General features: G+C 44.9%; 2 protein-coding genes and 3 long non-coding RNA genes across 17 annotated transcripts; 2 read left to right on the top strand and 3 right to left on the bottom strand.

The window, feature by feature from the left end:
* Positions 1-455: 455 nt before the first annotated feature.
* On the bottom strand, positions 456-15,514 carry LOC140578465 (uncharacterized). Of its 2 annotated transcripts, XR_011982642.1 has the most exons (3): positions 13,743-15,440; positions 9,131-10,262; positions 456-615 (listed from the first exon to the last, which is right to left on the bottom strand). It is a non-coding gene; the product is annotated as an uncharacterized lncRNA (long non-coding RNA). The 2 variants fall into 2 exon arrangements; XR_011982641.1 differs by lacking the exon at positions 456-615 and having other exon boundaries at positions 8,047-10,262; positions 13,743-15,514.
* A 6,938-nt stretch (positions 15,515-22,452) lies between these two features.
* Positions 22,453-27,670, bottom strand: LOC140578466 (uncharacterized). Its single transcript, XR_011982643.1, has 2 exons — positions 26,419-27,670; positions 22,453-22,938 (listed from the first exon to the last, which is right to left on the bottom strand). It is a non-coding gene; the product is annotated as an uncharacterized lncRNA (long non-coding RNA).
* Positions 27,671-32,126: 4,456 nt separating this feature from the next.
* LOC140578467 (uncharacterized) lies at positions 32,127-37,908 on the bottom strand. The gene is made up of 2 exons (XR_011982644.1): positions 37,817-37,908; positions 32,127-34,342 (listed from the first exon to the last, which is right to left on the bottom strand). It is a non-coding gene; the product is annotated as an uncharacterized lncRNA (long non-coding RNA).
* A 4,136-nt stretch (positions 37,909-42,044) lies between these two features.
* LOC111834947 (uncharacterized) lies at positions 42,045-80,810 on the top strand. 12 transcript variants are annotated; one of them, XR_011982768.1, is made up of 10 exons: positions 42,045-43,096; positions 43,338-43,396; positions 44,350-44,466; positions 44,564-44,681; positions 56,188-56,301; positions 66,876-66,992; positions 67,090-67,203; positions 80,253-80,369; positions 80,467-80,580; positions 80,677-80,810. XR_011982768.1 is itself a non-coding variant. In XM_072699957.1 (10 exons), the coding sequence occupies exons 4-10, from the start codon at positions 44,673-44,675 to the stop codon at positions 80,791-80,793; spliced, it is 702 nt and encodes a 233-aa protein (XP_072556058.1). In that variant the 5' UTR covers positions 42,058-42,723; positions 42,808-42,901; positions 43,338-43,396; positions 44,350-44,672; the 3' UTR covers positions 80,794-80,810. The 12 variants fall into 12 exon arrangements, 11 of the variants coding, with proteins under 11 accessions (XP_072556058.1, XP_072556060.1, XP_072556055.1 ...); XM_072699957.1 differs by having other exon boundaries at positions 42,058-42,723; positions 42,808-42,901; positions 44,350-44,681; XM_072699959.1 differs by lacking the exon at positions 43,338-43,396 and having other exon boundaries at positions 42,058-42,723; positions 42,808-42,901; positions 44,350-44,681.
* Positions 80,811-89,814: 9,004 nt separating this feature from the next.
* Positions 89,815-100,085, top strand: oma1 (OMA1 zinc metallopeptidase). The gene is made up of 9 exons (XM_072699817.1): positions 89,815-90,089; positions 90,551-91,078; positions 91,601-91,829; positions 91,926-92,099; positions 93,478-93,585; positions 96,422-96,550; positions 96,802-96,876; positions 97,836-97,985; positions 99,645-100,085. The coding sequence occupies exons 2-9, from the start codon at positions 90,573-90,575 to the stop codon at positions 99,852-99,854; spliced, it is 1,581 nt and encodes a 526-aa protein (XP_072555918.1). The 5' UTR covers positions 89,815-90,089; positions 90,551-90,572; the 3' UTR covers positions 99,855-100,085.
* The last annotated feature ends 21,811 nt before the right edge of the window (positions 100,086-121,896 follow it).

Here is a 121,896-nt window from a genome sequence, read left to right as displayed (position 1 = left end):
CACTTACCTGATCAAAGTAGATAATTTGCAACATTTTGCGGCAGTAGCCGCGAGTTCAGCTTGCTTTCTTTTACGTTCTCGATCTTTGCGAGGCATGGTGACAGCATAAGCAGCAGACGACAACTACACGATGATTACCGAAGAGGACACCTATCTGTTATTCGGAAACCGTCGGATGGCTTTTCCAATCAAAAACGTAACCCCCGATGATGCACCATTGTCATTGCTGTGGCTCCATAGTAGGCTGGACGATACATACCGTACCAGCCAATCATGCGACAAACACATGATCGTATTAGTCCAGAATTCATTGCGGTTCATTCAGTAGTTGGGAATTACGAGATGTGCGGGTCGACCTCGTTTCTCGTATCGAAGGTTGGGTTCGGGTTCAGTACAGATGCATCGATTGTTGACGAGGTAAAGTGGACCTGCATCTGTGCAAAGTCTTTTGTGTAATGAATGTTACTCTCGGTAAAAAGGGGGCATACGGCCAGACAAACATTAAAGGCAGGCCAATCTTGGCCGTAAGGTACTTCAATTTTGAGGAGGCGTGCGGCCAATTTTGAAAGGCACGACGGCCATTGGCCGCGGTGCCGCGGCTTATGTCTAGCCCTGCTATCACTGTCAGAATCCGCCGGCAGACTAATGCCCAAAGCTGCAACATGTTCCTTAACCCGTTCTAACTTGCTCCTTAGAACAGTATCCTCATCCCCAGCAGGCTTTTTATGCACTTCTGGGTTTCTAATGCTTCTGGACCAAAGTGCCTCATAAGCATTCTGACACTTCTCCAGTTCCTTTTGCAGGAATGCATTAGCTTCCTTAGCTGCTTCCAGGCTCTGCCTAAGAGAAGCTACCAGTTGCCTCAGTTCAATGCTGTTTTCTGCAGCTAGCCGACGCTCTGCTCGACTAGCAGAGTTCTCCTGTTCGAGACTCTCTATTCTATTCCTCAATTCAGCAACTGTACTCCTATGCTGAGTACACTCAGACTGCGAACTTGCCAGTCTGCCGTTAATTTCTTGCTGTCCTTCCAGCAAGACCTGTAACACGTTAGCATGCCTCTGCTTTTTCTTGGAACATTTCATGTTCCTCTCCCTGCATGCCTCCTCTAGCCATTCTAGAGGGTCTAGCTTATCTATGAGAGATCCATATGATCCCTCCTTGCAATGCTTTGCAACATATTCGATGGCCCACTCCATCATTGTAGGTTCAGAGTATAAATTTAAACTCTCACAGTATAAACTTACACAATATACCTACGGTGGTGGTTTATCTCAAGGACACAGGGTTACAATGTGGGGAACCCTGCTGGTGCTTTCTTACCAAAGCCCAGTTCCTCTACAAACACACCTCCTGTTTACCCTCTATTACTAATAAACAGGTCAAACCAGGAGAATTCTCATGCCTAAGTCTTGAATTAATCCCTATTTCCTATATTACTTTACTGTTCGTCTCAGCGGACGTCTGATATCACAAACCAGTTATACTCACAAGCTGATTCTTTCTGGCACGTCTGGAATGAAGCTTTCTGGTCAGTCTTCTCTCTTAGGTCAAGAAATCTTCTCTCTTCTTGAGGAAAATATCAGCCAAAAAAAGGTTCCCAGATAATTCTTCCAGTTGTTAGCCCCTTCTCCTGGCTGGCTCGCCAATAAGATGTAAGGAATCCACTTGCAGTCTCCGCAGTTTCAGCAAAATGGTGGTTTATTGAACAGTAAAAATAATATAATGTAATACAGTGTAGACATACACCGGGTACTGAAAGGCAGCTCAAATACAAATTAAGGGCAGTTCTTCACCTCCCTTTATACCCCAAAAGACCTTCCCCACCAAGGTGCTGTGTGTAGGTGTTGTGAGTGAATTTACATATGAAGAGTGACCCCCTGGAGTGTGAGGATCCTGACAGGGAGGGGGCAGGACAGGACGGGGATTTCCCGTGAGAGCAAATGGTAGCTCAGCCACTTCTCTGGCCTCTGTCAATTGAATTATCTTCCTTATCACCTTAGTGGTGCCAAATGGAACCCCTATTCTCTCCCAGACTTCCCCCTTTGATCATTCCCCCATGATTATTAATAGCTAACACTGTCTCAATTCAAATGATCAACCAAGAACATTGGGGCATCTTTACTGCTTTTCCTTACACTCCTTAATATTCTATGATTATGTAATCGCTCCATGGTAAGCTGTATATACTTGAATCTCGTGGGGATACAACCTCACTTTTCTTTTGAGCATCTTGGCGAGTTGACGTAGTGTGTGTCTTAGCATTTTAAAAATGGAGAACCCCAAAATTAAAATCAAAATTACAATTAAAGTAAAAATAACATCAAACAACGTTGATGTGCCAAAGGTACTTCCCCGTACTAAAAGTAGTATTGAGTTTTATACATGTGTTTTTATGTCTGCTATTTCTACAAACTTGCCTTGTCTTCAAACAGCCTGAAACAACTGAAAAACATGGGGGTTCACTCCCACAGCCGGAGACCGCGGCAGCGAGACATGCATGTCTCCGCAGCCAGCTGCCTCGGCTAAAGGCATACAAGGAGATGCCAGAGGTAAAGTCCTACGTGAAAAGAGTAACCGAATTGTTTTAACACCTGCATCTGTGCATAGAATGGGCTATTTCTACAAACGTGCTTTGTCTTCACACAGCCTCCTACCATGGAAAAATACCTGCACTTGCTGCCAAAACATGAGCCTGGACCATGTAAACATGAATGTCCTTGCCGGCAACTGCCTCCCCTAAGGGTGCGCTGGGACATGCCAGAGGTAAAGTCTTATATGAAAAAAATAACCAAATTGTTCTTACACTTGCATCTGTGCATAAAATGGGCTATTTCTACAAACTTGCCTTGCCTTTAAACAGCCTAAAATGACTGAAAAAGGTGGAGGTTCACTCCCACAGCCAGAGACTTCGGAGGCATCGAGACATGTATGTCCTCGCCTCCAACGGCCTCGGCTAAGGGTGCGCAGGGACATGCCAAAGGTAAAGTCTTATATGAAAAGAGTAACGGAATTGTTTTAACACCACAATCTGTGCATAGAATGGGCTATTTCTACAAACTTGCTTTGTCTTCACACAGCCTCCTAACATGGAAAAATTCCTGCACTTGCTGCCAAAATATGAGCCATGTAAACATGAATGTCCTCGCCGCCAACTGCCTCCCCTAAGGGTGCGCTGGGACATGCCAGAGGTAAAGTCTTATATGAAAAGAGTAACCAAATTGCTTTTACACCTGCATCTGTGCATAAAATGGGGTATTTGTACAAACTTGCCTTGTCTTTAAACAGCCTAAAACGACTGAAAAAGATGGGGGTTTACTCCCACAGCCTGAGACCGATGCAGCGAGACATGCACGTCTTCGCAGCCAGCTGCCTCGGCTAAGGGCATACAAGGAGATGCCAGAGGTAAAGTCCTACGTGAAAAGAGTAACCGAATTGTTTTAACACCTGCATCTGTGCATAGAATGGGCTATTTCTACAAACTTGATTTGTCTTCACACAGCCTCCTAACATGGAAAAATTCCTGCACTTGCTGCCAAAATATGAGCCATGTAAACATGAATGTCCTCGCCGCCAACTGCCTCCCCTAAGGGTGAGCTGGGACATGCCAGAGGTAAAGTCTTATATGAAAAGAGTAACCAAATTGCTTTTACACCTGCATCTGTGCATAAAATGGGGTATTTGTACAAACTTGCCTTGTCTTTAAACAGCCTAAAACGACTGAAAAAGAAGGGGGTTTACTCCCACAGCCTGAGACCGATGCAGCGAGACATGCACGTCTTCGCAGCCAGCTGCCTCGGCTAAGGGCATACAAGGAGATGCCAGAGGTAAAGTCCTACGTGAAAAGAGTAACCAAATTGTTTTAAGACCTGCATCTGTGCATAGAATGGGCTATTTCTACAAACTTGATTTGTCTTCACACAGCCTCCTAACATGGAAAAATTCCTGCACTTGCTGCCAAAATATGAGCCATGTAAACATGAATGTCCTCGCCGCCAACTGCCTCCCCTAAGGGTGCGCTGGGACATGCCAGAGGTAAAGTCTTATATGAAAAGAGTAACCAAATTGTTTCAACACCACAATCTGTGCATAGAATGGGCTATTTCTACAAACTTGCTTTGTCTTCACACAGCCTCCTAACATGGACAAATACTGGCACTTACTGGCAGAACATAAGCCTGGACCTTGCAAGCATGAATGTCCTCGCCGCCAACTGCCTCCCCTAAGGGTGCGCTGGGACATGCCAGAGGTAAAGTCTTATATGAAAAGAGTAACCAAATTGCTTTTACACCTGCATCTGTGCATAAAATGGGGTATTTGTACAAACTTGCCTTGTCTTTAAACAGCCTAAAACGACTGAAAAAGATGGGGGTTTACTCCCACAGCCTGAGACCGATGCAGCGAGACATGCACGTCTTCGCAGCCAGCTGCCTCGGCTAAGGGCATACAAGGAGATGCCAGAGGTAAAGTCCTACGTGAAAAGAGTAACCGAATTGTTTTAACACCTGCATCTGTGCATAGAATGGGCTATTTCTACAAACTTGATTTGTCTTCACACAGCCTCCTAACATGGAAAAATTCCTGCACTTGCTGCCAAAATATGAGCCATGTAAACATGAATGTCCTCGCCGCCAACTGCCTCCCCTAAGGGTGAGCTGGGACATGCCAGAGGTAAAGTCTTATATGAAAAGAGTAACCAAATTGCTTTTACACCTGCATCTGTGCATAAAATGGGGTATTTCTACAAACTTGCCTTGTCTTTAAACAGCCTAAAACGACTGAAAAAGAAGGGGGTTTACTCCCACAGCCTGAGACCGATGCAGCGAGACAGGCACGTCTTCGCAGCCAGCTGCCTCGGCTAAGGGCATACAAGGAGATGCCAGAGGTAAAGTCCTACGTGAAAAGAGTAACCAAATTGTTTTAAGACCTGCATCTGTGCATAGAATGGGCTATTTCTACAAACTTGATTTGTCTTCACACAGCCTCCTAACATGGAAAAATTCCTGCACTTGCTGCCAAAATATGAGCCATGTAAACATGAATGTCCTCGCCGCCAACTGCCTCCCCTAAGGGTGCGCTGGGACATGCCAGAGGTAAAGTCTTATATGAAAAGAGTAACCAAATTGTTTCAACACCACAATCTGTGCATAGAATGGGCTATTTCTACAAACTTGCTTTGTCTTCACACAGCCTCCTAACATGGACAAATACTGGCACTTACTGGCAGAACATAAGCCTGGACCTTGCAAGCATGAATGTCCTCGCCGCCAACTGCCTCCGCTAAAGGTGCGCTGGGACATGCCAGAGGTAAAGTCTTATATGAAAAGAGTAACCAAATTGCTTGTACACCTGCATCTGTGTATAAAATGGGGTATTTCTACAAACTTGCCTTGTCTTTAAACAGCCTAAAACGACTGAAAAAGATGGGGGTTTACTCCCACAGCCTGAGACCGATGCAGCGAGACATGCACTTCTTCGCAGCCAGCTGCCTCGGCTAAGGGCATACAAGGAGATGCTAGAGGTAAAGTCCTACGTGAAAAGAGTAACCGAATTGTTTTAACACCTGCATCTGTGCATAGAATGGGCTATTTCTACAAACTTGATTTGTCTTCACACAGCCTCCTAACATGGAAAAATTCCTGCACTTGCTGCCAAAATATGAGCCATGTAAACATGAATGTCCTCGCCGCCAACTGCCTCCCCTAAGGGTGAGCTGGGACATGCCAGAGGTAAAGTCTTATATGAAAAGAGTAACCAAATTGCTTTTACACCTGAATCTGTGCATAAAATGGGGTATTTGTACAAACTTGCCTTGTCTTTAAACAGCCTAAAACGACTGAAAAAGAAGGGGGTTTACTCCCACAGCCTGAGACCGATGCAGCGAGACATGCACGTCTTCGCAGCCAGCTACCTCGGCTAAGGGCATACAAGGAGATGCCAGAGGTAAAGTCCTACGTGAAAAGAGTAACCGAATTGTTTTAACACCTCCATCTGTGCATAGAATGGGCTATTTCTACAAACTTGCTTTGTCTTCACACAGCCTCCTAACATGGACAAATACTGGCACTTACTGGCAGAACATAAGCCTGGACCTTGCAAGCATGAATGTCCTCGCCGCCAACTGCCTCCCCGAAGGGTGCGCTGGGACATGCCAGAGGTAAAGTCTTATATGAAAAGAGTAACCAAATTGCTTTTACACCTGCATCTGTGCATAAAATGGGGTATTTGTACAAACTTGCCTTGTCTTTAAACAGCCTAAAACGACTGAAAAAGATGGGGGTTTACTCCCACAGCCTGAGACCGATGCAGCGAGACATGCACGTCTTCGCAGCCAGCTGCCTCGGCTAAGGGCATACAAGGAGATGCCAGAGGTAAAGTCCTACGTGAAAAGAGTAACCGAATTGTTTTAACACCTGCATCTGTGCATAGAATGGGCTATTTCTACAAACTTGATTTGTCTTCACACAGCCTCCTAACATGGAAAAATTCCTGCACTTGCTGCCAAAATATGAGCCATGTAAACATGAATGTCCTCGCCGCCAACTGCCTCCCCTAAGGGTGAGCTGGGACATGCCAGAGGTAAAGTCTTATATGAAAAGAGTAACCAAATTGCTTTTACACCTGAATCTGTGCATAAAATGGGGTATTTCTACAAACTTGCCTTGTCTTTAAACAGCCTAAAACGACTGAAAAAGAAGGGGGTTTACTCCCACAGCCTGAGACCGATGCAGCGAGACATGCACGTCTTCGCAGCCAGCTACCTCGGCTAAGGGCATACAAGGAGATGCCAGAGGTAAAGTCCTACGTGAAAAGAGTAACCGAATTGTTTTAACACCTCCATCTGTGCATAGAATGGGCTATTTCTACAAACTTGCTTTGTCTTCACACAGCCTCCTAACATGGACAAATACTGGCACTTACTGGCAGAACATAAGCCTGGACCTTGCAAGCATGAATGTCCTCGCCGCCAACTGCCTCCCCTAAGGGTGCGCTGGGACATGTCAGAGGTAAAGTCTTATATGAAAAGAGTAACCAAATTGCTTTTACACCTGCATCTGTGCATAAAATGGGGTATTTCTACAAACTTGCCTTGCCTTTAAACAGCCTAAAATGACTGAAAAAGGTGGAGGTTCACTCCCACAGCCAGAGACTTCGGAGGCATCAAGACATGTATGTCCTCGCCGCCAATGGCCTCGGCTAAGGGTGCGCAGGGACATGCCAAAGGTAAAGTCTTATATGAAAAGAGTAACCAAATTGCTTTTACACCTGCATCTGTGCATAAAATGGGGTATTTCTACAAACTTGCCTTGTCTTTAAACAGCCTAAAACGACTGAAAAAGATGGGGGTTTACTCCCACAACCAGAGACCGATGCAGCGAGACATGCACGTCTCCGCAGCCAGCTGCCTCGGCTAAAGGCATACAAAGAGATGCCAGAGGTAAAGTCCTACATGAAAAGAGTAACTGAATTGTTTTAACACCACAATCTGTGCATAGAATGGGCTATTTCTACAAACTTGCTTTGTCTTCACACAGCCTCCTAACATGGACCAATACCGGCACTTACTGGCAGAACATAAGCCTGGACAATGCAAGCATCAATGTCCTCGCCGCCAACTGCCTCCGCTAAAGGTGCGCAGGGACATGCCAAAGGTAAAGTCTTATATGAAAAGAGTAACCAAATTGTTTTTACACCTGTGTATAAAATGGGCTACTTCTACAAACTTAACTTGCCTTGTTTTTAAACAGCCTGGCAAGACGGAAAAAACGGCTACCCCATTGCATGCGAACCGTAAGAGGCCAGGGCCGCCCTGTCTCACAGCAGGACCTCCTCTCAAGCGAGCATGGCTCGATGGGCTGAAGCTGGCTAAGGGGCCGTTCACATATCGCGCCTAAAAACGCGAGGAAAACGCTAGGCACGTCGCTTTCTCCTTCTTTCCAAAAGCGCCCGGGCGCTTGCGCTCCGGAAGTGTCTGTCGTTGCTAAGCAACCATCTGCCACGCTCTCCATTAATTTCAAAAATGGATTTCCACCAACGAAAAACCCTTGCTGTGACTCTGCTACAAGATTTATTTACGCAGAAAAGAAAAAAACGCCATAGTGTTTGGGTGCACCCCATTCTTCAAAAACGTAAAAAACACGGGGAATTTTACCAGCTGATCCAGGAGCTCCGCCTGGACAATGGGAGGTTCAAAGCCTATTTCAGAATTGACAAGGACCAGTTGGATTATATTTTAGGAAAAGTTGGCCCTAGCATCAGCAAACAGAGCTTCTGCCGTGAAACCATCTCTCCTGCATAACGGCTCTGCATTTGTCTGAGGTAATTACCGGCATAACCGAAATGACCAAAACACAAAATTAAAAAAATATAACTGAAATAATTCTATATAAAATCTATATAACCAATAACAAATTCTATATAAATCAATTCTATAAAAACAATGATGGATTTAACAAGGAATTAGTTATACGCATTAAAATATTTTTAAGTAACTAGTACAGCAATTGTGTGTGTGTGTATATATATTTATATATATGACAAATCATAAAGGTCAGGAAATCCCTGTACCACAATAATGAGCTGCTCCTCCATGACATATTAATGCCCCTGGAATGTGAGGATCCTGACAGGGAGGGGGCAGGACAGGACGGGGATTTCCCGTGAGAGCAAATGGTAGCTCAGCCACTTCTCTGGCCTCTGTCAATTGAATTATCTTCCTTATCACCTTAGTGGTGCCAAATGGAACCCTTATTCTCTCCCAGACTTCCCCCTTTGATCATTCCCCCATGATCATTAATAGCTAACACTTCTCCATTGAAATGATCAACCAAGAACATTGGGGCATCTTTACTGCTTTTCCTTACATAATCCCCCCCTTAAACCTTGAGCCTTAGTGCAAGAGCAGTGAAAGGTTTACCCAGAGCACAGTACCAGCATCACACTGATCAGTGGTCGACACACAAGGGTCGGATAGGGGAGGTCGTAGCGGTGTGGTTGTCCCTCTCCATAACCTACACCCTACTTTGTGTCATGCACACTTTCCTCTCCACATATCCAAGGTCCCTTTTCCGCTGTTCCCTTAGGAATCTGAGATAGACCATCAAGGCCACACCCAGCAGCAGTACCACGACACATGCAGTGATAACTGCTTTGAACTGTACATCCCAGTACATGTCCTGGTAGTTCTCCTTCAGCATCGACATTCCACTGATATAGTTACTGACCTGCTCTGTCAGTTCCTTCTCACGCTCATGCATTTTAAGCAGCTGAACCTTCAGTTGCTGCTCAACCTCTTGCAGGTCTTGAATTCTGTTTGTTTCAGGCAAAGGTTCAGGCTGGAGGAATTCTGCATAAGGGTCGTCTAAGTAAAGGTCAATCCTATTCTTGGTATAGTACAATTTTCTGCCTCCAATGTTCATTGGGTAGATCACATGAATGCAGAAAGCATTGCTCGGTGCTCTGCACTGTAAATTGGTTGTGGTTAAACTATTGTTAATTGCATTAATGCAATAGGTGTTGTTACCAATGAACCTGATTTCCACATACTGTGGCTTCACCACTTCTGTGGAGATCACACAGTGTACATCACTCCTGTTCATCCACCCACAACCTAGACTTGGATGTAACCTATCACCTGAGCACATTATTATACTCCTACCAATATTGCAACCCTCTAAACTTTCTATTGCCTACATTGCTATTCCATCCTGTACTGTCATCCCATGCTCCCGTGTTACATAGATTACTTATGTCAAATTATTATTTTTTACACAAAGATCTCTACAAACTATATATAATTCCCAAATCCCCAAGAATACTCTCCCTCTGAATCACAATTCCCAACAAAATCAGCTTATAGCATCAATCAATTATGTGTGTAAGTTCTTCAGATCCTATTGCACAATAATATGGCTGTATGTGGTGGTAACAGGGATTATACAAATATTTAGAATATACCACATTCTAAGACAAACATTTACTTTTGATCGATTCTCAACCCAAGCTTACAGTCACACTTGTAGTTTCCCATATGTGTTAATGCAAATTTGGTTGACATGCGAGGTGGTTTTCTTCATCGCATGAGGTCTGCAGAGTCCTTGCATTGTCCCGAGGAAGTTCTCCCACTTATGGCACCGATGTGGCTGGTTACATCGTTGTTCCTGCGCTGGACATATGCTTCTCCTTTGCTGTGTACGATGCATCTGCCCCCCTTGATCATTTCTTCTGTTGTGCCGTGGTTTTCAGTGAGACTTGGAGTATGTAACCTGAAAGACATCAAGTGTAGCATTCATTCTTATGTCAGGTTAACATCTTACATTCTGAATCAGTCTGTATTGGTCACCATGGAACCACTTCATTACTGGTCCATTCCTCTCTTTGATTCTAAGCTTAAGATTGCCCTCCCCACAGGTGTCCACGGTTTCATGTAGCCCTGTCCAATTTGCATCCCAAAGCCCTTTCTGGAGGCAATTTTTGACCAATACTTGTTCCCCTTTTGTAAATTTGGCAATGTTGTGTTTTACAACATGATCCCATTGTCTTTTGTTCCCCTGGTAGGTATTTCCTATGGTATGATTTTCAGACAGAAAATCATCTTCTAGAATTCTCTGGACATTTTTTGAGAACATGTCATGTTCTGCCCAATCTTGGATGAGTTGTGAAGTGCTTTGCTGTGTTTCAGTGACTGCAGTGCCCGTGTCTGCTAGCCACTTGTCACAGTAGCCCCTAAGTGTAATTTCAACACTGGGTCTGGCAAATTCATCCGATTTCACATCATCCAATTTTTTAACAGAGGCCAGGTACCCCTGTGACTTCAAATAAGCATTCCCCTTGCATTTGATACATGAATCAGTCTGAATAGCACACTGATGTGCTACCACTTCTTTGATTTCATGTAATAATTTGTTCATATCTTCATAAGTCATTGCTGGTACTGATGGGGTTGGTTCTTTCTTACATCTAGATTCCCCATCTCTCTGTACCCTTGGCCTGTGTCCTGCTGCACTTCCACCCTTTGACCAACAATCCTTCTTAAAATGACCTATCTTACCACAATTGTGACAAGCATCTTTCCTAGCAGATTTAAGCCTACCTTCCTTAGTGGCTACTGCCGAAACCTTTTTCACCTTTCTTAAGGGAATTCGGCTCGTCTCGTTCCAGCTACCGAGGAGATTGCAGATGTAGGCAAAGGTCAAATTACCTTCTTTTTGTTTCAAATTCAACATTAGTCTTGCAGCATCATTTATTATTGGATCATACTGCTGCATGACCAATGCTAGGAGTGCTGGGTCATTCCTCTGTGGGTTGGAATTCCAGAATTCCTAGTGTAACACTTAAATAAGCGATTCACATAGGCCACAGGATTTTCCCCTCTCTCTGGCTTAGTCTCCAGAATTCTCCCCCAGTTTGGCTGTGGACTGCCAATCATGGCTAATAATACTGCCTCTCTCTGCTGTGCATTTGCCCATTCACCATTAACAGCCATCTTGAAATTGTCAGGGAGCAATTCTACTAGATCTGCAGGTATGGTTAACTGAACTATTAGACAGCAATCTTGGTCATCTAGACCATTTGCTCTGGCTTGTCTCTGCAACTCAGCTAAGTAGGAGTGAGGATCAGACACGCCATCCCATTTACCCACATTAGCACAAAAATCTCCCAGTTCAGACACAGCCAGTGGAATATGCTCACAAACCTCCTCATATTCATACTGTGCCGTGGCAGGCTGCCCGTCAACCTCGGCAGCTGCCCTTCTGCGTGTCCTGCGCTCTCTCACACGAAATGGTGCAACTTTAACTGGGTTCACATTAGCCCCCTCATATGAAGTGTCACTATCACAGGGCTAGACATAAGGATTTAGGAGGGCACAGCCACTTTGGCCTTGGCTATTCATATTTTTTCTAGGGCACAAGGCCATTAAGCCTGGGCACAAGGCCAAAATTACTGTAATTACCAAGTTTAGACAACCTATGCAATACGACCTTCGATTTGAGACAGAATATATATATATATATTTATAGATATATATAGCTTTATTTCAAAAAACAAAATCCAACAATAAAGGAGCCGTCAATATTTTTGTATTTGTTTGCTCAGAACACCCGTATTCTTTTAGTGTACATGACAATTGACTTGACGTTCGTTTTTTGCACACTGCACGCTACCAGTCCTATATCCTCCCAGCAGAGCTTGGTACTTCTCTGAGTCAAATCTGCTCTGCCTCGGCAAATGTTTTTTTACAACACCATCTGACACTTACCTGATCAAAGTAGATAATTTGCAACATTTTGCGGCAGTAGCCGCGAGTTCAGCTTGCTTTCTTTTACGTTCTCGATCTTTGCGAGGCATGGTGACAGCATAAGCAGCAGACGACAACTACACGATGATTACCGAAGAGGACACCTATCTGTTATTCGGAAACCGTCGGATGGCTTTTCCAATCAAAAACGTAACCCCCGATGATGCACCATTGTCATTGCTGTGGCTCCATAGTAGGCTGGACGATACATACCGTACCAGCCAATCATGCGACAAACACATGATCGTATTAGTCCAGAATTCATTGCGGTTCATTCAGTAGTTGGGAATTACGAGATGTGCGGGTCGACCTCGTTTCTCGTATCGAAGGTTGGGTTCGGGTTCAGTACAGATGCATCGATTGTTGACGAGGTAAAGTGGACCGTGTCGTGCGCAAGTCTTTTGTGTAATGAATGTTACTCTCGGTAAAAAGGGGGCATACGGCCAGACAAACATTAAAGGCAGGCCAATCTTGGCCGTAAGGTACTTCAATTTTGAGGAGGCGTGCGGCCAATTTTGAAAGGCACGACGGCCATTGGCCGCGGTGCCGCGGCTTATGTCTAGCCCTGCTATCACTGTCAGAATCCGCCGGCAGACTAATGCCCAAAGCTGCTGTTAGAGCGGGTTCCTTAACCCGTTCTAACTTGCTCCTTAGAACAGTATCCTCATCCCCAGCAGGCTTTTTATGCACTTCTGGGTTTCTAATGCTTCTGGACCAAAGTGCCTCATAAGCATTCTGACACTTCTCCAGTTCCTTTTGCAGGAATGCATTAGCTTCCTTAGCTGCTTCCAGGCTCTGCCTAAGAGAAGCTACCAGTTGCCTCAGTTCAATGCTGTTTTCTGCAGCTAGCCGACGCTCTGCTCGACTAGCAGAGTTCTCCTGTTCGAGACTCTCTATTCTATTCCTCAATTCAGCAACTGTACTCCTATGCTGAGTACACTCAGACTGCGAACTTGCCAGTCTGCCGTTAATTTCTTGCTGTCCTTCCAGCAAGACCTGTAACACGTTAGCATGCCTCTGCTTTTTCTTGGAACATTTCATGTTCCTCTCCCTGCATGCCTCCTCTAGCCATTCTAGAGGGTCTAGCTTATCTATGAGAGATCCATATGATCCCTCCTTGCAATGCTTTGCAACATATTCGATGGCCCACTCCATCATTGTAGGTTCAGAGTATAAATTTAAACTCTCACAGTATAAACTTACACAATATACCTACGGTGGTGGTTTATCTCAAGGACACAGGGTTACAATGTGGGGAACCCTGCTGGTGCTTTCTTACCAAAGCCCAGTTCCTCTACAAACACACCTCCTGTTTACCCTCTATTACTAATAAACAGGTCAAACCAGGAGAATTCTCATGCCTAAGTCTTGAATTAATCCCTATTTCCTATATTACTTTACTGTTCGTCTCAGCGGACGTCTGATATCACAAACCAGTTATACTCACAAGCTGATTCTTTCTGGCACGTCTGGAATGAAGCTTTCTGGTCAGTCTTCTCTCTTAGGTCAAGAAATCTTCTCTCTTCTTGAGGAAAATATCAGCCAAAAAAAGGTTCCCAGATAATTCTTCCAGTTGTTAGCCCCTTCTCCTGGCTGGCTCGCCAATAAGATGTAAGGAATCCACTTGCAGTCTCCGCAGTTTCAGCAAAATGGTGGTTTATTGAACAGTAAAAATAATATAATGTAATACAGTGTAGACATACACCGGGTACTGAAAGGCAGCTCAAATACAAATTAAGGGCAGTTCTTCACCTCCCTTTATACCCCAAAAGACCTTCCCCACCAAGGTGCTGTGTGTAGGTGTTGTGAGTGAATTTACATATGAAGAGTGACCCCCTGGAGTGTGAGGATCCTGACAGGGAGGGGGCAGGACAGGACGGGGATTTCCCGTGAGAGCAAATGGTAGCTCAGCCACTTCTCTGGCCTCTGTCAATTGAATTATCTTCCTTATCACCTTAGTGGTGCCAAATGGAACCCCTATTCTCTCCCAGACTTCCCCCTTTGATCATTCCCCCATGATTATTAATAGCTAACACTGTCTCAATTCAAATGATCAACCAAGAACATTGGGGCATCTTTACTGCTTTTCCTTACACTCCTTAATATTCTATGATTATGTAATCGCTCCATGGTAAGCTGTATATACTTGAATCTCGTGGGGATACAACCTCACTTTTCTTTTGAGCATCTTGGCGAGTTGACGTAGTGTGTGTCTTAGCATTTTAAAAATGGAGAACCCCAAAATTAAAATCAAAATTACAATTAAAGTAAAAATAACATCAAACAACGTTGATGTGCCAAAGGTACTTCCCCGTACTAAAAGTAGTATTGAGTTTTATACATGTGTTTTTATGTCTGCTATTTCTACAAACTTGCCTTGTCTTCAAACAGCCTGAAACAACTGAAAAACATGGGGGTTCACTCCCACAGCCGGAGACCGCGGCAGCGAGACATGCATGTCTCCGCAGCCAGCTGCCTCGGCTAAAGGCATACAAGGAGATGCCAGAGGTAAAGTCCTACGTGAAAAGAGTAACCGAATTGTTTTAACACCTGCATCTGTGCATAGAATGGGCTATTTCTACAAACGTGCTTTGTCTTCACACAGCCTCCTACCATGGAAAAATACCTGCACTTGCTGCCAAAACATGAGCCTGGACCATGTAAACATGAATGTCCTTGCCGGCAACTGCCTCCCCTAAGGGTGCGCTGGGACATGCCAGAGGTAAAGTCTTATATGAAAAAAATAACCAAATTGTTCTTACACTTGCATCTGTGCATAAAATGGGCTATTTCTACAAACTTGCCTTGCCTTTAAACAGCCTAAAATGACTGAAAAAGGTGGAGGTTCACTCCCACAGCCAGAGACTTCGGAGGCATCGAGACATGTATGTCCTCGCCTCCAACGGCCTCGGCTAAGGGTGCGCAGGGACATGCCAAAGGTAAAGTCTTATATGAAAAGAGTAACGGAATTGTTTTAACACCACAATCTGTGCATAGAATGGGCTATTTCTACAAACTTGCTTTGTCTTCACACAGCCTCCTAACATGGAAAAATTCCTGCACTTGCTGCCAAAATATGAGCCATGTAAACATGAATGTCCTCGCCGCCAACTGCCTCCCCTAAGGGTGCGCTGGGACATGCCAGAGGTAAAGTCTTATATGAAAAGAGTAACCAAATTGCTTTTACACCTGCATCTGTGCATAAAATGGGGTATTTGTACAAACTTGCCTTGTCTTTAAACAGCCTAAAACGACTGAAAAAGATGGGGGTTTACTCCCACAGCCTGAGACCGATGCAGCGAGACATGCACGTCTTCGCAGCCAGCTGCCTCGGCTAAGGGCATACAAGGAGATGCCAGAGGTAAAGTCCTACGTGAAAAGAGTAACCGAATTGTTTTAACACCTGCATCTGTGCATAGAATGGGCTATTTCTACAAACTTGCTTTGTCTTCACACAGCCTCCTAACATGGAAAAATTCCTGCACTTGCTGCCAAAATATGAGCCATGTAAACATGAATGTCCTCGCCGCCAACTGCCTCCCCTAAGGGTGCGCTGGGACATGCCAGAGGTAAAGTCTTATATGAAAAGAGTAACCAAATTGCTTTTACACCTGCATCTGTGCATAAAATGGGGTATTTGTACAAACTTGCCTTGTCTTTAAACAGCCTAAAACGACTGAAAAAGATGGGGGTTTACTCCCACAGCCTGAGACCGATGCAGCGAGACATGCACGTCTTCGCAGCCAGCTGCCTCGGCTAAGGGCATACAAGGAGATGCCAGAGGTAAAGTCCTACGTGAAAAGAGTAACCGAATTGTTTTAACACCTGCATCTGTGCATAGAATGGGCTATTTCTACAAACTTGATTTGTCTTCACACAGCCTCCTAACATGGAAAAATTCCTGCACTTGCTGCCAAAATATGAGCCATGTAAACATGAATGTCCTCGCCGCCAACTGCCTCCCCTAAGGGTGAGCTGGGACATGCCAGAGGTAAAGTCTTATATGAAAAGAGTAACCAAATTGCTTTTACACCTGCATCTGTGCATAAAATGGGGTATTTGTACAAACTTGCCTTGTCTTTAAACAGCCTAAAACGACTGAAAAAGAAGGGGGTTTACTCCCACAGCCTGAGACCGATGCAGCGAGACATGCACGTCTTCGCAGCCAGCTGCCTCGGCTAAGGGCATACAAGGAGATGCCAGAGGTAAAGTCCTACGTGAAAAGAGTAACCAAATTGTTTTAAGACCTGCATCTGTGCATAGAATGGGCTATTTCTACAAACTTGATTTGTCTTCACACAGCCTCCTAACATGGAAAAATTCCTGCACTTGCTGCCAAAATATGAGCCATGTAAACATGAATGTCCTCGCCGCCAACTGCCTCCCCTAAGGGTGCGCTGGGACATGCCAGAGGTAAAGTCTTATATGAAAAGAGTAACCAAATTGTTTCAACACCACAATCTGTGCATAGAATGGGCTATTTCTACAAACTTGCTTTGTCTTCACACAGCCTCCTAACATGGACAAATACTGGCACTTACTGGCAGAACATAAGCCTGGACCTTGCAAGCATGAATGTCCTCGCCGCCAACTGCCTCCCCTAAGGGTGCGCTGGGACATGCCAGAGGTAAAGTCTTATATGAAAAGAGTAACCAAATTGCTTTTACACCTGCATCTGTGCATAAAATGGGGTATTTGTACAAACTTGCCTTGTCTTTAAACAGCCTAAAACGACTGAAAAAGATGGGGGTTTACTCCCACAGCCTGAGACCGATGCAGCGAGACATGCACGTCTTCGCAGCCAGCTGCCTCGGCTAAGGGCATACAAGGAGATGCCAGAGGTAAAGTCCTACGTGAAAAGAGTAACCGAATTGTTTTAACACCTGCATCTGTGCATAGAATGGGCTATTTCTACAAACTTGATTTGTCTTCACACAGCCTCCTAACATGGAAAAATTCCTGCACTTGCTGCCAAAATATGAGCCATGTAAACATGAATGTCCTCGCCGCCAACTGCCTCCCCTAAGGGTGAGCTGGGACATGCCAGAGGTAAAGTCTTATATGAAAAGAGTAACCAAATTGCTTTTACACCTGCATCTGTGCATAAAATGGGGTATTTCTACAAACTTGCCTTGTCTTTAAACAGCCTAAAACGACTGAAAAAGAAGGGGGTTTACTCCCACAGCCTGAGACCGATGCAGCGAGACAGGCACGTCTTCGCAGCCAGCTGCCTCGGCTAAGGGCATACAAGGAGATGCCAGAGGTAAAGTCCTACGTGAAAAGAGTAACCAAATTGTTTTAAGACCTGCATCTGTGCATAGAATGGGCTATTTCTACAAACTTGATTTGTCTTCACACAGCCTCCTAACATGGAAAAATTCCTGCACTTGCTGCCAAAATATGAGCCATGTAAACATGAATGTCCTCGCCGCCAACTGCCTCCCCTAAGGGTGCGCTGGGACATGCCAGAGGTAAAGTCTTATATGAAAAGAGTAACCAAATTGTTTCAACACCACAATCTGTGCATAGAATGGGCTATTTCTACAAACTTGCTTTGTCTTCACACAGCCTCCTAACATGGACAAATACTGGCACTTACTGGCAGAACATAAGCCTGGACCTTGCAAGCATGAATGTCCTCGCCGCCAACTGCCTCCGCTAAAGGTGCGCTGGGACATGCCAGAGGTAAAGTCTTATATGAAAAGAGTAACCAAATTGCTTGTACACCTGCATCTGTGTATAAAATGGGGTATTTCTACAAACTTGCCTTGTCTTTAAACAGCCTAAAACGACTGAAAAAGATGGGGGTTTACTCCCACAGCCTGAGACCGATGCAGCGAGACATGCACTTCTTCGCAGCCAGCTGCCTCGGCTAAGGGCATACAAGGAGATGCTAGAGGTAAAGTCCTACGTGAAAAGAGTAACCGAATTGTTTTAACACCTGCATCTGTGCATAGAATGGGCTATTTCTACAAACTTGATTTGTCTTCACACAGCCTCCTAACATGGAAAAATTCCTGCACTTGCTGCCAAAATATGAGCCATGTAAACATGAATGTCCTCGCCGCCAACTGCCTCCCCTAAGGGTGAGCTGGGACATGCCAGAGGTAAAGTCTTATATGAAAAGAGTAACCAAATTGCTTTTACACCTGAATCTGTGCATAAAATGGGGTATTTGTACAAACTTGCCTTGTCTTTAAACAGCCTAAAACGACTGAAAAAGAAGGGGGTTTACTCCCACAGCCTGAGACCGATGCAGCGAGACATGCACGTCTTCGCAGCCAGCTACCTCGGCTAAGGGCATACAAGGAGATGCCAGAGGTAAAGTCCTACGTGAAAAGAGTAACCGAATTGTTTTAACACCTCCATCTGTGCATAGAATGGGCTATTTCTACAAACTTGCTTTGTCTTCACACAGCCTCCTAACATGGACAAATACTGGCACTTACTGGCAGAACATAAGCCTGGACCTTGCAAGCATGAATGTCCTCGCCGCCAACTGCCTCCCCGAAGGGTGCGCTGGGACATGCCAGAGGTAAAGTCTTATATGAAAAGAGTAACCAAATTGCTTTTACACCTGCATCTGTGCATAAAATGGGGTATTTGTACAAACTTGCCTTGTCTTTAAACAGCCTAAAACGACTGAAAAAGATGGGGGTTTACTCCCACAGCCTGAGACCGATGCAGCGAGACATGCACGTCTTCGCAGCCAGCTGCCTCGGCTAAGGGCATACAAGGAGATGCCAGAGGTAAAGTCCTACGTGAAAAGAGTAACCGAATTGTTTTAACACCTGCATCTGTGCATAGAATGGGCTATTTCTACAAACTTGATTTGTCTTCACACAGCCTCCTAACATGGAAAAATTCCTGCACTTGCTGCCAAAATATGAGCCATGTAAACATGAATGTCCTCGCCGCCAACTGCCTCCCCTAAGGGTGAGCTGGGACATGCCAGAGGTAAAGTCTTATATGAAAAGAGTAACCAAATTGCTTTTACACCTGAATCTGTGCATAAAATGGGGTATTTCTACAAACTTGCCTTGTCTTTAAACAGCCTAAAACGACTGAAAAAGAAGGGGGTTTACTCCCACAGCCTGAGACCGATGCAGCGAGACATGCACGTCTTCGCAGCCAGCTACCTCGGCTAAGGGCATACAAGGAGATGCCAGAGGTAAAGTCCTACGTGAAAAGAGTAACCGAATTGTTTTAACACCTCCATCTGTGCATAGAATGGGCTATTTCTACAAACTTGCTTTGTCTTCACACAGCCTCCTAACATGGACAAATACTGGCACTTACTGGCAGAACATAAGCCTGGACCTTGCAAGCATGAATGTCCTCGCCGCCAACTGCCTCCCCTAAGGGTGCGCTGGGACATGTCAGAGGTAAAGTCTTATATGAAAAGAGTAACCAAATTGCTTTTACACCTGCATCTGTGCATAAAATGGGGTATTTCTACAAACTTGCCTTGCCTTTAAACAGCCTAAAATGACTGAAAAAGGTGGAGGTTCACTCCCACAGCCAGAGACTTCGGAGGCATCAAGACATGTATGTCCTCGCCGCCAATGGCCTCGGCTAAGGGTGCGCAGGGACATGCCAAAGGTAAAGTCTTATATGAAAAGAGTAACCAAATTGCTTTTACACCTGCATCTGTGCATAAAATGGGGTATTTCTACAAACTTGCCTTGTCTTTAAACAGCCTAAAACGACTGAAAAAGATGGGGGTTTACTCCCACAACCAGAGACCGATGCAGCGAGACATGCACGTCTCCGCAGCCAGCTGCCTCGGCTAAAGGCATACAAAGAGATGCCAGAGGTAAAGTCCTACATGAAAAGAGTAACTGAATTGTTTTAACACCACAATCTGTGCATAGAATGGGCTATTTCTACAAACTTGCTTTGTCTTCACACAGCCTCCTAACATGGACCAATACCGGCACTTACTGGCAGAACATAAGCCTGGACAATGCAAGCATCAATGTCCTCGCCGCCAACTGCCTCCGCTAAAGGTGCGCAGGGACATGCCAAAGGTAAAGTCTTATATGAAAAGAGTAACCAAATTGTTTTTACACCTGTGTATAAAATGGGCTACTTCTACAAACTTAACTTGTCTTGTTTTTAAACAGCCTGGCAAGACGGAAAAAACGGCTACCCCATTGCATGCGAACCGTAAGAGGCCAGGGCCGCCCTGTCTCACAGCAGGACCTCCTCTCAAGCGAGCATGGCTCGATGGGCTGAAGCTGGCTAAGGGGCCGTTCACATATCGCGCCTAAAAACGCGAGGAAAACGCTAGGCACGTCGCTTTCTCCTTCTTTCCAAAAGCGCCCGGGCGCTTGCGCTCCGGAAGTGTCTGTCGTTGCTAAGCAACCATCTGCCACGCTCTCCATTAATTTCAAAAATGGATTTCCACCAACGAAAAACCCTTGCTGTGACTCTGCTACAAGATTTATTTACGCAGAAAAGAAAAAAACGCCATAGTGTTTGGGTGCACCCCATTCTTCAAAAACGTAAAAAACACGGGGAATTTTACCAGCTGATCCAGGAGCTCCGCCTGGACAATGGGAGGTTCAAAGCCTATTTCAGAATTGACAAGGACCAGTTGGATTATATTTTAGGAAAAGTTGGCCCTAGCATCAGCAAACAGAGCTTCTGCCGTGAAACCATCTCTCCTGCATAACGGCTCTGCATTTGTCTGAGGTAATTACCGGCATAACCGAAATGACCAAAACACAAAATTAAAAAAATATAACTGAAATAATTCTATATAAAATCTATATAACCAATAACAAATTCTATATAAATCAATTCTATAAAAACAATGATGGATTTAACAAGGAATTAGTTATACGCATTAAAATATTTTTAAGTAACTAGTACAGCAATTGTGTGTGTGTGTATATATATTTATATATATGACAAATCATAAAGGTCAGGAAATCCCTGTACCACAATAATGAGCTGCTCCTCCATGACATATTAATGCCCCTGGAATGTGAGGATCCTGACAGGGAGGGGGCAGGACAGGACGGGGATTTCCCGTGAGAGCAAATGGTAGCTCAGCCACTTCTCTGGCCTCTGTCAATTGAATTATCTTCCTTATCACCTTAGTGGTGCCAAATGGAACCCTTATTCTCTCCCAGACTTCCCCCTTTGATCATTCCCCCATGATCATTAATAGCTAACACTTCTCCATTGAAATGATCAACCAAGAACATTGGGGCATCTTTACTGCTTTTCCTTACATAATCCCCCCCTTAAACCTTGAGCCTTAGTGCAAGAGCAGTGAAAGGTTTACCCAGAGCACAGTACCAGCATCACACTGATCAGTGGTCGACACACAAGGGTCGGATAGGGGAGGTCGTAGCGGTGTGGTTGTCCCTCTCCATAACCTACACCCTACTTTGTGTCATGCACACTTTCCTCTCCACATATCCAAGGTCCCTTTTCCGCTGTTCCCTTAGGAATCTGAGATAGACCATCAAGGCCACACCCAGCAGCAGTACCACGACACATGCAGTGATAACTGCTTTGAACTGTACATCCCAGTACATGTCCTGGTAGTTCTCCTTCAGCATCGACATTCCACTGATATAGTTACTGACCTGCTCTGTCAGTTCCTTCTCACGCTCATGCATTTTAAGCAGCTGAACCTTCAGTTGCTGCTCAACCTCTTGCAGGTCTTGAATTCTGTTTGTTTCAGGCAAAGGTTCAGGCTGGAGGAATTCTGCATAAGGGTCGTCTAAGTAAAGGTCAATCCTATTCTTGGTATAGTACAATTTTCTGCCTCCAATGTTCATTGGGTAGATCACATGAATGCAGAAAGCATTGCTCGGTGCTCTGCACTGTAAATTGGTTGTGGTTAAACTATTGTTAATTGCATTAATGCAATAGGTGTTGTTACCAATGAACCTGATTTCCACATACTGTGGCTTCACCACTTCTGTGGAGATCACACAGTGTACATCACTCCTGTTCATCCACCCACAACCTAGACTTGGATGTAACCTATCACCTGAGCACATTATTATACTCCTACCAATATTGCAACCCTCTAAACTTTCTATTGCCTACATTGCTATTCCATCCTGTACTGTCATCCCATGCTCCCGTGTTACATAGATTACTTATGTCAAATTATTATTTTTTACACAAAGATCTCTACAAACTATATATAATTCCCAAATCCCCAAGAATACTCTCCCTCTGAATCACAATTCCCAACAAAATCAGCTTATAGCATCAATCAATTATGTGTGTAAGTTCTTCAGATCCTATTGCACAATAATATGGCTGTATGTGGTGGTAACAGGGATTATACAAATATTTAGAATATACCACATTCTAAGACAAACATTTACTTTTGATCGATTCTCAACCCAAGCTTACAGTCACACTTGTAGTTTCCCATATGTGTTAATGCAAATTTGGTTGACATGCGAGGTGGTTTTCTTCATCGCATGAGGTCTGCAGAGTCCTTGCATTGTCCCGAGGAAGTTCTCCCACTTATGGCACCGATGTGGCTGGTTACATCGTTGTTCCTGCGCTGGACATATGCTTCTCCTTTGCTGTGTACGATGCATCTGCCCCCCTTGATCATTTCTTCTGTTGTGCCGTGGTTTTCAGTGAGACTTGGAGTATGTAACCTGAAAGACATCAAGTGTAGCATTCATTCTTATGTCAGGTTAACATCTTACATTCTGAATCAGTCTGTATTGGTCACCATGGAACCACTTCATTACTGGTCCATTCCTCTCTTTGATTCTAAGCTTAAGATTGCCCTCCCCACAGGTGTCCACGGTTTCATGTAGCCCTGTCCAATTTGCATCCCAAAGCCCTTTCTGGAGGCAATTTTTGACCAATACTTGTTCCCCTTTTGTAAATTTGGCAATGTTGTGTTTTACAACATGATCCCATTGTCTTTTGTTCCCCTGGTAGGTATTTCCTATGGTATGATTTTCAGACAGAAAATCATCTTCTAGAATTCTCTGGACATTTTTTGAGAACATGTCATGTTCTGCCCAATCTTGGATGAGTTGTGAAGTGCTTTGCTGTGTTTCAGTGACTGCAGTGCCCGTGTCTGCTAGCCACTTGTCACAGTAGCCCCTAAGTGTAATTTCAACACTGGGTCTGGCAAATTCATCCGATTTCACATCATCCAATTTTTTAACAGAGGCCAGGTACCCCTGTGACTTCAAATAAGCATTCCCCTTGCATTTGATACATGAATCAGTCTGAATAGCACACTGATGTGCTACCACTTCTTTGATTTCATGTAATAATTTGTTCATATCTTCATAAGTCATTGCTGGTACTGATGGGGTTGGTTCTTTCTTACATCTAGATTCCCCATCTCTCTGTACCCTTGGCCTGTGTCCTGCTGCACTTCCACCCTTTGACCAACAATCCTTCTTAAAATGACCTATCTTACCACAATTGTGACAAGCATCTTTCCTAGCAGATTTAAGCCTACCTTCCTTAGTGGCTACTGCCGAAACCTTTTTCACCTTTCTTAAGGGAATTCGGCTCGTCTCGTTCCAGCTACCGAGGAGATTGCAGATGTAGGCAAAGGTCAAATTACCTTCTTTTTGTTTCAAATTCAACATTAGTCTTGCAGCATCATTTATTATTGGATCATACTGCTGCATGACCAATGCTAGGAGTGCTGGGTCATTCCTCTGTGGGTTGGAATTCCAGAATTCCTAGTGTAACACTTAAATAAGCGATTCACATAGGCCACAGGATTTTCCCCTCTCTCTGGCTTAGTCTCCAGAATTCTCCCCCAGTTTGGCTGTGGACTGCCAATCATGGCTAATAATACTGCCTCTCTCTGCTGTGCATTTGCCCATTCACCATTAACAGCCATCTTGAAATTGTCAGGGAGCAATTCTACTAGATCTGCAGGTATGGTTAACTGAACTATTAGACAGCAATCTTGGTCATCTAGACCATTTGCTCTGGCTTGTCTCTGCAACTCAGCTAAGTAGGAGTGAGGATCAGACACGCCATCCCATTTACCCACATTAGCACAAAAATCTCCCAGTTCAGACACAGCCAGTGGAATATGCTCACAAACCTCCTCATATTCATACTGTGCCGTGGCAGGCTGCCCGTCAACCTCGGCAGCTGCCCTTCTGCGTGTCCTGCGCTCTCTCACACGAAATGGTGCAACTTTAACTGGGTTCACATTAGCCCCCTCATATGAAGTGTCACTATCACAGGGCTAGACATAAGGATTTAGGAGGGCACAGCCACTTTGGCCTTGGCTATTCATATTTTTTCTAGGGCACAAGGCCATTAAGCCTGGGCACAAGGCCAAAATTACTGTAATTACCAAGTTTAGACAACCTATGCAATACGACCTTCGATTTGAGACAGAATATATATATATATATTTATAGATATATATAGCTTTATTTCAAAAAACAAAATCCAACAATAAAGGAGCCGTCAATATTTTTGTATTTGTTTGCTCAGAACACCCGTATTCTTTTAGTGTACATGACAATTGACTTGACGTTCGTTTTTTGCACACTGCACGCTACCAGTCCTATATCCTCCCAGCAGAGCTTGGTACTTCTCTGAGTCAAATCTGCTCTGCCTCGGCAAATGTTTTTTTACAACACCATCTGACACTTACCTGATCAAAGTAGATAATTTGCAACATTTTGCGGCAGTAGCCGCGAGTTCAGCTTGCTTTCTTTTACGTTCTCGATCTTTGCGAGGCATGGTGACAGCATAAGCAGCAGACGACAACTACACGATGATTACCGAAGAGGACACCTATCTGTTATTCGGAAACCGTCGGATGGCTTTTCCAATCAAAAACGTAACCCCCGATGATGCACCATTGTCATTGCTGTGGCTCCATAGTAGGCTGGACGATACATACCGTACCAGCCAATCATGCGACAAACACATGATCGTATTAGTCCAGAATTCATTGCGGTTCATTCAGTAGTTGGGAATTACGAGATGTGCGGGTCGACCTCGTTTCTCGTATCGAAGGTTGGGTTCGGGTTCAGTACAGATGCATCGATTGTTGACGAGGTAAAGTGGACCGTGTCGTGCGCAAGTCTTTTGTGTAATGAATGTTACTCTCGGTAAAAAGGGGGCATACGGCCAGACAAACATTAAAGGCAGGCCAATCTTGGCCGTAAGGTACTTCAATTTTGAGGAGGCGTGCGGCCAATTTTGAAAGGCACGACGGCCATTGGCCGCGGTGCCGCGGCTTATGTCTAGCCCTGCTATCACTGTCAGAATCCGCCGGCAGACTAATGCCCAAAGCTGCTGTTAGAGCGGGTTCCTTAACCCGTTCTAACTTGCTCCTTAGAACAGTATCCTCATCCCCAGCAGGCTTTTTATGCACTTCTGGGTTTCTAATGCTTCTGGACCAAAGTGCCTCATAAGCATTCTGACACTTCTCCAGTTCCTTTTGCAGGAATGCATTAGCTTCCTTAGCTGCTTCCAGGCTCTGCCTAAGAGAAGCTACCAGTTGCCTCAGTTCAATGCTGTTTTCTGCAGCTAGCCGACGCTCTGCTCGACTAGCAGAGTTCTCCTGTTCGAGACTCTCTATTCTATTCCTCAATTCAGCAACTGTACTCCTATGCTGAGTACACTCAGACTGCGAACTTGCCAGTCTGCCGTTAATTTCTTGCTGTCCTTCCAGCAAGACCTGTAACACGTTAGCATGCCTCTGCTTTTTCTTGGAACATTTCATGTTCCTCTCCCTGCATGCCTCCTCTAGCCATTCTAGAGGGTCTAGCTTATCTATGAGAGATCCATATGATCCCTCCTTGCAATGCTTTGCAACATATTCGATGGCCCACTCCATCATTGTAGGTTCAGAGTATAAATTTAAACTCTCACAGTATAAACTTACACAATATACCTACGGTGGTGGTTTATCTCAAGGACACAGGGTTACAATGTGGGGAACCCTGCTGGTGCTTTCTTACCAAAGCCCAGTTCCTCTACAAACACACCTCCTGTTTACCCTCTATTACTAATAAACAGGTCAAACCAGGAGAATTCTCATGCCTAAGTCTTGAATTAATCCCTATTTCCTATATTACTTTACTGTTCGTCTCAGCGGACGTCTGATATCACAAACCAGTTATACTCACAAGCTGATTCTTTCTGGCACGTCTGGAATGAAGCTTTCTGGTCAGTCTTCTCTCTTAGGTCAAGAAATCTTCTCTCTTCTTGAGGAAAATATCAGCCAAAAAAAGGTTCCCAGATAATTCTTCCAGTTGTTAGCCCCTTCTCCTGGCTGGCTCGCCAATAAGATGTAAGGAATCCACTTGCAGTCTCCGCAGTTTCAGCAAAATGGTGGTTTATTGAACAGTAAAAATAATATAATGTAATACAGTGTAGACATACACCGGGTACTGAAAGGCAGCTCAAATACAAATTAAGGGCAGTTCTTCACCTCCCTTTATACCCCAAAAGACCTTCCCCACCAAGGTGCTGTGTGTAGGTGTTGTGAGTGAATTTACATATGAAGAGTGACCCCCTGGAGTGTGAGGATCCTGACAGGGAGGGGGCAGGACAGGACGGGGATTTCCCGTGAGAGCAAATGGTAGCTCAGCCACTTCTCTGGCCTCTGTCAATTGAATTATCTTCCTTATCACCTTAGTGGTGCCAAATGGAACCCCTATTCTCTCCCAGACTTCCCCCTTTGATCATTCCCCCATGATTATTAATAGCTAACACTGTCTCAATTCAAATGATCAACCAAGAACATTGGGGCATCTTTACTGCTTTTCCTTACACTCCTTAATATTCTATGATTATGTAATCGCTCCATGGTAAGCTGTATATACTTGAATCTCGTGGGGATACAACCTCACTTTTCTTTTGAGCATCTTGGCGAGTTGACGTAGTGTGTGTCTTAGCATTTTAAAAATGGAGAACCCCAAAATTAAAATCAAAATTACAATTAAAGTAAAAATAACATCAAACAACGTTGATGTGCCAAAGGTACTTCCCCGTACTAAAAGTAGTATTGAGTTTTATACATGTGTTTTTATGTCTGCTATTTCTACAAACTTGCCTTGTCTTCAAACAGCCTGAAACAACTGAAAAACATGGGGGTTCACTCCCACAGCCGGAGACCGCGGCAGCGAGACATGCATGTCTCCGCAGCCAGCTGCCTCGGCTAAAGGCATACAAGGAGATGCCAGAGGTAAAGTCCTACGTGAAAAGAGTAACCGAATTGTTTTAACACCTGCATCTGTGCATAGAATGGGCTATTTCTACAAACGTGCTTTGTCTTCACACAGCCTCCTACCATGGAAAAATACCTGCACTTGCTGCCAAAACATGAGCCTGGACCATGTAAACATGAATGTCCTTGCCGGCAACTGCCTCCCCTAAGGGTGCGCTGGAACATGCCAGAGGTAAAGTCTTATATGAAAAAAATAACCAAATTGTTCTTACACTTGCATCTGTGCATAAAATGGGCTATTTCTACAAACTTGCCTTGCCTTTAAACAGCCTAAAATGACTGAAAAAGGTGGAGGTTCACTCCCACAGCCAGAGACTTCGGAGGCATCGAGACATGTATGTCCTCGCCTCCAACGGCCTCGGCTAAGGGTGCGCAGGGACATGCCAAAGGTAAAGTCTTATATGAAAAGAGTAACGGAATTGTTTTAACACCACAATCTGTGCATAGAATGGGCTATTTCTACAAACTTGCTTTGTCTTCACACAGCCTCCTAACATGGAAAAATTCCTGCACTTGCTGCCAAAATATGAGCCATGTAAACATGAATGTCCTCGCCGCCAACTGCCTCCCCTAAGGGTGCGCTGGGACATGCCAGAGGTAAAGTCTTATATGAAAAGAGTAACCAAATTGCTTTTACACCTGCATCTGTGCATAAAATGGGGTATTTGTACAAACTTGCCTTGTCTTTAAACAGCCTAAAACGACTGAAAAAGATGGGGGTTTACTCCCACAGCCTGAGACCGATGCAGCGAGACATGCACGTCTTCGCAGCCAGCTGCCTCGGCTAAGGGCATACAAGGAGATGCCAGAGGTAAAGTCCTACGTGAAAAGAGTAACCGAATTGTTTTAACACCTGCATCTGTGCATAGAATGGGCTATTTCTACAAACTTGCTTTGTCTTCACACAGCCTCCTAACATGGAAAAATTCCTGCACTTGCTGCCAAAATATGAGCCATGTAAACATGAATGTCCTCGCCGCCAACTGCCTCCCCTAAGGGTGCGCTGGGACATGCCAGAGGTAAAGTCTTATATGAAAAGAGTAACCAAATTGCTTTTACACCTGCATCTGTGCATAAAATGGGGTATTTGTACAAACTTGCCTTGTCTTTAAACAGCCTAAAACGACTGAAAAAGATGGGGGTTTACTCCCACAGCCTGAGACCGATGCAGCGAGACATGCACGTCTTCGCAGCCAGCTGCCTCGGCTAAGGGCATACAAGGAGATGCCAGAGGTAAAGTCCTACGTGAAAAGAGTAACCGAATTGTTTTAACACCTGCATCTGTGCATAGAATGGGCTATTTCTACAAACTTGATTTGTCTTCACACAGCCTCCTAACATGGAAAAATTCCTGCACTTGCTGCCAAAATATGAGCCATGTAAACATGAATGTCCTCGCCGCCAACTGCCTCCCCTAAGGGTGAGCTGGGACATGCCAGAGGTAAAGTCTTATATGAAAAGAGTAACCAAATTGCTTTTACACCTGCATCTGTGCATAAAATGGGGTATTTGTACAAACTTGCCTTGTCTTTAAACAGCCTAAAACGACTGAAAAAGAAGGGGGTTTACTCCCACAGCCTGAGACCGATGCAGCGAGACATGCACGTCTTCGCAGCCAGCTGCCTCGGCTAAGGGCATACAAGGAGATGCCAGAGGTAAAGTCCTACGTGAAAAGAGTAACCAAATTGTTTTAAGACCTGCATCTGTGCATAGAATGGGCTATTTCTACAAACTTGATTTGTCTTCACACAGCCTCCTAACATGGAAAAATTCCTGCACTTGCTGCCAAAATATGAGCCATGTAAACATGAATGTCCTCGCCGCCAACTGCCTCCCCTAAGGGTGCGCTGGGACATGCCAGAGGTAAAGTCTTATATGAAAAGAGTAACCAAATTGTTTCAACACCACAATCTGTGCATAGAATGGGCTATTTCTACAAACTTGCTTTGTCTTCACACAGCCTCCTAACATGGACAAATACTGGCACTTACTGGCAGAACATAAGCCTGGACCTTGCAAGCATGAATGTCCTCGCCGCCAACTGCCTCCCCTAAGGGTGAGCTGGGACATGCCAGAGGTAAAGTCTTATATGAAAAGAGTAACCAAATTGCTTTTACACCTGCATCTGTGCATAAAATGGGGTATTTCTACAAACTTGCCTTGTCTTTAAACAGCCTAAAACGACTGAAAAAGAAGGGGGTTTACTCCCACAGCCTGAGACCGATGCAGCGAGACAGGCACGTCTTCGCAGCCAGCTGCCTCGGCTAAGGGCATACAAGGAGATGCCAGAGGTAAAGTCCTACGTGAAAAGAGTAACCAAATTGTTTTAAGACCTGCATCTGTGCATAGAATGGGCTATTTCTACAAACTTGATTTGTCTTCACACAGCCTCCTAACATGGAAAAATTCCTGCACTTGCTGCCAAAATATGAGCCATGTAAACATGAATGTCCTCGCCGCCAACTGCCTCCCCTAAGGGTGCGCTGGGACATGCCAGAGGTAAAGTCTTATATGAAAAGAGTAACCAAATTGTTTCAACACCACAATCTGTGCATAGAATGGGCTATTTCTACAAACTTGCTTTGTCTTCACACAGCCTCCTAACATGGACAAATACTGGCACTTACTGGCAGAACATAAGCCTGGACCTTGCAAGCATGAATGTCCTCGCCGCCAACTGCCTCCCCGAAGGGTGCGCTGGGACATGCCAGAGGTAAAGTCTTATATGAAAAGAGTAACCAAATTGCTTTTACACCTGCATCTGTGCATAAAATGGGGTATTTGTACAAACTTGCCTTGTCTTTAAACAGCCTAAAACGACTGAAAAAGATGGGGGTTTACTCCCACAGCCTGAGACCGATGCAGCGAGACATGCACGTCTTCGCAGCCAGCTGCCTCGGCTAAGGGCATACAAGGAGATGCCAGAGGTAAAGTCCTACGTGAAAAGAGTAACCGAATTGTTTTAACACCTGCATCTGTGCATAGAATGGGCTATTTCTACAAACTTGATTTGTCTTCACACAGCCTCCTAACATGGAAAAATTCCTGCACTTGCTGCCAAAATATGAGCCATGTAAACATGAATGTCCTCGCCGCCAACTGCCTCCCCTAAGGGTGAGCTGGGACATGCCAGAGGTAAAGTCTTATATGAAAAGAGTAACCAAATTGCTTTTACACCTGAATCTGTGCATAAAATGGGGTATTTCTACAAACTTGCCTTGTCTTTAAACAGCCTAAAACGACTGAAAAAGAAGGGGGTTTACTCCCACAGCCTGAGACCGATGCAGCGAGACATGCACGTCTTCGCAGCCAGCTACCTCGGCTAAGGGCATACAAGGAGATGCCAGAGGTAAAGTCCTACGTGAAAAGAGTAACCGAATTGTTTTAACACCTCCATCTGTGCATAGAATGGGCTATTTCTACAAACTTGCTTTGTCTTCACACAGCCTCCTAACATGGACAAATACTGGCACTTACTGGCAGAACATAAGCCTGGACCTTGCAAGCATGAATGTCCTCGCCGCCAACTGCCTCCCCTAAGGGTGCGCTGGGACATGTCAGAGGTAAAGTCTTATATGAAAAGAGTAACCAAATTGCTTTTACACCTGCATCTGTGCATAAAATGGGGTATTTCTACAAACTTGCCTTGCCTTTAAACAGCCTAAAATGACTGAAAAAGGTGGAGGTTCACTCCCACAGCCAGAGACTTCGGAGGCATCAAGACATGTATGTCCTCGCCGCCAATGGCCTCGGCTAAGGGTGCGCAGGGACATGCCAAAGGTAAAGTCTTATATGAAAAGAGTAACCAAATTGCTTTTACACCTGCATCTGTGCATAAAATGGGGTATTTCTACAAACTTGCCTTGTCTTTAAACAGCCTAAAACGACTGAAAAAGATGGGGGTTTACTCCCACAACCAGAGACCGATGCAGCGAGACATGCACGTCTCCGCAGCCAGCTGCCTCGGCTAAAGGCATACAAAGAGATGCCAGAGGTAAAGTCCTACATGAAAAGAGTAACTGAATTGTTTTAACACCACAATCTGTGCATAGAATGGGCTATTTCTACAAACTTGCTTTGTCTTCACACAGCCTCCTAACATGGACCAATACCGGCACTTACTGGCAGAACATAAGCCTAGACAATGCAAGCATCAATGTCCTCGCCGCCAACTGCCTCCGCTAAAGGTGCGCAGGGACATGCCAAAGGTAAAGTCTTATATGAAAAGAGTAACCAAATTGTTTTTACACCTGTGTATAAAATGGGCTACTTCTACAAACTTAACTTGCCTTGTTTTTAAACAGCCTGGCAAGACGGAAAAAACGGCTACCCCATTGCATGCGAACCGTAAGAGGCCAGGGCCGCCCTGTCTCACAGCAGGACCTCCTCTCAAGCGAGCATGGCTCGATGGGCTGAAGCTGGCTAAGGGGCCGTTCACATATCGCGCCTAAAAACGCGAGGAAAACGCTAGGCACGTCGCTTTCTCCTTCTTTCCAAAAGCGCCCGGGCGCTTGCGCTCCGGAAGTGTCTGTCGTTGCTAAGCAACCATCTGCCACGCTCTCCATTAATTTCAAAAATGGATTTCCACCAACGAAAAACCCTTGCTGTGACTCTGCTACAAGATTTATTTACGCAGAAAAGAAAAAAACGCCATAGTGTTTGGGTGCACCCCATTCTTCAAAAACGTAAAAAACACGGGGAATTTTACCAGCTGATCCAGGAGCTCCGCCTGGACAATGGGAGGTTCAAAGCCTATTTCAGAATTGACAAGGACCAGTTGGATTATATTTTAGGAAAAGTTGGCCCTAGCATCAGCAAACAGAGCTTCTGCCGTGAAACCATCTCTCCTGCATAACGGCTCTGCATTTGTCTGAGGTAATTACCGGCATAACCGAAATGACCAAAACACAAAATTAAAAAAATATAACTGAAATAATTCTATATAAAATCTATATAACCAATAACAAATTCTATATAAATCAATTCTATAAAAACAATGATGGATTTAACAAGGAATTAGTTATACGCATTAAAATATTTTTAAGTAACTAGTACAGCAATTGTGTGTGTGTGTATATATATTTATATATATGACAAATCATAAAGGTCAGGAAATCCCTGTACCACAATAATGAGCTGCTCCTCCATGACATATTAATGCCCCTGGAATGTGAGGATCCTGACAGGGAGGGGGCAGGACAGGACGGGGATTTCCCGTGAGAGCAAATGGTAGCTCAGCCACTTCTCTGGCCTCTGTCAATTGAATTATCTTCCTTATCACCTTAGTGGTGCCAAATGGAACCCTTATTCTCTCCCAGACTTCCCCCTTTGATCATTCCCCCATGATCATTAATAGCTAACACTTCTCCATTGAAATGATCAACCAAGAACATTGGGGCATCTTTACTGCTTTTCCTTACATAATCCCCCCCTTAAACCTTGAGCCTTAGTGCAAGAGCAGTGAAAGGTTTACCCAGAGCACAGTACCAGCATCACACTGATCAGTGGTCGACACACAAGGGTCGGATAGGGGAGGTCGTAGCGGTGTGGTTGTCCCTCTCCATAACCTACACCCTACTTTGTGTCATGCACACTTTCCTCTCCACATATCCAAGGTCCCTTTTCCGCTGTTCCCTTAGGAATCTGAGATAGACCATCAAGGCCACACCCAGCAGCAGTACCACGACACATGCAGTGATAACTGCTTTGAACTGTACATCCCAGTACATGTCCTGGTAGTTCTCCTTCAGCATCGACATTCCACTGATATAGTTACTGACCTGCTCTGTCAGTTCCTTCTCACGCTCATGCATTTTAAGCAGCTGAACCTTCAGTTGCTGCTCAACCTCTTGCAGGTCTTGAATTCTGTTTGTTTCAGGCAAAGGTTCAGGCTGGAGGAATTCTGCATAAGGGTCGTCTAAGTAAAGGTCAATCCTATTCTTGGTATAGTACAATTTTCTGCCTCCAATGTTCATTGGGTAGATCACATGAATGCAGAAAGCATTGCTCGGTGCTCTGCACTGTAAATTGGTTGTGGTTAAACTATTGTTAATTGCATTAATGCAATAGGTGTTGTTACCAATGAACCTGATTTCCACATACTGTGGCTTCACCACTTCTGTGGAGATCACACAGTGTACATCACTCCTGTTCATCCACCCACAACCTAGACTTGGATGTAACCTATCACCTGAGCACATTATTATACTCCTACCAATATTGCAACCCTCTAAACTTTCTATTGCCTACATTGCTATTCCATCCTGTACTGTCATCCCATGCTCCCGTGTTACATAGATTACTTATGTCAAATTATTATTTTTTACACAAAGATCTCTACAAACTATATATAATTCCCAAATCCCCAAGAATACTCTCCCTCTGAATCACAATTCCCAACAAAATCAGCTTATAGCATCAATCAATTATGTGTGTAAGTTCTTCAGATCCTATTGCACAATAATATGGCTGTATGTGGTGGTAACAGGGATTATACAAATATTTAGAATATACCACATTCTAAGACAAACATTTACTTTTGATCGATTCTCAACCCAAGCTTACAGTCACACTTGTAGTTTCCCATATGTGTTAATGCAAATTTGGTTGACATGCGAGGTGGTTTTCTTCATCGCATGAGGTCTGCAGAGTCCTTGCATTGTCCCGAGGAAGTTCTCCCACTTATGGCACCGATGTGGCTGGTTACATCGTTGTTCCTGCGCTGGACATATGCTTCTCCTTTGCTGTGTACGATGCATCTGCCCCCCTTGATCATTTCTTCTGTTGTGCCGTGGTTTTCAGTGAGACTTGGAGTATGTAACCTGAAAGACATCAAGTGTAGCATTCATTCTTATGTCAGGTTAACATCTTACATTCTGAATCAGTCTGTATTGGTCACCATGGAACCACTTCATTACTGGTCCATTCCTCTCTTTGATTCTAAGCTTAAGATTGCCCTCCCCACAGGTGTCCACGGTTTCATGTAGCCCTGTCCAATTTGCATCCCAAAGCCCTTTCTGGAGGCAATTTTTGACCAATACTTGTTCCCCTTTTGTAAATTTGGCAATGTTGTGTTTTACAACATGATCCCATTGTCTTTTGTTCCCCTGGTAGGTATTTCCTATGGTATGATTTTCAGACAGAAAATCATCTTCTAGAATTCTCTGGACATTTTTTGAGAACATGTCATGTTCTGCCCAATCTTGGATGAGTTGTGAAGTGCTTTGCTGTGTTTCAGTGACTGCAGTGCCCGTGTCTGCTAGCCACTTGTCACAGTAGCCCCTAAGTGTAATTTCAACACTGGGTCTGGCAAATTCATCCGATTTCACATCATCCAATTTTTTAACAGAGGCCAGGTACCCCTGTGACTTCAAATAAGCATTCCCCTTGCATTTGATACATGAATCAGTCTGAATAGCACACTGATGTGCTACCACTTCTTTGATTTCATGTAATAATTTGTTCATATCTTCATAAGTCATTGCTGGTACTGATGGGGTTGGTTCTTTCTTACATCTAGATTCCCCATCTCTCTGTACCCTTGGCCTGTGTCCTGCTGCACTTCCACCCTTTGACCAACAATCCTTCTTAAAATGACCTATCTTACCACAATTGTGACAAGCATCTTTCCTAGCAGATTTAAGCCTACCTTCCTTAGTGGCTACTGCCGAAACCTTTTTCACCTTTCTTAAGGGAATTCGGCTCGTCTCGTTCCAGCTACCGAGGAGATTGCAGATGTAGGCAAAGGTCAAATTACCTTCTTTTTGTTTCAAATTCAACATTAGTCTTGCAGCATCATTTATTATTGGATCATACTGCTGCATGACCAATGCTAGGAGTGCTGGGTCATTCCTCTGTGGGTTGGAATTCCAGAATTCCTAGTGTAACACTTAAATAAGCGATTCACATAGGCCACAGGATTTTCCCCTCTCTCTGGCTTAGTCTCCAGAATTCTCCCCCAGTTTGGCTGTGGACTGCCAATCATGGCTAATAATACTGCCTCTCTCTGCTGTGCATTTGCCCATTCACCATTAACAGCCATCTTGAAATTGTCAGGGAGCAATTCTACTAGATCTGCAGGTATGGTTAACTGAACTATTAGACAGCAATCTTGGTCATCTAGACCATTTGCTCTGGCTTGTCTCTGCAACTCAGCTAAGTAGGAGTGAGGATCAGACACGCCATCCCATTTACCCACATTAGCACAAAAATCTCCCAGTTCAGACACAGCCAGTGGAATATGCTCACAAACCTCCTCATATTCATACTGTGCCGTGGCAGGCTGCCCGTCAACCTCGGCAGCTGCCCTTCTGCGTGTCCTGCGCTCTCTCACACGAAATGGTGCAACTTTAACTGGGTTCACATTAGCCCCCTCATATGAAGTGTCACTATCACAGGGCTAGACATAAGGATTTAGGAGGGCACAGCCACTTTGGCCTTGGCTATTCATATTTTTTCTAGGGCACAAGGCCATTAAGCCTGGGCACAAGGCCAAAATTACTGTAATTACCAAGTTTAGACAACCTATGCAATACGACCTTCGATTTGAGACAGAATATATATATATATATTTATAGATATATATAGCTTTATTTCAAAAAACAAAATCCAACAATAAAGGAGCCGTCAATATTTTTGTATTTGTTTGCTCAGAACACCCGTATTCTTTTAGTGTACATGACAATTGACTTGACGTTCGTTTTTTGCACACTGCACGCTACCAGTCCTATATCCTCCCAGCAGAGCTTGGTACTTCTCTGAGTCAAATCTGCTCTGCCTCGGCAAATGTTTTTTTACAACACCATCTGACACTTACCTGATCAAAGTAGATAATTTGCAACATTTTGCGGCAGTAGCCGCGAGTTCAGCTTGCTTTCTTTTACGTTCTCGATCTTTGCGAGGCATGGTGACAGCATAAGCAGCAGACGACAACTACACGATGATTACCGAAGAGGACACCTATCTGTTATTCGGAAACCGTCGGATGGCTTTTCCAATCAAAAACGTAACCCCCGATGATGCACCATTGTCATTGCTGTGGCTCCATAGTAGGCTGGACGATACATACCGTACCAGCCAATCATGCGACAAACACATGATCGTATTAGTCCAGAATTCATTGCGGTTCATTCAGTAGTTGGGAATTACGAGATGTGCGGGTCGACCTCGTTTCTCGTATCGAAGGTTGGGTTCGGGTTCAGTACAGATGCATCGATTGTTGACGAGGTAAAGTGGACCGTGTCGTGCGCAAGTCTTTTGTGTAATGAATGTTACTCTCGGTAAAAAGGGGGCATACGGCCAGACAAACATTAAAGGCAGGCCAATCTTGGCCGTAAGGTACTTCAATTTTGAGGAGGCGTGCGGCCAATTTTGAAAGGCACGACGGCCATTGGCCGCGGTGCCGCGGCTTATGTCTAGCCCTGCTATCACTGTCAGAATCCGCCGGCAGACTAATGCCCAAAGCTGCAACATGTTCCTTAACCCGTTCTAACTTGCTCCTTAGAACAGTATCCTCATCCCCAGCAGGCTTTTTATGCACTTCTGGGTTTCTAATGCTTCTGGACCAAAGTGCCTCATAAGCATTCTGACACTTCTCCAGTTCCTTTTGCAGGAATGCATTAGCTTCCTTAGCTGCTTCCAGGCTCTGCCTAAGAGAAGCTACCAGTTGCCTCAGTTCAATGCTGTTTTCTGCAGCTAGCCGACGCTCTGCTCGACTAGCAGAGTTCTCCTGTTCGAGACTCTCTATTCTATTCCTCAATTCAGCAACTGTACTCCTATGCTGAGTACACTCAGACTGCGAACTTGCCAGTCTGCCGTTAATTTCTTGCTGTCCTTCCAGCAAGACCTGTAACACGTTAGCATGCCTCTGCTTTTTCTTGGAACATTTCATGTTCCTCTCCCTGCATGCCTCCTCTAGCCATTCTAGAGGGTCTAGCTTATCTATGAGAGATCCATATGATCCCTCCTTGCAATGCTTTGCAACATATTCGATGGCCCACTCCATCATTGTAGGTTCAGAGTATAAATTTAAACTCTCACAGTATAAACTTACACAATATACCTACGGTGGTGGTTTATCTCAAGGACACAGGGTTACAATGTGGGGAACCCTGCTGGTGCTTTCTTACCAAAGCCCAGTTCCTCTACAAACACACCTCCTGTTTACCCTCTATTACTAATAAACAGGTCAAACCAGGAGAATTCTCATGCCTAAGTCTTGAATTAATCCCTATTTCCTATATTACTTTACTGTTCGTCTCAGCGGACGTCTGATATCACAAACCAGTTATACTCACAAGCTGATTCTTTCTGGCACGTCTGGAATGAAGCTTTCTGGTCAGTCTTCTCTCTTAGGTCAAGAAATCTTCTCTCTTCTTGAGGAAAATCAGCCAAAAAAAGGTTCCCAGATAATTCTTCCAGTTGTTAGCCCCTTCTCCTGGCTGGCTCGCCAATAAGATGTAAGGAATCCACTTGCAGTCTCCGCAGTTTCAGCAAAATGGTGGTTTATTGAACAGTAAAAATAATATAATGTAATACAGTGTAGACATACACCGGGTACTGAAAGGCAGCTCAAATACAAATTAAGGGCAGTTCTTCACCTCCCTTTATACCCCAAAAGACCTTCCCCACCAAGGTGCTGTGTGTAGGTGTTGTGAGTGAATTTACATATGAAGAGTGACCCCCTGGAGTGTGAGGATCCTGACAGGGAGGGGGCAGGACAGGACGGGGATTTCCCGTGAGAGCAAATGGTAGCTCAGCCACTTCTCTGGCCTCTGTCAATTGAATTATCTTCCTTATCACCTTAGTGGTGCCAAATGGAACCCCTATTCTCTCCCAGACTTCCCCCTTTGATCATTCCCCCATGATCATTAATAGCGAACACTGTCTCAATTCAAATGATCAACCAAGAACATTGGGGCATCTTTACTGCTTTTCCTTACACTCCTTAATATTCTATGATTATGTAATCGCTCCATGGTAAGCTGTATATACTTGAATCTCGTGGGGATACAACCTCACTTTTCTTTTGAGCATCTTGGCGAGTTGACGTAGTGTGTGTCTTAGCATTTTAAAAATGGAGAACCCCAAAATTAAAATTAAAATTACAATTAAAGTAAAAATAACATCAAACAACGTTGATGTGCCAAAGGTACTTCCCCGTACTAAAAGTATTATTGAGTTTTATACATGTGTTTTTATGTCTGCTATTTCTACAAACTTGCCTTGTCTTCAAACAGCCTGAAACAACTGAAAAACATGGGGGTTCACTCCCACAGCCGGAGACCGCGGCAGCGAGACATGCATGTCTCCGCAGCCAGCTGCCTCGGCTAAAGGCATACAAGGAGATGCCAGAGGTAAAGTCCTACGTGAAAAGAGTAACCGAATTGTTTTAACACCTGCATCTGTGCATAGAATGGGCTATTTCTACAAACTTGCTTTGTCTTCACACAGCCTCCTAACATGGAAAAATTCCTGCACTTGCTGCCAAAATATGAGCCATGTAAACATGAATGTCCTCGCCGCCAACTGCCTCCCCTAAGGGTGCGCTGGGACATGCCAGAGGTAAAGTCTTATATGAAAAGAGTAACCAAATTGCTTTTACACCTGCATCTGTGCATAAAATGGGGTATTTCTACAAACTTGCTTTGTCTTCACACAGCCTCCTAACATGGACAAATACCGGCACTTACTGGCAGAACATAAGCCTGGACAATGGAAGCATCAATGTCCTCGCCGCCAACTGCCTCCGCTAAAGGTGCACAGGGACATGCCAAAGGTAAAGTCTTATATGAAAAGAGTAACCAAATTGTTTTTACACCTGTGTATAAAATGGGCTACTTCTACAAACTTAACTTGCCTTGTTTTTAAACAGCCTGGCAAGACGGAAAAAACGGCTACCCCATTGCATGCGAACCGTAAGAGGCCAGGGCCGCCGTGTCTCACAGCAGGACCTCCTCTCAAGCGAGCATGGCTAGATGGGCTGAAGCCGGCTAAGGGGCCGTTCACATATCGCGCCTAAAAACGCGAGGAAAACGCTAGGCGCGTCGCTTTCTCCTTCTTTCCAAAAGCGCCCGGGCGCTTGCGCTCCGGAAGTGTCTGTCGTTGCTAAGCAACCATCCTCCGCGCTCTCCATTAATTTCAAAAATGGATTTCCACCAACGAAAAACCCTTGCTGTGACTCTGCTACAAGATTTATTTACGCAGAAAAGAAAAAAACGCCGTAGTGTTTGGGTGCACCCCATTCTTCAAAAACGTAAAAAGCACGGGGAATTTTACCAGCTGATCCAGGAGCTCCGCCTGGACAATGGGAGGTTCAAAGCCTATTTCAGACTTGACAAGGACCAGTTGGATTATATTTTAGGAAAAGTTGGCCCTAGCATCAGCAAACAGAGCTTCTGCCGTGAAACCATCTCTCCTGCATAACGGCTCTGCATTTGTCTGAGGTAATTACCGGCATAACCGAAATGACCAAAACACAAAATTAAAAAAATATAACTGAAATAATTCTATATAAAATCTATACAAACAATAACAAATTCTATATAAATCAATTCTATAAAAACAATGATGGATTTAACAAGGAATTAGTTATACGCATTAAAATATTTTTAACTAGTACAGCAATTGTGTGTGTGTGTGTATATATATTTATATATATGACAAATCATAGAGTTCAGGAAATCCCTGTACCACAATAATGAGCTGCTCCTCCATGTTTCTGCTGAGGCGTCAGTGTAACAGAAAAGGCGAGGAAACTAATTGGTTGAAAAGTTGAGATGTTTCCAACTGGTCGCGGCGCGGACGCGCCTGAAAAAACCGGGCGCGTCGCTTCCGTTATGAGCGCGGCTGCCGCGCGTCTACATTTGAAATAACGGACTTTAGCGCGCAAAAGACGCGATATGTGAACGGCCCCTAAGGAAAATTAAACCCGGGACTGTAAATGTATTTTAATAAACGAGTATTTATTATTTTAAAATTAGCGTCCTGGTAATGTTTCAGACCGAGGTGAAATCAGTTTTAGGTTGGGTATTCAGATCCACACTCTCCAGACATAGCGGTGGTGTTTCACTCACGCTAGCCGGCATAAGGCGGTCGAAAGACGGCCCAGGGGTGCGTTTCCCAAAACCATCGTCGCTGACTTGCATGGTTCGAACTATGTAAGTACGAAACCATAGTTCGAACAACAGAGGTAACGATACTGAGGACTTACATAGTACGATGCATCGTTAAACAATGTAGGTGTTTCCCAAAACCATAGTTTGAACGAACGTTCGCAAACACTCACGAGCCAGCCTCTGCAAATGCAGTTGAAATAATTTACAAGAAAAAGATTAACACAAACTATGGCGTTAAATTAGTGCCAAAACTCGCGCGCATAAAAACCACGCGCGCGTATGCGCTCGCGAGCAGAAAACCATCCTCTCTACGCGCTCGCGTTTGCACAGCACTCGCTCGCTCGCTCGATCGGCGTTACATTAGTGCCAAAAGTCGAACCACGCGCGCGCGTGCGCTTGCGAGCTGAAGATCCATCCTCTCTACGCGCTCGCGTTCGCTGGACCCCATCTACGCGCTCGCGTCTGCACAGCACTCGCTGGCTTGACAGGATGAATTTTGACACTTTGGAGGCGGGAACAGTGCCTAATATCTCCGCTCCTTTGATTGGTTTTTTAAAATATTGACTACGATTGGCTATTTGCTTTGGTAGAAGATGAAGATAACGTGTCACTGACCGCGGTTAAGTTAGCCTCATATTCGATATCGATTCGATTAATAACTTTTAACGGAAGGTGGGGCGTTTTTAATGACAGAATCGTGATGTCCAGTACATAGACAACGATGCACACCGATTATTTTTGTGCTTCAAACCATTTCGTGACTTGTGCAAAATCGTGTTAATAGCTAATATTATATGTTCTTTCAGCTGTAATGGCATGGTGGTTTAGCATTTTGGGCTTAATGATCGAATGTATCCGTATAATGTGCAATGGGACAATACATGAATGGGTTAGTAACTTTAAAACTAGACAAGACAGGCACATCTAGTGGAGTGTGCTTTGATCAGTGGACTACAGGGAACAATGCACACCCCTTGGATTTTCAGAATAACTTTCTCTCTAACAGTTATTAACACATTGTATGCATATTACATGCCATTGCTCCATTTCATACATATTGACAGTTAATTGATAACACAAATTAATCCATAAATTAGTTGTAAAGTGTGATTTAGGCAGTGCACCATGGGACAAAGCAAATGTACCGCAGTTGAATTGTTTGATTACGTGTTTCGTCACATTAAAGTGATCTTGAAAATCCAAGGGGTGTGCATTATCCCCCAGAGTCCACTGATGAAAGCACACTCCATAGGACATGGCTGTCCCATTTTGTTTTAGAGCTATTAACCCCTTAGTTGTTGCTCCATTGCACTTTAAGTGGATGCAATATAATAATTAGTAATTATTACAGACAAAAATAATATGAAAATCCATATGAGGCTAACTTAACCGCGGTCAGTGACAAGTTATCTTCTTCTTCTACCAAAGCAAATAGCCAATCTTAGTCAATATTTTAAAAAACCAATCAAAGGAGCGGAGATATTAGCCACTGATCCCGCCTCCAAAGGGTCAAAATTCATCCTGTCGAGCGAGCGAGTGCTGTGCAGACGCGAGCGCATAGATAGGGTTTAGCGAACGCGAGCGCGTAGAGAGGATGGGTCTTCAGCTCGCGAGCGCACACGCGCGCGTGGTTCGACTTTTGGCACTAATGTAACGCCGATCGAGCGAGCGAGCGAGTGCTGTGCAAACGCGAGCGCGTAGAGAGGATGGTTTTCTGCTCGCGAGCGCATACGCGCGCGTGGTTTTTATGCGCGCGAGTTTTGGCACTAATTTAACGCCATAGGTTTCAGACCGAACGCGGCATGCGCTGCGCTTTGCTCCGAAACCTATTATTCTCTATGGCTTGCGCGGCGCAAGAGCGATTTTGCGCGGCACAGCGCAAGCGCGGTGCTGCGCGCCACTCGGCGGCCTTGTGCGCGCACCGCGGTCAAAGTTGAAATTTGTTGAACTTTGACCGCAGCGCGCCGTGACGCATTTTCGCGCGATCAATAGAATCAAAGCATCGAAGCGGGCAAAAAAAAAAAAAAAGCATCGAAGCGGGCTAGCGTTCGGTCTGCCCCTTCGAAACACACACTCACACAAAGCGGGTATGGAGGAAATGATCCTTTGCAGGTTGGGATGTCTTAAAGCATATTTTATCTTTAAACGACATATTTTCTCCACTTTAATAGATGACGAATGTAAAAAGACCTGGAAAAACCTCAGGGACAGGTATATTAAGGTGGAAGAAAGTCAGAGAAAAGAAGAGTGGTGCAGGTGTAACAGGTGAGGTCGAGTAGTTTGGATTTCACCAAAACATTTACATTTTTTTATTTTCACTGTTCTTTCTCTTGGTTAATTACGTGTTGTAACTTTGTCCTACCTGTATGTCTTGAGTCTGCATGTGGGAGTGCCCCGAGTGGTGACGTAGGTTCGCGCGCAAAAAATGCTCCAGCCAGAGCTTTTCTTACATGGCTGGAGGTAAGATCGTTTGTTGCGCGCTGCTGGTAAAAGTTTCTCTTATAAGTTTGTAAATAATATTTGGGTACAATCAAGCTGGGAAATTGTTGGGGATAATATTTAACTTGGTTTAATTGATCTTTTGGGATTTGGGGTTTTATTTTGTGGGAAGTATGCTAATATTTTAGCCGCTAGCATGCTGGTTTAGCTTGCAGGTGAGGACAGAGCCACCACTCGAGATGCACTCTTGTGTTCTTATTAGGGGAGCTGGGAGTGCGAGGTAGCCAGAACGCACAGCTCATGAATGTCATACATTTACAGGTAGGGAGGAAATTTCTTTGTATTTGAATTGGAGCCAGATTATGTGTGTAAATTTGATAACTTAATACACATATATTTTTTACTTTTTCTTTTCTCGTCAGAGTTCTGAAATGTTTAGAAGATGTTTTTCTGTTTTTTTGTTTATTCCGGAGTTTTGTGTTAATTTAGCTTTGTGGTATAATTGAGCCAGAGCTTTTCTTACATGGCTGGAGGTAAGATCGTTTGTGGCGCGCTGCTGGGGAGCTGGGAGTGCGAGGTAGCCAGAACGCACAGCTCATGAATGTCATACATTTACAGTAAAAGTCTTCAGACCAAGCACGGTGTCCGGTCATCTTTGCGCGCCAGAACACAACGCAGGAAGAATTTCGGGCGAGACGGACTACCACGGGTTACAGAGGCAGAGCAGAAAATAATTTGGAAGTACTTAACAATCATGAGCTTCCTGGAGCCTTATGTCAGGGAGAGGGCCACCTCCTAAAACATGTCCCCATCCTCACAGAATAGACCCTCCAGTCCCCAGGCTACCTCAGCTCCTTTACCAGCCTGAATTCCCCAAGCTGCTCTCTGGATATGAGGGTCTCATGCACCCACAGCCTATTCTTTCTTGGTGCTAACAGAGCTAGTGCTTTTCTTTTATACATTGTCGTGACTGACCGCGGGACGGGACAACAACAAAACAGGAGAGTTTAGAAAACCACGCCTACTTCCTGCGCTGAGCCCCGCGGCAAGCGCGGCGTGTTAAGCGCACTCGCTGTTTTTTCGGAGGAAGCGCAAACCCCGCGGCGAGCGCAGCACATGCCGCGTTCGGTCTGAAACCCGCTTAAGCCTCCGATCCATAAGAAACCAACTTTCATTAGAGAAGCCGGGATCGGCTCAGACGACCGAATTGTTTTAACACCACAATCTGTGCATAGAATGGGCTATTTCTACAAACTTGCTGTGTCTTCACACAGCCTCCTAACATGGAAAAATACCTGCACTTGCTGCCAAAACATGAGCCTGGAACATGTAATAATGAATGTCCTCGCCGCCAACGGCCTCGGCTAAGGGTGCGCAGGGACATGCCAAAGGTAAAGTCTTATATGAAAAGAGTAACCAAATTGTTCTTACACCTGCATCTGTGCATAAAATGGGCTACTTCTACAAACTTGCCTTGCCTTTAAACAGCCTAAAATGACTGAAAAAGGTGGAGGTTCACTCCCCCAGCCAGTGACTTCGGAGGCATCGAGACGTATGTCCTCGCCGCCAACGGCCTCGGCTAAGGGTGCGCAGGGACATGCCAAAGGTAAAGTCTTATATGAAAAGAGTAACCGAATTGTTTTAACACCACAATCTGTGCATAGAATGGGCTATTTCTACAAACTTGCTTTGTCTTCACACAGCCTCCTAACATGGACAAATACTGGCACTTACTGGCAGAACATAAGCCTGGACCTTGCAAGCATGAATGTCCTCGCCGCCAACTGCCTCCGCTAAAGGTGCGCAGGGACATGCCAAAGGTAAAGTCTTATGTGAAAAGAGTAACCAAATTGTTTTTACACCTGTGTATAAAATGGGCTACTTCTACAAACTTAACTTGCCTTGTTTTTAAACAGCCTGGCAAGACGGAAAAACCGGCAACCCCAGGACCTCCTCTGAAGCGAGCATGGCTCGATGGGCTGAATTAAAATTTTAATTTAAATTAAATGTGTTTTAATAAACAAGTTTATTATTAAAAAATCAGCGTCCTGGTAATGTTTCAGACCGAGGTGAAACCAGTTTTAGGTTGGGTATTCAGATCCACACTCTCCAGACGTAGCGGTGGTGTTTCACTCACGCTAGCCGGCATAAGGCGGTCGAAAGTCGGCCCAGGCGTGCGTTTCCCAAAACCATCGTCGCTGACTTGCATGGAACAACAGAGGTAACGATACTGCGGACTTACATAGTACGATGCATCGTTAAACGATGCAGGTGTTTCCTAAAACCATAGTTTGCACGAACGTTCGCAAACACTGTCGTTAAGTTGCGTTGTTCGAACTACAGCTCACGAGCTGTAGTTAGCAGTGTTGGGCAGTAACGCGTGACTAAGTTACTGATTCTTTTTTTTTTAGTAACGTAGTAATTTAACTAGGGTGACCAGATAATCCATGTCAGGGAGGACACTCTGAGCTAGGACAGGAATTGTAAATTACCATTTCAATTAAACGGACCTGGATTTGACTTGAGCACTGAGTTCTTGCTGTGTGCTGATTGGTCAGTCTCCTATAATCATGCATGTGTCACTAATGCTAATATGAAACAGCTGGGTGAGTCTTTCAGTTAAGGAAACAAACTAGTCAAAGAACAAGAGCTGAACTATTTAGCTGAGCACAGGAGCCTTTTAATTTGAAAGTAGTTTGTAAAAAGTACTCAAGTAGCTCAAAGTGTCCTCTCTGACATGGATTATCTGGTCACCCTAGATTTAACGCGTTATAATTTTAAAATTGATAGTCAGATTACCATTACAATTTCAAGTAACTTTACATTACCGCTGCGTTACCAACAAAATCAAGTGCTTTATATTGTAATCAATATTTTAAAAAATAATAATTCACAGTAACCTGTCAGCAGCAGGCAGATGTCTGTCTGACAGTCGCACGCGTGACGTCATCTACGGGAGGCCTACACGCATACGACACCGGCTCAAACAAAAACAAAGTGAGCGTGGAGATTGAGAAGTACGCGTTCACTAGCTGGAAATATAGCCATTACTTTGAATTCATCTCGGTTAAAGGCAAGAACATTATTGTGGGTTGCACGTTATGCTGGGGTAAGAAATCATTGTCAACATCAAAAAATTCAACATCAAATTTATTGAAACGCCTGAAAGGGCAGCACTGCGCAGTGAAATTAGTGGAGAAAATACCGAGCGCAGCGACTGATGAGCCCAATGCCAGTACATACCCCGCTCCTGCCAAGCAACACAGGTTAGATTTCTCCCGTCAAACACCAACTATAAGTGGAAAAGACCTAAACAGACTTGTCGCTGGGTATATTGTGGACGAAATGCTACCTATTTCCACTGTGAATTCTCCTTCCTTTCGTCGCATAATTTAGAAATTACCTGTCCTAAAATGGACTACGCAAAATAACTTAGACCATAACTGGCTGGATATTGAGCAAACTTTCTGTAATGATATTCGAGTCCAGGACCTGCCATATATCAGTCATATACTTAAACGACATTGCTGATTTAAGAGCATCAACATCAGCACATTATTATGTGGGAATTTCTTAGAATGAACCAAACTTCACTGGTCCCATGCAAACTGACACCCATCTGGAACAACCCTGACATCCTGTTAAATAAAAAAGTGATAAACTTCCTGGCTTGGCATAATAAAGGAATCAAGCGCCTGGAACATATAATCCAAGACAATTGCATGATATCATTTGACAAAATTACAGAAACTTATAACATTGAGAAAAACAAATACTTACAATATCTTCAACTTAAATCAATAATACATAATAGATGGTTCCGTAAGCAATTAGATCTGGAGCTTTCACCTAAAATAGCAAACTTCTTAATAACTCCGACTAAAAAACTACTGTCTAGGATTTACGTGCATCTAGCAGAATCTGATACAACGCTCTCACCCCCTACCCACAAATGGGAAAGGGATTTACTCATCAATTCAGACACTAACTTCTGGAGGCAAATTTGCTTGAATACCTTTCGAATGAATCAGAACTCCAACCTGCAGCTATTACAGTACAAAATTTTACACAGAACACACTACACAGGGCAGAGGATGTTCCAGATGGGTATCAGAGATACTGACATATGCCTAACTTGTAAGAAGGATGCACCAGATAATTACCTGCATGCTTTCTGGTATTGTACACCGGTCAACGAATTCTGGCAAAGGATTTGTGAAGACTTATCGACATACCTAGGGCATCCCATCCCACCCTCCCCCTCACTCTGCCTGCTTGGGGACCTCACTAACACTAATATGGACACGAATAAATCTTGCATGCTTCTCACAGTACTAACCATTGCCAAGAAAACAATCCTCCTGAACTGGAAGTCAAAAGAGAATTTAAACATAAATCTGTTCAAAAACCTACTCTTGGATTATGTTTCCATGGAGAGGATGTCTGCCTGTAAGAAAAATCATTTGATCGATTTTGAAGACAGTTGGACTCCAATAATTAAATTTTTAATGTAATGTCGTCAGGGGTGGTGGGGCCTTGCCGTCACCGTCCCGGGTTGGGGGCTGGGTTGTTGGGGTCCTCTGGTGTTTCTCTTGGCTGAGGGCGCGTGGTCAGTGTCTCTGGGTGGCCGCTGGCCTGGCCTGTTGGGGGCGGTGCGGGGGATGGGGGGTTCTGCCCCCCCGGGGTGGGTGGCGCGCTGGGGGGGGATAGTGGGGTGGGGCCTCTGGGTTCCGCCTGGGCCGCTGCGCTGGGGTGCGTGGGTTTGGGGGCGTGGGCTCTATCTGCTGGGGCCGCTGCTCCAGCTCCCGGGCCGGTGATCGCCCGCATGCTGGGGGGCCTGGTCTGCCCGGGCCCGTTGCCTGGTGGGGGCGGGTCGTTGTGTGCCGTTGGCGATTCCGGCGCGAGGCCCTCGGGCGCTGTGGGGTGCTTCGGGGGGGGCGGTGGGTTGGAGCCTCTGCCTCGCCTGGGGGGGGGCCTGGGGTGGCTGGGGTCACCCCACCTGGCTGGACCGGCTCCCCGTTTGCCGGGGGGTCTGGGGTTGTCCCGTCCTTGGCTGCTAGCTGGGGTCTCATCGGGCGTGGTGGGTCTCTTCTCCCGGTCTGCGCCTGGGGGAGGGGGGGGTTCCCTGCTGCCGGGCTGCCTGTGCCGCCCCTGAACACCTCGGTTGGCCGTCCCTGCCGGCTGTGCGGGGTCGGGGATGGGGCCCACTGCTGGCACGCCCTTATTGCTCCCCTGGGCCCAACACCACATTTCACACAACACTAGGGCCTTGAGGGGCAGTGTGGAGGTGCGCCGAGACACTGCCCCTCAATTTTTACTTGCATGTCAGACACCACATGACACTAGGGCTGAGGAGGTGGGTTGAGGCTGGTGGGGCTCTGCCGTCTGCCAGCGGTGGGGTGCCCGTGCCTCAACTGCTCGCCCACTTTTTGCACCTTAGTCATATACACAGTCCATATTACATTAGGGCCTTGGGGGTGTGGGGAGGGTGATGGGGGACTCTGCCATCTGCCAGTGGTGGGGCCCTCATACCCGAACTGCACCCACTAATTTTAATGCATTGTAGACATAAACACACAACTCTCTCACACATGTACATGCACACCTCACACCAACATGGGTCGGGGAGGGGATGGGGGCCAAGGGCCCCCCCCTAACTTTCTGTCTCTGGCCCTGCGCGGGTGGGGTGGCCCGCCGGGTGGAAGATCCATCATGGGGGGGTTCGGGCGGCCCTGGCGGGTGTGGGCGGCCTCCTCTCTTGGGCCGCGGGCCGGGTTGTGCTTGGCTCTGCTGCACCGTGGTGGGGCCCTGGCGGGCAGTCTGGGGGATCTTGGGATGCTCTGGGCCCTGCTAGGCGGATTGGGGGGTTCAGTTTGGGCTGGGCGGGGGGTCTGCCGCTCCCCGGTTGCCGCGGGTCCGCTCCCGGGTGGGGGGGGGCTCTTTGTATGGGCCCCCCTTGGATCATCCTGCAGTGTTGGGGAGGAGGCGTGCCAGTTCGCTGCGGTGGGCGGCGGCCCGTCCTGCCGGGGGACGGGCTGCGGCCCCTCCGGTGTGTGGGGGGCCGTCCGCCGGGGGGGGGAGGGTGGTCCCAGTTGGTGGGGCCCTTCGGCTCTGGACCCGCCTGCCTCGGTTGGGGGGTTGCGGGTGGGGCTGGGGGGCTCGCTGCCCGTCCTCCCTCTGCGGGCCTCCCTGTACTACGAGGGTTGGCTCCCCCTTAGTCCCTCGCGGGCTCCCTCTCGGGTTGGGTGGGTGGTTGTCTCGGGGATGCGTGGCTGTGGGCCCTTGTGCCGGGGGGACGGCAGGGTGGCCTCGGTTGACTGGTTGAGGTTGAATTACCTCTCCTACACAACGTTTGCCTGCTTACCACGCAGAAAAACGTTTGCTGCCTACCTGGATAGAGAATATGCAACGATGGAAACTAATTTAAAGACTTCATTGGAAAAGGTAGAGTTCGTTTCCACAACTACTGACATATGGACAGTGAACAATAAAAGCTATATGGGTGTAACACTGCACTGGATCAACAAAGACACTTTGAAGCGTAGCAAAGCTTCTTTAGCATGTAAGAGACTGAGAGGCAAACACACATTTGATGTAATTGCTTCAGAACTAGAACAAATTCACTCATCATATGGACTGCTAAACAAAGTTGTTGCAACAGTGACAGACAATGCATCTAATTTCATCAAGGCATTCAAGACCTATCAGACTGTCACTTCTGAATCTGATGAGGAAGACGATGAGCAAGAAGATGTCTCTTTTACAGATGTCACAGAAGCCCTCTGCACTGAAAATAATGATGGTCAGCTGACTCTTCCCCCTCACTACAGGTGTGCATCACATACAATTAACCTAATTTCCACAGGTGATATTGAGAAATATGTAACTTCCAATGCAAACATTAAAGCTGTATATAGGATTAGCATTGCAGAATGCACAGCTCTTTGGACAAAGGCAAGCCGATCAACATATGCAGCAGAAGAAGTGCAGGAAGTCAGCCAGAGAAAGCTTCTGGTACCATCATGCACAAGGTGGAATTCCTTTTATGAGGCTATTTCTAGAATCACAGAAATTCCCTTGAATGAGCTGAATAGCTTGTGCACCAAGCTTGGAGTGAAGTGCTTCAATGACAAGGAATACCAGTTCTTGCATGAGTACTGCATCGTAATGAAGCCCCTTACAGCTGCGCTGGACATTTTACAAGGGGATGACTGTCCTTATGGGGCTTTGTTACCCACGCTCAATGTCCTGATGGCAAAGACCCTTTCTTTGAAAGAGAGCCTCTCCAGAATGACAGCTGACCTTCCAGATGTCATTGTCAGGGTATGTTCCTATACCTACTGCAGTATATTGTAAGGAAGTCAGTAAAAGTAAAAAAAATAAAATAAAAAATAAACTATTTAACACAGTGTCACAGCAAACAAAGATTAAATCAAAATACTAGTTTGAGTAAATCACAACAATGCTTATTATACTGTATCTTCATAGCTTATGTACATATCATCCCAGAAAAGGCAGATTGTTGGACTACAGTAAATAGCCTACACTGTAGCCTAAATAGTAAAATAACAAAATTAACATGTCTAATTATACAGTTAAAATATAAGTATTCAATACAATTTTTTATTATTTTTATTTGATTTTATTTTCAGGCCATCCAGACTCGTTTTGCAGATGTGCTGGGCAACAAAGATGCACTTCTTGCTGCTGTCAGTTGTCCAAAATTCAAACTACGATGGTTAAGGGATGATGGTAGGAAGCAGGAAGTGAAGGAGCTTCTGATAGCAGAGTGTGGCACAGTTGCTCCTGTAGCAGAAGGAACTGCCAGTGGGCACACAAAGTCAGCCATACCTGGTGATGGGATGGACTTTTTTGGTTTTGAAATCGAGTGTGAGGAGAGCTACTCTGCAGAAAAAGAAGTTATGGACTATTTGAGGTCAGGGGGGTATGAACCAGAGACTCTGAACCAATTCTCAAATATTAAGGATATTTCCTTGAAGTACAACACTCCTACTCCATCTAGTGCTCCCGTGGAGAGACTTTTTAGTTTGGGCAGTTTGGTCCTCACACCTAGAAGGAACAGACTGTCTGATACAAGATTTGAGAAGCTTCTGCTAATGCGATGTAACAATTGTTTCACTAGCTCAACACCATTTTTTCGCCCTGAACATTAGTTGCCAGGAAGATGCAAAGCAAATGTAGGCCTTTACTAAACCAAACAGCATTTTATGTTTTATGAAACTACTCATTGCTGTCAAAGTCAGATAAGAACATTGATGTACTTGTTTATTTTTCATTTGATAGAGAAATGTGCAACAGTGGTAAGAAATATTTTAAGTTAAAGGTCAAGAATTACATTTTATTTAATTTCATTTCATAAAAATTTTCACTGTTTTTGAGTTAAAAGGCTTAGGTTTGTAACACTTAATAATAAAGTGTGTTTGAGCTGACTTAAGAGTTTCTTTAGAGAGTGGGGAAGTAACTAGTAATTTAACTAGTAATGTAACTAATTACTTTTGAAATAAAGTAATCACATTAGTAATTTGATTATTTTTAAAGGGATCAATCAGTAATCAGTAGTTTAATTACATTTTTAGAGTAACTTGCCCAACACTGGTAGTTAGAAGCGTAGTTCCGGGTTAAAATGTCAGCGATAGTGGAAAATGCAGTCTAATAAGGGTATAGTCACAGTGTAAGTAAGAAATGTAATAATCTTTAATACCTAATATATAAGGAATAATTTAGCTCTACAATCACATATAATGTGAAGTTGTCTGAAAATGTAGTTTGAAACGTAATTGTTGTGTAGGTCTCTGGTCATAAGTACGATAACTGTCTGTAGTGAGCAATAGGGACACCTAATAGACAACACCGTGCTTAGAGTAGAACGTAGAGGACCGATCGACTGAAGAGTTCGCACAACTGGGTTTGAGCAACTGATCGAACGGTTATCCCAAAAAAACCTGCAAACACACCGGCCCTTTCTGAATATGCAGTCAGTGTGTATTGCTTGGTAAAGGATGTTGTGTACCCTGTGGTCATTGTGCCATATGGTACACTTCGCCATATATAGTAAAAAAATAAATAAAAGAGAAATAATAAAAACATTAATAAAATAAAAAGAAAATAATAAAAGCCAATAATAATAATAATAATAAATCATTATCCCTTGTATGTGTACGTGTGTATTTGTAACCCTATGGGTGTTGTGAAGTTTCTTCATTACACACATAACTTAAGAGGGACAACGGTCACCTTAGAAAAGTGTACAGCATTTTGATGAAGTATACTCCTTATTCACTGACAGCTGTCATTGCCATAATGGAAGAGTAGAATGACACTACAGCGGTCAGATACGAATCCATGCCTTTTTATTGGGGAAATGACATCTGTGATGTTTGGACATTACACACACCTGTCTATTCCAGTCAGCCACAAACATTCTGTAATCGACAACGTCGGACCAGGAATTTGTAAGGGTTCGTAGTGTGACTGAAACACAATGAACTGCAGTCAACGTAATTACAGATGGAGCGACATTCACAAAATGCAGTGTCATAGCTAAAAGTTCTTCTGTTTATCACTCAAAGAAGCGTTGCATTATTTTGGCGCGATTACTAGTTTTCATATTATTGGTGTTATGTGACTGACACAATAAATTGATCACACACACACACATACATATACACTCACCTAAAGGATTATTAGGAACACCATACTAATACGGTGTTTGACACCTTTCACCTTCAGAACTGCCTTAATTCAGGGTATATACAGAAATCCAGAGGTTAAATTTAACACTTTTTAATACCTTTTTTAATACTTTCTCAATATTTTTTACAACCCGCACGGCATTGAGTTGCAACCGTTTTTAAACAAGTTTCAAACTGATTTAAAGATTTATAATGTTACACAATTTTGGCCTTTACAACAGAATTTAAATAGGGAATATGGGTCAACAGAATAAATTTAGTGACTGTGATTTTGAAAACATCTTGCATTTAACTTCTTCAGTCACAAGTCCATATCTTTATCCACTAGGCTCTCCATGCATTCCTGATTTATGAGTTGTGCATCGCATATGCGACCAGAGAGCGCTAACCCCCATCCAGGTGATATTTATGTTTTTTTTTGCAAACCGATCAGTAACCCTCTCGATATTTTCCTGCTACCGGCCTTAGCCAGTCCTTAAACGCCGGGTCCTCTAACCACTTGTGTGCAAATTTGCACTTACCCATGATGACTATGACTTAGCTTTTCTGAGTGTAAGCAGCCAACATGTACTTCAGCGCGCAAACTGTTTAAGACGTCGCTCGACCACCAAATATGACGTCAGCATCACAGAGATCATCTATGAATGAAGGAATGAGCCTAATCCACATTTAAAATAATTTGCGAGAAATTTAGCAGATAAACCGTAAAACACAAATGGACAATTTGTAGTTTAAAAAAAATCTAAAATTTTATACCTCGTAAATTTGCGTGTAATACCTTTTAATACTTTTTAATGGCTTTAATTTTTGCTTATGCGATTCACTACCTTTTAATACTTTTTAAAACCCCGCGGACACCCTGTAATTCTACGTGGCATTGATTCAACAAGGTGCTGAAAGCATTCTTTAGAAATGTTGGCCCATATTGATAGGATAGCATCTTGCAGTTGATGGAGATTTGTGGGAAGCTCCCGTTCCACCACATCCCAAAGATGCTCTATTGGGTTGAGATCTGGTGACTGTGGGGGCCATTTTAGTACAGTGAACTCATTGTCATGTTCAAGAAACCAATTTGAAATGATTCGAGCTTTGCGACATGGTGCATTATCCTGCTGGAAGTAGCCATCAGAGGATGGGTACATGGTGGTCATAAAGGGATGGACATGGTCAGAAGCAATGCTCAGGTAGGCCGTGGCATTTAAACGATGCCCAATTGGCACTGAGGGGCCTAAAGTGTGCCAAGAAAACATCCCCCACACCATTACACCACCACCACCAGCCTGCACAGTGGGAACAAGGCATGATGGATCCATGTTCTCATTCTGTTTACGCCAAATTCTGACTCTACCATTTGAATGTCTCAACAGAAATCGAGACGCATCAGACCAGGCAACATTTTTCCAGTCTTCAACTGTGAAATTGTGAAATACTCAGACCGGCCCGTCTGGCACCAACAACCATGCCATGCTCAAAATTGCTTAAATCACCTTTCTTTCCCATTCTGACATTCAGTTTGGAGTTCAGGAGATTGTCTTGACCAGGACCACACCCCTAAATGCATTGAAGCAACTGCCATGTGATTGATTGATTAGATAATTGCATTAATGAGAAATTGAACAGGTGTTCCTAATAATCCTTTAGGTGAGTGTATATATATGTGTGTGTGTGTGTGATTATTATATATTTCTATGATATATATATAATATATATATTTGTACGCGACCGGCTGTGAAAGTGGTTTGTTAGTTGTTGCGCACGACTCGCCGTGAGTCTGACCAATCAGTGCTGGAACCACTGTAGTTCGAACTACGGTAGGTTCGCCGTGAGTCTGACCAATCAGCGCTGGAACCACTGTGGTACGACGGTTTTGGGAAACAGTCGTACTTCGGATGTTGGTTAATTTGAACTACCATAGTACGATGCATCGTCAATGTTAACTTCCATCGTTGTTTGGTGTGGAAGTAAAATTGGACATTAGTAGGCCCGGGAGGGGAGGCATATTGGGTCTGTTATGTTTTAGGCCTTAGGCAAGAAGAGATTGTTTTGAATACTGCGTGACCTCGCTTTGTGATAGCTGCCTGCAATTGGCTCCGCAGAAGCTCGGACCTTGGAGAAGCGCATCATGTTAATCATACTTATGTTAATCATACTAATCATATGTTAACCATGTATCTTCAGTGATTCAGGGACAATACGTCAATGTGTTAATCATTAATCAATGGAACACCCAAACATTAACAGTGATTCAATGTCATATAATTAATATCTACATACATATCTCAAGTAGAGTCTAGAAGCCGAGGCTGTCTCCAGTAAATTGCGTATAATGGGTGGACTTTACCTTGCTACCATGGTGAACCGTTTTGGAAGCCATTAAGAAAAAAATGCTGTTGTTTTATCCTGTTCATTTTGTGTTTAAATGCTAAAAAAAAACCAAAACATTTAGGTGTAATTTTTTGGGGTCGGGAACCAATTAATTGGTTTTCCATTATTTCTTATGGGGAAGATTCGATCAGAACCCAAACTTTTTAGGATTTGACCCCGAGTTCTGAAGGGATTAGGTTCAAGTTCTGAGGTACCACTTTATTTAATATTTAACCATCAGTGTTCTGGTAATCTTTCAGCGTTGTATCTGTCTTGGGTTGAAATTTTTGCATCATTATATCAAACATTTTTTTTTTTGTCTTGGCCATTACACATTACTGTACATGCATGTGTCATATAGAGCTATATATTTGAAGCATAGAATCTAGAAGATTATATTATGTAATTACTCCATATTAGGCTGCCAGCTTGTTTATATTTGAGTCTCCTTAAGATTCTATGGTTATGTCATCACTCCATATTAGGCTGCCAGCTTGTTTATATTTGAATCTCCTTAAGATTCTATGATTATGTAATCACTCCATAGTAAGCTGTATATATTTGAATCTCCTGGAGATAGAACCTCACTGTTCTTTTGAGCATCTTGGCGAGTGGACGTATAGTGCGTGTCTTAGCGTTTTAAACATGGAGAACCCCAAAATTAAAATCAAAATCAAAATCAAAATTACAATTAAAGTCAAAATAACATCAAACAACGTTGATGTGCCAAAGGTACTTCCCCCGTACTAAAAGTGGTATTGAGTTTTATATATGTTTTTTTATATCTGCTATTTCTACAAACTTGCCTTGTCTTCAAACAGCCTGAAACAACTGAAAATGACGGGGGTTCACTCCCACAGCCGGAGAGCGCGGCAGCGAGACATGCACGTCTCCGCAGCCAGCTGCCTCGGCTAAAGACATACAAGGAGATGCCAGAGGTAAAGTCCTACATGAAAAGAGTAACCGAATTGTTTTAACACCACAATCTGTGCATAGAATGGGCTATTTCTACAAACTTGCTTTGTCTTCACACAGCCTCCTAACATGGACAAATACCGGCACTTACTGCCAGAATATAAGCATGGACAATGCAAGCAATGTCCTCGCCGCCAACTGCCTCCGCTAAAGGTGCGGTGGGACATGCCAAAGGTAAAGTCTTATATGAAAAGAGTAACCAAATTGTTTTTACACCTGTGTATAAAATGGGCTACTTCTACAAACTTAACTTGCCTTGTTTTTAAACAGCCTGGCAAGACGGAAAAACCGGCAACCCCATCGCGTGCGAACCGAAAGAGGCCAGGGCCGCCCTGTCTCACAGCAGGACCTCCTCTGAAGCGAGCATGGCTCGATGGGCTGAATTAAAATTTTAATTTAAATTAAATGTGTTTTAATAAACAAGTTTATTATTAAAAAATCAGCGTCCTGGTAATGTTTCAGACCGAGGTGAAATCAGTTTTAGGTTGGGTATTCAGATCCACACTCTCCAGACGTAGCGGTGGTGTTTCACTCACGCTAGCCGGCATAAGGCGGTCGAAAGTCGGCCCAGGCGTGCGTTTCCCAAAACCATCGTCGCTGACTTGCATGGAACAACAGAGGTAACGATACTGCGGACTTACATAGTACGATGCATCGTTAAACGATGCAGGTGTTTCCTAAAACCATAGTTTGCACGAACGTTCGCAAACACTGTCGTTAAGTTGCGTTGTTCGAACTACAGCTCACGAGCTGTAGTTAGCAGTGTTGGGCAGTAACGCGTGACTAAGTTACTGATTCTTTTTTTTTTAGTAACGTAGTAATTTAACTAGGGTGACCAGATAATCCATGTCAGGGAGGACACTCTGAGCTAGGACAGGAATTGTAAATTACCATTTCAATTAAACGGACCTGGATTTGACTTGAGCACTGAGTTCTTGCTGTGTGCTGATTGGTCAGTCTCCTATAATCATGCATGTGTCACTAATGCTAATATGAAACAGCTGGATGAGTCTTTCAGTTAAGGAAACAAACTAGTCAAAGAACAAGAAGAGCTGAACTATTTAGCCGAGCACAGGAGCCTTTTAATTTGAAAGTAGTTTGTAAAAAGTACTCAAGTAGCTCAAAGTGTCCTCTCTGACATGGATTATCTGGTCACCCTAGATTTAACGCGTTATAATTTTAAAATTGATAGTCAGATTACCATTACAATTTCAAGTAACTTTACATTACCGCTGCGTTACCAACAAAATCAAGTGCTTTATATTGTAATCAATATTTTAAAAAATAATAATTCACAGTAACCTGTCAGCAGCAGGCAGGTGTCTGTCTGACAGTCGCACGCGTGACGTCATCTACGGGAGACCTACACGCATACGACACCGGCTCAAACAAAAACAAAGTGAGCGTGGAGATTGAGAAGTACGCGTTCACTAGCTGGAAATATAGCCATTACTTTGAATTCATCTCGGTTAAAGGCAAGAACATTATTGTGGGTTGCACGTTATGCTGGGGTAAGAAATCATTGTCAACATCAAAAAATTCAACATCAAATTTATTGAAACACCTGAAAGGGCAGCACTGCGCAGTGAAATTAGTGGAGAAAATACCGAGCGCAGCGACTGATGAGCCCAATGCCAGTACATACCCCGCTCCTGCCAAGCAACAAAGGTTAGATTTCTCCCGTCAAACACCAACTATAAGTGGAAAAGACCTAAACAGACTTGTCGCTGGGTATATTGTGGACGAAATGCTACCTATTTCCACTGTGGATTCTCCTTCCTTTCGTCGCATAATTTAGAAATTACCTGTCCTAAAATGGACTACGCAAAATAACAGACCATAACTGGCTGGATATTGAGCAAACTTTCTGTAATGATATTCGAGTCCAGGACCTGCCATATATCAGTCATATACTTAAACGACATTGCTGATTTAAGAGCATCAACATCAGCACGTCGTTGACAGCCTGGTGGGAATTTCTTAGAATGAACCAAACTTCACTGGTCCCATGCAAACTGACACCCATCTGGAACAACCCTGACATCCTGTTAAATAAAAAAGTGATAAACTTCCTGGCTTGGCATAATAAAGGAATCAAGCGCCTGGAACATATAATCCAAGACAATTGCATGATATCATTTGACAAAATTACAGAAACTTATAACATTGAGAAAAACAAATACTTACAATATCTTCAACTTAAATCAATAATACATAATAGATGGTTCCGTAAGCAATTAGATCTGGAGCTTTCACCTAAAATAGCAAACTTCTTAATAACTCCAACTAAAAAACTACTGTCTAGGATTTACGTGCATCTAGCAGAATCTGATACAACGCTCTCACCCCCTACCCACAAATGGGAAAGGGATTTACTCATCAATTCAGACACTAACTTCTGGAGGCAAATTTGCTTGAATACCTTTCGAATGAATCAGAACTCCAACCTGCAGCTATTACAGTACAAAATTTTACACAGAACACACTACACAGGGCAGAGGATGTTCCAGATGGGTATCAGAGATACTGACATATGCCTAACTTGTAAGAAGGATGCACCAGATAATTACCTGCATGCTTTCTGGTATTGTACACCGGTCAACGAATTCTGGCAAAGGATTTGTGAAGACTTATCGACATACCTAGGGCATCCCATCCCACCCTCCCCCTCACTCTGCCTGCTTGGGGACCTCACTAACACTAATACGGACACGAATAAATCTTGCATGCTTCTCACAGTACTAACCATTGCCAAGAAAACAATCCTCCTGAACTGGAAGTCAAAAGAGAATTTAAACATAAATCTGTTCAAAAACCTACTCTTGGATTATGTTTCCATGGAGAGGATGTCTGCCTGTAAGAAAAATCATTTGATCGATTTTGAAGACAGTTGGACTCCAATAATTAAATTTTTAATGTAATGTCGTCAGGGGTGGTGGGGCCTTGCCGTCACCGTCCCGGGTTGGGGGCTGGGTTGTTGGGGTCCTCTGGTGTTTCTCTTGGCTGAGGGCGCGTGGTCAGTGTCTCTGGGTGGCCGCTGGCCTGGCCTGTTGGGGGCGGTGCGGGGGATGGGGGGTTCTGCCCCCCCGGGGTGGGTGGCGCGCTGGGGGGGGATCGGGGGGTGGGGCCTCTGGGTTCCGCCTGGGCCGCTGCGCTGGGGTGCGTGGGTTTGGGGGCGTGGGCTCTATCTGCTGGGGCCGCTGCTCCAGCTCCCGGGCCGGTGGTCGCCCGCATGCTGGGGGGCCTGGTCTGCCCGGGCCCGTTGCCTGGTGGGGCCGGGTCGTTGTGTGCCGTTGCCGATTCCGGCGCGGGGCCCTCGGGCGCTGTGGGGTGGTTCGGGGGGGGCGGTGGGGGACTCTGCCATCTGCCAGTGGTGGGGCCCTCATACCCGAACTGCACCCACTAATTTTAATGCATTGTAGACATAAACACACAACTCTCTCACACATGTACATGCACACCTCACACCAACATGGGTCGGGGAGGGGATGGGGGCCAAGGGCCCCCCCCTAACTTTCTGTCTCTGGCCCTGCGCGGGTGGTGTGGCCCGCCGGGTGGAAGATCCATCATGGGGGGGTTTGGGCGGCCCTGGCGGGTGTGGGCAGCCTCCTCTCTTGGGCCGCGGGCCGGGTTGTGCTTGGCTCTGCTGCACCGTGGTGGGGCCCTGGCGGGCAGTCTGGGGGATCTTGGGACGCTCTGGGCCCTGCTAGGCGGATTGGGGGGTTCGGTTTGGGCTGGGCGGGGGGTCTGCCGCTCCCCGGTTGCCGCGGGTCCGCTCCCGGGTGGGGGGGGGGCTCTTTGTATGGGCCCCCCTTGGATCATCCTGCAGTGTTGGGGAGGAGGCGTGCCGGTTCGCTGCGGTGGGCGGCGGCCCGTCCTGCCGGGGGACGGGCTGGGGCCCCTCCGGTGTGTGGGGGGCCGTCCGCCGGGGGGGGGAGGGTGGTCCCGGTTGGTGGGGCCCTTCGGCCCTGGACCCGCCTGCCTCGGTTGGGGGGTTGCGGGTGGGGCTGGGGGGCTCACCGCCCGTCCTCCCTCTGCGGGCCTCCCTGTACTACGGGGGTTGGCTCCCCCTTAGTCCCTCTCGGGTTGGGTGGGTGGTTGTCTCGGGGATGCGTGGCTGTGGGCCCTTGTGCCGGGGGGACGGCAGGGTGGCCTCGGTTGACTGGTTGAGGTTGAATTACCTCTCCTACACAACGTTTGCCTGCTTACCACGCAGAAAAACGTTTGCTGCCTACCTGGATAGAGAATATGCAACGATGGAAGCTAATTTAAAGACTTCATTGGAAAAGGTAGAGTTCGTTTCCACAACTACTGACATATGGACAGTGAACAATAAAAGCTATATGGGTGTAACACTGCACTGGATCAACAAAGACACTTTGAAGCGTAGCAAAGCTTCTTTAGCATGTAAGAGACTGAGAGGCAAACACACATTTGATGTAATTGCTTCAGAACTAGAACAAATTCACTCATCATATGGACTGCTAAACAAAGTTGTTGCAACAGTGACAGACAATGCATCTAATTTCATCAAGGCATTCAAGACCTATCAGACTGTCACTTCTGAATCTGATGAGGAAGACGATGAGCAAGAAGATGTCTCTTTTACAGATGTCACAGAAGCCCTCTGCACTGAAAATAATGATGGTCAGCTGACTCTTCCCCCTCACTACAGGTGTGCATCACATACAATTAACCTAATTTCCACAGGTGATATTGAGAAATATGTAACTTCCAATGCAAACATTAAAGCTGTATATAGGATTAGCATTGCAGAATGCACAGCTCTTTGGACAAAGGCAAGCCGATCAACATATGCAGCAGAAGAAGTGCAGGAATTCAGCCAGAGAAAGCTTCTGGTACCATCATGCACAAGGTGGAATTCCTTTTATGAGGCTATTTCTAGAATCACAGAAATTCCCTTGAATGAGCTGAATAGCTTGTGCACCAAGCTTGGAGTGAAGTGCTTCAATGACAAGGAATACCAGTTCATGCATGAGTACTGCATCGTAATGAAGCCCCTTACAGCTGCGCTGGACATTTTACAAGGGGATGACTGTCCTTATGGGGCTTTGTTACCCACGCTCAATGTCCTGATGGCAAAGACCCTTTCTTTGAAAGAGAGCCTCTCCAGAATGACAGCTGACCTTCCAGATGTCATTGTCAAGGTATGTTCCTATACCTACTGCAGTATATTGTAAGGAAGTCAGTAAAAGTAAAAAAAATAAAATAAAAAATAAACTATTTAACACAGTGTCACAGCAAACAAAGATTAAATCAAAATACTAGTTTGAGTAAATCACAACAATGCTTATTATACTGTATCTTCATAGCTTATGTACATATCATCCCAGAAAAGGCAGATTGTTGGACTACAGTAAATAGCCTACACTGTAGCCTAAATAGTAAAATAACAAAATTAACATGTCTAATTATACAGTTAAAATATATTATAAGTATTCAATACAATTTTTTATTATTTTTATTTGATTTTATTTTCAGGCCATCCAGACTCATTTTGCAGATGTGCTGGGCAACAAAGATGCACTTCTTGCTGCTGTCAGTTGTCCAAAATTCAAACTACGATGGTTAAGGGATGATGGTAGGAAGCAGGAAGTGAAGGAGCTTCTGATAGCAGAGTGTGGCACAGTTGCTCCTGTAGCAGAAGGAACTGCCAGTGGGCACACAAAGTCAGCCATACCTGGTGATGGGATGGACTTTTTTGGTTTTGAAATCGAGTGTGAGGAGAGCTACTCTGCAGAAAAAGAAGTTATGGACTATTTGAGGTCAGGGGGGTATGAACCAGAGACTCTGAACCAACATTCAAACATTAAGGATATTTCCTTGAAGTACAACACTCCTACTCCATCTAGTGCTCCCGTGGAGAGACTTTTTAGTTTGGGCAGTTTGGTCCTCACACCTAGAAGGAACAGACTGTCTGATACAAGATTTGAGAAGCTTCTGCTAATGCGATGTAACGATTGTTTCACTAGCTCAACACCATTTTTTCACCCTGAACATTAGTTGCCAGGAAGATGCAAAGCAAATGTAGGCCTTTACTAAACCAAACAGCATTTTATGTTTTATGAAACTACTCATTGCTGTCAAAGTCAGATAAGAACATTGATGTACTTGTTTATTTTTCATTTGATAGAGAAATGTGCAACAGTGGTAAGAAATATTTTAAGTTAAAGGTCAAGAATTACATTTTATTTAATTTCATTTCATAAAAATTTTCACTGTTTTTGAGTTAAAAGGCTTAGGTTTGTAACACTTAATAATAAAGTGTGTTTGAGCTGACTTAAGAGTTTCTTTAGAGAGTGGGGAAGTAACTAGTAATTTAACTAGTAATGTAACTAATTACTTTTGAAATAAAGTAATCACATTAGTAATTTGATTATTTTTAAAGGGATCAATCAGTAATCAGTAGTTTAATTACATTTTTAGAGTAACTTGCCCAACACTGGTAGTTAGAAGCGTAGTTCCGGGTAAAAATGTCAGCGATAGTGGAAAATGCAGTCTAATAAGGGTATAGTCACAGTGTAAGTAAGAAATGTAATAATCTTTAATACCTAATATATAAGGAATAATTTAGCTCTACAATCACATATAATGTGAAGTTGTCTGAAAATGTAGTTTGAAACGTAATTGTTGTGTAGGTCTCTGGTCATAAGTACGATAACTGTCTGTAGTGAGCAATAGGGACACCTAATAGACAACACCGTGCTTAGAGTAGAACGTAGAGGACCGATCGACTGAAGAGTTCGCACAACTGGGTTTGAGCAACTGATCGAACGGTTATCCCAAAAAAACCTGCAAACACACCGGCCCTTTCTGAATATGCAGTCAGGGTGTATTGCTTGGTAAAGGATGTTGTGTACCCTGTGGTCATTGTGCCATATGGTACACTTCGCCATATATAGTAAAAAAATAAATAAAAGAGAAATAATAAAAACATTAATAAAATAAAAAGAAAATAATAAAAGCCAATAATAATAATAATAATAAATCATTATCCCTTGTATGTGTACGTGTGTATTTGTAACCCTATGGGTGTTGTGAAGTTTCTTCATTACACACATAACTTAAGAGGGACAACGGTCGCCTTAGAAAAGTGTACAGCATTTTGATGAAGTATACTCCTTATTCACTGACAGCTGTCATTGCCATAATGGAAGAGTAGAATGACACTACAGCGGTCAGATACGAATCCATGCCTTTTTATTGGGGAAATGACATCTGTGATGTTTGGACATTACACACACCTGTCTATTCCAGTCAGCCACAAACATTCTGTAATCGACAACGTCGGACCAGGAATTTGTAAGGGTTCGTAGTGTGACTGAAACACAATGAACTGCAGTCAACGTAATTACAGATGGAGCGACATTCACAAAATGCAGTGTCATAGCTAAAAGTTCTTCTGTTTATCACTCAAAGAAGCGTTGCATTATTTTGGCGCGATTACTAGTTTTCATATTATTGGTGTTATGTGACTGACACAATAAATTGATCACACACACACACATACATATACACTCACCTAAAGGATTATTAGGAACACCATACTAATACGGTGTTTGACACCTTTCACCTTCAGAACTGCCTTAATTCAGGGTATATACAGAAATCCAGAGGTTAAATTTAACACTTTTTAATACCTTTTTTAATACTTTCTCAATATTTTTTACAACCCGCACGGCATTGAGTTGCAACCGTTTTTAAACAAGTTTCAAACTGATTTAAAGATTTATAATGTTACACAATTTTGGCCTTTACAACAGAATTTAAATAGGGAATATGGGTCAACAGAATAAATTTAGTGACTGTGATTTTGAAAACATCTTGCATTTAACTTCTTCAGTCACAAGTCCATATCTTTATCCACTAGGCTCTCCATGCATTCCTGATTTATGAGTTGTGCATCGCATATGCGACCAGAGAGCGCTAACCCCCATCCAGGTGATATTTATGTTTTTTTTTGCAAACCGATCAGTAACCCTCTCGATATTTTCCTGCTACCGGCCTTAGCCAGTCCTTAAACGCCGGGTCCTCTAACCACTTGTGTGCAAATTTGCACTTACCCATGATGACTATGACTTAGCTTTTCTGAGTGTAAGCAGCCAACATGTACTTCAGCGCGCAAACTGTTTAAGACGTCGCTCGACCACCAAATATGACGTCAGCATCACAGAGATCATCTATGAATGAAGGAATGAGCCTAATCCACATTTAAAATAATTTGCGAGAAATTTAGCAGATAAACCGTAAAACACAAATGGACAATTTGTAGTTTAAAAAAAATCTAAAATTTTATACCTCGTAAATTTGCGTGTAATACCTTTTAATACTTTTTAATGGCTTTAATTTTTGCTTATGCGATTCACTACCTTTTAATACTTTTTAAAACCCCGCGGACACCCTGTAATTCTACGTGGCATTGATTCAACAAGGTGCTGAAAGCATTCTTTAGAAATGTTGGCCCATATTGATAGGATAGCATCTTGCAGTTGATGGAGATTTGTGGGAAGCTCCCGTTCCACCACATCCCAAAGATGCTCTATTGGGTTGAGATCTGGTGACTGTGGGGGCCATTTTAGTACAGTGAACTCATTGTCATGTTCAAGAAACCAATTTGAAATGATTCGAGCTTTGTGACATGGTGCATTATCCTGCTGGAAGTAGCCATCAGAGGATGGGTACATGGTGGTCATAAAGGGATGGACATGGTCAGAAGCAATGCTCAGGTAGGCCGTGGCATTTAAACGATGCCCAATTGGCACTGAGGGGCCTAAAGTGTGCCAAGAAAACATCCCCCACACCATTACACCACCACCACCAGCCTGCACAGTGGGAACAAGGCATGATGGATCCATGTTCTCATTCTGTTTACGCCAAATTCTGACTCTACCATTTGAATGTCTCAACAGAAATCGAGACTCATCAGACCAGGCAACATTTTTCCAGTCTTCAACTGTGAAATTGTGAAATACTCAGACCGGCCCGTCTGGCACCAACAACCATGCCATGCTCAAAATTGCTTAAATCACCTTTCTTTCCCATTCTGACATTCAGTTTGGAGTTCAGGAGATTGTCTTGACCAGGACCACACCCCTAAATGCATTGAAGCAACTGCCATGTGATTGATTGATTAGATAATTGCATTAATGAGAAATTGAACAGGTGTTCCTAATAATCCTTTAGGTGAGTGTATATATATGTGTGTGTGTGTGTGATTATTATATATTTCTATGATATATATATAATATATATATTTGTACGCGACCGGCTGTGAAAGTGGTTTGTTAGTTGTTGCGCACGACTCGCCGTGAGTCTGACCAATCAGTGCTGGAACCACTGTAGTTCGAACTACGGTAGGTTCGCCGTGAGTCTGACCAATCAGCGCTGGAACCACTGTGGTACGACGGTTTTGGGAAACAGTCGTACTTCGGATGTTGGTTAATTTGAACTACCATAGTACGATGCATCGTCAATGTTAACTTCCATCGTTGTTTGGTGTGGAAGTAAAATTGGACATTAGTAGGCCCGGGAGGGGAGGCATATTGGGTCTGTTATGTTTTAGGCCTTAGGCAAGAAGAGATTGTTTTGAATACTGCGTGACCTCGCTTTGTGATAGCTGCCTGCAATTGGCTCCGCAGAAGCTCGGACCTTGGAGAAGCGCATCATGTTAATCATACTTATGTTAATCATACTAATCATATGTTAACCATGTATCTTCAGTGATTCAGGGACAATACGTCAATGTGTTAATCATTAATCAATGGAACACCCAAACATTAACAGTGATTCAATGTCATATAATTAATATCTACATACATATCTCAAGTAGAGTCTAGAAGCCGAGGCTGTCTCCAGTAAATTGCGTATAATGGGTGGACTTTACCTTGCTACCATGGTGAACCGTTTTGGAAGCCATTAAGAAAAAAATGCTGTTGTTTTATCCTGTTCATTTTGTGTTTAAATGCTAAAAAAAAACCAAAACATTTAGGTGTAATTTTTTGGGGCCGGGAACCAATTAATTGGTTTTCCATTATTTCTTATGGGGAAGATTCGATCAGAACCCAAACTTTTTAGGATTTGACCCCGAGTTCTGAAGGGATTAGGTTCAAGTTCTGAGGTACCACTTTATTTAATATTTAACCATCAGTGTTCTGGTAATCTTTCAGCGTTGTATCTGTCTTGGGTTGAAATTTTTGCATCATTATATCAAACATTTTTTTTTTTGTCTTGGCCATTACACATTACTGTACATGCATGTGTCATATAGAGCTATATATTTGAAGCATAGAATCTAGAAGATTATATTATGTAATTACTCCATATTAGGCTGCCAGCTTGTTTATATTTGAGTCTCCTTAAGATTCTATGGTTATGTCATCACTCCATATTAGGCTGCCAGCTTGTTTATATTTGAATCTCCTTAAGATTCTATGATTATGTAATCACTCCATAGTAAGCTGTATATATTTGAATATCCTGGAGATAGAACCTCACTGTTCTTTTGAGCATCTTGGCGAGTGGACGTATAGTGCGTGTCTTAGCGTTTTAAACATGGAGAACCCCAAAATTAAAATCAAAATCAAAATCAAAATTACAATTAAAGTCAAAATAACATCAAACAACGTTGATGTGCCAAAGGTACTTCCCCCGTACTAAAAGTGGTATTGAGTTTTATATATGTTTTTTTATATCTGCTATTTCTACAAACTTGCCTTGTCTTCAAACAGCCTGAAACAACTGAAAATGACGGGGGTTCACTCCCACAGCCGGAGAGCGCGGCAGCGAGACATGCACGTCTCCGCAGCCAGCTGCCTCGGCTAAAGACATACAAGGAGATGCCAGAGGTAAAGTCCTACATGAAAAGAGTAACCGAATTGTTTTAACACCACAATCTGTGCATAGAATGGGCTATTTCTACAAACTTGCTTTGTCTTCACACAGCCTCCTAACATGGACAAATACCGGCACTTACTGCCAGAATATAAGCATGGACAATGCAAGCAATGTCCTCGCCGCCAACTGCCTCCGCTAAAGGTGCGGTGGGACATGCCAAAGGTAAAGTCTTATATGAAAAGAGTAACCAAATTGTTTTTACACCTGTGTATAAAATGGGCTACTTCTACAAACTTAACTTGCCTTGTTTTTAAACAGCCTGGCAAGACGGAAAAACCGGCAACCCCATCGCGTGCGAACCGAAAGAGGCCAGGGCCGCCCTGTCTCACAGCAGGACCTCCTCTGAAGCGAGCATGGCTCGATGGGCTGAATTAAAATTTTAATTTAAATTAAATGTGTTTTAATAAACAAGTTTATTATTAAAAAATCAGCGTCCTGGTAATGTTTCAGACCGAGGTGAAATCAGTTTTAGGTTGGGTATTCAGATCCACACTCTCCAGACGTAGCGGTGGTGTTTCACTCACGCTAGCCGGCATAAGGCGGTCGAAAGTCGGCCCAGGCGTGCGTTTCCCAAAACCATCGTCGCTGACTTGCATGGAACAACAGAGGTAACGATACTGCGGACTTACATAGTACGATGCATCGTTAAACGATGCAGGTGTTTCCTAAAACCATAGTTTGCACGAACGTTCGCAAACACTGTCGTTAAGTTGCGTTGTTCGAACTACAGCTCACGAGCTGTAGTTAGCAGTGTTGGGCAGTAACGCGTGACTAAGTTACTGATTCTTTTTTTTTTAGTAACGTAGTAATTTAACTAGGGTGACCAGATAATCCATGTCAGGGAGGACACTCTGAGCTAGGACAGGAATTGTAAATTACCATTTCAATTAAACGGACCTGGATTTGACTTGAGCACTGAGTTCTTGCTGTGTGCTGATTGGTCAGTCTCCTATAATCATGCATGTGTCACTAATGCTAATATGAAACAGCTGGATGAGTCTTTCAGTTAAGGAAACAAACTAGTCAAAGAACAAGAAGAGCTGAACTATTTAGCCGAGCACAGGAGCCTTTTAATTTGAAAGTAGTTTGTAAAAAGTACTCAAGTAGCTCAAAGTGTCCTCTCTGACATGGATTATCTGGTCACCCTAGATTTAACGCGTTATAATTTTAAAATTGATAGTCAGATTACCATTACAATTTCAAGTAACTTTACATTACCGCTGCGTTACCAACAAAATCAAGTGCTTTATATTGTAATCAATATTTTAAAAAATAATAATTCACAGTAACCTGTCAGCAGCAGGCAGGTGTCTGTCTGACAGTCGCACGCGTGACGTCATCTACGGGAGACCTACACGCATACGACACCGGCTCAAACAAAAACAAAGTGAGCGTGGAGATTGAGAAGTACGCGTTCACTAGCTGGAAATATAGCCATTACTTTGAATTCATCTCGGTTAAAGGCAAGAACATTATTGTGGGTTGCACGTTATGCTGGGGTAAGAAATCATTGTCAACATCAAAAAATTCAACATCAAATTTATTGAAACACCTGAAAGGGCAGCACTGCGCAGTGAAATTAGTGGAGAAAATACCGAGCGCAGCGACTGATGAGCCCAATGCCAGTACATACCCCGCTCCTGCCAAGCAACAAAGGTTAGATTTCTCCCGTCAAACACCAACTATAAGTGGAAATGACCTAAACAGACTTGTCGCTGGGTATATTGTGGACGAAATGCTACCTATTTCCACTGTGGATTCTCCTTCCTTTCGTCGCATAATTTAGAAATTACCTGTCCTAAAATGGACTACGCAAAATAACTTAGACCATGGAAAATAACTGATGATGACATAATAAAGCAAGAGTATCTAAATCTACAGGCTGAATTAAAAAATGACATTAGACGAGCTAAAAGGAATGTCGAAAGGAAGATCGCATTGGAGGCTAAGGATGACGTTAAAAGTTTCTTCCAGTATTTTAACTCTAAAAGAGCTCTAAAAGCTGAAATTACTAATCTGCAGGATAGTAAGGGTCTTATAATTGAAAACGACATTGACATAGTAAATGAGTTCAATGATAGTTTTGCACGGGTATTCACTGTCGAGGACACTAGTAACTTACCAGTTCTTATTACTAATTCAACATCGTCTATAACTAATATATATATAACTGAAGCTGATGTTTTGCAAAGCCTAGCTAAGCTCAAAATAAATAAATCACAGGGCCCTGATGGCATCTTACCTATAGTGTTAAAAGAGATGAGGGATATTATTTGCCGACCCTTAACATTACTGTTTCAAAAATCCTTATCTGAAGGTGTGGTACCTTCTGATTGGAAGCATGCCAACATAACGCCCATTTTCAAAAAAGGGGATAGAAGTAATTTGTCAAACTATAGGCCAATCAGTCTAACTTGTATAACTGGTAAAGTTATGGAGGCTATAATCAAAGAGAAAATGGTAGATTACCTGGACTCAAATAACATTTTGAGGGATAGCCAGCATGGATTTAGGAGAGGTAGATCCTGTTTAACAAATCTGTTGGAGTTTTTTGAGGAAGCTACTCAGGAAGTTGATGATAAGAAGGCCTATGATGTCATCTATTTAGATTTCCAAAAGGCTTTTGATGTTGTTCCCCACAAGAGGCTCTCACTTAAACTCAAAGCGACAGGTATTTTAGGAACTGTAGCGACTTGGATTGATAACTGGTTAACGGATAGGAAGCAGCGAGTAGTTATAAGAGGCTCGATGTCACAGTGGGCCTGCGTTCATAGTGGGGTACCGCAGGGTTCAATTTTAGGACCACTTTTGTTCCTAATTTACATAAATGATATAGACACCAATATATACAGTAAACTGGTGAAATTTGCAGATGACACCAAGGTGGGTGGTGTAGCAGATACTGAACTAGCGGCTCAGCAGCTACAGCGGGATCTTAATTTAATTAGTGACTGGGCTGACACCTGGCAGATGAAATTTAACATAGACAAATGTAAGGTACTCCATGTAGGGAGCAGAAATATAAAGTACAGGTATTTTATGGGACCTACTGAAATAAAGGTAGCTGATTATGAGAAAGACCTTGGTGTGTATGTTGATGCTTCCATGTCTCATTCTCGCCAGTGTGGGGAAGCAATAAAAAAGGCCAATAGGATGTTGGGGTACATCTCCAGGTGTGTGGAGTTTAAGTCAAGGGAGGTAATGCTAAGATTATACAATTCCTTGGTGAGACCTCACCTAGAATATTGTGTACAGGTTTGGTCACCATATCTTAAAAAGGACATAGCGGCCTTAGAAAAGGTGCAGCGTAGGGCCACAAGAATGATTCCTGGTCTTAGAGGAATGTCATACGAGGAAAGGTTATTTGAGCTAAATCTGTTCAGCCTCAAGCAAAGGAGACTGAGGGGGGACATGATCCAGGTCTATAAGATTCTAACAGGTTTGGATGCTGTTCAACCGAATAGTTAGTTCAGCATTAGTTCAAATACAAGAACTCGTGGCCATAGGTGGAAATTAGCGGGAGAACATTTCAAACTGGATTTAAGGAAGCACTTCTTTACACAGCGTGTAGTCAGAGTATGGAATAGTCTTCCTGATAACGTAGTGCAAGCTGAATCCTTGGGTTCCTTTAAATCAGAGCTAGATAAGATTTTAACAACTCTGAGCTATTAGTTAAGTTCTCCCCAAGCGAGCTCGATGGGCCGAATGGCCTCCTCTCGTTTGTATAGTTCTTATGTTCTTATGTTCTTATAACTGGCTGGATATTGAGCAAACTTTCTGTAATGATATTCGAGTCCAGGACCTGCCATATATCAGTCATATACTTAAACGACATTGCTGATTTAAGAGCATCAACATCAGCACGTCGTTGACAGCCTGGTGGGAATTTCTTAGAATGAACCAAACTTCACTGGTCCCATGCAAACTGACACCCATCTGGAACAACCCTGACATCCTGTTAAATAAAAAAGTGATAAACTTCCTGGCTTGGCATAATAAAGGAATCAAGCGCCTGGAACATATAATCCAAGACAATTGCATGATATCATTTGACAAAATTACAGAAACTTATAACATTGAGAAAAACAAATACTTACAATATCTTCAACTTAAATCAATAATACATAATAGATGGTTCCGTAAGCAATTAGATCTGGAGCTTTCACCTAAAATAGCAAACTTCTTAATAACTCCAACTAAAAAACTACTGTCTAGGATTTACGTGCATCTAGCAGAATCTGATACAACGCTCTCACCCCCTACCCACAAATGGGAAAGGGATTTACTCATCAATTCAGACACTAACTTCTGGAGGCAAATTTGCTTGAATACCTTTCGAATGAATCAGAACTCCAACCTGCAGCTATTACAGTACAAAATTTTACACAGAACACACTACACAGGGCAGAGGATGTTCCAGATGGGTATCAGAGATACTGACATATGCCTAACTTGTAAGAAGGATGCACCAGATAATTACCTGCATGCTTTCTGGTATTGTACACCGGTCAACGAATTCTGGCAAAGGATTTGTGAAGACTTATCGACATACCTAGGGCATCCCATCCCACCCTCCCCCTCACTCTGCCTGCTTGGGGACCTCACTAACACTAATACGGACACGAATAAATCTTGCATGCTTCTCACAGTACTAACCATTGCCAAGAAAACAATCCTCCTGAACTGGAAGTCAAAAGAGAATTTAAACATAAATCTGTTCAAAAACCTACTCTTGGATTATGTTTCCATGGAGAGGATGTCTGCCTGTAAGAAAAATCATTTGATCGATTTTGAAGACAGTTGGACTCCAATAATTAAATTTTTAATGTAATGTCGTCAGGGGTGGTGGGGCCTTGCCGTCACCGTCCCGGGTTGGGGGCTGGGTTGTTGGGGTCCTCTGGTGTTTCTCTTGGCTGAGGGCGCGTGGTCAGTGTCTCTGGGTGGCCGCTGGCCTGGCCTGTTGGGGGCGGTGCGGGGGATGGGGGGTTCTGCCCCCCCGGGGTGGGTGGCGCGCTGGGGGGGGATCGGGGGGTGGGGCCTCTGGGTTCCGCCTGGGCCGCTGCGCTGGGGTGCGTGGGTTTGGGGGCGTGGGCTCTATCTGCTGGGGCCGCTGCTCCAGCTCCCGGGCCGGTGGTCGCCCGCATGCTGGGGGGCCTGGTCTGCCCGGGCCCGTTGCCTGGTGGGGCCGGGTCGTTGTGTGCCGTTGGCGATTCCGGCGCGGGGCCCTCGGGCGCTGTGGGGTGGTTCGGGGGGGGCGGTGGGTTGGAGCCTCTGCCTCGCCTGGGGGGGGGCCTGGGGTGGCTGGGGTCACCCCACCTGGCTGGACCGGCTCCCCGTTTGCCGGGGGGTCTGGGGTTGTCCCGTCCTTGGCTGCTAGCTGGGGTCTCATCGGGCGTGGTGGGTCTCTTCTCCCGGTCTGCGCCTGGGGGAGGGGGGGGTTCCCTGCTGCCGGGCTGCCTGTGCCGCCCCTGAACACCTCGGTTGGCCGTCCCTGCCGGCTGTGCGGGGTCGGGGATGGGGCCCACTCCTGGCACACCCTTATTGCTCCCCTGGGCCCAACACCACATTTCACACAACACTAGGGCCTTGAGGGGCAGTGGGGAGGTGCGCCGAGACACTGCCCCTCAATTTTTACTTGCATGTCAGACACCACATGACACTAGGGCTGAGGAGGTGGGTTGAGGCTGGTGGGGCTCAGCCGTCTGCCAGCGGTGGGGTGCCCGTGCCTCAACTGCTCGCCCACTTTTTGCACCTTAGTCATATACACAGTCCATATTACATTACGGCCTTGGGGGTGTGGGGAGGGTGATGGGGGACTCTGCCATCTGCCAGTGGTGGGGCCCTCATACCCGAACTGCACCCACTAATTTTAATGCATTGTAGACATAAACACACAACTCTCTCACACATGTACATGCACACCTCACACCAACATGGGTCGGGGAGGGGATGGGGGCCAAGGGCCCCCCCCTAACTTTCTGTCTCTGGCCCTGCGCGGGTGGGGTGGCCCGCCGGGTGGAAGATCCATCATGGGGGGGTTTGGGCGGCCCTGGCGGGTGTGGGCAGCCTCCTCTCTTGGGCCGCGGGCCGGGTTGTGCTTGGCTCTGCTGCACCGTGGTGGGGCCCTGGCGGGCAGTCTGGGGGATCTTGGGACGCTCTGGGCCCTGCTAGGCGGATTGGGGGGTTCGGTTTGGGCTGGGCGGGGGGTCTGCCGCTCCCCGGTTGCCGCGGGTCCGCTCCCGGGTGGGGGGGGGGCTCTTTGTATGGGCCCCCCTTGGATCATCCTGCAGTGTTGGGGAGGAGGCGTGCCGGTTCGCTGCGGTGGGCGGCGGCCCGTCCTGCCGGGGGACGGGCTGGGGCCCCTCCGGTGTGTGGGGGGCCGTCCGCCGGGGGGGGGAGGGTGGTCCCGGTTGGTGGGGCCCTTCGGCCCTGGACCCGCCTGCCTCGGTTGGGGGGTTGCGGGTGGGGCTGGGGGGCTCACCGCCCGTCCTCCCTCTGCGGGCCTCCCTGTACTACGGGGGTTGGCTCCCCCTTAGTCCCTCTCGGGTTGGGTGGGTGGTTGTCTCGGGGATGCGTGGCTGTGGGCCCTTGTGCCGGGGGGACGGCAGGGTGGCCTCGGTTGACTGGTTGAGGTTGAATTACCTCTCCTACACAACGTTTGCCTGCTTACCACGCAGAAAAACGTTTGCTGCCTACCTGGATAGAGAATATGCAACGATGGAAGCTAATTTAAAGACTTCATTGGAAAAGGTAGAGTTCGTTTCCACAACTACTGACATATGGACAGTGAACAATAAAAGCTATATGGGTGTAACACTGCACTGGATCAACAAAGACACTTTGAAGCGTAGCAAAGCTTCTTTAGCATGTAAGAGACTGAGAGGCAAACACACATTTGATGTAATTGCTTCAGAACTAGAACAAATTCACTCATCATATGGACTGCTAAACAAAGTTGTTGCAACAGTGACAGACAATGCATCTAATTTCATCAAGGCATTCAAGACCTATCAGACTGTCACTTCTGAATCTGATGAGGAAGACGATGAGCAAGAAGATGTCTCTTTTACAGATGTCACAGAAGCCCTCTGCACTGAAAATAATGATGGTCAGCTGACTCTTCCCCCTCACTACAGGTGTGCATCACATACAATTAACCTAATTTCCACAGGTGATATTGAGAAATATGTAACTTCCAATGCAAACATTAAAGCTGTATATAGGATTAGCATTGCAGAATGCACAGCTCTTTGGACAAAGGCAAGCCGATCAACATATGCAGCAGAAGAAGTGCAGGAATTCAGCCAGAGAAAGCTTCTGGTACCATCATGCACAAGGTGGAATTCCTTTTATGAGGCTATTTCTAGAATCACAGAAATTCCCTTGAATGAGCTGAATAGCTTGTGCACCAAGCTTGGAGTGAAGTGCTTCAATGACAAGGAATACCAGTTCTTGCATGAGTACTGCATCGTAATGAAGCCCCTTACAGCTGCGCTGGACATTTTACAAGGGGATGACTGTCCTTATGGGGCTTTGTTACCCACGCTCAATGTCCTGATGGCAAAGACCCTTTCTTTGAAAGAGAGCCTCTCCAGAATGACAGCTGACCTTCCAGATGTCATTGTCAGGGTATGTTCCTATACCTACTGCAGTATATTGTAAGGAAGTCAGTAAAAGTAAAAAAAATAAAATAAAAAATAAACTATTTAACACAGTGTCACAGCAAACAAAGATTAAATCAAAATACTAGTTTGAGTAAATCACAACAATGCTTATTATACTGTATCTTCATAGCTTATGTACATATCATCCCAGAAAAGGCAGATTGTTGGACTACAGTAAATAGCCTACACTGTAGCCTAAATAGTAAAATAACAAAATTAACATGTCTAATTATACAGTTAAAATATATTATAAGTATTCAATACAATTTTTTATTATTTTTATTTGATTTTATTTTCAGGCCATCCAGACTCATTTTGCAGATGTGCTGGGCAACAAAGATGCACTTCTTGCTGCTGTCAGTTGTCCAAAATTCAAACTACGATGGTTAAGGGATGATGGTAGGAAGCAGGAAGTGAAGGAGCTTCTGATAGCAGAGTGTGGCACAGTTGCTCCTGTAGCAGAAGGAACTGCCAGTGGGCACACAAAGTCAGCCATACCTGGTGATGGGATGGACTTTTTTGGTTTTGAAATCGAGTGTGAGGAGAGCTACTCTGCAGAAAAAGAAGTTATGGACTATTTGAGGTCAGGGGGGTATGAACCAGAGACTCTGAACCAACATTCAAACATTAAGGATATTTCCTTGAAGTACAACACTCCTACTCCATCTAGTGCTCCCGTGGAGAGACTTTTTAGTTTGGGCAGTTTGGTCCTCACACCTAGAAGGAACAGACTGTCTGATACAAGATTTGAGAAGCTTCTGCTAATGCGATGTAACAATTGTTTCACTAGCTCAACACCATTTTTTCACCCTGAACATTAGTTGCCAGGAAGATGCAAAGCAAATGTAGGCCTTTACTAAACCAAACAGCATTTTATGTTTTATGAAACTACTCATTGCTGTCAAAGTCAGATAAGAACATTGATGTACTTGTTTATTTTTCATTTGATAGAGAAATGTGCAACAGTGGTAAGAAATATTTTAAGTTAAAGGTCAAGAATTACATTTTATTTAATTTCATTTCATAAAAATTTTCACTGTTTTTGAGTTAAAAGGCTTAGGTTTGTAACACTTAATAATAAAGTGTGTTTGAGCTGACTTAAGAGTTTCTTTAGAGAGTGGGGAAGTAACTAGTAATTTAACTAGTAATGTAACTAATTACTTTTGAAATAAAGTAATCACATTAGTAATTTGATTATTTTTAAAGGGATCAATCAGTAATCAGTAGTTTAATTACATTTTTAGAGTAACTTGCCCAACACTGGTAGTTAGAAGCGTAGTTCCGGGTAAAAATGTCAGCGATAGTGGAAAATGCAGTCTAATAAGGGTATAGTCACAGTGTAAGTAAGAAATGTAATAATCTTTAATACCTAATATATAAGGAATAATTTAGCTCTACAATCACATATAATGTGAAGTTGTCTGAAAATGTAGTTTGAAACGTAATTGTTGTGTAGGTCTCTGGTCATAAGTACGATAACTGTCTGTAGTGAGCAATAGGGACACCTAATAGACAACACCGTGCTTAGAGTAGAACGTAGAGGACCGATCGACTGAAGAGTTCGCACAACTGGGTTTGAGCAACTGATCGAACGGTTATCCCAAAAAAACCTGCAAACACACCGGCCCTTTCTGAATATGCAGTCAGGGTGTATTGCTTGGTAAAGGATGTTGTGTACCCTGTGGTCATTGTGCCATATGGTACACTTCGCCATATATAGTAAAAAAAATAAATAAAAGAGAAATAATAAAAACATTAATAAAATAAAAAGAAAATAATAAAAGCCAATAATAATAATAATAATAAATCATTATCCCTTGTATGTGTACGTGTGTATTTGTAACCCTATGGGTGTTGTGAAGTTTCTTCATTACACACATAACTTAAGAGGGACAACGGTCGCCTTAGAAAAGTGTACAGCATTTTGATGAAGTATACTCCTTATTCACTGACAGCTGTCATTGCCATAATGGAAGAGTAGAATGACACTACAGCGGTCAGATACGAATCCATGCCTTTTTATTGGGGAAATGACATCTGTGATGTTTGGACATTACACACACCTGTCTATTCCAGTCAGCCACAAACATTCTGTAATCGACAACGTCGGACCAGGAATTTGTAAGGGTTCGTAGTGTGACTGAAACACAATGAACTGCAGTCAACGTAATTACAGATGGAGCGACATTCACAAAATGCAGTGTCATAGCTAAAAGTTCTTCTGTTTATCACTCAAAGAAGCGTTGCATTATTTTGGCGCGATTACTATTTTTCATATTATTGGTGTTATGTGACTGACACAATAAATTGATCACACACACACACATACATATACACTCACCTAAAGGATTATTAGGAACACCATACTAATACGGTGTTTGACACCTTTCACCTTCAGAACTGCCTTAATTCAGGGTATATACAGAAATCCAGAGGTTAAATTTAACACTTTTTAATACCTTTTTTAATACTTTCTCAATATTTTTTACAACCCGCACGGCATTGAGTTGCAACCGTTTTTAAACAAGTTTCAAACTGATTTAAAGATTTATAATGTTACACAATTTTGGCCTTTACAACAGAATTTAAATAGGGAATATGGGTCAACAGAATAAATTTAGTGACTGTGATTTTGAAAACATCTTGCATTTAACTTCTTCAGTCACAAGTCCATATCTTTATCCACTAGGCTCTCCATGCATTCCTGATTTATGAGTTGTGCATCGCATATGCGACCAGAGAGCGCTAACCCCCATCCAGGTGATATTTATGTTTTTTTTTGCAAACCGATCAGTAACCCTCTCGATATTTTCCTGCTACCGGCCTTAGCCAGTCCTTAAACGCCGGGTCCTCTAACCACTTGTGTGCAAATTTGCACTTACCCATGATGACTATGACTTAGCTTTTCTGAGTGTAAGCAGCCAACATGTACTTCAGCGCGCAAACTGTTTAAGACGTCGCTCGACCACCAAATATGACGTCAGCATCACAGAGATCATCTATGAATGAAGGAATGAGCCTAATCCACATTTAAAATAATTTGCGAGAAATTTAGCAGATAAACCGTAAAACACAAATGGACAATTTGTAGTTTAAAAAAAATCTAAAATTTTATACCTCGTAAATTTGCGTGTAATACCTTTTAATACTTTTTAATGGCTTTAATTTTTGCTTATGCGATTCACTACCTTTTAATACTTTTTAAAACCCCGCGGACACCCTGTAATTCTACGTGGCATTGATTCAACAAGGTGCTGAAAGCATTCTTTAGAAATGTTGGCCCATATTGATAGGATAGCATCTTGCAGTTGATGGAGATTTGTGGGAAGCTCCCGTTCCACCACATCCCAAAGATGCTCTATTGGGTTGAGATCTGGTGACTGTGGGGGCCATTTTAGTACAGTGAACTCATTGTCATGTTCAAGAAACCAATTTGAAATGATTCGAGCTTTGTGACATGGTGCATTATCCTGTTGGAAGTAGCCATCAGAGGATGGGTACATGGTGGTCATAAAGGGATGGACATGGTCAGAAGCAATGCTCAGGTAGGCCGTGGCATTTAAACGATGCCCAATTGGCACTGAGGGGCCTAAAGTGTGCCAAGAAAACATCCCCCACACCATTACACCACCACCACCAGCCTGCACAGTGGGAACAAGGCATGATGGATCCATGTTCTCATTCTGTTTACGCCAAATTCTGACTCTACCATTTGAATGTCTCAACAGAAATCGAGACTCATCAGACCAGGCAACATTTTTCCAGTCTTCAACTGTGAAATTGTGAAATACTCAGACCGGCCCGTCTGGCACCAACAACCATGCCATGCTCAAAATTGCTTAAATCACCTTTCTTTCCCATTCTGACATTCAGTTTGGAGTTCAGGAGATTGTCTTGACCAGGACCACACCCCTAAATGCATTGAAGCAACTGCCATGTGATTGATTGATTAGATAATTGCATTAATGAGAAATTGAACAGGTGTTCCTAATAATCCTTTAGGTGAGTGTATATATATGTGTGTGTGTGTGTGATTATTATATATTTCTATGATATATATATAATATATATATTTGTACGCGACCGGCTGTGAAAGTGGTTTGTTAGTTGTTGCGCACGACTCGCCGTGAGTCTGACCAATCAGTGCTGGAACCACTGTAGTTCGAACTACGGTAGGTTCGCCGTGAGTCTGACCAATCAGCGCTGGAACCACTGTGGTACGACGGTTTTGGGAAACAGTCGTACTTCGGATGTTGGTTAATTTGAACTACCATAGTACGATGCATCGTCAATGTTAACTTCCATCGTTGTTTGGTGTGGAAGTAAAATTGGACATTAGTAGGCCCGGGAGGGGAGGCATATTGGGTCTGTTATGTTTTAGGCCTTAGGCAAGAAGAGATTGTTTTGAGTACTGCGTGACCTCGCTTTGTGATAGCTGCCTGCAATTGGCTCCGCAGAAGCTCGGACCTTGGAGAAGCGCATCATGTTAATCATACTTATGTTAATCATACTAATCATATGTTAACCATGTATCTTCAGTGATTCAGGGACAATACGTCAATGTGTTAATCATTAATCAATGGAACACCCAAACATTAACAGTGATTCAATGTCATATAATTAATATCTACATACATATCTCAAGTAGAGTCTAGAAGCCGAGGCTGTCTCCAATAAATTGCGTATAATGGGTGGACTTTACCTTGCTACCATGGTGAACCGTTTTGGAAGCCATTAAGAAAAAAATGCTGTTGTTTTATCCTGTTCATTTTGTGTTTAAATGCTAAAAAAAAACCAAAACATTTAGGTGTAATTTTTTGGGGCCGGGAACCAATTAATTGGTTTTCCATTATTTCTTATGGGGAAGATTCGATCAGAACCCAAACTTTTTAGGATTTGACCCCGAGTTCTGAAGGGATTAGGTTCAAGTTCTGAGGTACCACTTTATTTAATATTTAACCATCAGTGTTCTGGTAATCTTTCAGCGTTGTATCTGTCTTGGGTTGAAATTTTTGCATCATTATATCAAACATTTTTTTTTTTGTCTTGGCCATTACACATTACTGTACATGCATGTGTCATATAGAGCTATATATTTGAAGCATAGAATCTAGAAGATTATATTATGTAATTACTCCATATTAGGCTGCCAGCTTGTTTATATTTGAGTCTCCTTAAGATTCTATGGTTATGTCATCACTCCATATTAGGCTGCCAGCTTGTTTATATTTGAATCTCCTTAAGATTCTATGATTATGTAATCACTCCATAGTAAGCTGTATATATTTGAATCTCCTGGAGATAGAACCTCACTGTTCTTTTGAGCATCTTGGCGAGTGGACGTATAGTGCGTGTCTTAGCGTTTTAAACATGGAGAACCCCAAAATTAAAATCAAAATCAAAATCAAAATTACAATTAAAGTCAAAATAACATCAAACAACGTTGATGTGCCAAAGGTACTTCCCCCGTACTAAAAGTGGTATTGAGTTTTATATATGTTTTTTTTATATCTGCTATTTCTACAAACTTGCCTTGTCTTCAAACAGCCTGAAACAACTGAAAATGACGGGGGTTCACTCCCACAGCCGGAGAGCGCGGCAGCGAGACATGCACGTCTCCGCAGCCAGCTGCCTCGGCTAAAGACATACAAGGAGATGCCAGAGGTAAAGTCCTACATGAAAAGAGTAACCGAATTGTTTTAACACCACAATCTGTGCATAGAATGGGCTATTTCTACAAACTTGCTTTGTCTTCACACAGCCTCCTAACATGGACAAATACCGGCACTTACTGCCAGAATATAAGCATGGACAATGCAAGCAATGTCCTCGCCGCCAACTGCCTCCGCTAAAGGTGCGGTGGGACATGCCAAAGGTAAAGTCTTATATGAAAAGAGTAACCAAATTGTTTTTACACCTGTGTATAAAATGGGCTACTTCTACAAACTTAACTTGCCTTGTTTTTAAACAGCCTGGCAAGACGGAAAAACCGGCAACCCCATCGCGTGCGAACCGAAAGAGGCCAGGGCCGCCCTGTCTCACAGCAGGACCTCCTCTGAAGCGAGCATGGCTCGATGGGCTGAATTAAAATTTTAATTTAAATTAAATGTGTTTTAATAAACAAGTTTATTAAAAAATCAGCGTCCTGGTAATGTTTCAGACCGAGGTGAAATCAGTTTTAGGTTGGGTATTCAGATCCACACTCTCCAGACGTAGCGGTGGTGTTTCACTCACGCTAGCCGGCATAAGGCGGTCGAAAGTCGGCCCAGGCGTGCGTTTCCCAAAACCATCGTCGCTGACTTGCATGGAACAACAGAGGTAACGATACTGCGGACTTACATAGTACGATGCATCGTTAAACGATGCAGGTGTTTCCTAAAACCATAGTTTGCACGAACGTTCGCAAACACTGTCGTTAAGTTGCGTTGTTCGAACTACAGCTCACGAGCTGTAGTTAGCAGTGTTGGGCAGTAACGCGTGACTAAGTTACTGATTCTTTTTTTTTAGTAACGTAGTAATTTAACTAGGGTGACCAGATAATCCATGTCAGGGAGGACACTCTGAGCTAGGACAGGAATTGTAAATTACCATTTCAATTAAACGGACCTGGATTTGACTTGAGCACTGAGTTCTTGCTGTGTGCTGATTGGTCAGTCTCCTATAATCATGCATGTGTCACTAATGCTAATATGAAACAGCTGGATGAGTCTTTCAGTTAAGGAAACAAACTAGTCAAAGAACAAGAAGAGCTGAACTTTTTAGCCGAGCACAGGAGCCTTTTAATTTGAAAGTAGTTTGTAAAAAGTACTCAAGTAGCTCAAAGTGTCCTCTCTGACATGGATTATCTGGTCACCCTAGATTTAACGCGTTATAATTTTAAAATTGATAGTCAGATTACCATTACAATTTCAAGTAACTTTACATTACCGCTGCGTTACCAACAAAATCAAGTGCTTTATATTGTAATCAATATTTAAAAAAATAATAATTCACAGTAACCTGTCAGCAGCAGGCAGATGTCTGTCTGACAGTCGCACGCGTGACGTCATCTACGGGAGACCTACACGCATACGACACCGGCTCAAACAAAAACAAAGTGAGCGTGGAGATTGAGAAGTACGCGTTCACTAGCTGGAAATATAGCCATTACTTTGAATTCATCTCGGTTAAAGGCAAGAACATTATTGTGGGTTGCACGTTATGCTGGGGTAAGAAATCATTGTCAACATCAAAAAATTCAACATCAAATTTATTGAAACACCTGAAAGGGCAGCACTGCGCAGTGAAATTAGTGGAGAAAATACCGAGCGCAGCGACTGATGAGCCCAATGCCAGTACATACCCCGCTCCTGCCAAGCAACAAAGGTTAGATTTCTCCCGTCAAACACCAACTATAAGTGGAAAAGACCTAAACAGACTTGTCGCTGGGTATATTGTGGACGAAATGCTACCTATTTCCACTGTGGATTCTCCTTCCTTTCGTCGCATAATTTAGAAATTACCTGTCCTAAAATGGACTACGCAAAATAACTTAGACCATAACTGGCTGGATATTGAGCAAACTTTCTGTAATGATATTCGAGTCCAGGACCTGCCATATATCAGTCATATACTTAAACGACATTGCTGATTTAAGAGCATCAACATCAGCACGTCGTTGACAGCCTGGTGGGAATTTCTTAGAATGAACCAAACTTCACTGGTCCCATGCAAACTGACACCCATCTGGAACAACCCTGACATCCTGTTAAATAAAAAAGTGATAAACTTCCTGGCTTGGCATAATAAAGGAATCAAGCGCCTGGAACATATAATCCAAGACAATTGCATGATATCATTTGACAAAATTACAGAAACTTATAACATTGAGAAAAACAAATACTTACAATATCTTCAACTTAAATCAATAATACATAATAGATGGTTCCGTAAGCAATTAGATCTGGAGCTTTCACCTAAAATAGCAAACTTCTTAATAACTCCAACTAAAAAACTACTGTCTAGGATTTACGTGCATCTAGCAGAATCTGATACAACGCTCTCACCCCCTACCCACAAATGGGAAAGGGATTTACTCATCAATTCAGACACTAACTTCTGGAGGCAAATTTGCTTGAATACCTTTCGAATGAATCAGAACTCCAACCTGCAGCTATTACAGTACAAAATTTTACACAGAACACACTACACAGGGCAGAGGATGTTCCAGATGGGTATCAGAGATACTGACATATGCCTAACTTGTAAGAAGGATGCACCAGATAATTACCTGCATGCTTTCTGGTATTGTACACCGGTCAACGAATTCTGGCAAAGGATTTGTGAAGACTTATCGACATACCTAGGGCATCCCATCCCACCCTCCCCCTCACTCTGCCTGCTTGGGGACCTCACTAACACTAATATGGACACGAATAAATCTTGCATGCTTCTCACAGTACTAACCATTGCCAAGAAAACAATCCTTCTGAACTGGAAGTCAAAAGAGAAAAAAAACCTACTCTTGGATTATGTTTCCATGGAGAGGATGTCTGCCTGTAGGAAAAATCATTTGATCGATTTTGAAGACAGTTGGACTCCAATAATTAATTTTTTAATGTAATGTCGTCAGGGGTGGTGGGGCCTTGCCGTCACCGTCCCGGGTTGGGGGCTGGGGGTTGGGGGCTGGGTTGTTGGGGTCCTTTGGTGTTTCTCTTGGCTGAGGGCGCGTGGTCAGTGTCTCTGGGTGGCCGCTGGCCTGGCCTGTTGGGGGCGGTGCGGGGGATGGGGGGTTCTGCCCCCCCGGGGTGGGTGGCGCGCTGGGGGGGGATCGGGGTGTGGGGCCTCTGGGTTCCGCCTGGGCCGCTGCGCTGGGGTGCGTGGGTTTGGGGGCGTGGGCTCTATCTGCTGGGGCCGCTGCTCCGGCTCCCGGGCCGGTGGTCGCCCGCATGCTGGGGGGCCTGGTCTCTCCGGGCCCGTTGCCTGGTGGGGACGGGTCGTTGTGTGCCGTTGGCGATTCCAGCGCGGGGCCCTCGGGCGCTGTGGGGTGGTTCGGGGCGGGCGGTGGGGGTAGCCTCTGCCTTGCCTGGGGGTGGGCCTGGGGTGGCTGGGCGGCGGGGGTCACCCCACCTGGCTGGACCGGCTCCCCGTTTGCCGGGGGGTCTGGGTAAGTTCCGTCCTTGGCTGCTAGCTGGGGTCTCATCGGGCGTGGTGGGGTGGGTCTCTTCTCCCGGTCTGCGCCTGGGGGAGGGGGGGGTTCCCCGCTGCCGGGCTGCCTGTGCCGCCCCTGAACACCTCGGTTGGCCATCCCTGCCGGCTGTGCGGGGTCAGGGATGGGGCCCACTCCTGGCACGCCCTTATTGCTCCCCTGGGCCCAACACCACATTTCACACAACACTAGGGCCTTGAGGGGCAGTGGGGAGGTGCGCCGAGACACTGTCCCTCAATTTTTACTTGCATGTTAGACACCACATGACACTAGGGCTGAGGAGGTGGGTTGAGGCAGGTGGGGCTCTGCCGTCTGCCAGCGGTGGGGTGCCCGTGCCTCAACTGCTCGCCCACTTTTTGTACCTTAGTCATATGCACAGTCCATATTACATTAGGACCTTAGGGGTGCGGGGAGGGTGATGGGGGACTCTGCCATCTGCCAGTGGTGGGGCCCTCATACCCGAACTGCACCCACTAATTTTAATGCATTGTAGACATAAACACACAACTCTCACACACATGTATATGCACACCTCACACAAACATGGGTCGGGGAGGGGATGGGGGCCAAGGGCCCCCCCCAACTCTCTGTCTCTGGCCCTGCGTGGGTGGGGTGGCCCGCTGGGTGGAAGATCCATCATGGGGGGGTTCGGGCGGCCCTGGCGGGTGTGGGCGGCCTCCTCTCTTGGGCCGCGGGCCGGGTTGTGCTTGGCTCTGCTGCGCCGTGCTGGGGCCCTGGCGGGCAGTCTGGGGGATCTTGGGACGCTCTGGGCCCTGCTAGGCGGATTGGGGGGTTCGGTTTGGGCTGGGCGGGGGGTCTGCCGCTCCCCGGTCGCCGCGGGTCCGCTCCCGGGTGGGGGGGGGGCTCTTTGTATGGGCCCCTCTTGGATCATCCTGCAGTGTTGGGGAGGAGGCGTGCCGGGTCGCTGCGGTGGGCGGCGGCCCGTCCTCCCGGGGGACGGGCTGGGGGGGCTGGAGCCCCTCCGGTGTGTTGGGGGCCGGGGGGGAGAGGGTGGTCCCGGTTGGTGGGGCCCTTCGGCCCTGGACCCGCCTGCCTCGGTTGGGGGGTTGCGGGTGGGTCTGGGGGCCTCGCCGCCCGTCCTCCCTGTACTACGGGGGTTGGCTCCCCCTTAGTCCCTCGCGGGCTCCCTCTCGGGTTGGGTGGGTGGTTGTCTCGGGGATGCGTGGCTGTGGGCCCTTGTGCTGGGGGGACGGCAGGGTGGCCTCGGTTGACTGGTTCTCCTGCCTTCGCCTTGGGCCTGGGGGGGGGGGGGGGGGGTGCTGTCACCTCCCCTGACGGTATCAAATGCCAGCACATCCAATGACAAATCAGGTCACACCTACACTTGCACATACATACAAGAATGGTTGAGCGATCAATATCATTATTATTATTACTTTTTAGGGTATGTTATAGATATCGGAATTGTAATATACATATATAAGGGTACGATCACGTGTGTGTATGCTACATATATATAATACCGATTTGTCACATTATTAATTATTATTATTATCACTGATGTTATAATTTTTGTTGTTTGATGAGTGTCATGTTTCTTATGGTTGTTTGTATTCTGTATTCCCCTATACTTCATTTTTTTCCATCCCACCTACATTATTAGTGTTATTATTTCTGTATACCTTTTTTTTTTTCTCTCCCCCTCTCCCCATGGTGATTGATGTCTGTTATTGTTACGCTTGTTGTTTCTGTATCCCCCCCTGTTTTTCTTTTTTTTTTTCCTTTTTCCACGGGATAGGTGAGTTCGGAGCGGCCACAGTCTTTGCTCTTGAATGTAATGTAAAATAAAGTTGTCCTCCGAAGCGGGTGGGTGGTGGTGGGCAATAAAAAAAAAAAAAAGAAATTACCTCTCCTACACATCGTTTGCCTGCTTACCACGCAGAAAAACGTTTGCTGCCTACCTGGATAGAGAATATGCAACGATGGAAGCTAATTTAAAGACTTCATTGGAAAAGGTAGAGTTCGTTTCCACAACTGCTGACATATGGACAGTGAACAATAAAAGCTATATGGATGTAACACTGCACTGGATCAACAAAGACACTTTGAAGCGTAGCAAAGCTGCTTTAGCATGTAAGAGACTGAGAGGAAAACACACATTTGATGTTCACTCACCTAAAGGATTATTAGAAACACCATACTAATACGGTGTTTGACCCCCTTTCGCCTTCAGAACTGCCTTAATTCTACGTGGCATTGATTCAACAAGGTGCTGAAAGCATTTTTTAGAAATGTTGGCCCATATTGATAGGATAGCATCTTGCAGTTGATGGAGATTTGTGGGAAGCTCCCGTTCCACCACATCCCAAAGATGCTCTATTGGGTTGAGATCTGGTGACTGTGGGGGGCATTTTAGTACAGTGAACTCATTGTCATGTTCAAGAAACCAATTTGAAATGATTCGAGCTTTGTGACATGGTGCATTATCCTGCTGGAAGTAGCCATCAGAGGATGGGTACATGGTGGTCATAAAGGGATGGACATGGTCAGAAGCAATGCTCAGGTAGGCCGTGGCATTTAAACGATGCCCAATTGGCACTGAGGGGCCTAAAGTGTGCCAAGAAAACATCCCCCACACCATTACACCACCACAACCAGCCTGCACCAAGGCATGTTGGATCCATGTTCTCATTCTGTGTACGCCAAATTCTGACTCTACCATTTGAATGTCTCAACAGAAATCGAGACTCATCAGACCGGGCAACATTTTTCCAGTCTTCAACTGTCCAATTTTGGTGAGCTCGTGCAGCCTCTTTTTCCTATTTGTAGTGGAGATGAGTGGTACCCGGTGGGGTCTTCTGCTGTTGTAGCCCATCCACCTCAAGCTTCACAAATGCTTTGCTGCATACCTCGGTTGTAACGAGTGGTTATTTCAGTCAAAGCTGGTCTTCTATCAACTTGAATCAGTCGGCCCATTCTCCTCTGACCTCTAGCATCAACAAGGTATTTTCGCCCACAGGACTGCCGCATACTGGATGTTTTTCCCTTTGCACACCATTCTTTTAGCCTACATACCTGTCTGTATGTTTCCTTGCCAAATGTGGATAGAAATTGAAAGTTATGTCAGCCACCTCAATGACTGATGCTTTGAAATATTTGCATTCTGCAGTGTGGTTTGTGTACTTCACAACTAGCATGCTGATTTGCAGATGGCTTGACTGACTCACTGTTCCATGTTTGCCTTTGGTCACACACAGGGTGAGGTGACGCAAATTTCGTCATTAGGGGTTTGCACCGGATGGCGTACATGTAGCCCAGATTTTTTTGTCCAGTGGAAATCATGTGAGTCAACTGTGGCTGTGAAATTGGTTAGGTGTTTGCTGTAAGTGGCAGCAGAGATTTTCACAGAGCAGAGGTCAGTCATGAAAGAGCAGAAGAATAATTGTTGAAGGAGGTGAGGAGGTATCTACATATCTCATTTTTACATTTTATCTCTATAGATAATTTATACTGTCCTGACATTATATCACGTTCTCTGGTATTTTCAAAAGCGACACTAATCCAGTCTTTTGAAATGTTGGTGATAAAATTTGCCTGGTGGTGTTTCCGGCTAATTTTGCCATAAGGATTTTGGATTTGAACGTGCCACAGTATGCTGTGTTACCTTAATACTGCCCAAGCCTATAAAACGTTCACCCGTTTCACCATCTATACCTGTGGCCCCGCTTTGGGCCAAGGCCACCAACAAGGTCTCTTCAGGCATCCTGAAGGCACTAGTAAATTGCTGGCCATGTATCATTCTGCAAGTCATCCCTTCATGAGTTCCTGGTGATGTTACTGAACTTCTCTGGCACCCCATAGTGTCCCAGCAGTAACCATAGGGTTTGCCTATCCACACTGTCAAATGCCTTCTCATAGTCGATAAAACTGACAAAGAGAAGTGAGTTCCACTCCAATGACTGTTCCAGAGTGATATGCAGCATTGTCATCTGGTCAGAGTAGGATCTCTTCTTGTGAAAGCCAGCTTGTTGGTCACAGAGCTGGGAGTTGATGGCATCTTTCATCCTGTTGATAGAATTCTTCAGTGAAACATCAGGTTATTTTAGTTGAATGATGAGGCAGGTTCCTTAAGCTTAAGCAGTTTATTAAGACAGAATGAAGATGTTACAGAAAGATGTTTCACACGGCCGGTTCAGTGTCTGTCTGTGTCTGTCTCTGCCCCCCCTGAGGGAAACAGCCCCTTTATCTATGGTCTTCATACAGACTCCAGATCTCAGGATCCCGGGACAGGCGGGTGACCAGGTGATCTTCTTCGGTTCTCAGAGGGCTAGACTATATTCGTCATTGGGAAAAACAGAACAACAGTCATGGCAACAGGCAGGCAGAGGTCAGTAACAGGACAGTAATGCTGGAACTCGCGTCTGGCTACGAATAAGTAGGATCTTTCATTAACTACAATGGGCATCAGCTGTCAGAGGGAGGTGATAGTAACCAGTTCTGCTGGTTCCCGGGGCAGGCGGGGAGGGAGCGTTCTGGCTACTGCTCAACTCCCTACTTGGGAAACCCGGGGGGCATGGCAGGGAAGCTCTGCGTGACATCGTAGGGACTTCAGAGCGGTCCATGACACTAGTAGCTCAAAGTGTTCCTCCTGACATGGATTAGCTGGTCAACCTACTTAGCTGTGCAGTCAGGTTTACAAACATCTTCTGAAGAGCTCAGTGAATAAGTGTGGTGCTGTCATAAGATTCCACCTTTGTAGTATTTTATTTATTTATTTTAAATATTTGTCATTGTTGACACACCACAGGACACAGTGCACAACAACGAAATGTGTCCTCTGCATTTAACCCATATGTGACTTTCGTGACATAGCAGGGGGCAGCTAATTCAGCGCCCGGGGAGCAGTGTTTGGGGGCGGTACCTTGCTCAGGGTACCTCAGTGGTGTCTTGCTGGTCGGGGATTTGAACCTGCAATCTTTCGATTACGAGTGCACTTCCCTAACCATTAAGCCACCACTGCCACTGACACTAACACTGACAGTGGCAGTGTAGTAAGACAGTTTGTAAAATATCTTCCCTGTAGTGTTGGTAATTACGGTCAAAAAACTACTAATTTTGTTTCTTCCAACCAGTTGTGTACTCTGTGACTGTGAATCTTTATGCTCAACTGGTTAGTAGAAACAAAATCTTGTTCTGGTTTGTAGTTTCTAGACCTGAAATGACCAACACTGCTTCCCTGCTAGATATTCCACAGTGAACTCTAAGAGGTATTATTGCAAAGTGGAAGCGTTTAGGAATAAGAGAAACTCAGCTGTGCTGAGGTGCATTGTGTGTAAAAGTCGCCAAAGCTCTGTTGACTCAATAATTGCAGAGTTCAAAACTTCCTCTAGGGTTCTCCCCAGCATAAAAACTGTGTGCACTGGGAGCTTCATGGAATGGGCTTCCATAGCCAAGCAGCTGCATACAAGCCTCATATCAGCAAGTGCTATGGCAAGCGTTGGATGGAGTGATGCAAAGCACACTGCACTGGACACTGGAGCAGTGGAGACATGTTCTGTGGAGTGACGAATCACGCTTCTCTGTCTGGCAATCCGATGGATGACTCTGGGTTTGGCAGATGCCAGGAGAACGTTACCTGCCTGACTGCATTGTGCCAACTGTAAAGTTTGGTGAAGGAGGGATAATGGTATGGGGTTGTAATTCAGGGGTTGGGCTAGGACCCTTAGTTCCAGTGAATGGAACTCTTAATGCTTCAGCATGCCAAGACATTTTGTGTATGTGTGTGTGTGAGTATTTGCAATTTGCACAGTATAGTCTGCTCAGTTTCTCAGTCTGCTTATAGAGCTACATTATACTGTGTCATTTGTCACTTTATGTGACAAATTAAAATATTGGCTTTTTTATATTGAGGTTGTCAGCGGAACCAAGTGCTTAGTGTCCGTCCGTTGCATTTACGGCGTTTTTCAGTGTAACACCGCTAGACGCCGTCCGTAGAAGCTGTAGCGTACTTCCAATAGGGTGCTTTCTAACGTCGCTCCGGCCAGTATAGTGTATTTTTTTTTGATTCAGTGTGACCTCGACCGGTCTTTAACCGCACTGTTTCCTGACATCCCATATAGGTCACTATGGAAATATTGGGTTATAGGCGGCGAGGTGGCACTGTATCGGACGCTAGCCGCAGCATGGTCGGGGAAGAACTTTTATAAAAGTTGAAGGATATCGCTGACAGGAGAAAGGTGAAAGAAACAATAGTAACAAGCTTACTGTTTTACCTATAATTAAACTTAGTTTCACTTCACTTGTTTGCAGTTTTCGAACATTGAAGCGTTCGGCGACATTTTAGTTTGATCGTTAATTCTGCTATGTCTTAAAAAATATTTAATTTCCAAATATGTATAAAATAATATACGACCTGTTCAAAATAAACCCTATTACTATCATGTGATTAGCTGCATATTCTAAATATTGATTCACGTGTATTATTTAATTTTGTGTATGTCTTACAGCATAGGTCTAGAAAATCCGTACAACAAATGGTGATATTGATTAAATGTCTTAGAAGCTGATTATGCACATATCACATGGAGATAACTTGTAGTTCAACATCCTCTTTAATCTCAAACACCCGCTGATCATGTGTTTAATTTTGTATGCTTAATGGATAACGGTCGTTGTCATTAATTCTTCCTGTTTGCAGGTGTTATTGTGAGAAGACTGAAATGTTTCGTTTCCGAGTGGCGTGTTTGCTCCGGAAGCCTTGCAATGTTTCTGTCCTCACTGGACGCGCTGCGCCTCCTGGCACCGAATGGAGGAACTACGCCACTGGATTTTGTCATGCCGTGCCCTCTGGAGCTCTACGGAGGCGCTGTGCCATCAGTACACGTTGCCCTGCGCCCCCTGGCACTGAATGGAGGAACTATGCTGTTTGTCGCACTGCGCCCTCTGGTGCTCTGTGGAGGCACTGCGCTGCCATTACGTGTCGGTCTGTTCCCTCTGGTGCTGTGCGGAGCAAGTGCACTGTCTTTACGCGTCGTTCTTCGCCCATTGGTGGAGAGTTGAGGCATTGCACTATGGGAACGTGTCACTTGAGCACTCCTATCCGTCATGTTCCTGCCATCGCCTGCCAGCTCTTGCACACCTCATCTTCCTGCAGGGCCATGCCTGCCCCTCTTCTATGGCTTCTGGTCAAACCAGCACAAAGGCTGGTGGTTATTATTCTGGGAAGGTACAGATTCCAAAACCGTATCGTTAAAGTATTGCAAGCAATGATTATAAAAAAATTGTTTGGCTGGTGAAATCTGTGATCAGCATTATAACACAGCAAAAAGATAAACGTAAGCTTCGGACATAAGCAAATCTGCATCATTGTCTGTGTGAGGTTCCTCTGAGGTGTTGAATCGCCTTTTTAATAAGTAATTTAATTTCATCTTGGGTCTCTAGTGGTTGTTCAGTTTGGTTTAATATTGTTTTGATGCATAGATAAGTTTTCTCTGTTTCTAATTTAGACACTTTTTGACTTAACATGCGGGGTATATATTTATAGCTCCCGGATGTTTTCCTGAGGATAATTAGGTGTTGTTTTAATGGGTATGAGGGCAGGGTCTCATTTAACATGAAAGTCCATATTTTTCCACACCATGACAGTTATGTTTACATGTACATAAAAGAACATTTTGTTATCAGATGATGAGCAGAGGTTCCCAGCCTGTATGGGAGCTGGAAGCACAAAGCGTGCCTCTTTCCCCAGGAGTATCGGCAAGTGGTGGCGCTCTCTCCCCCCCAACCGGAAGGAGTTTCTGCGCCAGGAGGCCTGGAGACGTAGGTGGTACCTGGCAGCTGTGGTGTCGGCCCTTCTGACGCTCCTCGCCACCTTCGGTCTCACGCACCTGGACGAATCCCCCATCACGGGACGCGTACGACTCCTGGTGTTCAGCCGGGAGCAGTTCATGGAGCTGGCCAATCTGACGGCGGAGGAGGTGCGAATCTAGCGGGGGCCTGGGACTCTCCCGTCTCGGTCTTTCCTGTCCTCGAGAATTTTTTTTTAGCAACAATATCTTCCTGCATTGCCTTAGATGATGGAGGAATTCAAGGAGTCCATTATTTCCCTGGAAGACCCAAGACACAAGGCGGTGGAGATGGTGGTGAAACACCTGGCCCAGCGGAACCAGGACATCGCAGAGATGGCCAGCATGCCCTGGAGTGTCCATGTGTTGGACCATCCCTCCACCAATGCTTTTGTGCTGCCGGTCAGCAGTGTTGCCTTTTACCAGGCGATCAGGTTTCATATTCATATGATCCTCAATTAAATAAGCTGTGTGAATGACATACAGCTCTGGGAAAAAAATTATATATATATATCATGCCTGCACTTAATGTTTTCCATTCTCTTTGAATGTCAATTGATTACAGTGGTACCTCGAAACTCGAACTTAATCTTTTCAGAACTCCAGATCAAATCCTAAAAAGTTTGAGTTCTGATCGAATTTACCCCATAAGAAATAATGGAAAACCAATTAATTGGTTTTCCATTATTGGTGTTCCCGGCCCCAAAATGTATCCAAACAATGTGTAAAGTTAAAAAAAACAATGTGTCCTGCCCCAATCGTCCGCTCCTTCCGTGTGCCACGCCCCCTCGTTAACCCCGTGTGGAATCCCTGTGTGATCAGCTGTTTCTGGTTGTTGTCATTAGTCCTCTGTATTTAGTCCGCGTTTCAGTTTGTTTCCCCAGTCCAGTCATTGTATTGTCCGTCTGCGTTTTGCCTGCCTTACCTGTAATTAAACCCCTGTGTTCCCCGATACCTTGACGTCTGCGCCTTTGTCTCCATTCCATCCCCGCTTGGCACGACAATATTATTATAATTAAATGTATTAATTTATTTAGATTATTATATTATTAATATTAAAATAATTAATAAGAAATCTTTATTTTTAAATGTATTTTATTATAATAATAATTACTGTCACTGTCTATCATTGTCTAAATGTATTTTTACTGTCTAAATATATGTATTCAGCTAGTGTAAACATGCAGGATGCTGTCACAGCGAATGCAAGGCTGAGACTGAAGCGTTACCCTTTGTTTCCGCTGAGAGATTTGCCGCGTGACTCATTTCCCCACGCGTATAAGTTATCTTATGTCGGCGTTCACGGTTTGACTTCTGAGATTCAGATCGAGCTCTAGGTAATTTTTTTTCAAGCTGGTTGGTTCGACTTTTAAGAAATTCGAGTTCTAATGAGTTTGCGAATTGAGGTACCACTGTACATCCTCTGATTCATGACAAACTGTTAGATAAGTTAACGGTCATCTCAGGCATTAGGATGTTGCTTCTGCCCTCTGCCTGGCTGGGTTCTGGTTATTCCCAGTGTCTTCTGCTTCATGTTTGTCTTCTTTACTGCTGTCTTAGAAATTTTGAACCTTAAAGCACCGTGCTGCTCATCGTAGCCTTCTGCCAGTAGAACCAGGATTAAACTAGGATTTAAAAATGCAAATCTTTTTAAAAATATACAGTGGTCTCAATTCTTTCCAGAGCTGTATATGTTTTTGCACACTGTCAGGAAGTATGGAGGAGAGGGAGCTGAAAATGGTTTCTCTGCTGTTTAATGCTTCCACGTCCTTCCTTCCAGAACGGGGAAATATTTGTCTTCACTGGCATGCTGGATGCCATCGCTGATATTCATCAGCTCACCTTTGTCCTGGGTCATGAGATGGCCCACGCCATAATAGGACACTCTGTGAGTCTGTTCGCCGTGGGGCTGTGGGGGTGGGGGATGCTCCCCATGTCTGTAGTATGCCTGTCGTTCATGACACTGTGACCTCAGACCCTGCCTCGCCACTTTTCTCTCGTTAAAGTGTTTTTCTCTAAAGCCTCTGATTCATGTCTCACTCTGGAATCATTGCCCATCTACCCAGAGCCTAGTTCAAATAGACTTCTGGCTGAATTTAATTATTGACTTTGTATTACTGCAATGTTTAATTCCTTTTTATGCAGAGACACGTTGCATGTCTTTTCTCTCAAACAAATGATTCTAACATCAGTATTTTGACACACTGTGTCTTTGCATTGTTTCAGTTTACAGTGAATTATGAACTCATGGGATTATTAATGTTGTAATGGTTTCTGGACCTGAGTGTGTTCTGATAATTAAACAGTACAGGCAGAGTTAGGTAATTCAGGTCCAGAGCATAAACGTCCAGACCGGGATTTCGTTTCAACCAACCAGCTGAGTACTCTGCGACTGTGACTTTTTATGCTTAACTGGTTGGTTGAAACAAAATCCCGGTCTGGACTTTTACGCTCTGGACCTTGATTACCCAACTATGTGTACAGGTGACTACTGTTGAAGAAATCCGTGGACCTGGTCATTCAGTTTCATTCACATTCAGGTTGATTACTGTAAAGTGGTGCCTCCCAATCCAGTCCACTGGGACGTGCTGACGGTTCATGAGCTGGCAGGGAGCACAAATGTGAACTGTCTGTGGGTCCCCAAGGACCGGGTTGGGAAACACTGCTGCAGAACTATTTACATGAATACATATTGCAAATTATCCGTAAGGATTCTTGGATGTTCAGTACTAATTCCAACCAAATCCAATGAAAAATAAACAACCGGTGATGTTTAGAATACACATACAAAGAACCTTTAAAAAGCTCTCAGATCATAATTAAAAAAGTATTTGGAATACAGGTATAGGATGAATTTGATGGAAGTTTTCACATGATTTTTTTTCCAAGAAAATCCATGACATGAATTGCAGATCTAGGTGAGTTGGTATGGAATGAAGCAGGAAGGAAGTAATGCATAAGTAACTGATGGGACAGCTAACAGACCCACGTGTAACGGGGATGAAGGATGGGACAGGGCCCCCATTTGGGTACGGCATTGGAGGTGGGTTTAAGCAAGCAGTGGGGAGTGAAAACAGCTGGGAAATAGAAGGCGGAATGGGTGTCAGGTCTTGGGAAGGAACACCATCGGTGTGGAGAGCTCTGGGTACATGCTTGGGACTGAGATGATCAAATGGACCCTGTCTCATACGGCAAAGGGGATGTGAGTGAATGTGGGTGAAAATCAAAGTATCACATCCTAAACTAGTCCTAAACACGTCTGAGTATAATCCTTCACAATAAAGTTGCTTTGTATATAGCTGTAATAATATACAGTAGAACCTTGGAACTCAAACACCTCTTAATTCGACCAACTAGGACATTGAACGGGTGTGTTGAATATTTTTCGACTTCTACCTTGACCTGTATTTTGGAACTGGATTGTTCCTGCTAAAACTTGTATGAGTCAAGGCAGGTTCAACTCTACCAATTGAGGAGTTGCTCAAGTCGGTCGAGAAAAATCTAACTGCAACTAGACCGAAAACTCAAAACACAACAAAACAAAACAGATCTTCTAAAACTTGTACGGACTGACATGCGTCTCTGATGGCTGACATAAAGGCAAATGGACCTACTGGGATGCTGATGCCTATGAATCGCTCTCAGTCTCGCGGTACCGTTTCACGTGTGTTCCTGGGTTGGGTATGAATTCTCTTGTGCTTTATCTACAGTACATTTAACAATACAGTAATCATGCCCCCTAAGAAAGTGAGCAGTGATAGCAGCAAACCAAAGAGGAAAGTAGTGAGAGTAACTGTAGAACTTAAAAAGGAATTCAGTAATTTCAGAGTATGGGATTGTTATTTATTTCATGTTTATCGCTTTTGCATGTGTGGTTTTTCATGTGTGTATTAGTTTCATATTGATGGTTAATGCTTTTTATTATTAGGTAAGTAGATATGTTTAAATAAGCAATCATTTGGTAAATGATTAAATTCATTTACATTATTTCTTATTGGGAAATTCGACTTGAAACTCCACCAAATCGCAACTCGACCAGCCTTCTGGAACAAATTAAGTTTGTGTTTCAAGATACTACTGTAGTATATATAATATGTATAGTATGTACCTTTGTGGTGGCATTAAATTAAAAAAAAAGGATTAGAATTATAATCAGACTTGTTTAGGACTTCGAGACTTGACTTGAGACTTGACTTGGTGTTTGACTATCTTGACTTGAGACGTGACTTGCCTGTTTAGACTCTGCCTGGACTTGGAGTTTGAGTGGTAAGACTGAGACTTACTTGACAGTCAATCACTTGTCCCCACCTCTAGTAAATACCCAGGAATGAGCAAATTCTGTGGGATTTACATTAGCTACAAATGTGTTCTCATCGTATGCGTATGATATACAAGAATTATTAAAGTGAGCAAGCCAGAGGCAACAGTGGCAAGGAAAAACTCCCTAGAAGGAAGAAACCTTAGGAGGAACCAGACTCAGACAGGGAGCCCATCCTCTAGGGGGCGGCAGGGAAAGTCAAAGTCTCAATTCACATTTTAATTATTCCCAGATGTTGCGGGGGGGTTAAAATTTGTTGTGGGTGGTGGGGCTGTTTTTCAAATGTGGTTGTGTGAGAAGGTTGAAAATGGTGTTTAGTGCGGCGACTGATATGGTTTGACAAAAGCAGGATTGCTTATCTCTCTAATATAGCACTAATCTCTCCTTGTCCCGACACCACCTGAAGGCGGAGCAAGTAAGCCTGTCCCATCTGGTGAACTTCCTCTCCCTGATCCTCCTGACGGCAATCTGGGCCCTCTGCCCACGGGACAGCCTGGCTGCGCTGGGTCACTGGATCCAGGGCAAACTGATGCAGGTGGGTGTGAAGTAGCCGCAGACCCACCAACAAAATGCGCAGAATGACGTCACCTGTCCTTCCTCATGATAAACCAGGAAGGGTGATGTCATGTCATGTGATGACTGAACAGATTCTCACGGCCTGATCTGTTGAAGTTACCTTTCTGTTGCTTATAGATGAAGAAATCTGCTTATTATTATTTTAACACCTTTCAGTATGCCCCCCCACCACCGACCCCCCCCCCCCCCCGAACACACTCTCTGTTTCAGTTACTGTTCGACCATCCCTACAGCAGGAAGTTAGAGACAGAAGCAGATGAAGTTGGACTCCAGCTGGCCGCTAAGGTCTGGTGTCATAGTATGCCTGTTACATTTCTTATTCATTTTAAGAACAGAATTTAGAAAAAGCGCATTCCCATTATTTTATTTTACTTTTTAATTTTATTTAAATTTTTAAATGTATCTAATTCAGATGCTAATTGTGTTTTGACCAATTTTATAAAAAAAATTGAAGGGGTTTTTAGACGTTTGATTAAATGTTTGTTTTTTTTTAATTTGTGACCCTTAAAATGGAAAGCACCATATCAAATATGATTATAGCACAATAATTATATCTCTTCTTGGCCCTTGACAGACTAGCTAATTGAATCTGCAGTATATGCGCATCCTAATTATGGTGAGATTTTCCAGCTTGGCTGATATATGCAGCAGATAGTATTCTGGCTGCCATCTGCTCAACAGCCAGCAGGTGGTGCTGTAGGAAAATGTACAGAGTCATGTGTGAACTTTCCATCATCAATGATTCTCTGTAGTACAAGATGGTCGCTTGGCACATTTGTAGCTTGGGTATTCGTTGATATTGTGAGAAACAAGCTCCTCAAGCTGTATAAGAATTACAGCACATCTGTCGGAAAACCTCTCTGGGTACATAACTCTTTAAAAGAAAGACTTACTGCAGTATGGTTAAAAAGCAGCAGATGTCCGCTTTCTGGATCAGCTCTTTTCTTCCCGTATTTCTAAATGCTTCCACCTGCTACCAAAACCTTTAAAGGGTAACAATGAATATGGAAAATTATATAGAATAGAATAGAATTACTTTATTGTCTTTGTAACAAGTTACAAGAAAACTCACTGTGAGTGATTCCGTAGCGATGCTTTGAGGTACATGTGAATATTAGGGGAAATTTAGAACGTAAAGCAATTGGAGCTCATTCGTAGTTAACTTTATGAATGGCCTCTGTCTGCTCCAGTATTATACCAGTAGGTGTAATATCATAAACAGCGCCCCCTGTCTCCCACTCCAGGCGTGTGCGGATGTGCGGGGCCTGCCACTCTTCTGGCAGCAGATGGAGCGGGAGGAGCAGCAGAACGGGAATCTGGAGCTGCCGGAGTGGCTGTCCACGCACCCGTCCCACAGAAACCGCTCCAGCCGGATGGAGCGCCTGATCCCGCAGGTGTGTACTGCAGCACGTGAGAGACGGACGCCGGCAGACACACTGAGCCCTGTGGGTAATTAGCCCCCCCAGAGGGGCACGGACGCCATCTTTGGTGTCTACATTGCTGTGTAATCTCACACTTCCAGCTGCTCTTTTTGTTACTGGGGTGAGTAACGTTACCAGCTGACTCTCGCTTCAGCCGGTAAACCGGGGCTTCAGGTGTCATATACTGGTGGCTTGGTGGGGGGGCCGTCATCGTTAATAAGACATTCAGAAGAGGGGCTGCCTTTGTTGAACCTTTATTAACCGAAAAATTAAATCCATAATGAGGACTCTGAGTAGGAGGTGCCTGATGATTTGCAACACGGGGGCCTGCCGGTCCCTATGGAGGTCTGTGGGGGCCTGCCGGTCCGTGTGGGGGTCTGCGGGGGTCTGTCGTTCCCTGTGGGGGTCTGCGGGGGTCTGTCGTTCCCTGTGGGGGTCTGCGGGCGCCTGCCGGTCCCTGTGGGGGTCTGTCGTTCCCTGTGGGGGTCTGCCGGTCCCTGTGGGGGTCTGTCGTTCCCTGTGGGGGTCTGCGGGCGCCTGCCGGTCCCTGTGGGGGTCTGTCGTTCCCTGTGGGGGTCTGCCGGTCCCTGTGGGGGTCTGCCGGTCCCTGTGGGGGTCTGTCGTTCCCTGTGGGGGTCTGCGGGCGCCTGCCGGTCCCTGTGGGGGTCTGTCGTTCCCTGTGGGGGTCTGCCGGTCCCTGTGGGGGTCTGTCGTTCCCTGTGGGGGTCTGCGGGCGCCTGCCGGTCCCTGTGGGGGTCTGTCGTTCCCTGTGGGGGTCTGCCGGTCCCTGTGGGGGTCTGCCGGTCCCTGTGGGGGTCTGTCGTTCCCTGTGGGGGTCTGCGGGGGTCTGTCATTCCCTGTGGGGGTCTGCGGGCGCCTGCCGGTCCCTGTGGGGGTCTGCGGGGGCCTACCGGTCCTTGGCAAAGCCTGGCAGCTTCGGCAGCCTGCAGCTGGCTGGGGAGGCGCTGGGTGGCACGCTGTCTGTCAGCCCCCCCTGATCAAACACAGGTCTGTACCTAACATTGCTAAGTGATGGAAAACTTGTGCTTTTCATCACAAATCATAGATGGTTTGATTAAACTTACAGTGAGTTGTAACTCTCGTATGTGTTTCACATGACAGCGGTTTCAGCCACTTTCCCTAAATTGCATAAAACCATTACTTGTCCTACCTTAGTCACCTGTGATGAACAAGGTTTGTCCATTTTTTACATATCAGCAATAGCATTGTTAAATGACAGACCTGTTCTGCTCCAGGGTCAGTCTAAAGTGTTTTCCGTTTTTTTTGCTGCTGTTGTGCTGTATCCTTTTCCGGCTGATAAGTTCTCCTGCTGCCCCTATGTGGCCATGTTGAGCAGGAGCTCCTGTGACTCTCAGGGACCCCATTGCCCTGTCAGGGACCCCACTGCCCTGTCAGGGACACCTCTGCCCTGTCAGGGACCCCGCTGCCCTGTCAGGGACCCCCACTGTCCAACCTGAATGCTCCATTTTAATCGCGCTTTAAATATCAGTAATCGCACAGAGACTGTCTGATAAGGGTTCCCTGTAACGGACACACTTTTTAGTTAACTTGCATAAATTGTCACTGCACCCTGTCACGGCTGCTGTGCTTCTGTCCCCCGTGTGTCCCCAGGCCCTGGAGTTGAGGGCCAGCTGTAACTGCCCTGCTCTGCCACGCCTGCCCCCCCAGCTTGTTGTCTCAGGGAGTGTGCGCCCCCTGGAGGACGGGGAGGGGAAGCAAAATGCTGTCACAGCCAAGGACCCCGACCACCCCCCCCACCCCAGATGCCGGAGGCCTCTCCCGCACACCGGCGGACAAATCCCGACTTGGGGACGTGCTTGAGGCCACCCTGGGGAGTCGACCTTCCCATCACCTGACAGGGGATATCAGGAGGAATCTGGAGTCTCCTCCAGTCCGGACCTGAACTCAGTCCTGCTAAGCTGCTCATATGTACTGATCTGAAATGGAGTCTCCCTGTCTCTCCATTGCTACATTTTTTCTGGCCCACCTGCTGTGCACAAATATTAAATGTATGTTTTATATATGAATGAAATAAAAATACATTGAAATACATACTAGCGCATCATGCTGCTTGACCACTAGCAGGAGCTGGAAATGGTTACTGGGAGAAATGTAAAATACTAGAGGCCAAGCGAATATCTGGCTGAAACAAGAATTCAGCATGAATAATGCGTTCTTTCCGAAGCCGACTGTCACCCGATAATTAGTGACGAATACTCATGTCTGTCATCAGTGCTTCTTTCCATTTTCTGTTGTGCGTTGTATTACGTGTGGTTTAAAATCTCTTGGTGAGACATAGGCTTGAGTAATATTGTAGTAGCAAAATTAGATGCCGCCCAATTAAGTCTACTTATGCTGCTTGTGTACTTTAAGTAAACGTTCCGCTTGCTCTTTCTGCATTGGTTCATTTTACATTATACTGCAGACAGTATTTTGGAGGTATTTTCAAACAATATATTGATTTCTTATTAACATACAGGCCTATGTGTGCCTATGAATTTGAGTTATTTTGTGCTGATTAAATAAAAAGCTTATAAAAAGTATATTATGTTACCAAATACAATTAAAATGGTTGCAGCACAATTTAAAATTGCTTGCATGTACTGGGCAAATACTGGAGAGGCTAATCGCTCAACATATCTGACTGGCCCCGCTGCTCAGCAAATCTGATTGGCCCCATCATAGCTGTTGATAAATTTTATGGGCATACTGAATACTAAAGTTGGCCATCTCTGGTCTAGACTCTGCCGCCCTTTGAGTGAAATTAAATGTGGGCCAAAAAAAAACATTTGATGAAATTAACACATTAGTTTTTAAGAGAAAAATTCATGATTTGATGCAGATATGTGGAACCCAAGCTGCATCCTTACCTACTGCTCCACCGTAGTAATACACAGAAATGTATCTTATCTTTGACTTTAATTGGCAAATGGCTCCAGTGAATGGTTTGGTTTCAGTAGCCATTATATTTACCGCAGTATTTTCCAGGTGTCAGTCTGTCACATGAAAGGAGAGACTTATCCGTGATGTTATTACAGCTACCAGCTTGGAAAGCAGACGGATGCGGTTTGTGCTTTAAAAGCAATATCATTTCTAGGTGGCCATGTTCTTTATTGTAGGCCTATTTAATGTGGAACATGCAGACTTTCAGTTTTATTGTAGAACATGTAGCTCCCAATTGACAATGTTTTCTAGTAAATTTGAATTATGTATACATGGTGTATGGGCCAAATTGTATACTAACGTTTTTTTGTGCGTTACTGTAAGTACCGCATGGACAAACTTTAGGCTTGAACCATGATCCTTATCTTGAGCTTGCAGCTGAGAGCAGTATCAGTCGGAGCTGTGAGAGGTTAGGCTGCTGTGCCTCTTTTAATGTCTTTTACGCTGCGTCTGTCCTCTTGATCTCTCTTTGAGAGCCGGCAGCTTTGTGGTTAAAACGGTTCCCATTTCGTGCTTTGAATCCTTACTGCCTGTTTCCTGCCTCCCATTGGGGTCCAGCAGAAGAAACTCATTAGAAATCCTAAAATTACGTTGGAAACACCGAGCTACCCCGAGCCGTCTCGATATTCCCAGTCACAATTTACAGGACTGTACACACATTAAAAACACACGCTGGGTAATGATTCATGCACTGGGAATAAGGAAAATGCCTGGTGTGCGTTTGATGAGTCCATGTGAAGGTTTTGGTTAGGTTTAGGGTTAAGGTTTGGATTGGGATTGTATTTGGTTACCAACTAAATCCTTGGTCATGGATAAAGGATTTGTACACGTGTCGTGCAAGACATTACGGTCAGATAGTGTTTCTTTACATATAACAAGTTCATCATGTTCACTGTAGTAAAACCTACAATTATCCGTAAGGGGGTGTTTTGGTTCTTCTTGGAGTGTTTGGGGGTGTATACTGACCGGAACATCAGGGTTGCCAACTCTCACGCATCTGGAGTGACACTTGCTTTCAGACTCTCACGCTCACACAAGAAACAGGGTAAATCTGTAGAATTCCATTATAAACCTAAAATTAGCATTGGGATACAGTAGTTTGCACACCCTTCAGCCTATATACAGGGTAATAAAACTGCTACATACATGTAAATGCGTGTACAGACTTGTCTCGAATTTAAAATCTTACTCCAGTCAGCTGGCCAAAGTTGGCAACCCAGCATCTACAGGAGTTTTTTGAAAGCCTGTTCTGCACCTGACCATATTGATACGCACATCTTCATTAGAACAACACCATTCAGTCGCACACTCATCATTACTTGTAATTGCAGCCACGATTTGGTCAGCTTTCCCTGTGGCTCTTTGCTTTTTTTTTACGGGTACAGCCGGCTTCTTGCAGGCTTCCGCACACAAATACCACTAAGTGCCAGGGGACAGCGTGAACCGGGGTGGGGGCTGTGCTGGAAACCCTCACTGCAATTTAACTGGAAGAAAAAGGTGAGGTGGGGGCCTGGGGGACCGCAGAGTGTCTGTCAGCTGCTGTGCTGTAAAAATAAAATAATGTTTGACCCCCATGCCAAACAGCACCGGCCAGACCCCTGTATCATGTCTGCGCTCTCCCTGCAATCACATTTACCTCCTCCATAGTGCTCTGGGTTTTCTAATGCATATTTTAAAACAAAAAAAAAAACATTCAGGTCCAACCTGTTTTACCACCAAAAGGTTTTGGTTGCTGGCTTGTTTGTAGTTTTTGTTCATAGGTCAGGGTGAACCTTACCAGTGCCCCCCACAATCGGCGTGGGGATACTGCTCACTTAACACAGTGCTACATGACATTAAAGTGTGAGAAACAAAAAAGGTCTACAGTTACAAGCCAAGGTCGGTGAGCACTGTAGACCTGAGTAGTTGAAAAGGTGTTTTCCGCGCTGTCTCTGTGGGTTCAGCAGCAGCAAATGTGGCCTGCTGTGTGTATAACTGCAAGTGAGACAGGCCTAAGTTTAAAATGTGGGTATTGTAACAAGGCATGAAAGGCCTGAATCAAGGTTTTTTTTTAACTTTATGTTTTGATAAGGGAAGGTACTGCCCATACAACCTAAGCAATCATGGTATTTATGTTCAGTCTTTCTTACCTGCCCAGTTAAAGTTGTTACTATCTGCTCCCTGAAGCCACTTTTTGACCCAGCTGCTAAAAACAGATCTGTGTGTCTTACATGAGAAATGGCTTAAGGTAAAACAGGATACATTTTTCTTTCTTTAGTATTTTAGCTTAAAATGAAGGCTTCTACTGTTAATGGCCTCATCCATCCATCCATCCATCCATTCATCCATCCATCCATCCATCCCTCTTCTAACTGGCGTCAGGGTCACAGGGATTTTATGTAGGTTTGTGAATGTTGTATTTTTTATAGTTATAGAAAAGGAATTTTCAATGGCGCTTACATTGAATTGGATGTGATGAAGTCCAGGTGTGTCAGGTCAGACTGTGTAATTCACGGCTCCTCATAGGATTTTCACAGCCTCTTCAAATGCATCACTAAATCTTCATATCACACAAGCAACAGAAATTATAAATAATACCTCAGACTCTTCCCAAACCCATTACCTGTGTCCCCTGCAATGGACGGACATCCTGTCCACAGCGCCCTCTCCTCCCTGCAATAGATTCTTGACTCAACGTGAACCCTGTACTGGACACATGGCTATGGGAGATAATGGAAGATGGATGGATTACCTCTGTCTCGGGCAACCTCGATTTTGTTGCCCAAATAAATAATTACTACATGTGGGAACACATCCAGACCGGCCTTCTAGAAAGGAGCAGTGCCTTGGAGCCTTAAAGCGTTGCTCCTTTAAGCCAATTTAAATTCATGATCTAGTCTAGTGAAAGATAATTCAGAAGAGATTCGGGGGCGGGACCTTGCCTACTGTTCTGCTTCTTCCTCTGATTGTGGCGTGGCGAGTCGACCTAATGAAGCCGTCCTCTTTGGCAAGTGGCTGCAGCTGTTTTCCATGACAGCATTACGGGCAGCAGTGCTTTGGTTAGTACGATTGTTTCCTCTCACATCCAGCTTTGTGTGTTTGAATCCTGCATCTGCTCCATCTGCGTAGGTTTCCAGTAAGTACCCTCCAGTTTCCTACCATAGTCCAAAGACTTGCTGTTTTGTTCATTGGTGTCTCCAAATTTCCTATAGTGCACAACCATACATGTATGTGCCCTGTAATGGGCTGATATTCTGTTCGGTTTGTGTCCTGTGGTGCCGGGCTGGACTGCAAGCTCCCTATAAGTGGTTGGAAATGTATGGAAGGAGAACAGAGTTGCATTAATGAGACAGCCAGAAGGCATGTAAGGGTTAATGTTTGGAGTGCATTAACCTGCTTATACCGTGGACTTTATACAATACTGTATATTATTGTCATGTTTCCGAACCAAAAATGCATTTTTTTACTAGAACTAGGCTTAGTACACCGTATAATTTCCTTTTACTGAAACTGTATCTTCAGGGAACATTTCAAAATACCGAAATAGTGTTTCTTTTTAAAATATCGTTGAAATACCACATACTGCGGTGTAATGTCTGGACGGGAAGAAAATTGGATATCACCCAAGCCTAATACTATTAAACATTTTGCTTATATATGCCCCAAGTCACTGTCTTTAATTCGAAAACAGTCCATTGCTAAGACCATAAGCCAGTTGTTAGTTTAACATTGCCTGCTGCTAAACCCAAAGGCCAGTCTTTATGTACCAACGTGCAACTAAAATGTATAATAACACACAGCTGAGGCAACAGAGAAATGTGTGTGTGTGTGTGTATATATATATATATATATATATAAGGCTACTGTGTCAGTAATTTTTCTTTATGCATCTCCTGGAATTCAGATGCATTATGGGTAAAACAACTTATTTTCTGTTTAATGATTATTAAAACTGAACTTGTGTACCAGCTCCTTTAGGCAAGTTACACAGGACTGTATTTAGAACTAAAGATAGTTGGCCATTGATTTACGACTGTGACTCCCCTGGCTGGCACTACATGTGTGGTTCAAGAAAATTAATTAACACCCTTCAGATTTGAGAATTAAGCAGTGCTGTGGTATAAAGTGAATTGTCCACTGGGGGGCACCAAGGTGGCCAGAGTTTGCAAGGAGCTTAATTAACAAATGGACCATGCTGGTAAACATGGTGGCAAACAGTTTTTCCAGGTCTGAGCAGTACACTCTGAGCAGGCGAAATAATCTCTGAGCTTCTTTTAATTTCCTATTTCACAGTTCATCTGAATTCCGATGCTCGACCACCATCGCGAAGCTAATGGCACCTTCCTCAGACCCGCTCAATGCGCGTGGCTCTCCTTCACTGTAAAAACAGCACATTAGTCACTTAACCAGAATTATCGCATTTTTGCACTTGAGTGAGAAAATCAATACTCCTGCCTGTCCTTCACTCTGTCAGCTGGAACGCCCACGTGTGTGAAAGCAGAGGGTCCGGAAAGAGTGAGGGGTGCTGGTCGTGGGGGGGTCTTGGCTCTCTCTGGGTGGCCTCCATCCACGTAGGTGCTGATGGCCTTTACTGCTGTCCCATCCTGCAGGGCCATGGCGTGATACCCACCGCTGCCTGTCACCAAGATGAGGCCCGATTTACCGCAGATCTTAACCCCTAATTCTGACCATGCTGGGAATGGGATCAATCTCACTGCTGTTTGTTTGCCAGTGGTTTTGATTTAATTTCTGGTTTTGTAGGAAATCCATGACTTTTTCAGATGATCTCTGTGCTCTGCAGCCATAAATCTGGCTTGATTAACCAAGGCTGACTTGGTGTAGTTTTATAAATAAGTGATAAACTTGCACCGATGTGTAAAGAATGAGGTTCTGGTGTTTGTGAGGTGGGGGAGACTGATGCCACTCTCCCTCCGCCCACTTTGCATGCTGTAATGTGCATCGCGGTGCAGGTTTGCCCCCCCATGAATTTTGTCCTTACCTACTTAATCAGACCTGGCTGAGCTCCCAGTATTGAATGCTAATCACGCCACGGTCATGCTTTGATTCATACTTCAGTAATACTGCCACCGTATGGTTTTATAACACGGCTTGATGAAAAATGAGCGCTGGTGTGATGGTTATTTCCGTGTGGGGATGTTCCCCGTGTCCTGCATTGGCGTCTCACGCACCAGGACGAGGGATTGACGCTGGAATATATTTCAATAATTTTGTATTAACCTTTCGACAGCCAACGGCTTTGTATTACAGCGGACAGGAAATCTCTGTTACGCTTCAAACAATTTTTAGCAGGTGGCACCCTGAGGATCTTACGGGTGCCTGGGTTTGCTTAGCGTTATTCACTACCTACAGACTGCCCCCCCCCCCTCCCCCCCACTCCATTTTAGCCTGGATCGCGAGTGTGCGAAAACAGGATCCTCGATTATTTTTCATATTTTCAATCAAAGCCATGGGGGGGGGGGCGCAGAGAGTTGGCAGGGAGTCACCATTTCTACACAAACGCTTTCCTACACCTCCATCATCGCAAATTAAGATATGCGTGGGGCTCTGACTCAGTCGTGCCTCGGGGGGGGGGGACGCCGTCCAGCCTGCCTGCGGCCTTCCTCTTGGCCCCTGTACCTATACAGCCCTGTTCCTGTTGCCATGGTTCCTGTTATGCTTAATGCCATTTCTTTCAGGTTTTTTTTTTGCAGGATGAAAGCAGTGAGCAGTGCAGTTGTGTGCACACTGTTGGCTTTGCCCCTGTGGTTTTGAAACGGGCGTCCCTCCAGCCTTGGGGCGCAGGACATCCTGAGACGTCCCTGAACAGGGGCAGGAACATTTCTGGGAGTGACCTTATTTAAGAGAAAAGTCCGTTTCAGATGGCTGGAGAGAGTGAGCGGGGTGTGTGCCTGGGTGGAACTTGACATGAGAAAGAAGGCTCAGACAGGCGTGTCAGAAAGGCGGGAGGGGGCTTATATCCTGGTCCATCTTCCGTGGTCCCAGGATCAGACATCCCTGTTCGTTCACAGCCCCTAGATGCCGCTTCTGTTTGATCTGCAGTGCTCCTTGCCAATCCTGTCATTATTTGTTTATCTAAATGGACCTTTTGTCCTCCTGGATAAGCTGGTGATGATTACCGCCTGAATTCTTTATTCTCTAAGATCCACCCCCGCCCTGGTTCTTCTGCCTGGTACAGCATAGCTGTTCCAGGGTCAGCCTGCGTGAGGAGCCTCTGAGGCGAGTGACTCATTTCGGTACTCATGGGGAAAAAAGATGGCGCCATTTTCTCCGGTCTCCCCTATCCCGTAAATTCTCGCCATAAAGACGCTGTGTTCTTCAGGTCTGATGGGTGACCTCCCTGCTCCTCCAGCCGATGCCCATCATGGCGGAATGATTGCCTTTGTCGGACAGGGAATCGGGGTCACTCAAAGGGCGTCCAGCTCTGACCCCAGAGAACGCTCTCTTTTCAGGCAGAGGTGGCGGGGATGGTGTTTGTACGCACTGCCAGAAGGTCCTCCACATAACATCCATCACACAGAAATCCCATCGTCATGTCCGTGAGGTTTCGTTCTACATCCCATGACTGATGTGCATCGCGGACATGTGTACCTGTTTGCAGTGATCCTGCAGTGTGGCCTAGCAGTGCAGAACTAGCAGAGGAGCCTACAGCCGCAACTTGCCAGAAAAAAACTGATCCTGTTAGTTTCAGGAGTGCGTAGCCAATCCTGAACTCCCACTTCAAGAGTGCGTATCTGACTCTGAACTCCCTCTTCAGGAGTGCGTAGCTGACTCTGAACTCCGGCTTCAGGAGTGCGTATCTGACCCTGAACTCCGGCTTCAGGAGTGCGTATCTGACCCTGAACTCCGGCTTCAGGAGTGCGTATCTGACCCTGAACTCCGGCTTCAGGAGTGCGTAGCTGACCCTGAACTCCGGCTTCAGGAGTGCGTAGCTGACCCTGAACTTCGGCTTCAGGAGTGCGTACCTGACCCTGAACTCCGGCTTCAGGAGTGCGTACCTGACCCTGAACTCCGGCTTCAGGAGTGCGTAGCTGACCCTGAACTCCGGCTTCAGGAGTGCGTAGCTGACCCTGAACTCCGGCTTCAGGAGTGCGTATCTGACCCTGAACTCCGGCTTCAGGAGTGCGTACCTGACCCTGAACTCCGGCTTCAGGAGTGCGTACCTGACCCTGAACTCCGGCTTCAGGAGTGCGTACCTGACCCTGAACTCCGGCTTCAGGAGTGCGTAGCTGACCCTGAACTCCGGCTTCAGGAGTGCGTAGCTGACCTCCTCTGCACCCCTATGGACATGAGGGACCATGGCTCGTATGAAGTCCTGTTTAAATGTTCACGTTTTCATATTTGTATGTGTCGCAGCTTTTCAGTGGCGGCTCAACACGTGTGCTTCCCGCCTGTGGGGATGCTGAGATGGACCACTGCTTAATGGGACTGAGACCACAAAGGTCATATTTCTGAACAAAGCTGCCCAAGGCCTTGGACTGTGAGTTCTTCCATTTGTAGCTATGTGCTAATAAAAGCAAAAAATCAGAGGCCACTTTCCATAAGTGCCAGCTGATGAAATCATAATGATTATTATCATGTTTGAGACACATTTTGGCCCTAAATGAGAGCACATGTTTACTGCGGGGTGAAAGTGGACTGGGGCAGGCGCTTTTCACACCATCACACCATCATGTTTGTTTAACTCTGAACTGGCAGCGATTGCAAACAGGGGTCTCCGGTCCCATCGAGACCTCAGAGGTCGGGCTTTATGTAACATTAACCTAGTTTATGACTCCATTGAATATATAAATGATGATCTAACTCACCCTCCGCGGGTGGTCTCGTCCTTCCAAGCTCGGGTTCTCTACCAGAGGCCTGTTGTTTATCCACCAGCACCATGTCCGGTTGGTTCGCCATCACCATTTTGTCGGTCTGGATCTGGAAGTCCCACAGGATCTTGGCTCGCTCATTCTCTACCACCTTGTCTCAGGGGCCTCTTTGCATAGCCTACACCTTGGGTCTTGTCTGGTATGGTAGATCTTGGCCTCTGTTGCTCTGGTGTTCAGGGCCTGCTCCTGTGCAGCCATGATGAGTGCCTCTGTGCTGTCCTTCAGACCAGCTCGTTCCAGCCATTGGTAGGATTTCTTGATATCAGCCACTTCAGTTATCTGTCGATGGCACATTCCATGTAGGGGTTTTTCCACCCATGATGGTATATCCAGTGCCTCCTCCTTTGTCCATCATTATCTGAGACCTTCACTAAGCACGTCATCTGTTGGGGCCTTATCCCTGATGTACTTATGGATCTTGGTTGTTTCATCCTGGACAGTGGCTCTCACGCTCACTAGTCCCCGGCCTCCTTCCTTACGGCTAGTGTACAGTCTCAGGGTACTGGATTTGGGATGGAACCCTCCATGCATGGTTAGGAGCTTCCGTGTCTTAATATCTGTGGTCTGTATTTCTTCCTTCGGCCAGCTTATTACTCTTGCAGGGTATTTGATTGGCAGGGCGTAGCTGTTTATTGCCCGGATCATGTTCTTGCCATTGAGCTGACTTCTTAGGACTTGCCTTACTCTTTGTAGGTATTTGGCTGTGGCACCTTTCCTTGCGGCCACATCTAGGTTGCCATTTGCTTGTGGAATACCAAGGTACTTGTAGCTGTCCTCAATGTCTGCTATTGTTCCTTCTGGGAGTGAGACCCCTTCTGTGTGGACTACCTTCCCTTTCTTTGTCACCATCCGACCACACTTCTCAAGTCCGAATGACATTCCGATATCAGTGCTGTAGATTCTGGTGGTGTGGATCAGTGAGTCGATGTCTCGCTCACTCTTGGCATACAGCTTTATATCATCCATGTGGAGGAGGTGGCTGACTGTGGTTCCATTCTTGAGTCGGTATCCATAGCCAGTCTTGTTGATTATTTGGCTGAGGGGGTTCAGACCTATGCAGAACAGCAGTGGGGACAGGGCGTCTCCTTGGTATATGCCACATTTGATGGAGACTTGTGCAATTGGCTTGCAATTGGCCTCAAGGGAGGTTTTCCACATCCCCATCGAGTTTGCAGTGAAGGCTCTTAGAGTCCTGTTGATGTTGTACAGCTCCAAGCATTCAATGATCCATGAGTGTGGCATTGAGTCATAGGCTTTCTTGTAATCAATCCAGGCTGTGCACAGGTTGGTGTGTAGGACTTGAGCAGTCTTGAGCGACTGTTCGGTCTATCAGCAGCTGATGTTTGGCTCCTCTGGTATCCCTGCCGATGCCCTTCTGTGCTATGCTCATGTATCGATCCATGTGCCCACTTATCTTAGTCGCTATGATGCCTGACATGAGCTTCCATGTTGTGGAAAGACAGGTTATTGGCCGATAGTTGGATGGGACTATGCCCTTTGAGGGGTCCTTCAGGATCAGGATTGTGCGCCCTTCAGTAATCCATTCAGGGTGAGTCCCATCTTTTAGCAGCTGGTTCATTTGTACTGCCAGGCGCTCATGGAGTGCAGCGAACTTCTTAAGCCTTGTTATATATATTTTTTTACTCTCAGCTAAAAACAAACACATCTTGCCATAGTGATACATATGATTTACTTAAGACAGCATTTTACGGTACTTTATTTCCCATCAGTCATGTGGCTCTTAGAGCAGTGCACACAAGTTGATTGTAGTCGACAGGTAGGTTTTTTTAAGACACTTGTCATGTTATTGCCCGCCCCCGATTGCCAAAATATGTCATGGGGGGACCTCCCCTACCATGTCAGCAAAATCTACTGTCACGACTTAGTAGCTCTCCAGATTATTTCTTACTGCCTTAGAGAATCCCTCATGAATTGTTTTCTGCCCCTGTGGAGCGTGTGAATCCAGCATAAGCCGACCCCAGAACGACACCTGCCAGGCTGCTTCCCCGCCTTTCCTGTCACGGTACGGCCATTATCCTTTGAACAGCAGGCAGGGAAGGGGTCCAGAAGCCGCTCGGAATTTGTGGCTCTATCTGCCTGGTTTGCAGGTGAAGCTCAGGATGTTAAGATGATTCCATGGGAAAATCTGTAAAAAGACTGTCTGAGACTGCAGCACATAGCTCCCTGTTACTCTCCTTCTGTTTCCTTCTTTGTTACTCTTTCTCTCTCTCTCTGCTACTTTCTTTCTGTTTCTCTCTGTTACTTTCTCTCTTCCTGTTACTCTCTCTCATTAATCATTCCTCCTCCCTCTCTCTGTCACTCTCTTTCCATTACTCTATTTCACTCTTTTACTCTCTTTATGTTACTCTCTTTTCTGTTACTCTAACTCTGTTACTCGCACTTGCTCTCTCTGTGTTGCTCTTTGCATCCTCACAGTATGGCAACTGAAGGCTTAATTATTTGTGAACTCTCCACCGCACATTAATGTCACATTAGTGTAAGACCAAGTTGTCATTGGATGCAGGATCACTTACAGTCAGTGTAAATAGTTCCAAATTATGGGATCCCAGCATCTTCCACCATCATAGATGCTGCTAATTTAATAAACTAATGTAGTAATTGCTATAAAAATCCTTTCAGCACTCGAGAATGATAAACAATGTTTAAATCCCAGTTCATATTATCTCATAGAGTTGTCAAGACCAGGGCTTTTGTTTTGAATGGTCTTTACAAACAGAGTACGAGTGTGTGAAATTAGGTTATAAATGTCAGCCTTCAATATCTCAGCCGAGTGTGGGGCTCAGGCCCACCACGATAAGGATCGGCTTCAGAGAAAGCCCGGGATTTACATCCCGCTCCGCCTGAGAATCCTAATCCGCTTTGCAGGCTCCCTCCCAGCTTGTTTTATTTAACGCTGCGTTAATAAGTCCCGAAGGTTGCTTTGGTCCACACTTTGTGTGCCTCGATTACCCCACCCCCCTTCCACCTTTAGTGTTCCCTAGTTTGCACACTGCACTACCCCTTTAATGCTGAATTTAAGGTCTGGACCGGTCATCTCAGTTTAAACTCGTAATAGCAACATGCTGGACACTGAAAATCACGCCAGGATTTTGCCACCAGGTTAGTTTTCAGCATTGTGTCCTGCATTGGAGTAGAACCTATTTTTAAAGGAATTTACTGAAGACAGATTCAGTTAAGGAGGAGAGCATTTTAAAAAATCCATCCAGGTTATGCTAAATATATATTTCCTAGTTTAGTTCCTAGACTAGTATCTAGGAGCTGGTCCAAGATCTGTGAGCAGTGTGTCTGAGTTCGATGGTACAGGACACGTGTTCTATGAGGTTGTGTCTGTCTTGCTGAAAAGTGCTTTCATTCACATGCTGCTGTAATCACCCCCCCAGGTGCTGCAAGGTGGCTGCCCCTTCACTGTGAACCCAAGCTTTACAGAGAGTAAGACAGGGTACAGCAATGAAGGAGCATTCCCAGGGGGATCAATATCTCTATTGTTTATGAACAGGACCCTAAACTATCAGATGTGTCTTTATAAGCCATTTTGCAAATGAAGGCCAGCTTTGTTTCCTCTTTCGTTCGATTTTCTTTCTGCTTTACTGATTAAGAAGTGTTTTTTCTTTAGCCTGTGGTCAAGCACTGTAAGCTATATGTTCTTTGTCGGACTGTGCTGTACACGCTGTGATTTCTGGCCTACTTACCTTCCCAAAAAGTAGCACAGCTTGCACACATTCCCCACAGACCCCTCCTGAACAGACACAGCATAGCCCCATGGACAAGGTCCCCGTGGGGGTCTTAATGACCGCCATTATTCCTGGGCTCATGACAAGAGGCATTTACTGGGCGTGTAGATCCTCCTGGAAATCTTTGGCCAGAGCTGCTGTTTCATCTCATGCAAAATCCACATCACATGGATGTTTCTTGTGTCTACATCCCTATTTTTCAAGTTTCTTTACTGTCCATAATATTCGACACCTGGGTGTGACTAATGAATCAGAAATGTGCAGCTTTTTGGGTGAGGTAAGCCTGAAGAATGTGCGTGGCAGCTTTTAATTTAGCTAACACCTCGCAGTTAATCTGCTGCCTGTGCGTTTTCTGGTATTAAGTTTATTGCTTCTTATTTTCTTTATCTGTCAGTTTTGTTTGGGGGTGCAGCACGGGATTAGCTAGCGGTGCAGAGGAGGTGGAATGACAACTTTACCATTGCCCCCCCCCCCAAAGCCGCTTTGAAATGGACTCGGCCCTCGTGTGATTTAGTCCCCATGAATTTTTATCACTGTGCACTTTCACCTCAAGTCCTTTCCCCGTCCTGCAGAATGCAATGGCAGGTGTTTCTGTTTGCTAATACGCTTCAGCGGCGAGGGAAGCAGAAGAGGGCCTGGGGGGGGGTATTGTGATTATCACAGTGTTTAACTTTGTTAGCACACCTTAAGCTAATTTACGTAAATCACACTAACGAGGAGTTAAAGCATAGCAGAGGTAGGAAAGTTCCTCAGTGTGCTGGACCTGCCTTGAATATGCTAATAAGTAGAACTTTTGCCCGTATCCCGGTACAGCTGCCCAATTAGTGGGCCGAGTTGGATCGTTTCACCATTTCAGTGCCTGAATCCTCTAAATAAAAACACAATCTGCAGCCTTAGCATAGTGTAGTTGTGTTTGTGTACTGTGCAGCCCAGGTCAGTAGGGGGCACCCTGTCAGCAGCCCAGCTCGGTAGGGGGTGCCCTGTCAGCAGTCGGCTCGGCAGCCATTCCGGGGGAAAGATTTGGCAGAAATTTGCATGACCATCGGCAGCCCCATGGATCGGGACGTGTGGCTTTGATTGCATGCTTGCTGTAATCCCGTTAGACCAATCGCTCGTCCTTCCAGGCAGCCCATCCTGCCCGGACACGCCCCTTCCATTAGCCTAGCCAATAAAAACCCTGGAGTGATAGTGGTCTGTCCGCATGATTGATGAGGTGCGTTAAACGGATGCGTTTTGTGCCGAAACCTTCTGACCCATTGACATTAGCAGAAGGCTTTACACTCACTTGGGAGTTTATGTCTGAATCTGTATCAGTTTCCTTTCAACCAGACTGGTGTGCAATGGGACGTGAACTATCAGTATTAACTTGTGTCTTTTACATTTCCTGATGGGCAAAACAAGGCGAATCAGGCAGGCGAAGGGGGCAGCCCAGTGTTCAGGCGCACCCTGGATTTAGGACCCCTCCCAAAACCAGCATCAGTGACTGAACATCTTGCAGAATGTCTGCCCCACTGGATGAGACACATAGTTTTACAACCACCATTTACAGTAAAATCCAGTTATAACGGACTTTAAGGGAGCTGGCAAAACAGTCCGTTATATCTAGAGTTGCTGTATGCCCAGAACACAACTACAGGACACCATTTACTCATGCCACACCCCAGCAGACACACTTGTGGTATAGATTATTATATTGTACATGTAATAATCCAACTTTACCAGACTGACTACGTATCTGCGCTGGATATCACCGGCATGCCACGTGCCTTGTAGGTGGAGCTGCATGTCCATTATAGCTGAACAAATCTACAGATAAAAGCGGCCCTGGGGACCAAATTGTTTGTCCATTACTGTATAAGCGAAATTCCGTTATATGCTAGTCTGCTATATCCGATGCTTTTTCTGCATGTTCGTAAAGGCGCATGGCCGGGACCAGTGGACCTCGTCCGTTATAGACGATATTCCGTTATAAGTAAGTCCACTATAACGGGATTTTACGGTATACCTCAAGAATTTACTCAGGGTCCCAGCTAACAAGGACTATTTCCAGAGCATTCACTAACATTGTCATTAGGGTCCTAGAAGGTTTTGCTGCAACATTAAATAACTGATATTCCTTCAATATTCCTAAAACATTGATATACAACAATACCCCCCACCCAAAAAAAAACCAAAATGTGTAAAAATAACTCTTATGAAACCAAACTTGAAAAATGTTCTAATATTGTTCTAATGTTCTAATGTCTTAATATTACAAATGTTAACAAATCCAAATTTGAAACACATTCTTACAACATAAAATAAATCAAACTTAAAACATGTTCAATACAAATGTCTACAAAACCAAACTTGAAAAAGTAACAGGGAACCTTCCCAAAACGTTTGCCAAAGCAAGGTTGGCAGAGAACATTCTTCCTGTAATGTTAATGTAACATTATATACAGTGTTTCAAAGGTTTTTTCAGCATTAGCATGACAACATTATTGCCTGGGTATTCTTTTGCCATAATTAATGTATAATTCTTTTTCTCATTTTATGAAAATGCTGTTATGATATATATGTTTGTGTGTGTATGCCAGGCCAGTCTCGACTCGGGTTCACGCGATGGACCGCTGAATCGGGAGACTGCCAGGGGAGGCGTGCACCGCCGTCACGTCACTGCTGTTCAGATGGGACAGGGTGCAAGCGTGACTCCCCATAAATAACACCTCACAAGGTCTCCAGGACACTGACCGGGGTGACAGCTTCCCCGAACGTCGGCACCTTAATACAAATCTTCTGTAAGGGGCAACTGATTATACAAGCATGCCCCAGGCTGGTTTGATTCAGTAGGGCTTATAACCTGGGGCTGGCCTGTTGTAGAGTCCCTGGCTGTGTTTTCTGTTGTACCCTTGAGCAAAGACTTGCCTTGAATTGCTGCAGTAAAAAAACAAATTGGCTTGCAAAGGCAGCAGCTGAGTGGTGAGAGGGTACCTTGGACGTGGTACATGTCTGGTAGAGGAATCCCTCTTTGGCCCCTTCGCACTTGGGTGTGATCTGACAGCGCTGCCTGTCCTGGCATCGTTCTGAGTGACATGTCATGTCCTGACAGCCCCCCCCCCCCAATCCAAACTCCCCCCACACCTGATGCCGAGGCTGAACAGTTGGCCAAAGCTACCTCAGGGATGCGGTGTCTGTGTGAATTTGCCCGGGGGTGATATCGAGTGCCTCATTACACGCAGTTCTTGTCGAAGATAAAATGGGGAAGGTCACAGTGGGCTTCCCCCATAAATCATTAGACATTGATTGGCGGCACTGCCAGGGAGGGGTCCAAAGGTGGGGGAGCGGGAGGGGGCGCCACATGACACATGGGTCCTTGGCACTCAGAACGGGGCCCATGTAGTGATAGTTAATGTGAGGCTCACTGTGGTTAATGCCATCCTCGGTGTGGTAAATGCCAACCTTGGTGTGGTTAACACCAGGCTCGGTGTGGTACGTGCCAGCTTCAGTGCGGTTAATGCCAACCTCTGTGTGGTTCATACCGGGCTCAATGTGGTTCATGCAGAGCTCGGTGTGGTTAATGAAGAGCTCGGTGTGGTTAATGCTGGGCTCGGTGTGGTTAATGCAGAGCTCGGTGTGGTTAATGCTGGGCTCGGTGTGGTTAATGAAGAGCTCGGTGTGGTTAATGCTGGGCTCGGTGTGGTTAATGCTGGGCTCGGTGTGGTTAATGCAGAGCTCGGTGTGGTTAATGCTGAGCTCGGTGTGGTTAATGCTGGGCTCGGTGTGGTTAATGCTGGGCTCGGTGTGGTTAATGCTGGGCTCGGTGTGGTTAATGCAGAGCTCGGTGTGGTTAATGCAGAGCTCGGTGTGGTTAATGCTGGGCTCGGTGTGGTTAATTCTGGGCTCGGTGTGGTTAATGAAGAGCTCGGTGTGGTTAATGCTGGGCTGGGTGTGGTCTCCCATAAGACAGACATTGTCTGTAAGATGCACAGATATTCCAAGTCAAGTCATACCATTCATATCCAGGTACACAGTGGTATAAAATGACATTCCTGAAGGACCACAATGCAATATACAACATATATATACAATATACAAAATATATATACAATATACAACATATATATACAATATACAACATATATATACAATATACAACAACTCTGATAGAGTGGCTAAGTACAAGGGTTTATATACATATCCTGATAACCTTTAATGAAGTGAGCCATCATGTTTCGGAAAACTGTCCGCAGACAGCAAAATATTCCCACCTAGTGCCATGAAATGCTTCTTACAGAGAATCTGGCAGGATGTGTGTGTGAGTGGAGGTGTGTGTGCACAGGAGCGACTGCCGTAGTGCTTCTGTACAGGAGCTTGCAACTTGAAGGTTACTGGCTCATATCCAGAGGGATCTCTGACTGTAGGACCCGTGAGCCAGTGTCTTAATCTGAATGGCTTCAGGAAAATATAGTGCAGTAATAAAGTCAAAGCCAAGTGACTTTCTCTGTTTGCTTGCGGGGTTTTGGGTGCCGCTGATCTCCTGCCCAGGGAGATGGACAGGGCTGGCAAAGCTTCCCTCTGGCTGTGCCCTACTCCCGATGTCCTTGACTATGGGACACGGTCACATCCTGCCTACGGGACCAAGGTAGCCACGTTAGCATGGGGTAAGTGTGCTGGGGCATCGCCGCTGGGGGTGCGAGGCCTCTTATCGTGGGCCCACCAACAGCCCCAAAGACAAAACTCTGCAGTCGCGCTGTCAAGAAAATGGATGGGGCCACTTCGGCTACGCAGCTAACCTCTGACAGACAGGGGAGTTATCAAGGCCAGCATCCTGCAGCCTCATGAGGACAGGTGGGGGAGGGGCTTCTTTCGACACAACCGTGGGGACTAATGCTGGGAAAAGATTTGTGCTACAAAACAATACATCCGGTCATCTGCTCCTGAAAAATAAAGCAGGAACAGAGCTCTTATGTATTATGAATTCTGATGTCAAGGATGCTGAGATGGGGTTCAGGAAGACTCCGAAATATGTTCCCTGGGGGGAGAGTGTGACTGACACTCCCCTTCCTGGACTGACACTCTTCTACTGCTGAAAAAAACGTCTGTCCTTCCTTGGTTCTGGGACCTTTCTGATGTTTTATTGCTAGTTTCCAGTATCTTTTCTATTTCCTTCTGCGATCTGCAGTGTTTAAGTTCCCCGGGCTCACAGTTTCTGATGGACGGGCTTTCAGTCGATCCCAGGACCTCGTGGTTATGGAGGTGGCCGCTTCTTCTGGAGCCCTGGAGGACAGGCAGGACCTTTGCGCACACTTGGCCAAGCGGGACACGTCGTGGGAATGGAGGCGGAGAGTCAGGATCAAAGGCAGCGCTCCTGTCACTGTAACCTGTCATTAAGGGACGGACTGGAGGCCCCTGCTGGGGGTGCAGCCACAGAGAGAATGGGGATGAGAGCTGCGGCGTGGGGGGGATGTCATGGTACCCCATTGAAGTGATTTTAACTTTGTTAAAAGTTCACAGCCATTGTTAGCATCCCGATCTGAATGAGACGTCAGCAGAGAGCTAACCTGAAGGATTTGTGTGTCCACAGTAAATGTGCCTGTAGGGGAGAAGAGGCCTTTATTCTTCTTTAGATCAAAGCAAATCATTTTATTTGCCACATCACTTGACGCGGTGCCGTGCTGGACTTTTTCCCAATCCGGCACTGGTTCTACACGTTTCCACTGCAAAAAAAAAAGGCCCTGGGCCAGAAAAAATGGCTCTAGCACAGCACCACAAAAAAGCTGGGCTCAGAATGTGGCACTGTAATGTCAGCGGAAGTGGGACGGATTTCGGCATCCAAACCTTCAACATAGCTGGAAAATTCAATCCATAACCAATATAGTTTAGCCTAACAACACTGGTCCTGGCAGTGAAACAACTTGCCAACTTATTAGCAGAATAGGGTTACATCGTTTTTTTATTCTGAAGAAAATGAAAGATTGATATGCCGGCCAGATTTAGCAATAAAGTGTAAATGTGTCGCAGGTCGAATAAATAAAATATTATGGCGTTTGAGTGGCGAAGGAATCACGAGGCGGACGGCAAAGTTTGGTTTTTAGCATTACGCACGATCCATAAAACAGCAAGTGAGAATAAACCAACACACACAGACGGGGGAACCTTTACAGAGACAAAAGTGAGCACAAGGCATAAGAAGTCATACTCCGGACACTTTTTTTCAGTTTGGCAAAATAAATCCAAAAAAACCGAAATACAGATTAACCTTCACTTTACTTTCACTTCCACCTACGTAACATTTCTGTTCCGTCCTTTTTTGAAAGCGAGATGCAGCCCAGCACCGGCTCAAGTGCCAGCTCCGTATTGGTGGAAACGAGGCAGTAGAGTACGGGTGAGTGAAATACTTGTGTGTAAGATCCCAAACAGAAGCACTGGCATAGTGCCATAAAAACAAATTTTCTTGACTGACAGGTCACAGTCAGTCAGAATCGGCACCAACACCTCCAACACCATCACTCTGAGCACAGGTGTGCCAAAGAGCTGCGTTTTCATTCCACTGCTCTTCACACCCCTGACCCACAACTGCACCGCAGAGATCAGCTCAAACCAGATCTTCAAGTTTGCGGATGACATGACTGTGGTGCCTCATCAAGAACAGGGACATTTCTGCATACATGGAGGAGGTGGCGAGAGTGGCTCAGCGGTGTAAGAGCAACAACCTCTCTAAATGTAGACAAAACCAAAGAAATAATCATCGATTTCAGGAGATCCAGCACTGTTCATCCACCTCTCACCATCGACGGCGCTGTGGTTGAGAGGGTGAAGGACACCAAGTTCCTGGGTGTCCACTTCACCGAGGACCTCTCCTGGTCCTTCAACTCCACCTCCATAGCCAAGAGGGCTCGACAGCGTCTGCACTTCTTGCGGAGGCTGAAGAGAGCGAGCCTCCCCCGACCGGTCCTCAGCACATTCTACACCGGCACCGTCGAAAGCCTGCTCTGCAGCTGCAGCACTGTCTGGTACGGGAACTGTAACGTCTCGGACCATAACACACTTCAGAGGATAGTGAGAGCAGCTGAGAAGATCAGCGGTGTGCCGCTACCCCCCCTAAAAGACATTTTCCAGACCTGCTGCTACAACAGAGCCGTAAACATTGTAAAGGACCCTTCCCACCCGCCACACGGACTCTTTTCCCTCCTACCGTCCGGAAAACGGTATCGAAGCTTCCGCTCCGCTTCACCAGGCTGTGCAACAGCTTCATACCACAAGCCATCAGAGCTCTGAACACACACTAATATCTGCACTGCCTCTCTCTAAATGCCTCTAAACTGCATATACATACTACCTCTAAATTGCAACTGCACTTTACTTACTGTCCACTATTACTGCCGCATTATGCATCCATTTCAGCATTGTTAATTTTACAACTATAAATTTCAACTTTGTCACTGTGAATTTAGTGCTACAACTGACCCGTGCAATATAATAATCACGTGCAATATCAGCCATTATGATTTACGTCCCTCCACTGTTTCTAATTGGAATTGCTATTTATCGTCCTGTATATTATTGTTTGTATTGTATTGTTTTTTGATTCTGTTACTGTACTTTGTGGTGTCTTATATTGGGGTAAATTCTGCCAACTGCCTTGTGCAACTGCACAAATCATACGAAGTTTACATCTCTGCACTATTTATTTACTGCCTGCTTGCATCTTGCACGTCCTGTTACCGTGATGGTAAGTGTACTATATGTTACTATATGTTGCACCGGGGCCATGGAGAAACGTTTCATCACTCTTTGTACATGTATGAAGCTGATGATGACAATAAAGTAACCTTGAACCTTGAACACTGAAGAGAAAGGGACTCTAACTGTATCCATATGCATAACCCGATCCCTAACCCTAACCCGATCCCTAACCATAACCATAACCCGATCCCTAACCCTACAGGACAAGCAGGTACAGAAAATGGACAGATAGATGGATGATGTCTTGAGGATGTCCTGGTATCAATCTGAACCTTGGGATTAGCTTCAGGCTAGCATGCTAGCTGCAGCCACCTCGGCAACAGTCCAATTGTCTGGCCACCGCTTTACTGCGGTGTCAGCGGCTCACGGGGGGGGGGGGGGGGGGGCGGCTGAGGACCACAGCTGCGTGGTGCAGGGAAGTAAGCGGTGAGGGGAATCACACTGAGCACCTCCATCGGAGCCGCAATTCCTGGTGACTGTGGCTGGAAGCCCCCCCCCCCACCCCCAGAAATTTGAAGGTGAGAAATTTCTTCCTTCATTTGGTTTTATGTATTTATTTTTTGCTACATATCAGTTCCTATAGTACAAAATAAATCCAACACATTGATGATCAAGACCAGTGCTCTCAATTGCAAACGTTAGAAAGCTGTTTTTCCTTTCAGTCACAAAAATTTAGAGGGAAAAATCTTGGCAGAATGAAATCACTTTTAGATTTGTTCACAAATTAATTTTCTCTGGCATGTAGTTATATAATTCCTGCAGGGATTTACCGCCATTCCCAAATCCCATAATCGGCAGGCTGCTTCTCCGGCATGATGGAGTGCATTAAGGTGGATCTGCAGAATGGTCTGAAGCACCTCTCCAAACGGGCCTTGTGCTGTCTGATAATCGATGCCCATTTACTTTTCACCATTTGTTCTGCGATGGAGGTCACCATGAGATTTTCTCAAGGCCTTTTAAGGGAGTTTGTATCAGAGTGAAATGATTTATTATTATTTTTTTTGGGGGGGGGGGGATTCATTTTGAAGCTGCTTAATGTTAAAAGCAGCCTAATCCAGCGTCGAGCTGAGATGCCATGTGTCTGATTAATTAACCCATATGCTTTAATGAATCTTTAACAGTGGCGAGAAGACAAGACATTGTCAGTTTGTTAAAGCAAATTTAATGAGGAAGAGGCCATTTAAAAGGCATTTAGGAGGGGAATGTGGACACCGATGGGGGGGGTTCATCCACACTGGATCTCCATTCTGGGCTCCACAAAAGCTCCGTTATAACATGCCGGTCAATCAATGGGCTGGACACAGTGTGCATCACTCAGTTCTGCACAGTTTATGTGACCAGCTCCATAAAAGATTGTTCCGTTCCTGCTGGCCCAGCATGGGGCATCCAGGCAGCTGAAAACCCCATTTTTAGGGACACAGTGTGCAGACTTTTAGCTCTGTCCCTGGTTACCGCCAGAAGAACTACAGTGTTTGCACTTTCATGCTGAGCCCAGCTCATAAGTCACAGGTTAAATGATGCTTGAATCGCGCAGTTCATCTGGAGCCACTGCCGAATCTAATTAAGAGCATC

This window comes from Paramormyrops kingsleyae, chromosome 15 (genome assembly GCF_048594095.1).
Source record: "Paramormyrops kingsleyae isolate MSU_618 chromosome 15, PKINGS_0.4, whole genome shotgun sequence".
NCBI classification, from domain to species: domain Eukaryota; kingdom Metazoa; phylum Chordata; class Actinopteri; order Osteoglossiformes; family Mormyridae; genus Paramormyrops; species Paramormyrops kingsleyae.
Note: the sequence above shows the minus strand (reverse complement) of the source record. Positions and strands in the feature narration are given on the sequence as shown.

Bases quoted from the DNA above. Each gene is read 5' to 3' on its own strand.
- oma1 (XM_072699817.1), top strand. From the start codon at position 90,573: ATGTTTCGTTTCCGAGTGGCGTGTTTGCTCCGGAAGCCTTGCAATGTT. The intron at 93,586-96,421 runs GTGAGTCTGTTC...CACCACCTGAAG, and splicing joins ACGCCATAATAGGACACTCT to GCGGAGCAAGTAAGCCTGTC. The intron at 97,986-99,644 runs GTGTGTACTGCA...GTGTGTCCCCAG, and splicing joins TGGAGCGCCTGATCCCGCAG to GCCCTGGAGTTGAGGGCCAG.
- LOC111834947 (XM_072699951.1), top strand. From the start codon at position 55,798: ATGGAGAACCCCAAAATTAAAATCAAAATCAAAATCAAAATTACAATT. The intron at 56,091-56,187 runs GTAAAGTCCTAC...GTCTTCACACAG, and splicing joins CATACAAGGAGATGCCAGAG to CCTCCTAACATGGACAAATA. The intron at 67,204-80,252 runs GTAAAGTCTTAT...GTCTTCAAACAG, and splicing joins TGCGGTGGGACATGCCAAAG to CCTGAAACAACTGAAAATGA.